We start from the raw sequence: 144,179 nt of genomic DNA on the forward strand, positions 1-144,179 counted from the left end.
TGAATTATTCAAACACTCACTACAGTGCTTAGAACTAGCAAGTGCAAATACATAGTTGATGTTGAGCAAGTCACTATTGTAAAGTCAGCCAAGAGAAAGGACTAGTAGACCCAAAGTCAGTCAAGTGAGTTTACTGACCTGCTGGGCTGCTCCTTGACGGGCAGAGCAGCCCTGAGCTCACACGCTAGGGGGGTTTTATGGGGGTTGACTGTGGGGGCTGGCATGGCATACATTCTGAGTAGACCCACATCCTAGAGTTGTTTTGCTAAATTCTAACAGCACTGCATTATTTCTAGCTCAGGTTACATAACATCTAAAGGAAATGGGGAGGGGGAATCCTTGCAGGAACAGGGGGCTAAGTTTCAACTAACAACGATTATATAAAAGAGAGCAGCTACCATGATATCAGTGAAATCGAGCAGCTAGTAACTACAGGGGAAAATGTGAGATAAGTAAAGATTGTACCAAATCATAAAATATCATGGCCATATTTGAAAGTGTTTTCGAATGCTCAGCATCACTAATCATCAGAGAAATGCAAATCACAACCACAATCAGATGTCATCTTACCCAGTCAGAATGGCTACTATTAAAAAGACAAAAATAACAGGTGTTGGTGAGGATCCGAAAAAAAGGGAACTCTTATACAGTATTGGTGGGAATGTAGACTAGTATAGCCACTATGGAAAACTGTATAGAGATTTATCAAAAAACCTAAAATAGGAGAAGTGGAGCAAGGTGGCCAAATAGAAGCCTCCAGCCATCATCCCCTCTGCAGGAACACCAAATTGAACAACTATCCACAAAAGAAAGCACTTCACAAGAACCAAACATCAGTGGTTGGACTTATAACACATTCTCTATAAAAAAAGAGTAAATTGAGAAGTAAAACTTAGTGATGATTTTATTAAAAATATCAGTCCCTAATCATTCTTACAGTATTTTGCTATGTTGAGAATGTAAAAGAAAAAAAGTAAATTGCAAAAAATATATCTATAAGCAATTTAAAAATCTTTAGTATTAAAGAGTTCAAAAAAATGGTTTTTTAGGTTTTTTTTAAACTAAAACTAGAATTACCACTTGATCCAGTAATTCCTCTATTGAGTATCTACTCAAAGGAAAAAAATATCAAAATACCAGAGGGACACCTGCACCCACAGGTTTATGCAGCACTATCCACAATAGCTAAGGTATGGAATCAACCCAAGCATCTATCAATAGATGAATGGATAAAGTAAAGAAACTGTAGTATATATACACACAGTAGAATATCATTCAGCCATAAAAAGTGAATACAGTTATGTCATTGGCAGCAATATGGATGGAACTGGAGGTCATTATCTTAAGTGAAATAAGCCAGGCACAGAAAGACAGATACCGCATGTTCTCACTCAAATGTGGGAACTAAAACATTTGATCACTTGGAGGTAAAGAGTGGAAAACTAGACAACAGAGACTGGGAAGGGTGAGTGGGGGCAAGGAGAAGAAGGGAAGTGGGGTAAAGGGCAAAAACATAGAATAAGATGGAATAAATTCAATGTTTAATCGCAGAGTAAGGTGGTTATGCTTAACAGAAATGTATTGTTCTTGGGTGATGGGCACCCTGAATATCCTGGCTTGATCACTATGCATTACATACATGTATCAAAATGTCACATGTACCCCATAAGCTTGGACTAACTTTTTAAAATGCATTGGTAACAGTGTGTGGCAGACCAAGTGCTGCAGAAAAAGGAATTGTGAATTAAATTATTTCAAGAAACTTCTCCAATCAAGAAAAAGGTTGAAGATTAAAATAATGGGTAAGAAATAATAGTAGCTAACATTACTAATCATTTATTATGTGCTATATAGATAGAAAACATGTGGAGAGATCTAGTATCTGTAACAATAGAGATTCCAGTAGGCAGTCGACAGCACATGGAAGAGAAGTGAAAAATCCTCCAAGCTTACTAAAGGCTTGAGTATTTGTATCCAAAGCTCATGTGGACTTCTGGGGTTCTGCTCTGACATGTGAAGAGCTCAGCAACCACCCCTTCATATTCACAACAGAAAAGAACTGAACAAACTGAAAATCGACAACTCTTTTTTTAATCCACCAGAGAATTGAGATCGCAGGGCAAACAAACACCCCCAAGACTGGAGAAACAGACGAATACAGAACTAGGAGCCGAAGCCACTGGAGCCAAGATCTAGGAGGAAAAAAACTGTAATGGACAAACTGCTGGAAGCTGAGTGGGGCCTAGTGTGTTAAAAACTCCTGGGGCCCAGTCCTAGAGGGGCCCCCATGTTTTCATGAGTTTCACCTGCAAAAGCCCTACCAGGGTCTCGTGGTGAAAATTTGGGGGAAATCCAGACTGTGTGTTAAAAACTCCTGGGGCCCAGTCCTAGAGGGGCCCCCATGTTTTCATGAGTTTCACCTGCAAAAGCCCTACCAGGGTCTCGTGGTGAAAATTTGGGGGAAATCCCCTGATGCTTCCAGCAGAAGGGGAAAGTAACCATCTGAGCATTCTGTTCTCCACTTGCCCTGTAGGGAAACTATACTGGTTACAATGTAGGGGAAAGGAAATACAGTCCCCACTCTGTATCCATAGGTTTTGCCTCCCTAAATTCAACTAACGTTAGACCAAAAAAAATTTTTTTTAATTGTATCACTACTGAACACGTACAGACTTTGTCATTATTCCCTAAACAATATAGTAAAATAACTACATAGCATTTACATAGTATTTGGTATTATAAGTAATCTAGAGATAATTTAAAGTATATGGGAGGATGTGCACAGGTTATATGCAAATACTATGCCATTTTATATCAAGGGCTTGAGTATCCATGCATTTTGGTATTTGTGAGAAGTCCTGGAATCAAGCACTCACTGATACTGAGAGAGACAACTGTACCCAACTCCAGCCCCCTTTAACTAACTTCCTGTCTCACCTAAGGAGTAAAACAAAAGCAGAGAAGCACTTGTGAGGGTCACAGGCCATGGCCACAGGCTCCTTGAAAGATTGAGACCAAATCACAGGATTATAGAACACTTCTACCCTCACACCTCAACACCACATCAATAGGGCTCCTGTGTGACAACAGAGATTACAGCTGAAACAACTGCAAGCCTGAGGCTCTGTTTAAGAAAAAATGTCTAGGGAAAACCAAAAACAACAGGGAAAACAAAAATGAGGACACTGAAGAAAACTGAAATCTCAGACATCTACAGCTACGGTAAGTGATAAACACAGCCAAGTTCTTAGCCAGATAAACATAAACCCTTATGCTAAAGATCTGTTTACCTCAGGTCCTTTTAGCCAATATATCAAGTCTACCTTTCAACAGTAAATTACAAGGCACATTAAAAGGCAAGAAAAACACTCTGAAAAGATAAGCAAACAACAGAACAAGACTTACATATGGAAAAGATTTTGATATTATTTGACTGGGAATTTTAAATAACTATACTTAATATGCTAAGGGTTCTAATGTAAAAGTGGACAGCATGCAAGAACAGATGAGTAATGAAAGCAGACAGCTAGAAACTCTAAGAAAGAAACAAAAGAAAATACTAGAAATCAAAAGCCCTATAATATAAATGAAGAATGCCTTTGATGGGCTCACTGGTAAACTAGATACAGATGAGAAAATATTCAGTGAGCTTGAAGATATGTCAAGAGAAACTTCCCAAACTGAAATGCTAAGAATGAAAAATTGGAACAGAATATCTAACAACTGTAGGACAATAACATAACATGTAACATATTCACAAAGAGAACACCAGAAGCTGAAGGAAGAAAGGAGAATAAATATTTGAAGTAATAATGGATTAGAATTTTCCGGTATTAATGACAGATCCAGGAAGCTTGGAGAACACGAATCAGGACAAATATAGAAAAGTCTACGCTTTAACAAATCATATTCAAACTTGCAGAAAACCAAAGACAGAGAAAATCTTGAAAGAAAGCAGAGAAAAACCTGCCTTACCTATAGAAAAATAAGGATAAGAATTCCATTAGACTTCTCTTCATAAACAATGCAAGTAAGAAAAGAAGAAGGGAAATATTTACGGTGTTAAAAGAAAATAATCACCAACCTAGAATTCTGTATTTGGCAAAATTATCCTTCAAAAGTAAAGGAGATGATCACAGACATAAATATAAAACATAAAACTACAAAATTTCCAGAATATAACATAGGATAAAAGCTAGGTAATCTAGGGTTTGACAAAGATTTGATATAACACCACAAGCACGAGCCATGAAAGAAAGAATTGGTAAGTTTGACTTCATTAAATAAAAACTTTTGCTCTGTGAAAAAGCTTTTGCTCTACAAACTGGAAGAAAATATTTGCAAAACACATCTGATAAAGGAACTACATTAAAATATACCCAAAAAAGCATTAAAATTCAATGAGAAAATCCAATTCAAAAATGGATAGAGGTCCTGAACAGATGTCTCACCAAAGATACAAGATGGCATATAAGCATGTGAAAAGATGCTCAACATCATAAATCATTAAGAAATTGCACATTAAAAATAGTAATATACCACTACACACCTATTAGAATGGCTAAAATCCAAAAATCTGACAATACCAAATGCTAGCGAGGATGTGGAGAAACAGGAACTCTCATTCAGTGCTGGTGGGAATGCAAAATGGTACAGCAACTTTGGAAGACAGTTTGGCAGCTTCTTACAAAGCAAAACATAGTCTTATATGATCCAGCAATTGTGCTTCTAGGTTTTCACCCAAATAAGTTGAAAATTTATGTCCATACAAACCTGCACATTAATGTTTATTCATAAATGCCAAAAACTGGAAGCAACAAGTGTGTCTTTCAAAAGGTAGATGGATAACCAAACCGATATATCCAGTATTCTCATAGTATGGAATATTACTCAGCACTAAAAAGAAATGAGCTATGAAACCACAAAAAGCCATAGAGGAAACTTACATGCCAAGAAGGCAGTCTGAAAAGGCTACACATTGTATGATTCTAACTGTATGACATTCTGTAAAAGACAAAACTATACAGACAATAAAAAGGTCGTGGTTGCCCAGGGCTGGGGAGAAGGGTGAGTAGGTGGAGCACATTTTAGGACAGTGAAACTATTCTATATGAGACTGTGATGGTGAATACATGACATTATGCATTTGGCAAAATCCACAGACGTACAACACAGAAAATGAGCCTTAACATAAATTATATACTTTTGTTAATAATAATGTGTGAATACTGGTTCATCAATTGTAATCAGTGAGCTACACTAATACAAGATGTTAACAACAGGAAAAACTGTGAGGGGGTGGGGTAAGGGGGGTATAAGGGAACTCTATGCTTTCTCCTCTATTTTCTTTAAACCTAAAACTGCTCTTAAAAAAATCTATTTTTTAAAAAAAGTTCATATATTACCAGGTAATTTGACTAAAGATAGATCTTTGCTGGAGAAAAATTTCAATTCTAATGGTTAAAAGTTTTGTACCACATTACTTACAAGGAAAAAAAGTCAACAGATATCTCTTCCACAGCACTGTGGTCTGTTTCCAAGTGCCTTCCCTTGTGCAATCGCCTCACTTTCATCTACATTGTATTTCCTTTCTGAAAACCCCAATAGTGATAAAAGACACTTATGGAAAAGGAATAACATAAAGACCCTAAAATATGAAATAAGAAATAAGAAAGTGAATCTTCCTTTAGGAACCAAATACTCTTTCATTAAAGGGAATGGTGCAGCCAACACTGGGCCCACGTGGCCTTTGTGGAGTCACCACCGTGTTGTAAATTCCCATTTTCCTGCTGAAGAGAGAAGCTAGAAGATGCAGTATATTCGGTATAACCCAGGGAGCAAAAAAAAGAAATTGCTAATAAACCAAACTGAGTATAATTTATTTCCTGTTGCTACAATAATAAACTACCACAAACTTAGTGGCTTAAAACAACACAAATTTATCTTACAGTTCTGGAAGTCTGAAGTCCAAAATGAGTCTCACAGAACTGACGTCAAGGTGCTGGCAGGCCTGTGCAGGATCTAGGGGTGAATCTTCCTTCCCTTTCCCAGGTTCTAGAAACTGCCCACTTTCTGTGGCTCATGGCCCCATCTTCTTAGCCAGCAGCATTGGGTCAAGTCATTTTCATTCTGCCATCTGTCCTTTTCTCCTTTTTCCATCTCCTCCTTCCACTTTTAGGAAACGGAAATCACACTGGATTCAGCCTGATAATCCAAAATCATCTCCCTATTTTCAAATCAGATGATTAGCAATCTTAATTCCCCTTTGCCAAATAGCCTAACGTATTCACAGGTGCTGGGGAACAGGACACGGACATAGACAGGCCATTATTCTGCCTGACATTGTCGAAAGGAATTAAATGTGGTTATGCTCTGTTCCCTTTCTAGGTATAGCTATTCTCTGTGATTCAATGTTAAAAGTTTCTTGCTGAAAAACTACTTAAATATCAGTCTAAAATGCAAACCTTTATAAAAAAATTACGATATATACTTTGGATAATTTTGAAAAAACATAAAAATATAGTGGGATTATAAATTGGCAGTGATTCAATACATGTTACTGTTCTTAATAATGTCAAGTGTAGCTGAACTTAGAAATAATTCTCTAGCTAAAAACAGTCTTTGGTCTCTATGAAAGAAAAAAACTCCAGTTTTAGATGCAACTATCACAATTCACTGTGTGCCTTCCACAGAGGGTCACAACACACCTGCCTCTGGGTGTTGTTAAGTCTAAATACAATGTGAACCCTGTGCGCCCTGGTAGTGGAGACTGTCTTAAAGAAGAAAACTGGGTCAAGGGACAGGGGCAGGAAGGACACTTACTATCATATACCATTTTCTACCTTTTGAAATTTATACCTTGTGTGTATTGCCTATTCAAAAAATATACTACTTTTAAAAAGAACACATTATGCAGCCCAGTCCATTGTGATAGGCTGATGAAGGCTGAAGGGGCCATTCTTGTGCACCCCCCTTCTTCCAGGGTTCAGTGGAAAAAGAAGACACTTGCCCCTCAGGGAGTTCCTCATCCAGAATCACTGGCACCTGCTGGCAACGGAGAAGCCCATAGGCTGGAGGCAGAGTAAGATTGGTGTAAGAGAGAGGGCAAGACCAAACCTCCTGAATGTTCAAAAGCATCCCAAGAGGGGAACAAGAGAAGAGGACTAGCTATAACCAAGTTATAATAGACCGTGTTTACATATTTCATAAATTGAGTAATAAAAAAATGCAAACATTAACAATTATAATGGAGATGTACAATGTAAAAATAGTAGTGCTTTAGCAATTATGAGCCTAAACCCTGTTCATATGTTTTCCTTTCCCCATCTCCCTCTCTTTTTTTTTTTTTTTTCAGACGGAGTTTCACTCTTGTTGCCCAGGCTGGAGTGCAATGGCACGATCTCAGCTCACTGCAGTCTCCACTTCCCGGGTTCAAGCGATTCTCCTGCCTCAGCCTCCTGAGTAGCTGGGATTACAGGCGCCCACCACCACGCCTGGCTCATTTTTTGTATTTTTAGTAGAGATAGAGTTTCACCATGTTGGCTAGGCTGGTCTCGAACTCCTGGCCTCAGGTGATCCTCTCACCTCGGCCTCCCAAAGTGCTGGGATTACAGGCGTGAGCCACCGTGCCCAGCCCATCCCCTACTTTTTAAGAAACAACATATGGCTGAGAAGGAAAAAAAGAATATTAATGCTTTCAAAAATTATAGGTAATAAACAATATTTCAAACAACTAGGAAACATAAAAGAACACATAATCCAAGCAATGACAGATATAGAAAATAGAAAGGATAAAAATATTTGTATCAGACAAAAATATCAAAAGATCATTTAATTTTACCAAAATCGTTAAACTTCCCTTTTAAATTACAAAAAAAAAAAAAAAAAAAAAGGTTGAGTCAAGTAACTAAATCTAAACATCTAAAACTAAAGCAGGTGCACACATTAGGTTAGAAAACCTGCTAATGCATCCAAAAACAAAACAAGAGTACTCATATAAAACAGTAGCCGGGTGCAATGGCTCATGCCTATTAGTAATCCTAACACTTTGGGAGGTCGCGGCACGTGGGTCGCTTGAGCTGAGGAGTTCAAGGCCAGCCTGGGGAACATGGTGAAACCTCCATCTCTACAAAAAAAAAAAAATTAGCCGGGCATGGTGGCAGGTGCCTGTAGTCCCAGTTACTAAGGAGGCTGAGGAGGTTGAATCGACTGAGCCCAGGAGTTTAGGGCTGCAGTGAGCCAAAATAGCACCGCCGCACTCCAACCTGGGCAACAGCGAGATCTTGCCTCAAAAAATAGAATATACTGCAAGATGGAAAAGGGCCACTTCATGTTCACAATAAAGACATACTTGATGAGTGTGAATCAGGTGGGCTTCAAAGTGTGTAAAAGCTTAAAACAGCTAAAAATACAGGAAAACTTAAAAACAATGGTAATAGATTTGAACCTCTTCACCTGTATCACCTGTGTTCATAACTTACGCAACTTTTAAGCAGAAAGGATCGTGGGAGCCACAGAACTGAGAGAAGCCAGGATCCTTTGCAGAGCGCCAATGAGGAGAAAAGGCAGACAACTTGGATGTGCCCTAAATTGATCACTTACAAACGCAAGACCAGTCATTGGGCAGGGACACTGACTGGCAGTAGCCTGTGGCCTGAGGCTCGGCAGCATGAAGCCCTCTGGTTCACAGGCTCTAGTCGGTCTGCTCACAGCAAGTTCCTCAGCCAATCCTGCCCTGTGGTAGTAGTAAATACTAAAGCAGGCCAAGCACACAGCTTCTCGGTCATCTTCACTCGGGCTGCAGCAGAACCCACCCCCACTCCCCTCATCAGCTGATTATTATGGTAATCTTGCTGATCATTTCCAAAAATTAACCTAAAAAGTGGTATTTGAAAAGAATACTCCTAGAGTAAATCACATAAGCAATGAAAAACATGGCCCATCCATGACCACTAAATTATCAGGTTGCAGGTGTAAAAAAAATAAAAAAAAATAAAAAAATAAACATTATCTTCCTTTTGTAGTCTCATGCATTTAGTCAAAGTGGGTTTTTTACATTTTCCAATTCACCATTTGTCAAAGAAATAATGGAAACTATAAAGTTGAAGAATAAACACTTTAAATAAGAATTCATACTCCAAAGAAGTAAGAATCTTTCAACTTTTATTTCTAGGATACATTCATCTGGACCTTTTTGTTTCTTTACAATTTTCCCCCTAAGATAAATGAATACAATAAAAATATAATCCAACTACCAGCAATGTTTCTAACCAGAAAAGAATCTAAAGTCTCTGGTGTGATAATATAGGATTTTTTTAAAAAATATAAACTTCATACCAGAAATAAAGCCTGAATATTCTCTTTCTTTAAAAATATAATTTTTCCTTCTTTGCTCTTCCATGTAAATCTTAAAATGAACCTGTTAGTTCTAAAGTCTATTTTTAATCCAGCAATTATAACACTACCTAGCAGGGTTTTTTCCTTTATACCTTGTTCTGTACTGTGAATCAACTAATAATTGCAAACGTCTTTAAAAAGTGAGATGCCATTTGGCTATAGCAAGATTCTTCAAGAGATGCTGAAAATTAAAAAACAAAACACTAAAAATCCCTATTAGCAAACTGAAACCTACTTAACAAATTATATTATCCTGTTTCTGAAATTAGAAAATGTATAAAAGCACTTTTGCAAACTGTAATGTTCAAATGGAAAACATTTTTTATAATCTGTTTGGACTATAAAGACTGCTGACTGGGATAGAACTTTGGGGACACAAGGCTCTGTGAAATCCATTCTTTTTTTCTGCAACTCCTTAGTTTTGAAGGGGAGGTTTATAAATTGCCAACAAGCTGGGGTATGGATACAGGAATATCTCATAAAGATTGATTGGTTTGTGGTGACACGTGACTGTTTTTCTTAACTGAGAATAAAGACCAAGGGGCACAGGGAGACTTCTCTTAGATCAATACTTTATACCAGACTGATAAAAATTAGGCAGTGTTTTCCCCACTTCTGACTAGTTCCGCTATGCAGAGCTTCATTATTTAAGTATAATCCAGTTTAAAATAGTATTCCAAAGCTCAACATAAATGGTCTGGGGATGATTTCCTTTCCTTGGTTTAGGAAGATAATAAAGCCTAATTATAAACATGGATACAACACACCTGAACCACAGAGTAATACCCTTCCAACTCCAAATCAACAGTATTATCCTTAACAGCAGTAAAGGGCTGCAATTAGCGTGATTGTCTGTGCCCAGACACAGGTGATCAAAAAGAAACTAAAGGATGAGTGAACTGACAAGAGGGAAAGGGTTTGGGTTGCTACATTTAAAAGGTTACACTAACAGAGCCGAGTGAGTCAGGTGTGCTGTGGCAGGAGCAGCTGTGGGGGCCTCCTTTCCTAGTTTCTGAATGATCTTCCTATGGCTCTGTGAGCAGGCCCGGCATGGGGAATGGGCTAAAAGGCTTATACACCTCTTTTGGCCCTCAGATGCACTTACCCTTTTCTTTGGTGCCCTCTTTCCCCAAGAGAATATTCAGGCCAATTTTGTTTTTTTCCTTTTTTCGGCATTAGTAAGACATTATAAACTAGCAAATTGTAATACCTCTAACTCTCACTGTCTTACGTTAGTATAAAGTACCTCAAGTAATAAGAATGTGGAACTTAAATGCCACTCACAGAATAGTCAAACAAGCCCATGTCACACTTTGATGAATCCAAAGTATTAAATCTTAGCAACTGATAAAGTAAAAAACTATTTTTGCTAAGGTTTAACTATTGGACTTTAAACCAACTTTAATATTCCATGAAATCAAAGGTCATTTATATTGAATTAACATGCCTTCATGTTTCCTACACACAACAAAGTTTAAAATATACATATATTTTTAAATCAATTCACTCCCTTTTACAATCATACTTTCATTCGAACATTTAAAATATAAATCCAAACTGTCAATGAAAACAACAGTGGGACAAGTAACACTATCATTAAAATGAAACAATAATGCAAGAAAAGGTCAGCGTTGAAACCCAGAAAATATAACATAAACAGATTCACTGGAAATCTGCTCATACACCTAATGTGTTCAGAAATGAACCTCACACAAAACAGATTCCACTGTGATGTTAGACAACTCATTCCTTTCTCATTTTCTCATTCCATGATGCATGTCTTCACTATTTTTACTGAGGTTTACACAGTGAGTCGATATCCTAACTGCAGAGATTAATATTAAATACATAGCCTATTCCAGAATTGGCATATGTTCCTAACCATTGTTTTGTATGCTCCTTGAATTATAAAATAGTCCAATCTTTAAGGAAAAAAAATTAAATGGCTTATATCTATTCATACATATTGGGCATTAAATGTCACTAAGTTAACACAGTAAGGTGGAAAAAAGGATAAGAGGGTACAGTAAGTGTTCCTCAAACAATTCCATTACATTATGAAGTATTGCCAATGGCGTATTTATTTTAACCAGGTTATGGGAAAAAAATCCAAGAATTATTACCAGAATTTGCATCAATTTTCTGGAGAAGCTAACAATAAAACATTAAATATACACATTTATTTGTATATTTATTTGAAGAATCTTTGGTAGCAATTGTTTGTTTCTTCCACATTATAGGACTTTTTAAAATAAATGTCAAAAATCGTTTACTCATCAGCATACGAAAGATAAACTATGATACTATTCTTTTGGTTTCCCTGTAAAACGTCCTTGATAATAACTTGTACTATTCATGCACTTAAAAACAGTATCTGTTTAACTTATATACATACAAAATGAGACTAATACCAGAAAAAAAAATTAGTAATGAGAATCAATAACAAAACATAACAATGACAACTGTTCTTAAGTAATTTATTTTAAAATTATAAGATTTACAGTGCCTTGATTATGCAAAATAGCATAATGGAAATTAAACCAAATCAATAAACCAAAGAGAAAGAAAACTTAATTTTCTCGAGTATCCATACTTAAACCATCTTTGTAAGCATCTGATGTCCCAACCGTGTCTTATGTAGAAAGTATAATCGTTTCAAATGTTTCACTTGCAGGTTTAATTTCTCATTTTCAATTTTTATGAACTGTAATGCAATTTCAAATCCTATTATACCTAGTGTTTATACTGCAACAGCAGCAAATCTCACATGTGTAATCAAATGTGGAACTGGGGCACAGCTTCTAGCTGTAGACAGAAATTATACACTGCATTCAGTCCAGGAGAGTACATTACATTAACCAGAGCGTAGAGTTTAGTACACTTATTGCAGGGTTGGTATTTCTTTCCCTCTGATCTGAATCAGCTGAGCTGCTGAGCAGACATATTACTGCTGTGGATAGTAAGACTGCTGTGGGGGCTGAGGGAAGGGGTATGAAGGCTGCTGGGGTCCTGGGTATGGAGCCTGTCCAGGACTCTGGTGATACACTGGTGGATATGGCATATTATACTGGCCATACGCATAAGGATTATAGCCCATGGGCATGGGCATTTGGCAATACCTGATAGGGAGAAGAAAACAAAAAAATCTTGATTGGTAAATCAATACTAAAAAATAAAACAATAATTATTCTAGAACTACGTTTTTCATGAAAGTCATTTCTATTTTTTAGTCTAGAGAGAAAAAAACTGTTTCAAGGCACTTGTCAGAGAAAAAGCATTCCTATCCTGTTATTAATTAAAACAAAAGAGTACCAAGTGTTTAATACTATCCAAAAAAAAATACTGAAGAAAATAAGATTAAATATTCAAGTATTAAAGAAAGAAAAAAAATGGAGACCCTTCATTTTAACGTGGCAAAACTAGTCATCTAAATACATTCCTCTTCCACAATATTCAATATTCACTTTGATGTACATGAATTTACAACTTATAAAGTTTTAATATTTGGCAGACAACATGTACTTACTAGGTAAAATTTAGAGCACATCTTAAAAGGTAGTCAAATGTTTGGATTTTTAAGATTAAGAAATTACCACAGAGATTAACCTTTAAGAAAGTGCAACCCATAATTAGATAAATTTCTATTCAACTGCTTATTAAATGCTAAGTATTCTAAGTATAGGGACGTAAACAAGGCCTTATCAGTTTTCCTATGCTACGCTCAGAAAAGGTACCTGTTTATCACCTAAAGTCCAAGGAAACACCTATTGAACTCTGTAATACAGAAGAGATTATTTAATATAAACCCAATATGCAAAACATAAAAACATAAATTTTAAAAGCCTAGGAAATAGCTATCCTATTCATGTAAGTGACCATAACATTATTTTCTTTTCTGGATAAGCTGACAGTGTTGCTTATTCATTCATGACACCTCCATCTGGAGAAGGGGTGACCCTGTTTTTAACAGGTTAGCCAGAGCCTAGAAACAACATTAGCCAACTTGGGATACACAATGTTGCAGCCTTACCCAGGATATCCTGGATAGGTGGGATAGGGTGGTCCCTGAGCCTGTGGAGGAGGAGCTGAGCCAGGCGTTTGTGATGGAGCTGGTGCAGCAGTCCCAGCCCCCACTGGAGCTGGAGCAGTAGCAGAAGGAGCTCGATTTGCTGGAAGCACAGGTGGTGGAGGCCTGGCTGGGGGCTGGGGCTTAGTAGGCTATAAGAAAAAGTCAGCATTGACTATAAAATGTTTCATATTTCTCTCAAATTGCTATTAATTAAAATTAATAAGGACATATCAGAAACTCTAGAATCCAACCAAATATATTTTTAATTCCCATTCTTAAATACCGGCTTATTACTATAGAAATATATCATAGTTGAATAATTCTCCAATCTGTAGAAGCTCGATAGCCACTGCTCTTTTCCTGGTGCCTAATATTTAGTCATTTACTGCTTCCTCCAGTGGTTGGACATTTGAGGTGGAAGGAAACAGCACAGGTACTGTTTACTACCATCATCTCCTCCTAGTCCCCAAACTTTATATGAAAAATGTCAAACACCAGAAAATTTTAAAAGAATAGTATATAAAATAATCACACATCTACCAATGAAATTCAACAACTGTTAACATTTGCCATTTCTGCTTTATCTATAACTACATCCATATATATTTGCAGAATCGTTTGAAAGTAAGTTGCAAACTTCATGACACTAGCCCTAAAGACTGCAGCATTCAAGTTCTCATGAGGATATTCTCCTACATAATCACAATACTATTTTCATCCTTAAAAAACTAATGCTATTCCCCAATGTCATCAAATATCCACTCTAAATTCAATTTTCTCCTAATTAACACAAAAAAGCTCATATAGCTATTTTTATAAACCAAAAGCAAATAAAGTTCATATACTGCATTTGATTACAAGGAAACTTTCATCTCTTTTCATCTAGAATATGCCTCTTTTTAAAAAAATCTATGACATTCACTTTTAGAAATGATCAACTCAGTTATTTCATATAAACGTCCCATGTGATAGATTTGTCCAATTGTTTCCTAATAGCATCATTTAACTTCTTATCATTTGTTTTATTTGCTGTAAACAGAAAGTTTAAGGGCTTGATTAGATTCAGGTTAAGCATTTTTTTGTCAAGAATTCTTGAACGATGCTGTGTTCTACATATTGCAAAATATCAGAAGGTTGGTTACCTGATGCAGGTGGTAACCACTAGATCCTTCCTATGTAAATCATGTTTTATCCGTTAGAACAAGTAATCATCATTAATGTAAAACCTCTGTTTAAAATATGTATTTGCCTACTAACCGGCATGGTTCTTGGCGCTGGAGTTGGAGGAGTTGGTGCATGTCCTCCTGCTGGCGAGGACTGATATGCAGGTGTAGGAATTGAAGGAGCACTAGGTTCTCTGGCAATGCTTTGTTGCAAGTCCCTTATCAAAGACAGAGTGTTAAAAATTAACATGATAGAAAAAATTAACACACATAAAATACCAGCTTTTCTTTTCTTCATACATGAAACATAGAAAATGGATTCCAAACATTGATGGTATTTTAAAATAGACTACATTTCAAATTAGTACGGCGACTATGGAAAACAGTATGGAGGTCCCTCAAAAAACTAAAACTACATCTACCATATGATCCAGCAATCCCACTGCTGGGTGTATATCTTAAAGAAAGGATATCCATATATTGAAGAAATATCTGTATTTCCATGTTTATTACAGCACTTCCAACAGCCAAAATATGAATGCAACCTAAGTGTCCATCAGCAGATAAATGGATATAGTGTAGTATATATACGCAATGGAATATTATTCAGCCATAAAAATAAATAATGAAATTCTGTCATTTGCAGCAACATGGATGGAAATGGACGACATTACGATAAGTGAAATAAGCCAGGCACAGAAAGACAAATATTGCATGTTCTCATCCACATGTGTGAGCTAAAAACAAGGAGACAGAGTAGAACGATGATTACGAGAGTCAAGGAAGAGTAAGGGGTGGGGATGAAGAGAGGCTGGAAAATAGGTACAAAAATACAGTCAGAGAGAATAAATAAGTTCTAGTGTTTAACAGCACCATAGGGTGATGACAGTTAATGATAATTTATTGTATATTTCAAAATAGCTAGAAGAGAAGATTTGGAATGTTCCCAACACAAAGAAATGATAAACATTTGAGATGAATATCCTAATTACCTTGATTTGATTATTATGCATTGTATTCATGTATCAAAATATCACATGTGCCCCACAAATATGTGATGAATATCCTAATTACCCTGATTTGATTATTACACATTGTATTCATGATCAAAGTATCACATGTACCCCATAATATGTATAATTATTTATCGATATAACAAAAACTGAAAAAAAAAAAAACTACATTTTTATTCTTGACTAGAATCTAAATCCTCTTTCTTCCTATTGTGTAATAAAATGAAGTTGTATCTTTTTTCTATTTCTGAAGACTAGGGGGAAAAAGTAAACATTTTCAGAGATCACAGTTACAGCTAGAGTAAGAAACATATCAAACTGGGCAAGTAATCCTAAAAGACTGCCCACCCTCTAATAAAAGGTAGTCCCTGGATTTAAAAAACTCCTAACATCATCTATCTAAAAGTTATCAGAAAACTACAATGACTCATAGTTATGTAGCTAATGTTTTAATCACTGTATCAGTGTTTATACAAAATAAAACAGGTGAAAAGGCTAACCTTTTATGCAAACCATTATGCAAATTTCTAGATAAAAACGTTCTGAAGATATTCAAAGAAATGTGGCATTGAGTTCTTTTATATTAAAAGATAACACATTACCTGTCACTAAGGTAAACTCATGAAAGATATATTGCTGAAAATACTATTACAATTTAGTATTAAAAATTAGAAAATTTTGTCTCCTCTAACAGTAAATTGAAATTTATCCCAAAATCACAATAAACAATACCTAAGGTAAAATGCACTCCATGTAATATATGATGTCAATCATCTTTTCACTGCACTGATTAACGTACACAAAGAAGTAAATATGACATGTCCTAAAACATCTGAGACAGTACCTTTTGCCCTGATTTAACAATTAACAGCAAAGCCCCACATTGTCTACACCCAACCTTCCCTCTCAAGGGCCCCAGTCACTCCAGACATAAAGAAAACTAGTATACATTCATCAAAAAAAAAAAAAAAAAAAAAAACTGCTTCTTAATATAAGTAAATAACTGCTTATAAAATAAATAAGTTTTTAATCAATATCAAAATTCTAAAAGGCCAGATTTTGAAATATCTAAAATATATACGTATATTATAAAGCTTTAACACAATACCTTTCTTTTCCTTTGATAAACTCTAGGGATAGTTGCAGTAAATAACACATTTATAGAGCAAATGATAATTTCCTAGCCACTTATAAAAGATATAAATCAATGCTATTAAATAAAACCAATAATGTAAAAGAGCAAAAAGATATAAAATAAAATGCCACCAGTACTATGCCCAACAACACGACAGTAGTATTCAAACCATTAGTAAAAAGAAAGTAAAGCGCACAGTAAAACATTCATTCTTAAACGCTTTAAATTTCTGATGAAAGATTTCAATGAAAACAGAAATTAAAAAGCAAAGCCTCCAGCTAATAAGTATACAAAAAAGACATATTAATCATCAGGAAAATGAAAATTAAAATCATACAATGAGATAATACTACAAACCCAGCAGAATAGCTAAGGGCAAAAATGTGGAGCAACCAGAACTCTCATCTATTGCTAGGAGGAATATAAATTAGTACAATCACGTTGGAAAACTATTTGACAATATCAACTAAGCATACACATACCCTTTGACCTAGATATATACCCAACAGCACTGCATATAACATGCTCACCAAAAGCATGTACTGTCTAAACAGTAACCATTAGCCACACATGGCTATCAAACATCTGAAATGTGGCTAGTCTGAATTGAGATGTGTTGTAAGTATAAAATACATATTAAGCCGGGCTCGGTGGCTCAGGCCTGTAATCCCAGCATTTTGGGAGGCCGAGGTGGGTGGATCAGGAGGTCAGGAGTTCAAGACTAGTCTGGCCAAGATGGTGAAACCCCTGTCTCTACTAAAAATACAAAAATTAGCTGGGCTTGGTGGTGGGCGCTTGTAATCCCAGCTACTCAGGAGGCTGAGGCAGAGAATTGCTTGAACCCGGGAGGCAGAGGTTGCAGTGAGCCAAGATCGTGCCACTGCACTCCAGCCTAAGCGACAGAGCAAGACTCCGTCTCACAAAAAAAAGAAAAAAAATACAGATTAGATTTCTAAGACTTAGTGTGAAAAAAAGTAAAATATCTCTCATTTGTAATTTTACATTGATTATATGTTATAATAATACTTTGGACATACTGGGTTAAATGAAATATTGAATTTCACCTGTTTTTTTTTAACTATGGCTACTACAAATTTTACATTTTCAATTGCATATGTCACTGCATAGTACTTCACCATATAGATGTAGTTTTATTTAATTAACCAGAACCAGACATTTGACTTGTTTCCATATTTTTACTGCTACCAGCAATACTGGACAGCAGTGACTTACAACATTCATGCCAGGACTATTTATAAAAGCTCAAAACTGGCAACTACTCAAAATATTCAACAGTAGAATAAATAACTTGTATATTCACATAATAAAATATATGCAGAAATGATAATAAAAGATCTACAAATACACACAACTATACCGATGAATCTCACAAATATAATGTAGAATAAAAGCCAGTCATGGAAGAGTACATAATATGTGATTCTATTTATATACAATGCAAAAACAGGAGAAAGTAATCTATGTTCTTACAAGTTAGGATAGCAGTTTCCCTGGAAGAGAAAGATAAAGACTGACTGACTGGGTGGATGCATTAAAAATGCTTTTAGGGTGCTGAGAATTTTCTGTATATTGATCTAAGTGCTAGTTGCCTGGGTGTACTCAGTTTGTGAACATTCAACAAGATATATACACTTATGTATACTTTTCCGGTATACATTATATCCAGTAAGATTTCAAAGGATTTTGGCCTTGAGTATTAACAATGACTTTAACAAAATAAACTCTCAGATATTCAAAAGCTAATATTATATGGCCTACTTTTCCATCTTTCATTCACCTTTCAATCACTGAGCTGAAAATACTTGACAAGTGTAAATAAAATATACACTTGTTTACAACAAACCTGATTTTTAAATTAGATATATGAAATATAAAATATTTTAAATGACAATATTCCAGTCTTTATTCCTTAGAATATCCAGAGCTTCCTTGTGCGTAAACAAGCCAATTTCCATATTTATTATTTTCTTCCTTTTTACACAAAGCATACTCTACACACTGTTCTGTGTCTTTTTACCATAACTATCTTGGAGATCTTTCCATATCAGTAAATTGAAAACATCCTGTTTTTTAAAATAGCTGCACAGCATTTCACTATACAAGTATAGCTTTACTTCACCAGCCCTGGTCACTTTATTTGTTTCTACTTTTTTACTGCTATTTGCAATGTAGAAATGAATAAGCTCATAAATATGTCATTTCTAGCATATTCTAATATATCCTCAGAATAGACTCCCAAAAACAGAATGGCTGGATTAAAGGATGTTTGAATTTGTAGTCTTATTCTTCACAGCTAAACTACCCAACACAAGGATTGCACCATTGGGTATTCTCACGGCAATGTATGAAATCTATTTCTCCAACATGTGACAACAAAGCATGTTATCAAACTTTCAGATTCTTGCCAATCTGAAAAATATTACTTCAGACTAATTTTAATTTGTATTTTATAATGAATGAGGGTATTCATTTTTTTTTTTCATTTATTTAAGAGCCATTTGTATTTCCTTGTCTCCAAAATTCTGTTTGCATCTTTTCCTCAGTTTTCTATTGGGTTTTCTTCTAGTTCATTTCTAGGAGTTCTTTTCTAAATAAAGTAAATTAGCCTTTTGCCTGTGAATAAGTTTCAAATATTGGATTCCCAATTTGTCATATCCTGACTCTGTTTATCGTATTTCTACGAGAAACTTACTCTTTTCTTTTTTTTAAATGGCTTCTGGATTTTAAGTAGGAGTTATTAGATCCTGCCCATCCCAGCTTTATTAAGAAATTCTCCTCCATTCTATTTTACACCTTATATTTCATTTACAAATTTCAAGTTTGGTCCACTCAGAACTTACTCTGGTATAAAGATAACTTTTATTTTCTAAATGGCTGGGCAGTTGTCCACAACCTCTTCTGGTTGGTTGAAGATCTTTTACACTAAATTCACATATGTATTTGAATCTATTTCTATTTTCTATTCTGTCTTTGTCTAATCATGTACCAGTACCACTGTGTTTTAATTAAAGATGGTATTATATACCTTAATATCTGGTAGAATTAGTATCCCTTCACTACTCTTTTTATTGTTTTCCTGGCTGACCTTGTTTCTTTTTCTACTTGAACTTTAGGATCAATTTGTCTAATTCCAAATGAAAAGCTGCTGACTTTTTTTTAATCAAAAGCATGTTGAATGCATATGTTTATTTATTTATTTTTTTTTTTATTTTTTTGAGACAGAGTCTCACTCTGTCACCCAGGCTGGAGTACAGTGGCGCGATCTCGGCTCACTGCAAGATCCGCCTCCCGGGTTCACGCCATTCTCCTGTCTCAGGCTCCAGAGTAGCTGGGACTACAGGCGCCTGCCACCACGCCCGGCTAATTTTTTTTATCTTTAGTAGAGACAGGGTTTCACCGTGTTAGCCAGGATGGTCTCTATCTCCTGACCTCGTGATCCGCCCGCCTCAGCCTCCCAAAGTGCTGGGATTACAGGCGTGAGCCACCACACCTGGCCGCATATGTTTATTTCTTTATTTATGTTTGTTATTAGAGATAGGGTCTCACTGTTGCCCAGACTGGAGTACAGTGGCTATTTACAGGTACAGTCATAGCGCACTACAACCTAGAACTCTAGGGCTCAAATCATCCTCCCACTTCAATCTCCCAAGTAGCTGGGACTAGAAGTGCATGCCATCACACCCAGTTGATGCATAAGTTAACTTAGAATTGACATCTTTATGAAGTTGAGTCATCCTATCCAAGAACATGTTTTTTAACTTGCTCAAGCCTTCTTTTGTGTCCTTGAAATAGTGTTTTCTTCACATAGGTCTCATATATGACAAACTTATATTTTATATTTTATCCTTTTTCTTGCTACTGTAAGTGGGTCTCTTCATCTTATCCTCCATAGGTTTATTTACATGAAAGCCACTGATTTCTACAAATTATTTTTATGATCAACAACTTCAGTAATAATTATTTTATTATTTGCAGAGTTTTGGGGTTCTCTTGGGTTTTCAAGTAGTTGTACAATCATAATGTCTATAAATAGTGCTAGTTTTACTTCTTCCTTTCCAATTTTTTAATTTCTCTCTCATGTGATTGTCTTGGCTGGTACTGCAGTACAGTATTTAAAAATAGTGCTGACAGTGACATTTGTTGTCTGTTCTTGACTTCAGAGGGAACTGTTTATAGTGCTTTTCCATTAATCACTATACTGAGTTTTGGGCAGAAATATATACACACACATACATATATATATTTTCATGTTATGGAAGCATCTATCTTCTATCTATTCTTACTTTACTGAGTATCAGAACACTCATTTTCTCAAATGCTTCTGCCTCATCTATTAAGACAAACCTGTGATCTTTCCTTTGATGTGAAAACACTGAATACTGAATACTGGAATAAATGCCCCCCTCCCCTTGGTCAGTAATTATTTTTTAACATCCTGGTGACTATTACTGGCAAATTATTTAGGACTTTTGCATCCATATTCATAACTGAAACTGGTCTGTAGATTGTTTTGCATTAATCTTTGTTAGGTTTTTTTCATCATTAAGACTAATATGGAGAATACTCATCTTTTTTTAGGCTGGCGGGGGGTGGCTCACACCTGTAATTCCAATCACCTGAGGTCAGGAGTTCGAGACCAGCCTGGCCAACATGGTGAAACCCTGTCTCTACTAAAAATGCAAAAATTAGCCAGGCATGGTGGCGCACACCTGTAATGCCAGCTACCTGGGAAGCTGAGGCAGAATTCTTGAACCCGGGAGGCGGAGGTTGCAGTAAGCCAAGATTGAACCATTGCAGTCCAGCCTGGGCAACAGAGCAAAACTCCATCTAAAAAAAAAAAAAAAAATCACCTTTTTTTAAACATTTAGAACCATTTTTAAAACATTCTAATTATTTGCTTTTTATAGGTTTAGTAGAAATATTCTAAAAACAACTAACCTGCTCTTTCTTAGAGGTAGAAGAAAATAACTTCTCTCATGAACATGAGCAGAGAGGTGAATGAACATGAACATGTTCATTCTCTGTGAATGAATATGAACAGAGAGATGAATAAAGATCTAGTTGGCTGAAAGGGTCATCAGTATAAGACTCTTTCAGCTCTTTATTACTAATGAATACATGGCTTTTTATGTACCCGAAGGACAGTTTGGATATAAAATCTTTAGCATGTATTTACTATATGATATAAAATCTTTAGCTCATATTTACTATCCTTGAGATTACAGCAACCACTCCACTCTCTTCTGGCATACAGAGCTGCCAGCCTAATTTTTTTCACCTTTTTATAAACTGGCTTGATTGTTTTGCCTGACTGCCTAAAGGATTCTGCCATTATCTTTTAAGGCCAATAATTTATATGCCTTGATGCTGACAGTTCTTGACCATTTTCCCCTACCATATGATATCCTCTTTCAACAACCCTCACTTGTTTTAAGAAAATGTTCTTGAGTATCATTAAATAAGTGTTCTGTTTACAGAACGTTAAATAACTGTTCTGTCTGGTTTATCTTCTGAGAGAAATTCAGTTTTGCCTATATTAGATCTTCTGTGCCCATCTTCTCTCTAATCCTTTCTAATTCTTTCTTGACTTTGGTTTCATTTTAATTTCCTCATTTCTACTCTGTGTTCCTGTGTGTTCTTCAGTGTTTATTCGCCCTTTGTGCTCTTTTCCATGTCATGGTTTTATTCTTCCCTTCTACTTCTTTCCTGAATTCTGACACCTCACATCTTATCACTTTCTGTTTTCTTACCATATTCCTGCAGTTCTGGAATTTCTGCTCAAAGTGTTCCTTAGAGGAGCAGTCCCCAACCTTTTTGGCACCAGGGACCAGTCTCGTGGAAGACAGTTTTTCTACAGGGGAGCGGGGAGATGATTTCAGGATGAAACTGTTCCACCTCAGATCATCAGGCGTTAGTCAGAGTCTCATAAGGAACGCACAACCTAGATCCCTTACATGGGCAGTTCACAATAGGGTTTGCGCTCCTATAAGAATCTAATGGGGGGGAGCCAAGATGGCCGAATAGGAACAGCTCCGGTCTCCAGCTCCCAGCCCGAGCGACACAGAAGACTGGTGATTTCTGCATTTCTGCTTGAGGTACCGGTTTCATCTCACTAGGGAGTGCCAAACAGTGGGTGCAGGACACTCGGTGAAGCGCACTGTGCGCGAGCCGAAGCAGGGCGAGGCACTGCCTCACTCGGGAAGCGCAAGGGGTCAGGGAGTTCCCTTTCCTAGTCAAAGAAAGGGGTAACAGACGGCACCTGGAAAATCGGGTCAGTCCCACCCTCATACTGCGCTTTCCCAACGGGCCTGGAAAACGGCACACTAGGAGATTATATCCCGCACCTGGCTCGGAGGGTCCTATGCCCACGGAGTCTCGCTGATTGCTAGCACAGCAGGCTGAGATCAAGCTGCAAGGCGGCAGCGAGGCTGGGGGAGGGGCGCCCGCCATTACCCAGGCTTGCTTAGGTAAACAAAGCAGCCAGGAAGCTCGAACTGGGTGGAGCCCACCACAGCTCAAGGTGGCCTGTCTGCCTCTGTAGGCTCCACCTCTGGGGGCAGGGCACAGACAAACAAAAAGTCAGCAGGAATCTCCAGAGACTTAAACGTCCCTGTCTGACTGACAGCTTTGAAGAGAGTAGTGGTTCTCCCAGCACGCAGCTGGAGATCTGAGAACGGACAGACTGCCTCCTAAAGTGGGTCCCTCACCCCTGAGCAGCCTAACTGGGAGGCACCCCCCCAGAAAGGAAAGACTGACACCTCACTGGGCCAGGTACTCCTCTGAGACAAAACTTCCAGAGGAACTATCAGACAGCTGAATTGGTGGTCTCACAAAAATCCGCTGTTCTGCAGCCACCGCTGCTGACACCCAGCCAAACAGGGTCTGGAGTGGACCTCTAGTAAACTCCAACAGACCTGCAGCTGAGGGTCCTGTCTGGTAGAAGGAAAACTAACAAACAGAAAGGACATCCACACCAAAAACCCATCTGTACATCACCATCATCAAAGACAAAAAGTAGATAAAACCACAAAGATGGGGAAAAAACAGAACAAAAAAACTGGAAACTCTAAAAAACAGAGCACCTCTCCTCCTCCAAAGGAACGCAGTTCCTCACCAGCAACGGAACAAAGCTGGATGGAGGATGACTTTGATGAGTTGAGAGAAGAAGGCTTCAGACGATCAAACTACTCTGAGCTACGAGAGGAAATTCAAAACAATAGCAAAGAAGTTAAAAACTTTGAAAAAAAATTAGAAGGATGGATAACTAGAATAACCAATGGAGAGAAGGGCTTAAAGGAGCTTATGGAGCTGAAAGCCAAGTTTCGAGAACTACGCGAAGATTGCAGAAGCCTCAGTAGCAGATGCGATCAACTGGAAGAAAGGGTATCACTGATGGAAGATGAAATGAATGAAATGAAGAGAGAAGGGAAGTTTAGAGAAAAAAGAATAAAAAGAAATGAACAAAGCCTCCAAGAAATTTGGGACTATGTGAAAAGACCAAACCTACGTCTGATTGGTGTACCTGAAAATGATGGGGAGAATGGAACCAAGTTGGAAAACACTCTGCAAGATATTATCCAGGAGAACTTCCCCAATCTAGCAAGGCAGGCCAGCATTCAGATTCAGGAAATACAGAGAACGCCACAAAGATACTCCTCGAGAAGGGCAACTCCAAGACACATAATTGTCAGATTCACCAAAGTTGAAATGAAGGAAAAAATGTTAAGGGCAGCCAGAGAGAAAGGTCGGGTTACCCACAAAGGGAAGCCCATCAGACTAACAGCTGATCTCTCAGCAGAAACTCTACAAGCCAGAAGAGAGTGGGGGCCGATATTCAACATTCTTAAAGAAAAGAATTTTCAACCCAGAATTTGCTATCCCGCCAAACTAAGCTTCATAAGTGAAGGAGAAATAAAATACTTTACAGACAAGCAAACGCTGAGTGATTTTGTCACCACCAGGCCTGCCCTAAAAGAGCTCCTGAAGGAAGCACTAAACATGGAAAGGAACAACTGGTACCAGCCACTGCAAAAACATGCCAAATTGTAAAGACCATCGAGGCTAGGAAGAAACTATAGCAACTAACGAGCAAAATAACAAACTAACATCATAATGACAGGATCAGATTCACACATAACAATATTAACGTTAAATGTAAATGGGCTAAATGCTCCAATCAAAAGACACAGACTGGCAAACTGGATAAGGAGTCAGGACCCATCAGTGTGCTGTATTCAGGAAACCCATCTCACGTGCAGAGACACACATAGACTCAAAATAAAGGGATGCAGGAAGATCTATCAAGCAAATGGAAAACAAAAAAAGGCAGGGGTTGCAATCCTAGTCTCTGACAAAATAGACTTTAAACCAACAAAGATCAAAAGAGACAAAGAAGGCCATTACATAATGGTAAAGGGATCAATTCAACAAGAAGAGCTAACTATCCTAAATATATATGCACCCAACACAGGAGCACCCAGATTCATAAAGCAAGTCCTGAGTGACCTACAAAGGGACTTAAACTCCCACACAATAATAATGGGAGATTTTAACACCCCACTGTCAACATTACACAGATCATCTAGACAGAAAGTTAACAAGGATATCCAGGAATTGAACTCAGCTCTAAACAAAGTGGACCTAAAAGACATCTACAGAACTCTCCACCCCAAATCAACAGAATATACATTTTTTTCAGCACCACACCACACCTATTCCAAAATTGACCACATAGTTGGAAGTAAAGCTCTCCTCAGCAAATGTAAAAGAACAGAAATTATAACAAACTGTCTCTCAGACCACAGTGCAATCAAACTAGAACTCAGGATTAAGAAACTCACTCAAAACCGCTCAACTACATGGAAACTGAACAACCTGCTCCTGAATGACTATTGGGTACATAATGAAATGAAGGCAGAAATAAAGATGTTCTTTGAAACCAACGAGAACAAAGACACAACCTACCAGAATCTCTGGGACACATTCAAAGCAGTGTGTAGAGGGAAATTTATAGCACTAAATGCCCACAAGAGAAAACAGGAAAGATCCAAAATTGACACCCTAACATCACAATTAAAAGAACTAGAAAAGCAAGAGCAAACACATTCAAAAGCTAGCAGAAGGCTAGAAATAACTAAAATCAGAGCAGAACTGAAGGAAATAGAGACACAAAAAACCCTTCAAAAAATTAATGAATCCAGGAGCTGGTTTTTTGAGAAGATCAACAAAATTGATAGACCGCTAGCAAGACTAATAAAGAAGAAAAGAGAGAAGAATCAAATAGATGCAATAAAAAATGAAAAAGGGGATATCACCACCGATCCCACAGAAATACAATCTACCATCAGAGAATACTACAAACACCTCTATGCAAATAAACTAGAAAATCTAGAAGAAATGGATAAATTCCTCGACAAATACACCCTCCCAAGACTAAATCAGGAAGAAGTCGAATCTCTGAATAGACCAATAACAGGTTCTGAAATTGTGGCAATAATCAATACTTTACCAACCAAAAAGAGTCCAGGACCTGATGGATTCACAGCTGAATTCTACCAGAGGTACAAGGAGGAACTGGTACCATTCCTTCTGAAACTATTCCAATCGATAGAAAAAGAGGGAATCCTCCCTAACACATTTTATGAAGCCAGCATCATCCTGATACCAAAGCCAGGCAGAGACACAACCAAAAAAGAGAATTTTAGACCAATATCCTTGATGAACATTGATGCAAAAATCCTCAATAAAATACTGGCAAACCGAATCCAGCAGCACATCAAAAAGCTTATCCACCATGATCAAGTGGGCTTCATCCCTGGAATGCAAGGCTGGTTCAACATACGCAAATCAATAAATGTAATCCAGCATATAAACAGAACCAAAGACAAAAACCACAATGATTATCTCAATAGATGTAGAAAAGGCCTTTGACAAAATTCAACAACCCTTCATGCTAAAAACTCTCAATAAATTAGGTATTGATGGGATGTATCTCAAAATAATAAGAGCTATCTACGACAAACCCACAGCCAATATCATACTGAATGGGCAAAAACTGGAAGCATTCCCTCTGAAAACTGGCACAAGACAGGGATGCCCTCTCTCACCGCTCCTATTCAACATAGTGCTGCCAGAGCAATCAGGCAGGAGAAGGAAATAAAGGGTATTCAATTAGGAAAAGAGGAAGTCAAACTGTCCCTGTTTGCAGATGACATGATTGTATATCTAGAAAATCCCATTGTCTCAGCCCAAAATCTCCTTAAGCTGATTAGCAACTTCAGCGAAGTCTCAGGATACAAAATCAATGTACAAAAATCACAAGCATTCTTGTACACCAATAACAGACAAACAGAGAGCCAAATCATGAGTGAACTCCCATTCACAATTGCTTCAAAGAGAATAAAATACCTAGGAATCCAACTTACAAGGGATGTGAAGGACCTCTTCAAGGAGAACTACAAACCACTGCTCAATGAAATCAAAGAGGATACAAACAAATGGAAGAACATTCCATGCTCATGGGTTGGAAGAATCAATATCGTGAAAATGGCCATACTGCCCAAAGTAATTTATAGATTCAATGCCATCCCCATCAAGCTACCAATGACTTTCTTCACAGAATTGGAAAAAACTACTTTCAAGTTCATATGGAACCAAAAAAGAGCCCGCATCGCCAAGTCAATCCTAAGCCAACAGAACAAAGCTGGAGGCATCACGCTACCTGACTTCAAACTATACTACAAGGCTACAGTAACCAAAACAGCATGGTACTGGTACCACAACAGAGACATAGATCAATGGAACAGAACAGAGCCCTCAGAAATGATGCCGCATAGCTACAACTATCTGATCTTTGACAAACCTGACAAAAACAAGAAATGGGGAAAGGATTCCCTATTTAATAAATGGTGCTGGGAAAACTGGCTAGCCATATGTAGAAAGCTGAAACTGGATCCCTTCCTTACACCTTATACAAAAATTAATTCAAGATGGATTAAAGACTTAAATGTTAGACCTAAAACCATTAAAATCCTACAAGAAAACCTAGGCAATACCATTCAGGCCATAGGCGTGGGCAAGGACTTCATGTCTAAAACACCAAAAGCAATGGCAACAAAAGCCAAAATTGACAAATGGGATCTAATTAAACTAAAGAGCTTCTGCACAGCAAAAGAAACTACCATCAGAGTGAACAGGCAACCTACAGAATGGGAGAAAATTTTTGCAACCTACTCATCTGACAAAGGGCTAATATCCAGAATCTACAATGAACTCAAACAAATTTACAAGAAAAAAACAAACAACCCCATCAAAAAGTGGGCAAAGGACATGAACAGACACTTCTCAAAAGAAGACATTTATGCAGCCAGAAAACACATGAAGAAATGCTCATCATCACTGGCCATCAGAGAAATGCAAATCAAAACCACAGTGAGATACCATCTCACACCAGTTAGAATGGCCATCATTAAAAAGTCAGGAAACAACAGGTGCTGGAGAGGATGTGGAGAAATAGGAACACTTTTACACTGTTGGTGGGACTGTAAACTAGTTCAACCATTGTGGAAGTCAGTGTGGCGATTCCTCAGGGATCTCGAACTAGAAATACCATTTGACCCAGCCATCCCATTACTGGGTATATACCCAAAGGACTATAAATCATGCTGCTATAAAGACACATGCACACGTATGTTTATTGCGGCACTATTCACAATAGCAAAGAGTTGGAACCAACCCAAATGTCCAACAACGATAGACTGGATTAAGAAAATGTGGCACATATACACCATGGAATACTATGCAGCCATAAAAAATGATGAGTTCGTGTCCTTTGTAGGGACATGGATGAAACTGGAAAACATCATTCTCAGTAAACTATCGCAAGGACAAAAAACCAAACACCGCATGTTCTCACTCATAGGTGGGAATTGAACAATGAGAACTCATGGACACAGGAAGGGGAACATCACATTCCGGGTACTGTTGTGGGGTGGGGGGTGGGGGGGGCGGGGACAGCATTAGGAGATATACCTAATGCTAAATGACGAGCTAATGGGTGCAGGAAATCAACATGGCACATGGATACATATGTAACAAACCTGCACATTGTGCACATGTACCCTAAAACCTAAAGTATAATGAATCTAATGCTGTGGCTGATCTGACAGGAGGTGGGGCTCAGGCAGTATTACTCGCCCAGCCGCCTGCCTGTCTGCCACCCACCTCCTACTGTGCAGCCCAGTTCCTAACAGGCCATGAACCAGTGCCAGTCCATGGCACCAGGATTGGGGACCCCAGGCTTAGAATGACTGCCTTCTTACATTTGTTGTTGTTGTTGTTGTTGTTTAGTTCATGGTCAGATGTTTGCTCATAATTTTCACCTATTCTGTGACAATATTATTTCGGTAAATGTTCTTCATCTATGAAGTTTTATTAAATTTTGTTAACGTTTTTCACGTTTTATCAGCGCTGTGCTACTCTGTATTGATTACTCAGCAGGAAATGAGTCGTATGTTAACTGGCCCTGCTTTCTCAGCAGCCTCCTTCTGAAAGTGATTTTGCTGGTATTCTCTGAGCTATTCACACTGTCTCCTCCCAGTTCTATAGCTCTAGTTTTATGTAAGGAACTATTTGCCAGTTCAAAATAAATTGCTTATATTTACTGGCACTTCCTGAGATCTGCCACCTGAACTGTTTTATCATTTCTGTGACTTCACTGTACTTCCTGCATCTAGAGTTTCTGCTTCTTTTCATCCTTCCATTCCCAGATTGTGCAGCTGTTTACTTGTTGCTTTGTAAAATACTCTATCTAGTTCCTTCTTCCATGAGAAAAGAAGGGAAATTGCTATCTCATACTACCAAGTTCATATCAAAAGTCTCTACATGATTTTTTAAAATTAAATTCTTTAAGTACAATTTGATACTTTGACAAAACAGACTTACTTTAAGAGTTCATCTCTTTCTGTCTTCCGTGCAAAAACTATATCGCTGCATTTGTTCTGGAACCTGACCAGGATTTCAGTCAACTCATTGTAAAACTATAAGCAAAGAACAAATACAAGTAATGAACAAGAACAATTTTTTAATCCAGAGAGTAATGTGATCTAAAGCTAATTTGTCAATGATAGTTAAAGCCGAAGAACTGAGATCTGCATGAGATACATTCATACAATTTACTAGGCCCAACAACTTAATATTAAATATGATCTAAGACTCCTAAAGAAAATAAAAATAATAAAATCATTTTTACAGAACATTATCAAAAATGTAACAAGTTAAAAGTTTCATGATCATGAAAATCTTCCTAATTCCTAGAGAAAAGTCAATTGTTTAATAACATTAAACCTATTTAAGTGGAAGGATTAGGTTTTCAAATTCACTACAGAAATGCAAGCATACTTCAGAAACTCTTAAAAGAACTTCTAAAGGCTCTCTGGAGGGTTTTCTCAGCTTACCTATTTAAACAAAGCATTTTAAACCAAATTAAAATGGCATTTTACTATCCTCTCTATTCGGAAGGCTTTGCGGTATTTTCACCCTCTTCAGAGGGTTTTACCTTTTACTTACTGTATTTATATCAAGGTAACTTTATTCAGTGATTATTATGAAGTTAAGTACCAAAAGGAATTATGTATCTGAAAAAACTTAAAAATCACTGTTCCCTCAAAAACAAATTGGTAAAAAGAAATGTAAGTGAACTCCCTAAACTTTTTAAAGGACAAGGCAAGAAAGTACTTAGATATTCAGTAAGCCTTCTGACACTTGGGCAGGCCACAAGTCTGTCCTCAGCAAACCACCACACAGAATATAAAAGTCATGTCCCCCAGCTTTTCCATCACAAATCAGCTTTGACTACTCCTGTCCCCTCAAAATTCATCAAATTAGTCAACTTACTATCCCTTAAAAAGGTGTCATTGACATCTCTGCTAATTCCTGCTACCTGGAATATTTATACCCCTTTTCTGTCAGTTGAAATACGCAATTCATTCTTCAAAGTTCCCATGAAATGTTGCCACCTTCATTAAGCTTTCTCCCTCCTATAACAAACTTCGCAGAGGCAATGGCATTAAAGCTAAAATTCCAGGCAAAGAGTAATTTGGTTCAACTGGAAATACCATTTAACTTCCAAACTATACATTCACATCTGTACTTGCTAGCTATGGTTCCTTCTGCATGTACTTCATACCTTTGTGCCTTCCTTCAAATTAGCTACAAGTTCAACAAAGTTGTCATATGCAGTAGCTAAATTCTTCAAAACTTCTTCTCTTAAGTTAGCTTCATTATTAGATTGTTTCATTTTCGAAAATTCCTGATGTGAGACCTTGTTAAAAGAAAGATTTATGTATTTACATTTATTTATAAAATTAATATAGCTCATAACATTTTTATTGATCTTTTCCAATTATGAAAATCACATGTAATTAAATACATATGCAAAATTACTAGAAATACCTAGTATACTCTTTTGAAGCCTCATTATGCTTTAAATCTTTAAGTAAAAATTTCAAAAATCAAATAGGAGTCAAAACAACCAATAATGATCACAGATTTCTATTAGTATATAACACTTGCAAAAAATACAAAATGAAAATTATTTTACCTTTTGGAATATTTTATATCATATATAGATACAATGTTTAGGAGTAGAAATATATGTTTAATTTTGCACATTAACTATTAAAAGGGCAAACTTTCAAGTCTTTGTCAGTCCAAACTACCTATTTGTAAACACGAAAACTAACTTCAAACTTCTCAACATATTTAGTTTGCATTATTTTTTTAAAAAAATGACTGAAGTCTGTACGTATGTTAGCCATATAATTAAAGGCATCAGTAATTCCAACTAATTTCGATTTTCCTCCCATATGCAAAAAAAACCAAAGCTATTAAAAACTTGGAACCATGAAAAATATCTGAAGTATCAAGCACTCCTAAGTAATATGCAACATTTTAGCCATAGAAATGACTTTGTTTCTGCCGGGCGTGGTGGCTCACGTCTGTAATCCCAGCACTTTGGGAGGCCAAGGCGGGAGGATCACGAGGTCAGGAGATCGAGACCATCCTGGCTAACACGGTGAAATCCTGTCTCTACTAAAAATACAAAAAAATTAGCCAGGCATGGTGGCAGGTGCCTGTAGTCCCAGCTACTCGGGAGGCTGAGGCGGGAGAATGGCGTGAACCCAGGAGGCAGAGCTTGCAGTGAGTCAAGAACGCGCCACTGCACTCCAGCCTGGGCGACAGAGCGAGACTCCATCTCGAAAAAAAAAAAAAAAAAAAAAAAAAAGAAGTGACTTTGTTTCATAGATATAAATAAAACTGATGTGCCAAGTTTAATTTTACAAAATATACATGTATTAAGTTCTACTCTTAACTACAGATATTCTCCAATGTCATTTTTCTAATTGAATATAGGTTTAGTCCAGACATATATTTTCTGTAATTTTTAAAACATAGATCTTATTAAATATATAAATTTCACCTGAATATTTTTAAGAAGTCCCTCCTGTTTCTTTAGAGATTCTTGGACTTTAGTTGTAAGACCTCCATAGACTCGATCTAGTTCAGTAACAGAAAGAGCTTCTTCATTTATCACACCATCTTGAGCCAGAGCTGTCAAAAACTTGCTTGTCATGTCAAAATTCACAGATTTCAAGTCATTCTCCAGACCCTCTCTTTCCTTCTTTACTTCATCAAGATTTGACAACAAGGATTTTAAGACATTTACAACCTAAACAATAAAAAAGACACCTTAGTTTAACTGAAAAAAAAAAAAAAGCCAATTTCAAGAAGGAAATAATATATAAAGGTTCATTCGGGCTGAGAGAGAGATGATTTCTCAGAGAGCCAAATATAAATTGAACGTCAGGTTTATATAGACACTGTACCTTCAGTTGACTCATATTAAAACAAAAGCAGCATTAATAATAACCAACAGCTACAATTTACTGAACTCTTATGTGTTAGGCACCATGCTAAACACTTCAGAAATATAATTTTATATATTCCTTACAATACCCCATGGGGTATATATATTTATGACCTCTACTCCAAAGATAGGGATAACGAGTCTCAGAAAAATTAAGTGACATGGTTATACAGCTACTAAGGGGCAGAGGTGAAATTTGAGACCGAAGTCTGACTAGTTCCAAAACCAATCTCTTAGCCACTCTACACTCTACTCCCTCCCAATCATGGCTGTGAAGCAGGGGAAGGTATGACTTTGCTAGGTAAGTAGATATCCTATTTTGCCTAGAGAGACTGAGAGATAGAGATATAGAGAAACAGAGGTGAAGATAGAAATAGAGATAGTTATGAAACAAGCATGGTAGATGGAGACAGAAATAGAGAAAGATACAGATATAAAGGTATATACCACATTAATTTTATACACTGGGAGAGAAAAAGGAAAGAGGGTTCTTGTGCCTCTCTTCATATCATTAAGAGTTTTGGGCCAGATGTAGAGGTTCATGCCTGCAATCTCAGCACTTTAGGAGGATCACCTGAGCCTAGGAGTTCGAGACCAGCCTAGGCAACAAAGTGAGACCCCATTTCTACATTAAAAAAAAAAAATTAGTTGGGTGCAATGGTGTGCACCTGCAGTCACAGCTACTCCAGAGGCTGAGGCAAGAGGATTGCTTCAGCCCAGGGGGTCAAGGCTGCAGTGAGCCATGATCATGCCACTGCACTCCACCCTGGGTGACAGAGAGAAACCCTGTCTCAAAACAAAATACAAAAACACAACAGAAATTTATCTCTTGTATTCAGTCAAGACACTCTCTGACCTATACCCACCTGATTCATAAATACCCCTTTATATTCATAGTGTTCAAGTGCCTTCTAATGAGCACTTTCGAGCTGCCCCTTTCACTCATCTCTTCATACTTTGCTAGGACCACCAAGAACATCAACCCAATCTCCCTATTCTGCTTGCCCCAGTAATGCTCATAGAAAGAAAACTGGCGGAAAGACAAAGGAAGAAAAGGACATCATGAGCCTCATCTCCACCCCTGTCTTTCTCATTACCAGCAGCAATTCCAATTCCCATGCATCCCCCTACCAACTGCCTGTTTCTAAAAATTCCTATCCTACTCTCTTCCACAGTCTTAGTTAGCTCCTTGATAGGAATGTCCAAAGTAACATCCCTTTGTGAAGACCAGACTCGAGGCTTCTGCTAAATGTAGGTGAATTTCCTTTTTGGCCTTGTTTACATCCCTATCTCCTAAACATCCTAATTTTAAAATGGAAGGAAAGGAAAGGAAGAGAAGGAGGAGGAGGAGAAGAGAGGAAGGAAGGGGGAAGGGAAGGAGAAAGGGAAGGAGAAAAAGAAGAGGGTTCAGGGGAGAAAGCTGTGGAAAGAGAAAGAAATTATGATTCCTAGAGTCTAGAAAGCATCAAACCACAGAAACTAAAAGGAAGGAGGAGGAGAAGGAATCATACATGGGTAGATATGACAAAGTCTGTTTAAAGACCTAGTAGAACTTGCTATCAGACGATGTGAATAAAAGTTTCCTTCCAAGTGACTTCCAGGACATATTATTAAATGAGAAAAAATGGGTATAAAAGCATATATAGTATGCTGCAATTTGAGTAAGACAGAAGGAAAATCAGAAAATAAATATACACATACATAATATGTATATATGTATACATATGTATGCATAATTTTGGGGGGGGTTGGGTTTTTTGTTTGTTGTTGTTCTTGCAAAAAGAAAATCAGTAAGGACAAACCAGAAACTAACGAATATGGTTACCTACAGGAAGTATACAGGAAAGAAGTAGAAGGAAAAGGAATGAGGCTTCTCTGCATGTACCTTTAGAATCATGAACATTTTTGACACACTCAAAAAACAAGATTAAGTCAAAACTTGAATATGGAAACAAATGAACTAATGGTCTATCAAAGTGAAACGTAATTACATAGAAAATAAAAAACACTTCAACTCTGACTATACTCCCTTAGAGACCATAATGGACTTAGTTACTGTGCAATCAAGGACAGGTTACTGCTTAGAAAATTCAATTTTCGCAACTGCAAAATGGGCATAATAGTACCTATTTCAGGACTGTTGTGAAGACTGAGATAATCTATATAAAGTGCTCAACATAACTTCTAACAAAGGGTAAGTATTCAATCATATTACCTAGATTAGGAAGAAAAGCTAACTGCAACTTCCATGGTATCCAACTAGACTGATACAGAAGCTTTCTAACCAGACTGATACAGAGGGCCAAATAGTTAACAAATCCTGTGATATTCAAAAATGCAATAATTCTAACTTTCTGGGGAAAAAAAAAGCCATTTCAAACAATGAATTTATGAACGAATTTGTGGACTACCACACAAAGATAGAGATCCCTTATATTATGAACATCTTTTTGAAAAAAATCATATGTAGTACACTAGTTTAACATATTTCAGATTATATGACACTGGCCTCATTTTAACAGAGTAAATGAAGTAGAAAATGAATTAAACTGCTTCCACAAATGAATGACCAAGATATAAGAAAACCACTGCCTAAATTTTCTTATAAATTCAAATTTGAGGTTTAACATGTAATCAAAGTATATAAATAATTAGAATCCTAGCATATTTATTTCTTATACACAGCTCCAGCTATCTTTCAACTGCAATTAAATGTATCCCTTTATTAAGTTAGGCTGCCAATGATGATCATTCAAACAAATACTTTTTGTTTTGGGTACCATTTTAGATGCTATGGACACAATTACTAACAAAAACAGTCTTTTCCTTCATTTGGGGACCAGAGAGGATTAAATAAATATGCAAAGGGGAGGATTAAACAAATACACTAGAATAATGTGGGTAGACAATGACAAAGATGGAGAAGAGGTGACATCTGAGACTAATGAAAAAGAGGTAATAGCCACAGAAATGAGAAGAAAGCCCTGCACAGAAGGAAACGCAAATGTGAAAGTCCTGTGGCAGGCACAAGCTTGGTAGGATCAAAGGAAAGAAAAAAAGGCCACTCTGGCTGAAGCATAGTAAACAAAAGGCAGAACAGGAGATGAGGTCAAACAGAATGGCAGGAATGGCATCACCCAGGTTGTCAATACTTTGTCTTTCAGACCAGGAACTTACAAACTTTTTTGGTAAGGGACCAAAAGTAGGCCACAGTCTCTGTTGCAACTCTTTAACTCTGCTTTGTAGTGTGAAAGACAATGTGTAAATGAATGAGCGCAGCTATGTTTCAACAAAAATGTATTAACATTGAAATCTGAATTTTATATAATGCCCACATATTAAAACATTCTTTTGACTTTTTTTCAGCCATTTAAAAAATGAAGTAGAAAGTAGAGTTTTACATTTTTTAAATGTAAAACTCATTCTTAGCTCACAGGCCACACAAAGAGAAGAGGCAGGCTGGATTTGGCCCACAAGCCACAGGTTCCTGACCCCAGTTTTAGATTTAAAACCCTCTGTGGCATTTAACAGCACCAAGTACAATATGAGACATAAGAAATGCCCTCAACGGGCCGGGCGCGGTGGCTCACGCCTGTAATCCCAGCACTTTGGGAGGCCAAGGCGGGCGGATCACGAGGTCAAGAGATCGAGACCATCCTGGCCAACATGGTGAAACCCCGTCTCTACTAAAAATACAAAAATTAGCTGGGCATAGTAGCGCATGCCTGTAGTCCCAGCTACTCGGGAGGCCGAGGCAGGAGAATTGCTTGAATCCAGGAGGCAGAGGTTGCGGTGAGCCAAGATTACGCCACTGCACTCCAGCCTGGGTGACAGAGCAAGACTCCATCTCAAAAAAAAAAAAAAAAGGAAAGAAAGAAAGAAAGAAATGCCCTCAATGAAATCTTCTATTTTACTTTTATAACCTTGTCATTTTATTTTCAGAAAAGGCAAATAAGCAACTATGTCTACAGCAACAAACGCAGAAACTTGATACATTTACCCTACACTAAAGGTAACCTAGAGGAGTTTTTTGTCTCTTTGTTAGGGACCAAGGTACTCAGCACAGTTCTGGAATAGTAGGCCTTCAAAAAACACTTGGTAAGTAAATAAATAAACAAACAGATTCCAGCCATTCTCAATATGTCTATAAACTTTCTGTCATGAGAAATCAGGAGTAAAAGCTGTGTTTGCAGATCCTCCACTAGTCTGTGAATCCAAAAAAGGCACTCCTCTGGGAGGGCACACAGTTTTAAACAATTCTCTTTATGCTCTACCTCTAAGGAGGTAAAGGGTTTTTTTTTTTTTAAAGGTACTCCCTCCATTACTCCCAGCAGATGTAACACTTTGAGTATAATTGAACATCATCCTTGTGCAAAAAAATAGATGTTCCTTCCTCTGGCTAGACTCAGCACTATATACATTAGGGCCAAGGCTTGGCCAGCCAACCATAGACTAGACTTCAGGCCACAGTAGATCACAGGCAACCAATCACAAGCAGTGATCCTAAGTATTTAATACAAAAATCTTTAAATACAAATTACCACTAGTCTGCAAAATTTTTCAGAGTATCTCAATATCTAAAACCAGATGCCCAAAGAAACTGAAAATAAGTAACTAGACAGTAGGCTTCTTCACAATAAAAGAAAAAACAGCCCTACCATCAAACTTGGACTTTTTAATAAAACATGTACATTGCATCACTCTAATCAGCAATCAAAAAACTGAGTTTTTATCATAAAAATTCTGGCTAAAATGCATCATCAACTATTATGACAACCATCTGAAATAGCTTTGATAAACCTGATGCTTGCCTTATTTGATTAAGGCACATGACAAACGAATATATAGAGAGTACTGAAATTTTTGTGGTTACCCCGTCAAGAAAATCTAGCTTCCATAAAATTACTTCATATTGACTATAAAAGTTCCTTTCTCCTGTGTAACACAAGTAAGGATTAATAAAACTGATACAACTGAATAAAATATCAACAAATCAGTGCATACTAATGCAGATTTTGCTTAGCACAAACCATTTTTGCTTTTCTATTGAAAGCAGAAGAATCAAAGGACGAAAACCACATAATTCTGAGTCATGTACAAGACACCAAAAAGAATACAAAGAGAGTACTAAACAGAGATCTTTTTCTAAAATTAAAAAGGTACCAGAATTTATTGCTGTTCCAAGGGTCTGCAGTTTCTTCTTAGGGTTCTTTGTTCTTCACAAGTTAATCTTCTGACCACCTCCCTTTTCTCCCCTATGTCCTCAAAGCAACAACTCACATTCCTTGTCCCACTGGGTTCCCCCGTTAGATTCAGATTCAATGCACATTCAACTACGTACCCTTCTCTTCCCTTTGAGAGGTGCCCAGTACCTGTGCATTTACCCTATACTAAAGGTAACCCAGAGCAGTTGTCTCTTTATGTTAGGGACCAAGGTACTCAGCACTGTTCTGGAATAGTAGGCCTTCAAACACTTGGTGAATAAATAAAAAAAAAAAACAGATTCCAGCCATTCTAAACATGTCTATAAACCTTCTGTCACGAGAAATCAGGAGTAAAAGCTGTGTTTGCAGATCCTCTGTACCTCGGGTAACTCTCTAGACACAGCCACTACTCAGCCCTTCTCCGATCCTACACTTTACTTTTTCTGCCTATCCACTCTGTTCTCATAATGTGCCAATCTCTTAAGAAGCCTCTGAAGAGAACTACTCCAAATTACTGAAATTTAAGTACTTCATCTAAATCCTCATAACATACTTCCTATACTTTCCCTGTGACATTTTTAAACTTCTTCCCTATATTACAGTCATCCTTGTACATGACTAATATTCCACAATGGATCATAAATTGAGGGTAAAACTGTGTATAATTTGTATGTTAATTTTCCAATGTACCTACCATAGTGCCTTACACAGAGCAGACATCCAGTAGGTCTTGGAATATATGAAATATATAAAATGCTTCTATGGAAAGACAAATAAAGAACAAAACTCATACTTTTCAGAACTTACTATCCCAGGAAATTCACTTTTTTCAAGAAGTTTTCAGCAGTTATTTCTTGCCCTTTGGCTTGTTTTCCTGTGCAGAGATTTGGGACCTCTATCTCTTCCTACTAACTTACCCTACCTCCCCGTGACAGGCCATTAAATTATACTTGCACTTTCTCTTCTTTTAGGACTTTCCAAATCAGATGCCCTACTATTCAATTTTCTCTTTCCTGTCATCAGTGGAAATACCATGATGGTGCTATCCATTTATTAACATGCACACCTTGTCAATCTTCCTTTCAAAGGTAGTCCCGGTGAAACAAGGTGGAAGGGAGTATAGAATAATGTAAGAAATAAAGAATTTGTGTATCTGGCCATACCCAGTCCTTTCATTTCAGGAAATTTCTATACTTCCAAGCTTCTCTCTTTTATAAAACCCAAATTAAATACTGTTGACCTATGAAGTATCTAAAATTTAGTTCAAAAAAGGGCATTCAATAAATGGAAGTTACTATTACAGGACAGTTAATATTAGTATAATTACCTATTACACAGTCTATATACTACTTGAAATATAACAACCCCAATTTATTTCTGCATTTTTTAAAGATGACAATAAGAAATTGGCAGTTCACTATATAAAATGGCTTGAATGTGGTTTTCTTAAGCAGATGACAACCCACATCAAAGTGCCCTTCTTACCTCACTGCCCTGCATGGTCTTTGCTGGATTAGCAGAAGGTATGGCAGCATTCAGCTCAGGCTCTGGCTTACACAAAAGCACGATGGTGTCACGATGAGACTGGTAACATTCTTTCACTTGTCCATCTGCTTGCACAGCTTTATCTAAAACTGTTCTGAAGTTGGTTCCCTCTGGGAGAAAATAAAAGTTTGCAGAGCACAGAAGTGATTCTAACAGCAACATTTATGGGCTGGTTATATGTTGAGTTCTGGTCTCCAACTTTACTTATCTTCCCCTTCTATAGATCCCAATTCACTTAATAATAAAAACAGCTCCTAACAGTCTTTGCATTCTCGTTTTTGGAAAGATGACAAAATCACTTATAAAATCAAAAGCATAGCTATACCTTAAAATACAATTGGTGGTTACTACCTGCCAAATAAAAGCTAATAAATATTAATCTTCTCCTACAACTCATGAATGTAGGAAGAAATTACTCTCTCTAAAAATTGGTCCATTTATTTTAAAAGTATTCGTCTCTCAAAAGAGCAATGTGACTTAAAAAAAAGATATTTAGAAAAATCTCAATAATATACAAACTTTTTACAAAGATAAATAAAACTAATCTCCAGCCACCATGAAGACAGCATTTATCTCAGCAAGCACAAAACCTTATAATCAATGTCTTAAGAAGCATAAATTTGGCCTCAAAATAACTTAAAGCTCATTTTTTTTTTTACCACCCAGAATTCACTACTAAATGAAAAAAAATTACAAAGCCATAAATGTAATATGCTCTCATTTGTTTTTAAAATATGCACAGGGGCCAGGCATGGTGATTCAAGCCTGTAATCTCATCACTTTGGGAAGTGGAGGCAGGTGGATCACTTGAGCCCAGGAGTTCAAGACAAGTCAGGGCAACATGGTAAAACCTCGTCTCTGCAAAAAATATAAATTAGCCGGGCGTGGTAGCACATGTCTACAGTGTCAGCTACTCAGGAGTCTGAGGTAGAAGGATTGCCTGAGCCCTGGAGGTTGGGGCTGCAGCAAGCTGTGATCCTGCCACTGCACTCCAGCCTGAGTGACAGAGCGAGACCTTGTCTCAAAAAAAATAAATAAAATAAAATATGCACAGAGCTTGGAATAGAAAACGAAAGTTGGAGGATCATTTTAACTTTTCACTTTATACCTTTCTTAAGAATCTGTACTTCTGACAATTGGCAGATTACTTTTGTGAACTTTTTTAATCTTTATACTAAAACTGAGGAAAAACAGTTTCGGTAAAAACGAATTTACAACTGAGCCTAATTTAATCAAGCAAAAATGTGGGTCCAAATTGGAATTTATTCAAATGAAGGTCATTTATACACATTTTTACCTGCTCTTAAAGGCTTATACAGTTCATTGGATGGTGTCCTTTGCCAGCGTTCCTTAAATTTTGCTCTTAAATCATTATCAGTTGCTTCTTCTTCATCCAACAATCTTAATGACTTTAAAAGGAAGCAAAAAGAACCCTGAAATGTCATTTCTGGTATAAAAAATTTAATGCATTTAATAAATGTTCATACACAATATAAGTGAGAATTTGGTGAGATGGGAATACTAGGTTAGAATATAAATTGACTTTTTTCTTGCAGACATCTAAGTTATAATGCATTTAACAAAAAGTCTTCTAAATTTAAGAGTGAATTAGCTATCACCTTTCTCAGTAAAAAAAAAAAAGGGAAGAATAAATAAGAGACTATTTACATCCATATAGCAATTTAAAGAAAGTTTTAAGATTAAAATAAATAAATGGAAGCCATAAACAAAACAGAGGGGAAAACTGATCAATTACATTAAAAAATAAAAGATTTAGACTTTCATTCCAATACAACAAACAGAAAATTATGTTTAATATATTTTTAAATGCCTTTTTAATGCGTAGATGACAGGATAGTAGGGGGCCAGAAACACAAGGAAATACTAATCTACCAGTAGACACAGTGCTAGCACCAACAATATATGACAATCCCTGATAGCTTAGGACAAAGAATAGCAAACTTCTGTCACACACCACAGAGTAAATATTTTAGGCTTTGTGGGCCACAGTCTATGATAGAATTCTTCTTTTTTGACAATGCTCTAAAAAGATAAAAATTATCCTTAACTAGTGAACCATACAAAAGTAGGTCACAAGCCAGCACTGGCCCACCATCCATAGTTCAGCAGCTGTGTAGTTCACCATTGACTTGGATTGTGAATTTAGAACATGAAAAGTCAACAAGAAACATAGGTAGGGACAATAAAAGGTGAGAGGTCAGATCAAAAGCACTCTCCACCCTCAAACTGGTATACTTCCAAATAGGTGATTCTCAGTGGATGAATTTTTAAAACAGAAAACTGCCCTACAGAAGAAAACATGCCTGTCTGGACCTCGGCTTTAAAGAAAAAAGAAAAAAAAAAAAGGAAGTATTATCTGAGATTCCTGATCAAAAGCCTGAACTTGGGACTAGAAACCACACTATCTGTGTGACACAAAGTCCTAAGATAAATTACTACTATAATTAAAAGATTATAAAAGAAAGGAAAAAACCTCTTAAGTTTGAGGAGGTGCCAGGTATATAATGCCTTTTTATGGCAGAAGCAAACACAAATTCTTTCTAGAATTCACCTTAAACCCAGATCTCAATGAATTCCCACAAATAAATTACTGGAAATATGAATGCACAATCAAAACTCACTGAACACTAAATGGAATTCAGTATTCTGTACTGGATCTTGGAACAGAAGGAGGAACACTGGTGGAATAACTGGTAAAATCTGAGTAATAATACTGTACCAACGTCAATTTCCTAGTTTTAACAAATGTGCCATGACCACATAAGATTTTAACTTTCAGGTAAGCTAGGTGAAAAATATACAGGAACTTTCTACACTAAATTTGCAAAGTCTCTGTCAATCTGAAACTATTTTTTAAAGTTTTAAAAAACAGTAACGAAAAAACTGAACACAAGAGAAAACAAGCTACCATAAGCAAAAATCAGCAAAAATTACAAATCATAGAATCAAACCCACAAAAACTACAGATATTGGAATTATAAGATAAATAATATAAAATAAATATATTTAATATATTTTAAGAAATTAGGGATAAATTAAAGGGTTTAACCTTCCAGGTTAAGACAAATTAAATTAAAAAGAAAAATCTTGCTACATGCTATGTATAAAATAAATCAATAATTACAAAGACTGAACAGTTTGTATGATAGTTGATTTCTCATAGTATACTAGTTTTACACAGTGGTCATTTGAGTTTCATTAATGTGTACTTACTTACCCTTAAGATTAGAATGAAACCCATTCTCACTCAAACAGAATTTCTCTTATGCTAAAGAGAATGCTCTGGGCCACAGTAAATTCACCAAAGTGATGAATACTAACTACACTGTGAGCACTAGCATGAGGAAGTCTCCAGTCCCAGTCCCTGCTGGACATCAAGGGATCACAGTGTTTATACTTGAAAAGCAAATCTTATAAAACATACCTCATCTAGGATTTCTCTATTTCGCTGCAGTAATTCAGGCAGTTCTTTAATCAACTGATCAACAGTCTGGATGCCTCCCTGTTCAATCACAGATCTGGATTTAGTCAATATAGACTGAGGTACAGTGTCTCCAGACACATCTTCAATTGCTGCTGGAAGATTAAGGGAAGCTAGCACCCTGAAAAAATGAGATACTATGTTATATTGAAGTCTAAAACAATTTAACTCCTCATCAATATTTACTTTATTTAATTTAATCTTCTATAACCAAATCAACAGCAATGGAGTTAGCACCCAGAAAAACTGGATAAGCCCTATCAATGAAAAACAAAGCAAAGATTAACAGAAAAACAAAAAAATCAGTGAATGATAAAATTAAACCAAAATCATTAAAAAACGAAGTTCACAATTCAGAATTAAAAGCCAAAAAATAGGCTGGTGCAGTGGCTCACACCTGTAATCCCAGCCCTTTGGGAGGCCAAGGCGGGCGGATCACCTGAGGTCAGGAATTTGATACCAGCCTGGCTGACATGGTGAAACCCCATCTCTACTAAAAATATAAAAATCAGTCAGGCGTAGTGGTGAGCATCTATAATCCCAGCTACTTGGGAGACTGAGGCACAAGAATCACCTGAAGCCAGGAGGCAAAGGTTGCAGTGAGCCAAGATCTCACCACTGCACTCCAGCCTGGGCGACAGAGTGAGACTCCGTCTTGGAAAAAAAAAAAAAAGCCAAAAAATAAGAAAAACTATGACCACATTAAAATATATTAGGTATTGTTGGCTTACAGTTCAAGCTTCTTTCAGTCTAAGTAATTAAAAGTCAAAAATTCTATCCTAAAAAAGCAGTCTTTTATACTTTTGATTGTTACAGCATCTCTAACAAGTCAGAAACAATACACTAAATAGTTATTTTTTTCATTTTTGCTCTCTTTCAACAGAATCAATAGTTATAATTTCACATCAACTAGGCAAAATGTCAACAGAAAATAGATGATCTAAGTATTCATTACAGAATCTTCATCTGTTCTCAGTTTTGTAGCACAATAACAATTCCTCAGTTATTTCATTTACATGATGGGGAAGGGAGGTACATATCCCTATCTACTATGTAAAGACAAAAAGGCAAATGAAATGATGTAATACAATGAACTCCTCAGAAAATAAGCTCTGTAAAATCTCACACTGCCTGTTTATTGTATGCTAAAGTAAACTTACATTCCTTTCTTGTTAGAGAAAAATGATGGTAAAATCCACACATTAATCAAAACTAAAAACATGAAAAGGCAAGCCAACTACAAGAGAAATACAGTTGGCCCTTGAACAACACAGATTTCAACTACGTGAGTCCATGTATATGTGGACTTGCACCTCCTTCACCTCTGCCACCTGTAAGACAGCAAGACCAACCCTCCTTCCTCCTCTTCCTCAGCCTACTCAAACATGAACTAGACAAGGACGAAGACCTTTATGATGATCCATTTCCATTTAATCATAGTAAATATATTTTCTCTTCCTTAAGATTTTCTTAATAGCATTTTTTCTCTAGCTTATTTATTATAAGAATATACTATATAATACATATATAAAATATGCATTAATTGACTGTTTATGTTATCAGTAAGGCTTCTGGTCAACAGCAGGCTATTAGTAGTTAAGTTTTGGGGACTCAGAAGTTATATGCAGATTTGACTGTGCAGGGGGGTCAGCATCCATAACCCCTATGTTGTTCAGGGTCAACTATATTCTCAATTATATGTATCTGACAAAGGACTTGCCTCCAAAATATGTAAAGAACTCTTTAAATATTAAGAAAAACTCAGTTTTAAAAACTGAGAAAAAGATTTCAACAGACACTTTACAGAAAATATATGAATGGCTAGTAAGCACATGAAAAGCTGTTCAGTATCATTAGTAATTAGGAGAATGCAAATTAAATCACAGTGACATTCTGCTACACACACACTAAAGTAGCTAAAACTAAAAAGACTGACAGTACCAAGTACTGGTGAGGATGCAGAACAACTGTACTTCTCAAACAGTGCAGATAGCGATATAAAATGGAACAACCACTTTGGAAAACAACCTGGCAATTTCGTATAAAGTTAAATATGCTAACTACACAACCTAACAATTCCACTCCTAAGTATTTAACCCAAGAAAACTAAAATATGTCCACGCAAAGATTTATACATGAATGTTCACAGAAACTGAAATGTCCATTAACAGGTGAAAGAGTTAACAAACTGCTCTATAACCATAAAATGGAATACTGCTCTATAACCATAAAATGGAATACTGCTCAGCCATAGAAAAGACTCAAACTGATACACATAATATAGATGAATCTCAAAAACAGTAGCTAAGTGAAAAAAAGCAAAACACATTCTAAGTATACACTGTACATACTGTAAGCACTGTATATGTATATGCTAGAATGATTACACGTATTTTAAATTGTATAAAAAGTAAAACTAAACTTAAGACAGGGAGCAGATCAATAGTAGCCAGGGGTCAGGAGAAGGAGGACTGGGAAAGGGGCATGAGAGAATTTTTTTAGGGTAACAGTAATGTACTCTATCTTAATCATAGTGCCAGTTACATGGGTACATACATTTATCAAAACTAACTAAATGGCCAGGCATGGTGGCTCATGCCTGTAATCCCAGCACTTTGGGAGGTCAAGGCAGGAGGATCACTTCAGCCCAGGAGTTCAAGAACAGCCTGGGCAACAAAGTGAGATCACGTCTCTATAAAAAAATCAAAAAATTAGCCAGGTGTGGTGGCTTGCACCTGTGGCCTCAGCTACACAGGAGGCTGAGGCAGGAGGATCACCTGAGCCCAGAAGGTTTAGACTGCAGTGAGCCATGTTTAATGTTTACACCACTGCACTCCAGCCTGGTGACAATAAAACCCTGTCCCAAAAAACAAAAATATATATACACACACGCACACATACACACACACACACATCTAATAATTGAACTGTGTACTTAGAATAGGTGTATTTTGTGTGTGCAAAATATACCTAAAAATTTTTTAAACCAATGAATTATTTTCTTAGTATTCAATCCATCAGAAACAAAAATTGGTTCAGAACACTAAACGTACCATGTATCTGAGTTCATTTCTACTTCTCATTTCCCCCAAATAAGTATCTCTTAAAATACAAATTTTTAGTCAAATATCCTCATCTTGTTTCTATAATTTCTTCCAACTATATTTGCTAGAGCTTCATAAATACGGTGTCCACCAAAAATAGTTGTGTGTGTCTACATTTTCTATTTTATATACTCTTGACATTTAGCTCTAAGCTCAGAAACTAAAATGTTCATAAACTAAAGAACAATCAAATGGAAAACTTTAGGCTCTAAAATTAAGCTCTACCTACCCATTTGCCAAAGTGGTGGCTTCTCTCATCTGAGCAATTGATCTGTTAACCAAATCGGCTTTCCTCTGATTATAGGCAGCCAAAGACTGCTGCACTGACACAGGAACCATCTTCTCAAACAGATCTAAAATTAGGAAGAGAAATTACAAAAAAATTTTAACACAAAAACCCAAACTGTAAAAGTGACTGTTCATATTTTCTTTCCAATATTCACAGTCTATAAATATTTGATATTTAAAGATCAAAATATCAATAGTCTATTGACATTTAAAGATCAAAACTAAATCACTATTTAAAGCACAATGATAAAGAGAATTATCAGATCACTACATTCATGGACAATGGCGACAGTGAAAAGTTTCTTCTTTGAACTTAATTTTCTTTAACTTTTTCAGATGTGTTCATCATTGAGTTTGAAGGATCTTCAGTGACACTGTTCATTTGTTGATTAAACTGAATGAGGGGCCGGGAGCAGTGGCTAAGGCCTGTAATCCCAGCACTTTGGGAGGCCGAGGCAGGTGGCTCACCTGAGGTCAGGAGTTCAAGACCAGTCTGGCCAACTTGGCGAAACCCCATCTCTACTAAAAATACAAAAATTAGCCGGTGTAATGGTAGGAGCCTGTAGTCCCAGCTACTGGGGAGGCTGAGGCAGAAGAATCGTCTGAACCTAGGAGGCGGAGGTTGCAGTGAGCCGAGATTGCGCCACTGCACCGCAGCCTGGGCAACGGAGCAAGACTCAGTCTCAAAAAAAAAAAAAAAATTGACTGAGTGGGTCACGGCAGCAGGATTCCATTCCTGGCTCCAACACTTCCTAGTTATGTGACCTTGAGGAAATTACTTAACCACTCTGTGCATCAGTATCCTCATCAAATAGGGATAATAACAGTACCCATCTCAGGACACTTGTGAAAACTAATGAGCTAATATTTGTAAAGTGCTTAAAGAGTGCCTAGCACATGGTAAACACTTTGTGTTTGCTAAATAAACATATAATCACCCTTTCCCAGTAACAGAATATTCTCCTTGGGATCTCAGCTAGAGGCTACCATCTGTTGTATACATCTACAATATAATAACATTTATTTATCTCATACAAATACCACTCCAGAAGTTTACATGTTTAAAGAAACAGGTCGGGCATGGTGGCTCATGCCTGTAATCCCAGCACTTTGGGAGGCCGAGGCAGGTGGATCACCTGAGGTCGGGAGTTCCCGGCCAGCCTGACCAACACAGAGAAACCCCATCTCTACTAAAAAAACAAAATTAGCTGGGCGTGGTGGCAGGCACCTGTAGTCCCAGCTACTCGGGAGGCTGAGGCAGGAGAATCACTTGAACCCGGGAGGCAGAGGTTGCAGTGAGGGAGACAGTGCCATTGCACTCCAGCCTGGGCAACAAGAGCGAGACTCCGTCTCAAAAAAAAAAAAAAAAGAAAAAGAAAAAAAAAGAAATATTTTTGTGGTTTATTTTTATGTTTCTATTTATTTTATTTTATTTTATTTTATTTATTTATTTATTTATTTATTTAGGAGAGAAGATCTCACTCTGGCACCCAGGCTGGAGTATGGTGGCACGGTCTCAGCTCACTGCAACCTCCACCTGTGCCTAAAGCCACAGGCACGCACCACCAAGCCCAGTTAATTTTTTTTTTTTTTTTTGGTAGAGACAGGGTTTCGCCAGTTACGCAGGCTGGTCTCTAACTCCTGAGCTCAAGGAATCTACCCATCTCAGCCTCCCAAAGTGCTAGGATTACAGGTGTGAGCCACCACATCCGGCCATATTTGTTTATTTTTAATGGCAGCATCTTAAATAACAAATGTTAAGTTAACAAAATGACAAGTGCTACAGTCTTAATCAAACACAGTTTCAAGTCTTCTAACTATTGTATACTTTACATATGCTTTATTATTGTTTACTTCGCATCTTAACATTGCACTGACACAATACAATATTTATTCTCATATTCATTTTAAACAACATGAATACAAATTATATTCAAAGCATACAACAGCAATTATGTGATTTTTAGCTAGGAAAAACAAAGTAAACTAGAGAAAAATGAGATAAAAGTGTGTCTGAATAACTGACATACCAGTAAATTTCTGACTGATGGGTACATTGACTGGGGTAGATTTCACAAGTGTGGCTTTGCCAATAGGATCTAGATCTTTAAGGTCTGGAACTCGATCATGATAAATGAAGTCATTATCCTTCTTTGCTGCAGTAAGGGCACGATTGATTTTGTCAGAAAAATCCTTCACATTAACATATTCATCATAGCGAGATGCCACTGTTTTAATCAGTTCTGCTGCATGCTAAAAAGAAAAATGTCAACAACAACAAAAAAGAGGGAGATGATTTTCTTTCTCTTTCCCCACCAAGTATTTAAGCACTGGTTTCAAAAAAAAAAATCTTTAATTTGAAGACCTGCATTTCCAGCAATGTGGCTGACAGGATTACCTGGAAATTCTCCGATCACAAGATACCCAAAAACTGAAGGATAATACATCACAGCTATCCCTATAAACACACAGGCAAATTATCAAGATAATAAAAGAAATCCATGAGCCAATCAGTATAAACTGACATTGAAGAAAGCTGGCTGTTGGGTTCTTTCTTTTTTTCTTTCCTTTTTTTAGACAGAGTCTCACTCTGTGACGCCCAGGCTGGAGCACAGTGGCGCGATCTCGGCTCACTGTGACCTCCACCTCCCAGGTTCAAGCAATTCTCCCACTTCAGCCTTCCAAGAAGCTGGAATTACAGGCGTGCACCCCCACGCCAAGCTAATTTTTGTACATTTTGGTAGACATCGGGTTTCATCATATTGGCCAGGCCAGTCTCCAACTCCTGATCTTAAGTGATCTGCCCAACTCAGCTTCCCAAAGTGCTGGGATTACAGGCATGAGCCACTGTGCCCTGTCTGGCTGTTGGGTTATTTCTACATCCAAAGAATTAGCAATTAAAACTTATTAAAGGCCCTCATGGAGACCTGAAACAAGGGTCTTGAAACCACACAACACAGAGAATTGAGATGCACCTCTTTCACTCCTTCACATAAAGGCAGGAACCTCAAAGGGCCTAACTCTCAGTGAAAGGGTGAATCTGAAAAAAATTATCCAACAACACAGGAAGTGAACATGTCAACATCAGTAAGAAATTTTTTTTTAAGTTTGGCCTTATAAAAAAATGAACAAAAGCCACATACAAATTTAGGTGGTATTAGGTATAGTGACACCATATAAAATAGACAATAAGGAAAAAAGCATTATTAGGGATAAATATAATACATAATCTTTTAATATTTGCCAATTTGTCAGAAAGATGTAAAATTTCTTATATTTTGCATGTAATAGTATCTTTATAAACAATTATAATGAGAAATTGATACATTTACCCATAATCAAAGTGGAAGATTTTAACATATCTGTCTCAGCAATGGCTGGACCAGATTAAAAAAAAGTGTAAGATTATAGAAGATTTGAGCAACACAATTAACAAGTTTGGTTTACCAGACATAGAGAACACTAGACTCCACAAATAGAGAATATATTATATTCTCAGGCATATAGAAAGCATCTACATCTATAAAATGACCAGATGAAGAGATAAAGCAAGTCTAAAACACCAAAATTACAAGAATACAAAAATGGTTTAATACTAGAACATCTACTTATATAATTCTCCAAAATAATAAGTTAAAAAATCAAATTTCTCCACAGATGTTGAAAAAGTATTTGATAAAATTCAATATTCTTGATCTTTTAAAATCTTAGTAAAATAGAAATTATAGTTCCTTAACATGATAAAAATCTTAACCTCCAAAGCTGGTATCATGCTTACAGAAAGATAAGCAAAACAAAACAAAAGCTACCCTTCAGTGTAAACTAGGAAATGGGCAATTGCACAAATTTAAATCACTTTTTAAATTTGTAAATCAAATTTGATTTGTAAATGTGGTTGAACCCTCCCCGAAATAGCAAACACTAGTACCAGAACCGTAGGTACGCCATACACAGAGGGGGAAGAAAGGGAAGTGCTAAGGGTGCCACCCTAGGTTAAAACTACTTTAAGCAAATCTGAAAACAACAAAACAGGATGAGAAAACCTTGTCAGGTGATGGTAAAGGCAAAGCCAACTGGCCCCTATCATGCCGCCAGGGGACCACAGAAAAAAATGTGACGCTGAGGGGCCTCATCCCAAGAGAGCTGCTGCGAAAAAGAAGTAGACAGATTAACTAAAAAGACAGGGTTGCTAGGGGAAGCAGAAAGAGAGAACAGAAAAGTAGGGAGGGAGAAGAAAGGGCATAAGCACTCAGAAAATGCCAGCAAAATATAAACCCTAAAAGTAGATGCATCAACTTGAAACGCAAAGGCTGTGAGGAATTCAGGGAAGCACAGGTACAAAGGTAGTGGGATTCTTCCTAATCCAGGGTAGGCTTTAAAAGCCAGAGAAGTGGACCTTAGGAGGGAGCCCTTAACACAATGATGCTTGTAAAGCTAACCCTGCCCATTTCCCCACACAGGAACCTCCAGCAAAATCAATCTCATTCAAACATAAGTAACTGAAAAGGCAACTCATCTCTCAATACAAAAAAAACAAAAGGTAAAAAACTGAAAACAAGCAGTATATCTTTCCAGTAGATAATGAAAGCTCACCAAAGAAATATTGCCGCAAAGTAGATGAAAACAGCATGCTAAAAACTAAACTAAACTAAAACATTTAAGAACACAATGATAGTACCAAAAGAACAGAGGACTGGATGGCCTAAACCAGAGTGAATGATAGCCAAATAGCAAAAGACTATGAAACAGGAAGTGACAGAACTCACAAAAGTAAAGAAAAATACAAATTTATTTAAGAAAGCAAGACTGAGACATCTATACAAGGAGCAAAAGGGAAAACAGACATCACAGAAATCATAGTAAAAAACATACAGAACAAGAAAAAGTGAAGAAAACTCAACACAGAAGTTGGGAAAGAGGAGGCTGTTACAAATTAAAGATTAAGAGGGCATATCAATCAAATGCAAAGTGAGGACTTTGTGTGGATCCTGATATGAACAAACCAAGACCCCTGAGAAAAAAATCAGGGAAAACTAAACTAGATGTGGATAATACTGGATTATGACTATTAACTACTAATTCATATTAATTTTGCTAGATTGGGATAATGACCCATCTAGCAAAATTTCTTAATTTTTTAAATTTTTGTTTTTTAATTTTTTAAAATCTTTATCTCTTAGAGACACAGGCTAAAAAACTTAAGAATGAAATGATACATGAGATAGTTGTAAAATACTCCAAAAAAATAAGGAGGAAAGGAGAAATAGCTAAAACACAAAATAGCGAAATACTGATAATCACTTAAGCTGGGTAACAGAAATTCAATGATTCATACTTTTATATATGTTTGACCATCATAGTTATACACCTACACTTTTATATATGTTTTCCATCATAGTTAAACAAAAGAAAATTCATATGAAGAAACATATGCAAGAATAGTCAGGAAAATTCAGAAAATGAAAAAATTCAGGAAACAAGCAAGGACAGGCAGAAAAATTCAAAAAATGAAAGATAATACCTATCAGACATTAAAACAGTCTAAAGTATAAATAACTAAAATGATATGGAACTGGAGTATGAACAGATAAACAAGTCAATGAAACAATAAAAGCAGAAATAGATCCCAATATATACCGTGAATCTAATGTGTGATAAAGTCAGAATCTCAGATCAGTGAGGTAAACAAGGCTATTATAATAAATGCTTTGGGGACAATTGGCTAGCCATTTGGAAGACTTTAAAAACTGGATCCATATCTAGCACCACACATCAGGATAAATTCCAAGTGGATCAACAATCCAAATATGTAACAAATTACAGACGTATTTATATTTTGCTATTGGCAATCCCATTTCTATTAATTTATTTAAGATATACCTGCTGCTATGTACAGGACTGTGCTCCCCAAATTTCGTATTTTGAATCCCTAACTCCTAATGTGATGGTATTTGAACACGGGACCTTTGGAAAATAATGGGGTTTAGATGAGGTCATGAAGGTGGGGCCTCATAGGGGATTAGTTCCCTTACAAGAAGAGACACCAGAGGGCTTGCTCTTGCTGTTCACCATATGAGGACATAGAGAGAAGGCCATCTGTAAATCTCACCAGAATATGACCATACTGGCACCCTGACCTTGGATTTCCAGGCTCCAGAACGATCAGAAAATAAATTTCTGTTGTTTAAACCACCCAGTCTATGGTGTTCTTATGGCAGCCTAAGCTAAGATACCTGCTGAAGTATAAGATAACTTGTGTACCTGATTTTTTACTGTAGCATTGTTTAGAATAGTGAGCCTTGGAAACATTCAAGTATCCAGCAATAGGAGACAGCAATAAACTGTGACTTACACAGTGAAGTACAATGCAGCTCTAAGGATGGTCTCCCTATTGCTGAATTAAGATGAAGAGATCTTCAGGATACATTGTTATATGAGAAAAGAAGGTACACAACACTGTATATATTAATAGCATACTACCACTTCAGTAAGAATGAGAAGTGAGAATGTGCAATGTGTGTGTGTGTGCTGTGTATGTACATATTTGCTTCTATTTCAAAGAAAGAAAAAAAAACAAGAAATTAATGGAAATTAACTATGCGGCAGTGGGAATAATGGATGGAGGGAACAGGATAGAGGGAAAAAGAGGAACAGGAATTGAACTATATAACCTTATATATATCTATTTTCCCAATTTTGAAAAATTTCAAGCCCACAACATAATTAGCTAGGTTCAACAATGACCATTTTGCCACATTTGCTTTATCTATTCCTTTCCCATACAAACACATAATCACGTACCTTTTTTTCTTTTATTGCAGAACTATCTGAAACTGAAGTTAGATGTTAAGAGCCCTCATCCCTAAACACATCAGCAAGTATTCTATAAGGACAATCTCCTCAGTACCTACAACCTAGTATCATAACTAAGAGAACAATACTTGCACAAAATCAGATTTACAATCTTGCTAGGTCCCTCAATGAGTCAAATAAATCTTTGACATGTAGTCATTCTATATGAGTCATGTTTTTATATGTGTACGTATATGTGTGTTTATATACCTTTCTGAAAATTGTATTTCATCATCTTTGAAGAGCCACCAAGATGACCAAGAAGATCCATCTTCTGGGGCCACATAAACTGCACTGTTCAAGAAGTGCAACTCATGAGCTGTATTAAGTTCAGGTACAATTTTTCTTGGCCCCAGAAGTGATTCCAAGCAGTAATTTTACCTTTGCTGCCATTTTATCTATTGTTTTGATTTTCCTGATTGTGATTTTATTTTCATTTCTGGTTTGCACAGGACCAGTAAGTTATTTCTCTTTGCTAGTAGCCATAACTAGAAAGTTGGTTTAATAGTGTGACCTCCTAAGATATCCATCAGAATCATGGGGTATTATTCTCTACTGAGTGAGAAACTACAGCGAATATGGTTTATTGGTCAACTTCTTGTCTGTTCTGTTTGCCTTCTTGGGAGTGCAAATCAATTAAAAAATATTTCATGCCTACTGGAAAGAATAACTGCCCTTTGAAATATGGATCAGTGAGTATGTTCTGTGTTAACTTTTTTTTGAGAAGGGGTGTCACTATATTGTCCAGGATGGCCTCAAACTACTAGCTTCAAACGATCCTCCCACCTCAACCTCCCAAGTAGCCAGACTACAGGCAGGTGCCATCACACCCAACTTCTGTCTTAACTTTAACCTATAACTAAAGCTGTAAAACTAAAGCTGCAAAATCTATGTGTCTATAACTGAGGAAAAGTCTTTACCTCCCTCCCATTATGTGAATTTGAAATAGTTTCCTTTTTCAGGGGTACTTAAAAATGAGATTAAATTTCAAGAGGAGGTCTTTCTCTGACTGATTTATAGAGACTAAATATGGGCTTACTTAAATCTAATCGTCCCAGAAGCCAGAAAATAAAGAAACTAAACTTATAATTTAAATATGCTAGCCTTAAAAAATGAATCTTTCCCACAAATTTCTTGTTCAGAATCATTTTTATATATGAATCTAAGTTACTGTAATCAAAGTGAAGCCCCAGACAAATCTGGGTTTGACTTTTTTAAAAAGTCTTTCTCTGATTTGGTCACTGTGAGATGTTTTCCCATGAAAAGGCTAATTAATTAATCTGAACCTCCTAAACAACATTTCCATTGTTACGGTCTGAATGTGTCCCCCAAAGTTCATGTGCTCCCAATCCCAAAGTGTTGGGACGTGGGGGCATAATAAGAGGTGATTAGGTCAAGAGGGCTCTGCCCTCATGAATAGATTAATATCATTATCATGGGAGAGGGTTAGTTATCAAGAGAGGGGCTTCACTGAGCAGTTCGGCTCCCTCTTGCTCTCTCTCACTCACTAGCACTCTCTTGCCCTTCTACCATTCACCACGGGTAACACAGCATAAAGGCCCTCACCAGGTGCCAGCACCTTGATATTGGACTTCTCAGCCTTCAGAATTGTGACAAATTTCTGTTCTTTATCAATTACCCAGTCTGTGGTATTACGCTATAACAGCACAAAATGAACCAAGACATCCATAGTATCTTCTAAAAATCAGTAAATATTTAAACTTCCCTAACTCAAATGCCTAAGTATCTTTCTATCCTCTGTCTACCAATACTCAAAACACAAACAACTCATACAAACAGCTCCTGCTCCTGCTGGCAAGTTGCCTCAGGTGCCACAATGTCACAGCAAGTTTCTGACAACCCCAATGCCAACCGTATGAGCAAAACTGCATAGAAGGTACTCTGCTGTTCACAAGATATATATATATATATATATATATATATATGCACACACATCTCTCCACTGTCCTCCTCAAGTTGTGGAAGTATATGCCCCAGTTTAGACAAAGACCAGGCCACAAGTTAAACACTACACATACTCCTGGAGCATGGCAATTAATTTAGAATTATTTTTACACTAAAATAAACATGAATAAAAAAGAGAACTGAATGCAAATTTTGCATGAATTTTTCAGATAAAATATGAGACCTCAAAAAAAACATGCAGTAAAGTCTAAAGATAAAAATAATCTGGAGATGGCAATTAATTTAGAATTATTTTTACATTAAAATAAACATGGATAAAAAAGAGAACTGAATGCAAATTTTGCATCAATTTTTTAGATAAAATATGAGACCTCAAAAAAACATGCAGTAAAGTCTAAAGATAAAAACAATCACTTGTCGCTGCTGACAGGGGTGATGAATGGGAAAGGTTTTTATGGGCAAACTTGGAAATCTCACTAGGAAAAAAAAAAGAGGTCCAAGTTAGTTACTTAAATATTTATTACCAAGAGACTCACCTGTAACCTTGCAATTTCTTCTCCAAATTTCTTCTGCTGTTTTGCCAGGATAGACTGATGGTACTCAGCATTGGCCTGCATGATACAGTGCTTTGCAGCCAAGACAGGGAACACCTCCTGGAAATAAAAATACTGACCAGGGGAGAGTCCAACCACACAAACCACCACAGACAACATGGGATGCAGGAAGAAAAAGGAAAAGAAGACAGAAATTAGAATCACCCCATTAATGGTTTAGAGATTAAGGTTAGTCATTAGGTGTAAACAGAGAAGACGACATGATTTTGTGTGGATTGAAATCTATGAATTAAATTTTTTTCTTCCAATTGAAGGGGTTTTTTTAAACTGTTAACTGAAGCCAATTTAGGTTTTTACAATTCTCTTTAATTGATCCATGAAGTCAACATTTTGTTTACAAAAAGAAAGAAAAGCATGCATTATTAGAAAGAGAAGTAGAACGGACATTCACAGAGGCTTTAGAGGCTTTCTTATGAGCCCTTACCCAGCCTGTAGAGTTAACTAAACCATCATTACTCACATATACTAATGAAATTGCTCTACAGATGACTGTTTCATCATGTTTTTAAAAAAAGACAGTAAATTCTCACTTAAATTCATATCCTAAGAAGGTTCTTACTAAAGATGATTTTAGCCATATAAAAATGATTTAGTATCATAGATACACTAATATTTCAGTATCATATACTCAAAAACATATCATAGACAAAGGCACTAAGTATATGACCAATGATAATGACAAAGTGTTATTTTGCCTCTTTGTTTTGAAAATAATTCCAGTCAAAATTAATTTTAAAAGATCCAAAGACATAAAGCAGGAAAGCAATTATACTAGTAGTGGCTCTTCCAAAATGTCAAAATCTAACCTGTAACCTCACTGCTTTTAGGAAGTATATGATATTTAAAAAATCCAAGGAATTAGGCTAGACAATCACTATTTAAACAAAAAATGTAAGAGAATCAAAAACTGAATTACTACCTTGTGTGCTTTCCTGTCTCCCAGGGAATAATTTCCTACCTTCCTGGATCACTACTTGCAGACATTTCAGTTTTATAACTAGAATATGAAAATACCTTATGAGCTTTATTAGTAAAAAGGAAAAAATAAAAGACATCTAAATTTCAAACTACACTCATGCCAGTTCTCAGGGTAAGGCTGGAGCAACTTGGTTCTGAAACAGGAGATTTTCAAGGAATACCAGGAATGCTGCAGAGGTAGCTTCCAAGTCTTTGTAGGTGACTTTCTTCTCTCCATGACAGGACTGAACTAATGGCCCAACAGGATGTAACGGAACACTGTGCAGCTGAACATGAGGTCTTTCAGATGAAAAAAACATGAGAGGAGATCCCAAGTCTCTTTTTAAGAGGAAGGCTGTTAATGCCCAAGAGTCCTGGGCAAATTTCTACTAGGCTCTTGGTGTATCTTAAATCCCCAGGAATCATCACATTAATTCCTTATTGATCATTTTCTGAGTAACAAGTACTGTTAATGCACTTATGTGCATTTTTATTTCACCCCCAAGTTGTCTACAATTTTTTAATGTACAAAGATTCCTGAATATGACTTATAAATCAATAAGTTCCCCTACCAAAAAAAATCATGTAACAGATACCATATGATGAAACTAATTCCTTGAACATTTCTGAAGGAAGTAGTTGAAACATATATTTCACTCAATCTTTAAGTTTTCTTTATTAATCATTCCAAATTTACTAGTGATTTGCTTTGTCATTAACAAATGATCATCACTGAATAGTCTTTTCAATTTTCACTTCAGAAAGGTTTACATTGAAACATTATACTTCCTGTGATATGTGGTTTAAGATGGTTGCTTTTCCTTAGCTGTCCATTAGCAGCCCAATTTTTTATCCCTGTTGGCAAAACTGAATTCTAATCAAAGTATCAGATGAATTTGTTAAGTTTTCTTTTCCTTTTTTCTTTATGTCTGTTTTTGCGCTTTAAGACTCATCTTTAAGAAAACAGGACAATAATTAAAAGTGTGAATAATCAACATGCTCAAGTATACATGCTTGTACCAAATCGCCAATGATTCAGAACTACACAATGCCTTGATTTGATAAAAGTATTGAAAACAGATGGTCAACATTTTCCAGAAAGAGTTCTAGCTTGGAAAAACAAGTTTAGTAAAAGGTAAAGGCAAAGGCATCCCCTAAATATAAAAGAATTGTTCATGCATCTTAAATTAAAAAAAAAAAAACTATTTTTACTATATACTTCAGATAACTCTATTAAAACTTCAAATTTCTTTATGAGTTTCAACTTGCTTCTTATACACAAAAAAGTCTAAATATTTCCACATGCAAAGTAAGCAAGTGTTTATAAAAACAATAACTGACCTTGGGGAGAGTATCTTTGTATTGACACTGTTTGAAAGCATCACCAAAATAATCTGCAGCCTGATTAGCCAATTTAGCTATGATGGCATCTTTCATTTTATCTGGAATACAATATGAAATTGACCATTATAATTAAAATAAATATGAGCTAATCTGACATGTCTCAGTATAAACACTGAGATCACAAGTTTGTACACGCATCTTAAAACATCTTTCTTGATGAAATCACATTTTCTGCACAAAATTTAAAACAGACAAAATAGATTAGTGGTTGCCAGCAGTGGGGAAAAGGGGAGTGAGGAGTGAATACTAATGGGTACACAGCTTCTTTTTGGGATGATGGTAATGTTCTAAAATAAGATAGTGGTAATCAAAACTCTATGAATATACTAAAAATTTTATGTTGTATATTTAGAAAGGGTGAACTTTAGTGTATATAAATTCTATCTCAATATAAGCTGTTATTTTAAAAGAAAAAAGTATTCCAATTCCTATTTCTTCCACATGATGACTTATCTCTTATTTTCAATTTCAGCCCATATTACATATTCAGCCCATATTTCAATCTCTCATGCTAACTTATATGCCTTACAAGAATTATTCTTATTCCCTTATTCCCAGGGCCAGGGACTGTGCCTGGATGACTCCTTCTTGTCATTTAGGTCTACTTTAAAGAGGACCTCCTGAAAGAAAGGCTTCTTGACTAATGAATCTAAAATTAGCCCAGCTTCCCCTACATCCCTATCCCATAACCATACCACCAGCCACTATCATATAATTCTTATTTTTTATAGCAATTATTTCTGAAATCTTATAGCAATTATTTATGAAATTATCCTGTCTACTTAATTCTTGCTTATCATCTCTCCCATCGCCAAAACGTAAGGTTGTTTTCTAACTCCGTTTATCTAGAAACTAGAACAGTGACTGGCACAGAGTAAGTACCCAATAAATATTTGCAAATAAATGTCTGACATGTTAAAAACATACATAAATACTATTCCAGAATGGAGTGTTTAAAGACAATTACTAAAGATCCATTTCATGATTTCAAACACAGCCTACATTCTTAAATGTGCATTTGTGCCACAAATTCAGAAAAGGATAGCTGAAAATTTTCCATAATCCATGTATCAAGTTCAAGAAGGAAAGCTCAACATTGAACATATTATATTCTAATCACTTTCTTAATTTAAAAGCCTTATCACTTCTTTTCACATGCAACAAAAAGACAAATTGGAGTTACCTCTTGTGGCTTTTAAAAAAAATACTTCTTGAGCCTGTGCCAGCATAATCAGGCTGAGGGTCCCAACAGTATCTGGAGAGATGTCCACGGTAGGCTCTCGATTTAAGGCAGATAAAACCGTCTCTTTAATGTGTAAAAAGGCACCACTAGCAAACTAAAGGGGGGAAAACGAATTTCTTTAAAATCTATAGGAACTCAGCAAGACTTAATTTCCTACTGTTACATATAAAAGTCATTTCAAATGTTAACTCAGTGAACAGTTAATATATTTAAATTTTTATATTATGTAAAACCAATCTAAAACATCTGACCTACAGACAATAAGGTTATCTTTCTAAAACTCTATAGCATAACAAGAGATTTAACAAAGATTAAAAGTAAATTACAAGGAAAAACAAAGTAAACTAATGGAACAATCTGATTTAAGCTATTTTTAGATATACTTCCTCAAAATTAACATGAGAATACAGGCAGGGATAAACATTAAAATATTTTTAGTACTGCAATGCTCTTGCTTTGGTCCCAAACAAATTCATCTTTCAAATAATTAAACATGCCATAGTTAGGGGACACCCCAAATAGTACATACACCTAGTCCTCTGAGTAACAGCATTACTACCCATTGCTAGTGATTTCTGCCTGGCCTTCAGAGCTCGCTAGTGAAATGTTCCCCATCAGATTTTTCATCTAAATTATATTTTGTTAATACTAACTTTGCTTTTATGAAACAAATTATACTAAGAAAAAGAAATAAACCAGTCTGGGATTAAAAGGTGTCATGAGTTGGCCGGGTGCGGTGGCTCACGCCTGTAATCCCAGCACTTTGGGAGGCTGAGGCAGGCGGATCACCTGAGGTCAGGAGTTCAAGACCAGCCTGGCCAACATGATGAAACCCCGTCTCTACTAAAAATACAAAAATTAGCTGGGTGTGATGGCACACACTTGTAATACCAGCTGCTCGGGAGGCTGAGGCAGGAGAATCGCTTGAACCCAGGAGGCGCAGGTTGCAGTGAGCCAAGATCACACCATTGTACTCCTGCCTGGGCAACAGAGCGAGACTCCATCTCAAAAAAGAAAAAAAAAAAGGTGTCATGAGTTAGATAAATAGACAACACAGAGAAAACTCAAAGTCAAATGTATTAAAATGAACAGCACGTTTCTGCAGTCATTAAGTATTGTAAGACTAGAGTATCTGCTAGGAATGAACAACTGAACTTGTTTACTAAACTAGTGAATCAAAGTCTAGAACAGCAAGGTGTCTGAGTCTCTCATTTACAGATAAGGAACTGGAGGTACTACAGAGGTTAAAGAACTTGCCCAATGGCACAAAGCTTCTGGGTGGCAAGCAGCCTAGACAAGGACCTAGGTCTAATACCACCAGTTATCTTTCCATGATACCAGGTGCCCTGCTGTGAACCCTCACAGTATGGAATGTTTCTTTCATAATTCAGAATGACCTTTCTAAAATCTCATATACCAATTAACTGAGTTACAGTTAACCAAAAGCTAAATAAAATTTTACTTCGTTTCCACTACTTTATTTTATTTATTTTGAGACAGTCTTGCTCTTGTCGCCCAGACTAGAGTGCAATGGCACAATCTGAGCTCACTACAACCTCCGCCTCCTGGGTTCAAGCGATTCTCCTACCTCAGCCTCCCGAGTAGCTCAGACTACAGGTGCCCACCACCACACCCAGCTAATTTTTCTATTTTTAGTACAGACAGGTTTCACCACGTTGGCCAGGCTAGTCTGGAACTCCTGATCTCGTGATCCGCACACCACGGCCTCCCAAAGTGCTGGGATTACAGGCGTGAGCCACCACGCCCGGCTCGTTTTCACATTTTAAAATATTTGCCATGTATAGCCTCAAAAAGAAATAGCGTATGCATTATGTTTGTCATCTATGCCCATTCAAAACTGTAAGGCAAGCCACAATTTGGAGCATGTTGTTTGCTTAAGGTGTATTTTCCTTTTACTTTCTCAGAATAGCATCACTCACCTCTCCCCTAAATATAAACAACGGGAAAAAGCAGACTACCTCTGAGACAAGCAAATTTCATGGGAGGTTTGGGGGTGAAACAGTGGAAGGACATTTGGAATTACATGAAATTTGGAATCAGAACTACTGAAACCCAAATGGACTGCTCTATTAAGACTTCTGACCTTTAGTCTCCTCGTATGTAAAATGGGAATGACATTATATGACATATGTCACAAGGTTTATCTGAGAGTCAAATAATGTACATGAAAACACTTTGTAAATTAGAAAGTAATATAAAATTACAACATGATTATATATATTACTTACCACTGATCATTTACTGTTGTTTTAATCAAAACAAAAAAAAGCTGAATAAATAATAAACAATTGCTGGCCGGGCGTGGTGGCTCACACCTGTAATCCCAGCACTCTGGGAGGCCGAGGTGGGTGGATCACGAGGTCAGGAGATCAAGACCATCCTGGCTAACACAGTGAAATCCCATCTCTACCAAAAATACAAAAAAAATTAGCCCGGCGAGGTGGCGGATGCCTGTAGTCCCAGCTACTCAGGAGGCTGAGGCAAGAGAATGGCGTGAACCCAGGAGGCAGAGCTTGCAGTGAGCCGAGATTGCGCCACTGCACTCCAGCCTGGGCAACAGAGCGAGACTCCATCTCAAAATAAATTAATTAATTAATTAATAAAATAAAATAAACTGCCACAAAATAACATGCCATATTAGTAAATGATTAGTACGTAAAATAGATTAGGCAACTTAGGGACATTACGTCTGACCACATTTAAATATGACCTCTCCACAAGTCTCAAAGTTAAAATTTTATTTTCTTGCCAATTTGTTGTCTTTATTTTTGTAACAACGGTGAAATTTCAAGTGTGTCTCACTCTAAGAAAACATATGAAAAGAATGTACAAATTTTTTTAATTAGGTAATTTATTTAAAATGGATTTACCCTAAATGCCTGAGACGAAACCTCAGACATTTCATAATTTCTTCAACCAACGATTATTGAGCCTCTATTATGTGCCAGGCACTGTGCTAGGTGCTGGGTATAAAACAATGAGGAATAACAGACCTGGTCTATAGACAGTTTATCTAAGGGCTTCAACAGTAAGAATCAATTCATTTTAAAAGTGCATTCGTTTAAGAAAACATCTGTTGCGTAAGAAGTATGTATAAACCTAAATGCAAATTATTTTCCACTTAATCCAATTTAGTGTTGATCATTATTGTAGTAACTACTTTTCCGCATACCTGGTAATGCTTAGCAGCGATTTTCAATCCTTCATCATTATCCAGGTTCTGTTCTGCTGCAATTTGGCTAGCTAAGGCTGCACAATTGAACAACACACAGCTCTTTTCATATCCTAAGCTTGCAAGAGCTGTAAAAAATTGAGAAAGAAAAATTCATCAGATTATTTTTTCTAAAGAAAACAAATGTTTCAAAGAGAAATACTATGACCTCTATCATCCCAGACCTGTTTTCTTGCTGTCATATGCTCCCATATTACAAGCTGCCCTTACAGGCATATTTATTTCCACAACAATATTCCCATCACCTAAAACGCTAAAGAACAGTAAGTTATTCTTTCTCTCCTTCCCTTTACTTCCACATTTCTATTACAATCAAATTCAAATGTAAAAGTCATTTTCATGTCATTTCTCTCAGTTTCTTAAATTTGAATAAATTATTTCCATTTTTCCATCACCTCTCAAAATCGCATTGTCCCACCACAATCAAACCAGTTCCTCATTACCACAAATCTAAGTCAATGCAATTACCTCCTAGCTGGCCTTATGCTTTACTCCCTCATGCAAATACATTTCTCAAAGGGCTAGCAGATTAGCTGGGCTAAAACCCAACTCTGATAAAAAAAAAAAAAAATCTACACACCTCACATCCACTTAGGATAGCTCCTATTAAAAAACAAACAGAAAATAAGCATTGATGAAGATATAGACAAACTGGAACCTTCCTGTACTGTTGGCAGGAATGCAAACTCGTGGTTGGGCATGGTGGCTCACTCCTGTACTCTCAGCGCTTTGGTAGGCTGAGGCAGGAGGATCTCTTGAAGCCAAGAGTTTGAGGTCAGCCTGAGCAACACAGCAAGACCCCATCTCTACAAAAAAAAAAAAAAAAAAATTGTTTTTAAACAGCCAGGTATGGTGGTGCATGTCTATAGTCCTAGCTACTCGGAGGCAGGAGGACCACTAGAGCCCAGGAGTTCAAGGCTGCAGTGAACTATGATCATGCCACTATACTCCAGCCTGAGCGACAGAGCGAGACCCTGTCTCAAAATAAAAAATTAAAATTAAAAAAAGTGCAACTACTGTGGAAAACAATATGGCGGGTCCTCAAAATATTAAAAATAGAATTGCTATTTTATCCAGCAATTCCACTTTTGGGTATATACCCCCAAAAAAATGAAAGCAGAGTCTCAAAGAGATATATGTATGCCCATGTTCATAGCAGCATTATTCACAAAGCCAAACATGAAAGCAACCCAAGTGTCTGTGATCTGATGAATATATAAACAAAATGTGGTATATACATACAATGGAATATTAGTGAGCCTTAAACAAGAAGGAAATCATATGCTATAACACGGATGAATCTTGAGGACATTAAGCTAAACGAAATAAGTCAGTCACAAAAAGACAAATATTGTATGATTCCACTTATATGAGTTACCTAGAGTAATGAAATTCATAGAGACAGAAATCAGAATGATGGTTATCAGGGATGGTGGTAGGGGGAGGGGGATTGTTGTTCAATTAGTACATTATTTCAGATTTGCTAGATGAAAAAGTTCTGGAGATGTATTTTACAACAACGTGAAATACACCCAACATTAGTGAACTGTACACTTAAAAATGATTAAGATAATAAATTTCATGTTGTGAAATTTTTTTTTAATGCAGTCTATGACTCTACTTGTATGAGGTACCTACAGTTAAATTCAGAGACTGAAAGAATGCTAGTTGCCAAGGGTTGAGGGGGGAGGGAAGAATGGGACATTATAATTGTTTTTTCTTCTTTTGAGACAGGGTCTCACTCTGTCACCCAGGCTGGAGTGCACTAGTGCAATCACACTCACTGCAGCCTCTACCTCTTGGGTACAATCAATCCTCCTGCCTCAGCCTCCTGAGTAGCTGGGACTACAGGCACAGGCCACCACATCCGGCTAATTTTTGTATCTTTTGTAGAGACAGGGACTCACTATGTTGCCTAGGCTGGTCTTGAACTCGTTGGTTCAAGCAATCCTCCCACCTCAGCCTCCCAAAATGCTGGGATTACAGGCATGAGCCACTGCCCCCCAGTCTGTGAAGTTATCATTTACTGGGCAGAGTTTCAGTTTTGTAAGGTGAAAAAGAGTTCTCGAGACGATGTTTGCTCAATAATGTAAATGTACTTAATACCACTGAAGTGTACACTTAAAATGGTTAAGAAGGCATATTGTGTATATTGTATCACAATTGAAAAATAACTTTTAAAAATCTACAATAGCTCCCTATTACTTACAGAATTCAATCAAGATCTTGCATAATGTGCAAGGCACTGACCACCAGGCAAAATAAGGCTCCTTACAAAAAACACTGAACAAACCAATCTAGGAGAATCAGAACAATACTACATTTGCATGTTTGTGCCACAGGAGTAGTACCATAAAGTAAAGCCCTCCTTGTTACAGTACTTTGGTGGCCTCCTATGTAATAAACCCCAGTTTTCAACTTGCTTCCAAACCAATTCTAGTCTCCTCATTCTAAACTAAAGCAGACATAAACACCAGCTACTCTAACCTACTTTATTAAATATATGGAAAATCTAAAATAAACAGGTTGTGAAAAAAGCCTGCAGCAAAATAAAGGAAGAGCAATGTGAACTGAAAAACTAAGCCCAAAATAAATAAAGACAATTCCAGTCATAAACGATAATATTCCAAAGATCACAATTAGCATTCCTTAAAGAGATTCAAAGATGGTACATCCACAAAAGAAAAGGATTTTTTTAATTAATAAGAAAAAGCTTCTAAAAATTAAAAACTTGATTGTTAAATTTTTTTCAAAAGTTTTAAAGGGCGGAGGAAGGAAAAAAACTTTTTTTCAAGTTTTAAAATTAATATCTAGGCAATCTCTCAGAAAGAACAAAGTCAAGAAAAAATATAAAAATTATGAGTGAACTCAGAACAACCAACATCTAATAAAGTATTCCAAAGAAAGAGAGACAAAAGAGACAAGCAAATTATCAAAGAAATATAAGAAAACTTCCCAGAGCTTAAGGGAGATACGTGTTCAAACTAAAAGGGCCAAAAAGAAATGCCCTACACACAAATAAAATGAAATCCCATTAAGTCTTTTGAGATTTCTAAACATGAAAGATAAAGAGAAGAATGTAAAAATATTCCCAAGAGCAAAGAAACAGATCACTTATAAAATAACAAAAACCAGACTTTTCATCAGTAACACTAGATACTAAAAGGCATGGGATTGGCCAGGTGCAGTGGCTCATGCCTGTAATCTCAGCACTTTGGGAGGCTGAGGCAGGCAGATCACGAGATCAAGAGAACAAGACCATTCTGGCCAACATGGTGAAACGCTGTCTCTATTAAAAGTACAAAAATTAGCTGGACGTGGTGGCGCGCGCCTGTAGTCCCAGCTACTCGGGAGGCTGATGCAGGAGAATCACTTGAACCTTGGAGGCAGAGGTTGCAGTGAGCTGAAATCACGCCACTGCACTCCAGCCTAGTGACAGAGTGAGACTCCCTACCAAAAAAAAAAGAAAAAAAAAAGCAAGGGATCAATGCCTTCAAGTTCTGAATATAATTTTAATTAATTCAATAACTATATACATTAGGCCAGTGTGGCAGGAGAGAGCAAGGAACAAAATTAAGTATCAGCCAGGCATGGTGGTTCACACCTGTAATCCCAGCACTTTGGGAGGCCAAGGTGGGCGGAGCTCTTGAGGCCAGGAGTTCGAGACCAGCCTGGCCAACATGGTGAAACCCTGCCTCTACTAAAAATACAAAAATTCGCCAGGCGTGGTGGTGCATGCCTGTAATCCCAGCTACTCAGGAGGCTGGAGCACGAGAATCACTTGAACCTCAGAGGCAGAGGTTGCAGCAAGCCGAGATCATGCCGCTGCACTCCATCCACCCTGGGCAACAGACCAAGACTGTTCTCAAAAAAAAAAAAAAAAAAAAAAAGAATGAAATATATTCCAAACAAGAAATAAAAGTAAACTGTTTATATATCAGATACATATCTCAGTCTATTATGTTGCCCATAGATATTATCATACCAGACTGTAGTCTCTCATTTTATTTTGACAATTTCTCATGTATAAGAACTTTTATGAGATTTTACATATAAGAGCTATTTTATCTTTTTTCCTTTATTTTCTTCTATCCATCTAAACTTAAACCAGGTTTTCAAAACAATATATAATTTTCCTTTTCTCAAAGATGACTTTCTAAGTATTTAACTGTATTCTTGTTTCTTACTTGCTCTTTTTCATTTTTTTTTTTTCTTTTGAGACAAGGTGTCACTCTGTCACCCAGGTTGAAGTACAGTGGCGTGATCATGGCTTACTGCAGCCTCAACCTCCAGGCTCAAGCAATCCTCTCACCTCAACCCCCTAAACAGCTAGAACTACAGGCACATGCCACCATGTCTGGCTAATTTTTTTACTTTTTGTAGAGACAGAGTTTCCTCTGTTCCCCAAGCTGGTCTTGTACTCCTGGGCTCAAGTGATCCGCCTGTCTCGGCCTCCCCAAGTACTGGGATTACAGGCACGAGCCGCCACTTCCAGCCTCTAAGTTTTTCAGAATGAAAATAACAGCTTTCTAAAATTCAAACAATTTTTCTAAACTACAAAAAAATAATTAAAAATCACCCAAGATCTCATCTTCCAGAGTTAACCAGAATTTATTTTTTGGTATCTCACAAATAACTACATACACATTCACACACATAACTTTTCACAAAGTGGATACTATACCACACTCGAGTTGCCTGCAATGCACAACTCGAGGAAGAATTACTCTGGGTTCCTTATGAGGAGTGTCCCAAGGAGCCCAACTCAGGGGACCCTAGAGTTGTACAATGCAACAACTCTGAACTAAGGCAGGCCTTTTACTCAATATTTTGTTGATATAGCTTTACATATCAACAAATATATATATGCATTTTTATTCTTAGTATTCCAAAAGTACACAATATTCAAATGAATGAGTAGCCTTTTATTTAACCAAGACATTACTGAAGGACATTTAATTAACAATTTTTGCTACTAGAAATGCCTTGATGAACCACCTCCTGCTTTATGATCTGATTTTTTGCTTCCCAGTTTTTCTGGATACTTGAATTCATCACTCAAGTGTCTCCTAGTTCTCCTGCCACCTGCTCCTTATTCTCAGCCTACAAAATTTCTTAAGTCATAACAACACTAAAAATCCTTTTCTTCACCTTGGCTCCCTCTCAGAATGACGCTCCCTTTGTCCCCAAATCTTTACTGTAGATTTCCTGAAATGAGCAACCCACATTTACTGTTTCCATTCCCTCAACTCCCATTCACCCCTCAATCTGATGCTTCTTCAGGATACTCCAAGAGAAACTTCTCTCTGCTAAATCCAGTGACTTCTCCAACCTTACATGACTTGAGTTCTGCCACAATGACTCTGTCAAGGATGTTCCAGCCTGGACCTGGGATGATCATCAGAATCACCTGGATATATTTTCTTTTTTTTTTTTTTTTTTAGACGGAATCTCGCTCTGTCGCCCAGGCTGGAGTGCAATGGCACGATCTCGGCTCACTGCAACCTCTGCCTCTCAGGTTCAAGTGAGTCTCCTGCCTCAGCCTCCTGAGTAGCTGGGATTACAAGGCGTGCGCCACTACACCTGGCTAATTTTGTATTTTTAGTAGAGACAGTATTTCACCATGTTGGTCAGGATAATCTCAAACTCCTGACCTCGTGATCCACCTGCCTCGGCCTCCCAAAGTGCTGGGATTACAGGCGTGAGCCACTGCGCCCGGCCACCTGGAGATATTTCCAAAGATACTACTTCCAGTGCCCTACTCCAAAACTTTCTCCTGTCACATCTGGCACTCTGTATCTTCATCTTTAAAGATAAACCTTTAACATTTTTCCCAGGTAATACTAATACGCAGCCAGGTTTGGGAACCACTGGACCACATCACCTTTGAAACTCTTCTGGCATTCCTTCACATCTCTATTTTACCCTGGTTCCTGTAAGATATGAAAGCTTTTTCTCAACCTCATTCCCAGAACCTCTTCCTCTATTTCCCCTGAATGTTATATTACTTAGCTCTGACTTTGATACCTTTCTCAGTCAATTATCTGCCAGAAGGAATAAATTTATTATCACCTAATAATTGTTCCCGAATGTATATATCTTTCTCTTCTGAGCTTTAAATCCTTTATTTCAAAATGCCAGAGAAACGTCTACCCAGACGTAACACAGAAAAATCAGACTCAACCTTTCTACTAAGAGGAATAAATATCCAACAGGTCAAACCAACTTATTAAATCTCAGAGTCAAGCCTCAACTCCTACTCTTCCTTCTGACTGGTAGTCAGCAAATTCAGTCAACTTCACCTCTGAAAAGTCTGAAATCCCTCTCTTCTGTGACTCGCACACACTAGCTTATCTAACCTCATCATCTCTCATCAGTCTCCTAACTGGTCTGTTTCTCTCTCTAGTCCCGGGAGTTAGGCCTTCTAGATTCATATTCCAGCTTTATTAAATCCTAACCATATGACTTCAGAAAATCATGTAATCTTTCTAAACCAGTTTGTTCAACTGGCATAATAGTGCCTTTTCCTCATTAAGCTATTGGAGAATTCAGTAAGATTATTTATAAAGTCCCTTACAGAGTGCCTGGGTAAAATAAATGCCCAATAAACATGCACTATTATTATATAAGAGGGAAAAGTACAAAGTCAGCAGCATAATATTTGCAACTCTTCACAATCTGCTAATACCATCACCCTCCATAATCCCCAATTCAACCTATAGTTAAAAGCCATAACAATAATTATTATTAAATTAACATTATAATATCTACTATAAAATATATATTTCCATTTCCTCACTTATATATAAGTATAAACCTTATATAAGATATATAGATATATGTATGTATATGGTATGCACATACTATATAATACATATTATATATCTATATCTTATAAGGTATATAGTATACATTATAGCATACCTTATATAATGAATATGTATACTATAAAAAGGATATACCATAAGACATATTATACATACTTATATATAATACATGTATATATACATATTATATTTCTTATATATTATATAATATATACATATATGTATAATATATGAATATATACATATAGTATACATATTATATATATTATACATACACATAAATGTATGCATGTATATATGCATACAAATATATATACCTATGTATATGTAAGTATATATACATGTGTGTATATAATATGTATATAATACGTATTATATACACATATGTGTATATTATATGTATAATACGTATTATATACACATATATACATATATACATACATATATGTATTATATACATAATACACATTATATATACATATATACATACATATACAATACACATTATACATACATATACAATACACATTATATATGCATATAATACACATTATATATAATACACATTATATATGTATATATAATACACATTATATATGTATATATAATACACATTATATAATACACGTTATATATAATACACATTATATATGCATATATATGCATATATAATGCACATTTTATATGCATAAATACACATTTTATATGCATATATAATACACATTATATATGCATATATAATACATTATATATGCATAAATACATATATACATAATACATAGATGCATATAATACATATATACACATTATATATAATACACATTATATATGCATATGTAATACACATTATATATGCACATGTAATACACATTATATATGCACATGTAATACACATTATATATGCACATGTAATACACATTATATATGCACATGTAATACACATATATGCATATGTAATACACATTATATATGCATATATAATACATATATACATATAATACATATATGCATATAATACATATATACATATGTATATCATATACATTGTATATACATATAATATACATCTATCATATATACATTACAGTGTTATATAATAATATAATTATTCATTGCAGCTAATAAAGCACTGTTCTTAGGACTTTACATGTATTCACTCATTCAATCCACATAAGAATCCAATGGAATAGGCCAGGGGCTCACAGCTGTAATCCCAGCACTTTGGGAGGCCGAGGTGGGTGGATCACCTGAGGTCGGGAGTTCGAGACCAGCCTGGCCAACATGGTGAAACCCCGTCTCTACTAAAAAAGTTACCCGGGTGTGGTGGCGGGTGCTTGTAATCCCAGCTGAGGCAGGAGAATAGGAGAATCACTTGAACCCAGTAAGCCGAGGTTGCAGTGAGCCAAGATCGTGCCACTGCACTCCATCCTGGGCAACAAGAGCAAAACTGTCTCAAAAAAAAAAAGAATCCAATGAGATAAACAGTATTATCTCCATTTCACAGAAAAGAAAATTAAGGCACAGAGAGGTTATCTTGCTGGAGCTGGTAGATCAAAAGTCCTCACCCTTCTGAACTATGGTTATGATTTTGTATCTGTAATATTATTTTCTACAAATCCATCCTTCAAGGCCTAACTCAAACACTGTCTACTTTCAAAAGGTAGAATTACTTTCTTCCTCATATATGCTTCCGTGAGTTTGTTCATAGGCTTATATTACATATTACACTTTTAAATGATCAACTATCTTCCCAACAACTAAGTACATCGGTTTTATTCATTTTTATAACTAGGACAGTGCCTGGCAAGGCATGGGCTCTCTACAAATATTTCAAAATTGCATTAAAAGTTGAAGTTAAAAAGAGAATGAGATGTAAAAAACTTTAGTATTTACAAAGAGTCATTAGGATAACAATTTTAAAAACTAAAAATAATGCAAAATAGTTAGACCAATTTTCCTATCACTTTTATTAAAAATTACATACCCAGTTTTACAGAGCCTCCAAAAAGTGAACCTTTATCAAAAGCATCCTTCCAGGTAAATGTCAAGCAGATCTGGATAGAATGAAAGAAAACAGAAAATTACGTTACCTTCCTGAATCTCATTAAATATTAAGTCTTCTTTGAAGAAAAATCCACCATGAAAAAAAGGACAAAAGCTCAAAATATTATCTCCTATAACCACCCAACTTCCTTTCCTTCTCCTTTTAAATTGAAATTTAAAAAAAGTAAAATACTGGCACTGGGATATTTCAAATAGTCGTTCTGCCTTGGTAGTCATAAACACTATCTTATTCATCTTTATAAACACACAATGACTTTAACGTAACAAAATAAGTAGTAGATGCTTGTCAAATAAGCCAAGTGAAGCAAGGGAAATAAAAGTAAGTACTACAGGTTTCCTAGAAGATGAAATTAAAAACTATTCCATGATGACAAAAGTAGGAGAATGGTTATTTTGGGGGATGAGTTAATATTTTATTTATTTATCTAGGTGGTGGTTATACAGGCATATTCACTTTGTAAGATTCAAGCTATACCCATGATTTGTTCACTTTTCTGTATGCTACATGAAAATTAAATGTTTACTTTATTAAAAAACTCTCTCTGCTCCTGAAATATGTGTTATCACATACAAAGATTAGAAAGAAATAAACCTCATTTAAATTATTTATTGCAATCTAATACAAAAATTTCTAAATTCTTGATTAGGGAAATTTTCAAACATACAGAAAAACTGAAGAGAATAAAGAGAATGAACTCCAGTATATCCATCAGCAGCTTTAGTCTTTTGCCCTTCTTGGTTCATCTACCTCCCAACTTGCCCTGCCTCCAGCCACTTACGCTTTTTTTCCAGGAATATTTTAAAGGAAACCTCAACATATAATTATTTCACCTGTAAAAACTTTAGGACAAGAATGTTTAAAGTACTTTTCTTATAACTATTTTAAAATTTAAAAGTATCACTAATTTTAAAATCTTTATCCAATCTCCAAAGTAAAACAATAAGAAATTATCAGCATTTTCAACATCTAGCCTTTAAGGAGAAAATAAAGTTGACATTCATGTAATTAGCATTTAATCAAAACAGCATTTGCAACTTTCACATGCAAATGTAACTTGTGCAAATAATTTTTAAAGCACATAAACTGAGACTAATAATTCCTGAATTGTGCAGTTTCCTTCCTAATTCTGAAAAAGTCAAAGGGATGGACACAATAGATTAATCAGTCAATAGATCCTACTGACATAAAACGAAGTCCAAAAAAAAAAAACAAACAAACCATTGCTCTACATGAGCCCCCGAAGTGACTGAAGAATGACATGAACAGAATTCCAGGAGATTCTTTCTTCAGAAGCACATATATTCGCATCAGACAGACCTAAAAGCTCCTATTTTTATAACAATATCTCATAAAACTCTAAAGACAGTGAAGATATTGGCAGAAGGAAATGGGTGCTATTACCATATAATTTTAAGACAGAATTAATGACTTACCTGATTTTCAGAAAATGGGAATTTGGGTTCAATAGAACAAATCTGATCATAATATCTAAAAAATAGAGCAGAATTAATAATTACCAGAGCTAAACATTACATGCATTTATGTAATTACAACTGGTTTAAAATGATGCAAAAATTATTCATGCTTCCTTTGAGCAGCTATTTTATATGAAAAAAGTCTTTTCATACGTAAACCAGAAGCTTAAAAAATATATGCAGTGAAAAACCATGAACAAAAACTCATACCCACCACCACAGAAAAATATTTATCAACTGTTATTGGCTAAAAGCAAACTAACATCTGCTCCGAAAACCAAAATATTTCTTAAAAATACTATTTCTTACTAAAATAAGTAAGTTTGTATCCATTAGACAAATTAGTATCTCTGGTAAACTGCCAATTAAAAACAGGTTTACCAACGTTCAAATGTTTTGGGTAAGCCCATCTCTATCTATCTCCAGCACTGCCACACAGCACATCAAAGCTACGACTGTCTTTCAGCTAGAAATTCAAGTTTCCTAGACAATCTCTCCATCTCCTTTCTCATTCTTTCCAAACTGTTTTCTGCATAGCAGCCAGAATGATCACAAAATATAAAGCAGTCTTCCCCCCCATCAGGGTGAGCTGTCAGTCAGCAAGTCTGGCAGGGAAAGGAGGAGAAAGGGGTCAGGCCAAGCTTTCTAACTGGCCTCTAAGTTTTCCGCCTTTCCTTTTTCCCTTATACTTCCCCCACCCCTTCATCAGGGGTATTTTTGTAATGATTATTTCTGGGGGCAAATTTTCAGCAGGAGTGGGCAACATATCTAAGACCAAGCTTTTGGCTGGCATGGCTATGAGTTTGGTTATAAACAGGAAAAACTACGCAATTAAGTAAATACATTGAAGATAATGGAAGCCAAGTTTCTCAAGGTCAGAGATACAAATACCTGAAAGGGCCAGGCACAGTGGATCACGCCTGTAATCCTAGCACCCTGGGAGGCTGAGGCGGGTGGATCACTTGAGCCCAGAGTTCGAGACCAGCCTAGGCAACACAGCGAAACCCTGTCTCTACTAAAAATACAAACATTAGCCAGGCATGGTGGCGCACACCTGTGGTCACAGCTACTCATGAGGCTGAGGTGGGAGGATCACTTGATCTGGAGGTCATGGCTGCAGTGGGCCAAGATAGTACCACTGTACTCCAGCCTGGGCAAGACCTGTCTCAAAAAAACAAACAAAAAAATCCACAAATATGAGAAGACAGAAGGTTAGAATAACTCCACAGTTTTAAACTGGAACTGGAGATATCAATGTGAACTTTTTTTGCTTGTTTACAGACAGGGTATCATTCTGTTGCCCAGGCTGCAGTACAGTAGCGCAATCATAGTACATGGTAACCTTGAACTCCCAGGCTCAAGCAATCTGCCCACTTCAGCCCCTGAGTTGCCAGGACTACAGGTGCATGTCACTGCACTCAGCTAGTTTTTTAACTCATTTTTTAAAGGTAGCAGAGAGAAATAAAAACAAGTATAAATGTGTAAGTATGTATTTCCTAAATGTATATGCTAAGAGGGCCTATAAGCAGTAACACTTCACAGTAGCAATAAGCACACCTACTGCCCAGATGATCTTTTGCATTAAAAGGAGCCAAGTGCTCCTTAGAGAAATGGCTGACTCAAGGGCGGAGACTGAAAAAATTCAATATTCAAGCCTAAAACATCTTGCTATGCCAGAAAGTTAAGGAAGTACTCAAAAAATGATGAGGACATGTCAAAAGGGCGCAGGAGGTAGCTTTCAGGGGCTTCCAATGGCTAAGCATTGAACCAATCTAAATAAAATAAGTGACAGTAAGAAATAACAACCCATTGAAGAAAAGAACACCATTCTGAAGTAAATACACAGGTGAATAGGGAAAACTCTATCCTACAGTACCATAGTCTAGATGAAATTAGAAAAATTACCATTTGGTATCTTTCAGAGTATAATATCTAATTCTGATAAGATTCATCAATAAATGCTAAAATAATGAAAAGTGTGTAATGAAACAGGATATTACATAGTCCCAAAGTATCTCCCCACAAAATATTTACTAATGAGTACAACATGCTTATTAACTGTAAGGTCAAGAAACCTGGCAAACACCATCTTAACCAAGCGACAAAAATAAACATTACCACTACTGAACAAATCCACATCTTATTTTTCCTGATATGCACCAGAAAGAACACAGCATCACTTCGCTCGTACTCCTATGCAAAAATGCAGAAATCACAAGAAAATGAGACAAGGCTTTATTGAGGAAAATTCTAAAAAGTAACTAGCCTGTACTCTTCAAAAATGTCAAGGTCACGAAAGACAAGAGAAAAACTGAAGAACTGGTCCAGATTGAAGGAGATTAAAGAGACACAACAATTAAATGCACTGCATGATTCTAGATTAGATCCTGAACCTGTAAATAATATTGGGAAAATCAGCAATATTCGAATGAATTCTATGGATTAAATGGTAATAATGAATCAATGCCAACTTCCTGACTTTGAAAGTTGTACTATGGTTACATAGGAGAATATCTTTGTACTCAGGAAATAAACTCTGAGGTATTAAGTAGTGAAATCCTTTGGTGGATTCCCATTATACTTAAAGTTACATCCAAAAATGTTGAAGGTCTTACAGGATCTGGCTATCATCCAACTCTAGCCTCATCTCAGGATATTCACTATACATTCTAGTCACTAAATTATATGCTGTCCTTGCTCAGGGCCTTCACTCTTTTAATCACCATTTCTCACTTTTGTCTAGGCTGACGCTGTTATCAAAGAAAGTTTTCCTCATTCATTCATTCAACAAATATATACTAAGAGCTTACTATGCACCAAACAAAGTTTTAGGACATTAAGAATTTAGCAGTAAACATCTAAAAATCTGTGCTCTTGTGAAGCTTTTAGAGGGGAAGACAAAAAAGCAAAAATATTATATAGAAGACACTGGTAAGTGCCATGGAGAATAAAGAGACAAGAGGAATAAAGTGAATATATGAGGAGAGGTAAGAAGGCTGTGGTTTTAAATAACATGGTCATTTGACTACATGAAATAAAAGTTTTAATTTTAAAACAGCATGACCATAAAAGGCATGAAAAAGGTGATGAGGTGAGCCAAACAGATATCCGAGAATTTCCAATCTAGGGAAAATCAAGTGCCAATACCCTGGGACAAGAGGGTACTTAAGAATGTATCTGGCATGGCAAGGAGACCAATATGGCCATAGAGTGAGCAAGGAAGAAAATAGTAAGTGATGAAGTCGAAGAAGTAATGATGCCTTGAGTGCAACTGTTAAGACTTCTGAGTTTTACTATATAGTGTAAGAGGGTGAATCATCAAAAGGTTTGGACAAAACAGCAACATGACTTATTTTCATACAGTCACCATGACTGTTGTGTAGAAAACTGACTGCAGGTGTGCACGGGCAGAAGTAGAGAGATCAGTTAGGAAGCTACTGTAGTAATCTAGTCAAGAGATGATGCTAGCACGGATCAATGTAGTCCACGGTGGCAGGAGAAGTGATAAAGTTAATCTAGGCCAGGCACTATGGCTCATGCCTGTAATCCCAACACTTTGGGAGGCTGAGGTAGGACGATCACCTGAGCCTAGGAGTTTGAGACCACCCTGGGCAACATAGTGAGACCTCATCTCTACACATACATACACACGTCAGCCAAGTGTTGTGGTGGGCCTACAGTCCCAAGGGGACTATGCAGGGGGATAAGGTGGGAGGATCACTTGAGCCCAGGAGGTCAAGGCTGGAGTGAGCTGTGATCCCACCACTGTACTACAGGATGGGCCATGGCATGAAATCTTGTCTCAAAAAAATACAGTCAATATAAACCTTTTTAAAATTAGTTGCCCCTCCATTTATAATCTCTCAGGTCCCTGAACATTTCCTTCATAGGATTTAACACAATTTATGATACATTATTTGTGGGATTATGTTTAATGTCTTTTCTCTCAAAGGATTCTAAATTCCATGAAAGCAAAGACTAGATCTATTTGCTCTCTGTTTTGTTGCTAGCCCCAAGCAAATGAATTGGTAAAATGCAAAGCTTTCTTCTATCTCTGAAAAATAAAACCTAAAATTCTGGTTTGTGAATAAACAGGAGCTATCAAAGAACAAGCCCATAAGAAGGGAACAGCAAGTGCTAAAGGTCTGAGGCAACCACGCCTAAAGGTGTGCTTGGCACAGCAAGGAGGCCAATATGGCTATAAAGCCAGGACTTGCAAACTTTTTCTCAACAGTGATATTCCAGACTCTGCTGGGAAGAAGGCTAACTCAAGCATATATTAAGTATGTAACTACTTATATAACAAGAGAAAAAACCCTGCCCTGCCCTGTACCTTTTTTGCCTAGGTTGGGCCATCCCAAAATTGTGGCACACAGCTGCCCAGGTGCCATCCTGGAGACATTCTCCAAAGAAAAAGTACCTGTCTGATGGAGAGGAGCCATGGGGAGATGGGAGGAGTGACCAACATGGTCAGTTTTACTCTGCCCCAGTGAGACCAAAATTCTCAGGGAGGGCCTACTGTGGGCATCTGCCCCAGCTGGCTGGAGGTGAGATAATTTGCTGAGTCACCAATTTCCAGACTGAGATTCTACCATTTAGTGCCAAGCCAATGCCAAGCAGAATATTTACTCTGGTGTAGGCAGCACCAGAGTAAGTCTGGGCAGCAATAAAGCATGGCCACTGGCCAGGGGAACAGGAGCTAGAAGCAAAGGGGAGAATGGAACAGAGGCAAACAGCTAAGCTAGTTCTCCGACACTCACAATGCTAACCCACTGGAGTGGTGCCCATAGGCCAGACAAAAACAGGCAGCTGAGCAGGCCTTATTTCACTGACCCTTGCTATAAAGTAAACAAGGAAGGTAGTAGTAGGAAATGAGGTTACTTCCTCTGCAAATGGGTGAGGAAAAGAAGAATGGCTAAACTGAATGCACTAACATTTTTATACCCATTCTCTTCACCCCAAAGTTTTTGAGGCCAACTAACAAAACCTGAGCTGTATGGGGGGAACAGGGCATTTATATCCTGTATTTGAATGATTAGAAGCTATGTGATGAAATCCTCAAAGTAAAATGGCTATCTTAGGACAGATTATAGAAGTTGAAATAAAAGTACGACAGGAGGGCAATCACTGGAAATCAACAATGTTTGATCGGTATGGAGAAAACCCCAACAAAATGAGAGAGATCAACAAATGCTTTACAAAAGAAAGCAGCCATTGCTAACTGCAGTTACCACGAGCAAAATCTGTTCCAGGAGATCCAACTACCATAAGCTACTCCTTCAATATAATTCCACAAGGCATTATCCCTCATAGTTCAGCCCAGATCTCAAGCATCAAAGTTCTCTATATAGGGAATCCACAGAAACAAGAGAATCTACCACACCCTTCTCTTTAACATTTAAGTACACTTTACTATAGCAGCAGACTCTAGCCTAGGATGTATCTCTAACAAAGTAGACCTAGGCTGCAAATTTTGTACAAGTAGGCACAGGGAAAGCCAGTATGCTAAGCCAGGGAGTTGGCAAAAACTAGCACATTGTGAAAAATAATGCTGCAAAAAAATTGGTGTCTTTGTAGATTCTATTTTAGAAATAGGGTGAATTTTTTTAACCAAAACTATAAAATCCCAAATATATTTAAAAGGTATAATGTCACAGTCTTTCAAGTCAGATAGCCCTGAGTTTGAATCCCAACTCTTAGCTATGTGATCATGAAAAAAATTATTCAATCTCTCTGAACCTCTCCTAAAGAGTAATAATACCTCCTTTAAGCGTGAGGAATAAATGGTACGGTATACTGTATATCAAGTGCTTAAAATAGTGCCTGGACACACAGGAGTACATGTATGACAAATGGTAGTTATAGATTATTGTTTTGCAACTATGGAGAAGTACTTATATATGTTCTCCAGTATTTTATAAAACTCAACCACTTTGGCACAAATATATAATAACTCAACTTAAAAATCTCATGGGGAAAAAGAAACTAGGAAATAAATACATTTCTTTGAAATATCACAAATAGGTACAGGACAAATTCCCATTAGAAATTCTAGTTTAGGCTGGGCACGGTGGCACACGCCTGTAATCCCAGCACTTTGGGAGGCCGAGACGGGCGGATCACAAGGTCAGGAGATCAACACCATCCTGGCTAACACGGTGAAACCCCGTCTCTACTAAAAATACAAAAAAATTAGCCGGGCATGGTGGCGGGCGCCTGTAGTCCCACCTACATGGTCGGCTGAGGCAGGAGAATGGCGTGAACCCGGGAGGCGGAGCTTGCAGTGAGCTGAGATCACGCCACTGCACTCCAGCCTGGGCGACTGAGTAAGACTCCGTCTCAAAAAACAAAAAAAGAAATTCTAGTTTAAAAAAAAAAAAAAAATTGGCCAGGTATGGTGGCTCACACCTGTAATCCCAGCACTTGGGAGGCCAAGACAGGAGGATTGCTTGAGTTCAGGAGTTCAAGACCAGCCTGGGCAACACAGCAAGACCTCCTATCTACTACAAATTTAATAATTAGCCAAGTGTGGTGGTATGCACCCACTTGGGAGGTTGAAGTAGGATTGCTTGAGCCCAGGAGATCGAGGCTGCAGTAGGCTATTGTGGCGCCACTGTACTCCAGCCTGGGCAGCTGAGCAACTGAGCCAAGGCCCTGTCTTAAAAAAACAAAAATGTTAAAAATTTTTAAATAAAGATTAAGTTCTATATTTAATTTTTAAAAAGGAAAAAAAAATTTTTTTTTTTTTTTTTGAGACAGTGTCTCACTCTGTCACCCAGGCTACAGTGCAGTGGCGTGATCTCAGCTCACTGCAACCTCCACTTCCCAGGTTCAAGCAATTCTCTGCCTCAGCCTCCCGAGCAGCTGCGATTATAGGCACCCGCCACCACGACCGGCTAATTTTTTGTATTTTTAGTAGAGACAGGGTTTCACCATTTTGGCCAGGCTGATCTCGAACTCCTGACCTCGTGATCCACCCGCCTCAGCCTCCCAAAGTGCTGGGATTACAGGCATGAGCCACAGCACCCAGCCAGAAAAGAATTTTTTACTTTAAGGGGAAGAAGGTGTGGGGATCAAGAACAACCAATCCACATGGCCAAAATAATACTGCAGTGCTAATTCACACAACCCTATTCAGCGGCAATCTGTATTTAGGGATGTGCAATTCCAGACCACCAACTAGAGGATGAAACAAGAGAATCAGAAGAGCTGGGCCAGAGATATTGGCTGGAATTCATAGATTCTTTCTGAACTTTATTTTCACACTTCTTTCTTCACCCAATTTAACACATGAAAAATCATTAATCAAGCACTACTGCAGCAGAGAGTATGGCAAAAAGTAACTAGCTGGGGAATCAAGAGGTCAGGATCCTAGTCCAGTTCTGCCATAAAGATAGCTGTGTGTGTGGGCTTAAACCTCCTGTGTAAAGCACCTCAGAAGATTCTTCTTACAGATACACAGAATGATGATAGTCCTGATAAGCTATTTACTAAACACCAGAAAAGTCAAAACACAGAAAAACAAATCAGATTTTAAATCTTCCCGTATGTTTATTCATCTATGCGGAATAAAATTACGGAGCCAAAAAGGTCTGCCAATTATAGATATTCCTTGAGACCAGGGACCAAGTATATCTTTATATCCTCCACATTGTCTCCTACAGTATGGTTCACACAGACTCTCCATTAGTATTTGGTTAACAAATTGTAGCAACGTCATTGTGCTAATATTATCTCAATATTGAGACAGCCAGGTGGGAGGGGGTCCCTGGAGAAACTCCAACCAGCCTGTTCACTACGGTTCAGCCTTGGGAAGTTTCATAGGGAGGAGCCTGGCCCCTCCTCTTCCTGTGTGGAACCTGAGATTCAAGCTGCAGGCGGGACGTGCTCTAACCTGGGACTCTAGCCTTGCGAGGCTGTTTCCCCCTTTTCTTCCTTTTCACCCAATAAAACCCTGCTTTACTCACCCTTCAAACTGTCTGCAAGTCTAAATTTTCATGGCCGTGGGACAAGGAAAAGTTCTGCAAAGAGTATGTTCACCACCAAACCAACAATGAGAATCCAAACAACAGTGGTGAAGTAAAACAGAACATTTTCTTTACTGATCTATAAAACACTACCCTGTAGAAAATATTTCAGAAATTAAAAGAGTATTCCATCAACTTCATTTTACAAATGAAAAAGACAGTAGGATGCAACCAATACAGACTGAAAAAAAAATACACAGTCCTAAAATATATTAGAAAAACCAAAAAGATGGAAAACTAACCAATCAATACAAAAAGATAGAAAAAGGGAACAAAGAACATTTTTTAAAAAAATGAATGACAACGGCAGAAAACCAACCAAAAAGCCTTGGTTTTAAACAAAGAAAAGGTGGCTCCAAACCTTTGGCAAATCTGAGGGAGGAAAATCACACATAACACATGCACAACATTAGGAATAAGAAAAAAAATCTTAACTACAGATTATGAGATGACAACATTTTGGGAGAACTTCCATGTGACAGAAGATAGAATAAACACAGTTGAGAGACAAGAAACAGATTGGAAGATTTTTGCAACATTAACTAATGAAAAAAGTATAAGTATCCAGAAAATGCTACAACTCCTACAAATTAGTAAGGAAAAAACAACTCAATAGAAAATAGGCAAAAGAAAAGAACAAGCAATCACAGAAAAAGAAACAAAGTGGCCAGTAAACAAAAACAAAAACTGTTCAACCTCAGTAAAGTAAGAGGAATGCAAACTAAAGGTACTATCTCTCACCCATCAGTTTAGCAAAAAGCAATAAATTAAATTATTAATCAGCAAGTATTAGCAAGGATATGGAGGAATAAAATACTCCCATATACCTGCTGATGAGAATGTAAATTGTTACAAGCACTGTAGAGAGCTGAAAATGCAAGCAACTTCCTCTTACAGTTAAACAAATAAATCTGAATAAACACCCTTCTTTGCTCCCCACCAAAACCCACTAAAACAAGAATTTAAAAATGTAAAAGATGTACATGAACATGGACAAAAAGAATGGGAGAGGACACACAGGATATAAGAGGTTTCAACAAAATTTACTAAAAGGTAAAAAGTGAATGAAAAAGAGAAAGTCAAAATCTAACTGGCTAAGAGAGGAAGGGAGCCAAAGCAGAAGCCAAATCATGCCAGAGAAGCCAGAAAAGGATCTGAATTAAGAAACATGAGGTACCTCTGAAGATAGTTCCATGTGAGGCTGGAACGAGAAGGTATGGTTGAAAATCCTTCAAAGAAAACTGCAGGCTCCCAGATCCTCTACTCCGAGGGTAGGTTTACTCTCAGAAAAATGTCAGAGATTGGCCGGGCGCAGTGGCTCACGCCTGTAATCCCAGCACTTTGGGAGGCCGAGGCGGGTGGATCACCTGAGGTCAGGAGTTCGAGACCAGCCTGACCAACATGAAGAAATCCTGTCTCTACTAAAAATACAAAATTAGCCAGGCAGAGTGGCTCATGCCTGTAAATCCCAGCTACTCAGGAGGCTGAGGCAGGAGAATCGCTTGAACCCGGGGAGGCGGAGGTTGTGGTGAGCCGAGATCATGCCATTGCTCTCCAGCCTGGGCAACAAGAGCAAAACTCCACCTCAAAAAAAAAAAACAGAAAAAGAAAAAATGTCAGAGATATCAAATACAACTAAGGTGGAGATCAAGCACTGCTAAGTGGGGTAGGGAGTGCTAATTGACTACATCATTATCAGTCTATCCTATTCCTTATTAACGAAACTGTGTACCTTTAGCTGAGTATACAGCTGCTCATAATGAAAATTCCTTTTCCTAGCATCCTATGAGAAGGACACACAAAATGGCTGGTAACATATAGGCAGTGTGTTGTGGAACAGTTGCCAGGAAACACCCTAAAGGGCGAGCCCCGTGCCTTTCTCCATCCTACTACCTGGAACTTGGATATAATTGCAACCTGGACCTGAGAACAGTATTCTAGGTTTCAAACAGCAGAAAGCTGAAAGGAATCTGAGCCCCAATTAACTCCACAGAACCACTATACCAGCCCTGGGCTACCAGAACTACCTACCTGCCAACTTTTTACAAAATAAAATCTTAACTCACAATTTGGGATCCACCACATAGAAATGAACCTAACCCTAATGCAGGTATCATACTAAAAATAGATGTACCTGATAGACTGCATACATGATTGTTAAGATCCCCAACCTCCATTCCCCAGGATAAAATTTAGAAAGCTGGTAAGCAGACTTTTTCATGGAAGACTAGAAGCTTTCTCTCTAAAGAAATTGATCACCACAAAAGAAATTACACAATGCTGGTAACTGGTATATCTGGAGCTTCAAATAAAATACAAAATAAAAAATAAAAAACCAGCAGGGTTCCCATTTGATCACCCTAGGTCACCATTTACCAAGGTCTAATCAATTTTTAGTAAAAGCCACTTTATAAAGGAAGAAGTATCACAAAAGAGTTTTTTGTTGTTGTTGTTTTGTTTTGTTTTGAGAAAGGGTCTCAGTATGTAGTTCAGGCTGGTTTCAACTCCTAGGCTCTAGTGATCCTTCTGCCTCAGCTGGAATTATGAGTGCATGCTACCACACACAGAACAAATGAGTTTTTAAGTACTCATCCTCATTATTATAATATGCATAAATGTATATTTTAGGAAATTTTAATAGAACACCTACAAGTTAGTAATAAGAAAACAAGTCTATCACTGGAGCAATGTATGGAGCTGCATATCAGGACTTATCAAGCTGGCTTCAATTATTTAGGAATTAGTTTAAACTCTCTTTTTCAAAGTTCATTAGTTTAAAAGTTCATTAAGTTAAAAAATTAGTGTTAAGTTTACACAACTATCCAAACATAATTATTAAAAATAAGAATTCTGCCGGATTTGAACGAACATCACACAACTGATTCACATCTAATTTTACAGCATATATATCTACGCAACTTTTGTACCTACCTCCATTATAAACTTTAGCAATATCTCCAAGCTTACCCTAACCCCTCTAGAAGACCAAAAAGTGAAAATACTTAATATTTGTTGAATTAATGTGGCAGGAGGGGATTATACAGAGGTGACTAAAGAAACATGGTTAGTTTCAAAGGACTATATCTACAACAGGTCCACTACCTAGGAACAGTTCACACATTTAAGTCTGGTAAAAAGAATAAAGGAATGAACAAATGAATTAAGTTTTAAAGTTGACAGGAGAACCGTATCCAAACCATTATCCACCAACCTCCCATGTCTATTAGCTTAAAACCCATGCACCAAGTGCTTCTGAAGACTCCAAATCTGAGGACTGGAACCAAATTTGATATATTCAACAAGATTTTTATCACAGGGTTCATTATACCACAACTATGTTTTCTTAATATTACTAATGGAAAATCCTCACTGAATGCTATTCATGCCTACATAAAAATTACCTTGAAATTGTTTAATTATGTTAATTCTAAAGAATGGCTAAGTATTTCTAGGTTAACTTTTAAAAAAATGCTTATGCTATTAGACTAATGATCCTCGCAACCCAACAGTTGTAGCTGTAAAATTTGACACCAAAGGGTCTTAATTCCTCTGAGCAATCTATTCAATACCCCTTCCTTCGGAGAACCAACCCTTCCCCAGTCCGGACTCATCTTGCTTTGATCCATGGGGTAAGGAGAAATTAAACCGGCTGGATGACGCAGATAAGGGCAATTAACTTAGCCCGTTTCCCACCATCATAAATGGGTGCAAACCAACCCAGGAGCCTCCCATGGACTTCCACCAGAGCTAAGGAGAAAAGCACTCTCTTCTGTAAGATACTGAGTGTTGTGGACGATTGTAATTACACTACAGCCACCCGTCTCAATACATGAACAAAGCTTTCGAGGGAAGCATCATGGAGGCAAGACGATCTCCAGTGATACCTAAAGCTAAGGAAGGAATATCCCTAGACTTTTCAGTTAGCAGAATAAGTCTTTTTTTTTTTTTGAGACGGAGTGTTGCTCTGTCGCCCAGGCTGGAGTGCAGTGGCGCGATCTCGGCTCACTGCAAGATCCGTCTCCCGGGTTCACACCATTCTCCTGCCTCAGCCTCCTGAGTGGCTGGGACTACAGGCGCCCGCCATCACGCCCGGCTCATTTTTTGTATTTTTAGTAGAGACGGGGTTTCATCGTGCTAGCGAGGATGGTGTCGATCTCCTGACCTCGTGATCCGCCCGCCTCGGCCTCCCAAAGTGCTGGGATTACAGGCCTGAGCCACCGCGCCCGGCAGAATAAGTCTTTTCTTAGCTCAAGCTAGTTTAGCCTGGGTTTCTGCTACTTGGATTGGAATACAATTGTGATTCTCCTGTGAAACAAGTATAATATACTATACGGAGAAAACGAGATTAACAAGGTAGGCAAAAGAAATTTTTAACTATAAAATGCTACAAAAATGTTCTTATAAGTATCATGAAAGGAACCCTCATTAAATTAGCATGAGCTAAATAAGCATTTGCTAAAATAACACATTTACTCTACTGTGTATATACCTGTTTGTGAACAAACTGCTTTTAAACAACCTACCTTGAACGGTTCTATTATGTAACTAGAGTTTTATTTCAAATAGTTGTAGCTCCTAACTTTCAGAATTCTCCATCTATCATTTGATTATTTTGAACTGAGGAAGACGGTCCAGTTCATGTGGACAATGTGATGAGCTGATCAGACATTTGGTCCAGTGTCCCAATTCCCCCACTTCCTTCAAGCAACTACTATTATGAAATCTAAACGTGGCCCAAGAAAGACAATGATGGAAAAATGGGGGGAAAGGGGAAGCTTCAGCTAGAGACCCAAAAAAGTGAAAACTAGTTCTAAGTAAATGTGGCAAAAGAGATCAGTACACGGCAGACTGCTGCTCCCAGGTATCTGATCCACGGAGCCCTCGCCGACCAAGGGCTGGAGCAGGCGTGCAGGCAGGACAAGCGGGCAGTCGCAGCGGGCCTGCAGGGCGGGTCCTGCTCACCAGCAAAGAATGCAGACCACACCTACGCGCCTGGTCAGGCCGGGGCGGGGCGAGGCGGCTCGGCCCAGGTTACAGGATTGAGGGAAGGGGGGAGACAGGAAGAGGGGCGGCGAGGGACGGCTGGCAGACAACCTACCCACTCCCAGCCCCGCGCCCACCTCAGGAGCGTCTCAAGCGCGCCCTCGTGCTTGTCCAGCGGGCGACCGACTGCGGCGCGGCGCAGCTTGCTGAGCTCCTCCGCCGCGCGGCAGTACTGGGCCTGCTCTTCCCCGCCGCTCGGGTAAGTCTGCTGGATGAACTTCACCAGCGGCTTGGCCAGGTCCACCTCTGAGGTCTTTTTCAGCTGCACCGAGATGAATGTCGCCATGATCAGCGCCTCCGCCGCCGTTCGGGCCAAACAGACCGCGGACAGCTTACGAGGGCCGAGGAGAGAGAAGTACCGGGCTGGCGGACTGGCGGACTGACTGGCTGACGGACTTGGGCTCCGCTGGCGTTCCGGGTCCGGCAACTTCCGGGAGCTCCAGCGCAGGCGCACTGGATGCGGGGTCCTTAAGCTGTTCGCGGTCACGTGAAGGTGTCGCGGCGGCGACGCCCACCTGGACCCAGTTTACCCTGTACTGTGCTGCAAAATATTACTTTCTCCCCATCTGAAATTCTTCCCTTCCTCCCTGCCGCAGTGGTGTACTGAGCACTTTGACGTAAGAGTATTCCTCCACTGGAACAACCCCCTGGAGAAGTACACCTGTCACTGCCACCTGCGAGAGTTTGCGGCTACCTCCCCAAGAGGCAGTCCCAGGGTTACTGTGACCTGTGATGTTTATTCAACTACTGTTGACGGGCTGCTGTGCACAGGTACGGAGTGCACAGGGAACCTAGTAGGCAAGACCCCTGCCATCGTGCAGCTTACTGTCAGGTTGACACAGACCTTAAGGTAAACGGAAAAAGTATCAGGAAAAAAACAGGGTGCTTGGGATTTAGGAGATGTTAAGATCGCTTGGAGGACCCTAATTTAAATAAGATAAAGAAAGTAGGCTTTCTCCGAGTAGGTGAACTGGAAATGAACCTGTGTCTGTGGTTGCTGTTTTGTAGAAAGAACAAAATTTTAAATAAATTAAAAACGACACCTGTAATTTGAGAAGATGCTTGATATCAGAAGAGGAGAAGAGTGGAGAGGGGTGGAGTGGCAAAGGAGAGCCTCCAAACCAAAAGCCTGCGTGCAGAGGCCCTAAGAGGCAAGCACTTACCATGTTTCGGGACTGGAAACGAAACATGTGACAAGACCTTTAAAAACAAATAGAATGGGATGGAATAAAGTTGGATGAGTAAGCAGGCATCAAATCGTTCAGAAACTCGTAGTCCAAGTTGAAGAATTTGTTTAGTATTGTATAATAAATGCAGAGGAAGCTATATACACTTATAATTTACATTTTTTAAAGGCCACGTTGTAGCTCAATAGGATAGTTTGTCTTTTGATGGGAGGTAGTATACAGTATCATCATGGTATATTCCAGGCAAAAATATTTAACTTGAATCTGTCAAGCCTTTGCACCTAACACAGTTTATAAAAAATATAACTGATAGATGAACAAACTAAATGATGCCAGAGGAAGTAACTAGACAGATCCAGAAGGTGAAACATTCTGCAGGATAACTGGCCCATCTCTTCAACAATTTGTCATGATAAAAGCAACTGCTTTATGAAAAGAAATTTAAGGGACATAACAGTTTGAATTGGATCCTGGTTTGAACAGACTGTCTATAAAATGCATTTTCAGGACCATTAAAGAAATACGAATGTAGATGGACTGAGTATTGGATAAAATAGAACTGTATTGCCATGGAAAAGATCATTAACTGAAAAGAGCAAGTCATGAAATAGTATGTTACAGCGTCTCATTTTGGTTAAAAAATGCACATATATTTATTTATGTACAATGAAAAAAATGGTGGGCTTACACCCTAAGGTGTTAGTAGTGGTAATCTTTGGAAGTGGAAATGTGTACTTTTTTTCTTTGTGTTCGCCTATCTTTTTCATTGTAACTTTTGCAGCACATAGACTACTTTCATTATAGTAAAAGTTTATTTTACCACAATTTTTTTTTTATTTTTTTTTATTTTTTAGAGTCTCACTCTGTCACCCAGGCAGGAGTGCAGTGGCACAATCTCAGCTCACTGCAACCTCCGCCTCCCAGGTTCAAGCTATTCTCCTGCCTCAGCCTCCTGAGTAGCTGGGGCTACAGGTGCACACCACCATGCCTGGCTAATTTTTGTATTTTTAATAGAGACTGGATTTGACGATGTTGGCCTGGCTGGTCTCGAACTCCTGGCCTCAAGTGATCCACCTGCTTCAACCTCCCAAAGTGCTGGGATTACAGGCAGGAGCCACTGCACCCGGCCTATTTTACCACAGTTTATAAAAATTTTTGTTTATTTTAATTAAGCTATTCTATGTTAACATAAGTAGCCACCCTTGGCTGATGCATAAAGAAAACATTAGAGGAAGGAAAGAATGGAAGCAAGGAGGCAAATCATGAGACCATTTCAGAAATCAAGACGAGATCAGGAAAGCCAACATTAGCAAGAGTGAACCAAACTGATAATATCTTTGAGTTTAAAACTGAAAAATTTACCAATGAACTGCATAGGAAAGTAAAGAAAAGGGAGTGGTCAAGGATAGATCCTGGTTTTTGGGCCTGAACATCTGAGTGGTTAGTAGAATCATTACCAGTTGATAACCCATGGAAGAGGGTGGGGAATGGGTGGTGTCTTATAGGTTGGTTGACAGGACTGACCCATTGGGAGGATAATGAAGAAGCAAAGTATATGAAAAGAGGAGGAGAAAGGGTAACCAGAGGAGAGAGGATACAAAGGGAGTGATGAGCCATCAGAAAGATGAGGGACATGACATTTGTTGAGGCAGATGGCGGGGAAAAGAAAGTTAACATAGGTGTGGTTAGTTTTGTGGCATTGACCAAAGGAAGATTAAGGTGATACTATCTGATGGCTTGGAATGAAAACCAAACTCTGCCACAACATGATGGTCTTTCTCTGCAACTTCATATTTTGCCTCTTGTTCCTTATTTGTTACCACTGAGTCACAGTGGTCTTTTAGTTTCTCAAACTCACCAAGATCTTTCTTGCCTCATGTGACCTAGAATGTTTTCTCCCTTTCTTCATATCTCAGTTGAAAGGTCTCCTCTCCTCATCATCACACTATCTAAAGTAGATTCCCTCCCTTGTTAACCTCTAGCGCAGCCATTAGTTCCTTCATAACACTTATCCTAACTTGCAAGTATTTTGTTTGTTGATTTAATTTTTATCTGACTTCCCCACTAGAATGTAAGCTCCATGAGGGCAAAAATTGTGTGTTTTGTATACTGATACATCTCTAGCACTTGGTGTAGCAGGCACTCAATAAATTGTTAAATAAGTTTCACCCTTGTAAAAATATATATATATAATATATATTCTCTACTTTCAAAATAACACACTTTCACCAACAACAAGCACTCCAGCTAATTAGGCAATAGGCCAATAAGCAAAGAATAATGGTATATTAGTCAAGATTGGCTAGCTTATGCTCTGACAATAAACAATTTCAAAATCTCAGTTTCAATTTTAAACTCAAAGATACTAATAAACATTTGTTCTTTGCTCACACAAAGTCTAATATGGAACAGGCTTAGAGTTGTCCTCCAACCAGTGTCTGAGCAATCCAGACCACTTTGATCTTGTAACTCTGCCATCCCAAAATGAGATTCCACTTTCACTGCAGAAGAGGAAATTTATAGCATCATGCAGCAGCTTGTCACTACCTCAGCCCTCCCAGTTCCACTTGCATTTCACTAGCTAGAACCTTTCACATGGCTTCACCAAACTGCAATGGGACTGGGAAGGGAGAATCAGATATTAGGGAGCATTCATAATGCCTTCCAAGGGTGTGTTTTCACTGCTTCCAAACTTGCTTATGATGATGTTTTTCATTTATGTAATGAAATGCCATATGTTCTTAGTATGTATTCTCAGCATAACGAGTACATTTTGGGAATATTAAGTCAGTGGATTTTCCTTCCTGAAAATTCCTAGTTCTGGGCCTATCATTAACCCCACTTATTGAACCAGTGGAAATAGTTGCCTCTTCGAATGGACAGAACCCTGCTGAAGGCACCTTTGAGTTTCAAAATAGTGTGTTTCAAGTCCACATTGAGACGATAGCCTGAAAGTAAGCACTTATGATTTTTGGAGGAGCCTTTGTTGTTAAGGAGAAAAGAGGCTTACAGAAGTCAGATTCAGAAAACTGTAATATTTTTACAATAAATGAGAGTAAACAGTATAAGGATTTGATGTAAGGGAAGTTCCTGCAGTGCAAGAAAGAAAGTCCTTTTGGTGCTGAGCGGAACAGTCTAAGAGAGAGAAGGTGAAGAACAAGAGGAAAATGTAAATGTGGTATTCACACTTCCCTACTCCACACTCAGGATAAACCTAGAGTATGAGGTAGAGGCGGGAATCTAGAGGGGAGGAAGCATAGAATAGGAACACCCAAATAGACCTGATGAAACAAAAAACATCAAAGATGGCTCCCGTGTCACCTGGGAAGACACATTTCATGTATGGAATGGAAAAAAGGCAATGGTAAGGGACAGGAGCCCTGGATTTTTTGCAACATGCGATAGAGAACTATTTGTCTCCTTAATTTATTAGCATATTTAACTTTAAAAAATAATAATGAATGAAAGAAAAATTACCCATTTTTCAAATATGGGTGTGTAAATTTTGTCCACTTTGTACAAAAAATTTTAAAGAAACAGAAACTACTGAACACCTTATATTCAGAATTACTCCCTGTATAAGCCCATTCCAATCCCATATACTGCTGATTAAATTTCCATCAGTTGGCAGTTCTCTAGTATCAGTTTCACTGCTATTTAAGTAACTACTGCCCTTTGGTACCAGCGTCTCTCTTGGATGAGAGTCACTTTACTTGAATAAGATAACTTCTGAGAATAAATTTATGCACTATTTTGGAAGAATTGCTCTATAGAGTAAAAAATAATTCTGGATAATTGAAAGTTATCTTGTGAGTATCTGGACATTAAGGATACATTTCAAGACTCCTGTTTTCACTAAAATCCAGTATTTGTTTAAGCACATCAAGTTAAAGAGGAGCACCCTCCCCTTTCACCCTGACTATTGTTGTTAATTCGTTTTTGGAGCTATATGAGAACATTTCTTTAATCGGTTTTCCCATAGGCATACATTAGCTCTCTATTCAAGACTTAGTAGCAGAGAGTAGTAAGTAAATGTTTATTAGTGGTTCTTCATATAAAACACATTTGAGTTTCTTAGAAGAAAACTATGCATAAAGATTACTTTCAGATATCATGTCTATAGTTCGTTAACAGAGAAGTTTCTCTGAACGTGTAGAACACTGTAATAAGATAAATAAATTTTTAAAAAGAAAAAGTAAGCATATATACAAAATGTATGTAATTTCATTTGTCTTCACTTATTTAATATTTATAACCATACATTAAATGAAAACCAAATCCTACAAGCTTCATGGTACAAAGTTTTGGTAATACTTGGATGACCAGACTAAGTTACTCAGCAAATATTTTTTGAGCTTCCACTGTGTGCCAAACAAAATGTAGTTCAAGAGAATTCTATGACCAATCTATTAATCTATTGTATATATTTACAGAGGTCTTTATTCCACCCTTATACAAGGTAGTTCAGCAAATAGTTCATAGGAGGAGGTCTAGGAAAGCAGTTAAAGAAAGTCCTAAAATGGCAGCTCTGCAGCAAGCAGAAAGTACAACTAGCCCAGAATAAGGAGAGGGTGGAGGACCGCAGGAGGAAGATCCAATAGAGGGAAAAAAAAGGTTGGAGGGATTAGATAGAATAAAAACCACCGGGCTTCTCGGAAAAATTATTCTTTTTCCTTTGTAATTAACAACTAATTTGTGGGAATATAATTTGAGGCTATATAAACATACTGTTCCACATTAAACTTTCTTCCATTAGTTTTAGCATACTTTGATGATTCTTCCATGAATCTAGTAGTTCTGTGATGATTGCAAAATGGTAATTTTCTTATCCATTATTCTGCCTGTATCTATTAGCTGACATTATTCTAGAAAGAATTTTCCTTTCTCCCTTATTTATTCATTTATATGTTTATACCAGCATGGACCCATAGATTTTTATTTAATTTAGTAGATTATAATCTGTTATTATTATTTATTTTGATGCTCAGATTCTCCAATATTTGACTGATATGAACACCCTCAAGCTGGCTCCTGTGTTCTTTTTCTTCCAATATTTTCTTTTCTTTTCTTTTCTTTTCTTTTTTTTGTTTTTGTTTTGTTTTGTTTTGTTTTTTTTGAGACAGGGTCTGGCTCTTTTGCCCAGGCTGGAGTGCAGTGGTGCAATCACAGCTCACTACAGCCTCAACCTTCCAGGCCCAGGCTCAAGCAATTATCCCAGCTCGCCTCCCAAGTAGCTGGGACTATAGGTGCACACTACCATGCCCGGCTAATTTATTTATTTATTTTTTGTAAAGACGGAATCTCCCTATGTTGCCAAGGCTGGTCTCAAACACCTGGACTCCAGGGATTCTCCTGCCTCAACTTCACAATTCATTTTTAAAATTTCAGACACAGCAAAGAGTTTTGCAATAAATGCCCACCTACACACCACCTAGATTCTAACATTAACATTTTACTATGCATGCTTTATCTCACATCCATCCATCTAATCTTCCCTCTATCCACCCATAAATCTACCTTGCTTTTTGGATCCATTTCATAGTACGTTGCAGTCATCAGTACATCAAAGGAAAAGTAAAATAAGTAAATTAATTGGTAAATAGGCAATTGATGGGAGTCAAAAGATATTTAAATGATATCAATGAATGTCGCTTAAAGCTAAAAAATTGAATAGCAGAAGGAGGTAAAGAAAAAAGGAAGTAAAGAAAAAGACTTAAAATGACGCACAAAAGAAAACCCAATGTGATAGATTATAAAATTGGCCACAAACCTTCGTCTCCCTTTATCATGATTTTGCAGTGTGACATTGCAGTTATTCCCACCAGGAAGTGGAGTCTTTTTCTCCACGCTTTAAGTCTAGGTCGTTGATGTGAGCTTCTTTGGCCAATGGGGCATTAGCAGTTGTGATGCAAGCAGACACTTCAGTCATCAGGGTTTGTCCTCTCTTACTGCACTTGCAAACCCTGTGACCTCCATGTGTGCCGTCTTGCCTGCTGGATTATGAGAGACGTGGTTGAGTCACTCTCCTAGCCCTAACCAACAGTCTGTTCATTGTCAGACATATGAACAAGGCTATCTTAGATCATCCAACCACCAGGCAACACCCTAGGTGACCTCAGACACAGAAGCAAGCACCTGAGAGATCAGCTGAGCCAATCTAGACCAGAACTGTTAAGCCAAGCTACAGAATTATGAGCTAAATAAATGGCTGGTTTTTAAGCCACTAAGTTTTGGTATGGTTTGTTATGCAACAGAAGCTAACTGATACACTATCATTATGGTACATACAAGCAACATACCTAAAACAAAATGATTCAGAAAGGCTAAATAGAAAGGAATAGACAGACATACTAGGTGCTGTGGACTGAATGTGTACCCCCAACAGTCACTTCTTGAAATTCCATTCCAAATGCGATGGTATTTGGAGGTGGGACCTTTGGAAGGTAATTAGATTGTGAGCACAGAGCCCTCATGAATAGAATTAGTGCCCTTATAAGAAAAGACACAACAGCACTTGCTTCCTCTCTCACTCTGCTATGTGAGGATACGGTAAAATGGTGTCTATATGCAAAGCAGTAAGAGGGCACTCACCAAAACCCAATCATGCTCTTAGACTTCACATCCTCCATAACTGTAAGAAATAAATATTGTTGAAGCCACCCAATCTGTAACAGCCTGGACTAACTAAAACACCAGACAAATGGAAACAATAGGAGTGCAGGGTCGTTCTTTTGATATCAGACAATTCACACCAAAAAGGCTTGAATGTAATTAAGGACATTTCATAATGCTAAAGGCTATAATTATCCAGAAAAAAAAAATGTAGCTAAAAGCCACAATAAAGATAAGAGTTTGAAATATCAAACTTTTGTATCAGATAACCCAAAAGATCTGTGTACCAAGTAACACAGCAACCACCATCATAAAAAAGAAACTATAGGATTACATGTCTAAGTAATAATTTCTCATCTTTGCCCAACTCTGTGAGTAGCTAAGGGAATTTTAAAAAATATTACTCAGGGATGATCCAAAGAAAATACATTTGGAAGCAAGATAGGTGGATTAAGTCTGTGCTGAATAATAATTTGTCATACCTTATTATAAGAGATGTGGCCATGGCCGGGCGCGGTGGCTCACACCTGTAATCCCAACACTTTGGGAGGCCGAGGAGGACGGATCTCTTGAGGTTAGGAGTTTGAAACTAGCCTGGCCAAGATGGTGAAAACCCGATTCTAATAAAAATACAAAAAAATTAGCCGGGCGTGGTGGCAGGCGCCTGTAATCCCAGCTACCGAGGAGGCTGGGACAGGAGAATCACTTGAACCAGGGAGGCGGAGGTTGCAGTGAGCTGAGATTATGCACTACTGCCTGGGCGATAAAGCGAGATTCCGTCTCATAAAAGAGAGAGAGACAGATGGCCTTGTAAAATTATAGGACAGATGGACAGATGAGAAAGTATGTATCTTCTACCTTGTGGTTAGGCTGTACTCTATGAAAATTAATATTTGTCCTTGGGAGATGGTGATTCAGCAGTCCCCTGCAGCACAGTCAGGAGAGCAAAGAAGTTCATTGATAACTCACAAGAGAAGTGAGTTCCTTCACCTGTCCTTTACTTTTTGGTGAAACCTGGATAAAGTTCCCCACGTTCTCCACCCTAGCTTGGAATATGAGAGAACTCCTCTACTCTTACCCAGCACAGTCTCCCCCAGAGTATTATTCTAGCTTACTTGTTATTAAATGGGTAATTTTGCTCTCCAGTGGACATTTTTTGTTGTCGCAAATTGGTGGGAGAGGATGCTACTAGCCTCTAGTGGATAGAAGCTAGAGATGCTTCTAAACATTCTACAATGCACAGGACAGTTTCTCATAACAAAAATATTATCCAGCCCCAAATGTCACTAGTACTAAGGGTAAAATTCACTTGAAAAGCATATTACTCAGAATAGGCTCCAACTTTTGAGAAATATACCGCTAGGGGTATAGTCTGATCTATTTGCAAGCGGTAGGTTGTTCCAGAGAATTAATAAAGTCTTGCTTTGAAAGGTGAGAAGAAGGAAGCATTGTTGCAGAGATACTGGCTCCTAAGAATAGGGGAGAAAAATAAGGAAGTGGAGTACATCAATGAGGGGTGAACTTCCAGAGGAATTTTCCATTAAACTAAAGAGAAAGTTACTGCTGTTTTCTTTGTTGACCCCACCCTCGTTAAAGGCAGAATGAAGGAACAAGACAGCAAAGAATGTGACTGGCCCCCTGGAAAGGAAGTTGTATCCTATCCTGGGGACTCTGTCCAGATGTTCCAGGTGGTGACAAACAGCAACATAATATAGTGGTTTATGCAGACCTCTCCACATATGTGAGGAGCAAGCTTGGAAGTTCAAAGGGTTTGATGTAAGTTGCTCTGTCTGGTAGGCATTGTGGTTCTTCTACCTCCGATACACTTTCACCCATTCACCCCTCTCTGAAGTTAGTATCCTGATCTCACCTGGGTGTCCTCGCCTCTCCCTCTTTGTTCTTTGCCTTAAGCCTTAAGGGATAAGAATGTGGCTCAGGCCTTAGATCATTATCATAATCCCGTCCTCAAGCCCCAGTAGTACAGAAAAAAAAAAAAATGACCCAATTCTGACTATAAGATGTAAAAAGAGGTTTGCCAGAGATATCAGAGAAGGAAGCTTCTTAGCTCTTTTGAGGGAATTTCTGAAAGTGACCCCACTCTCTAGATGTGGCTGAAAAAAAGTATCTCCGTGTATTAGGGTTCTTGCACACAATAGAAATGAACTGTGGATAATTTAAGCAGAAAGCAAATTTATTAAAGGATATCAAGGAGTTCATAGACTCTCTGGAAGACCAGAGAATCTGGCTTTAGGGCCACACAACAATTTATCCTATTGTAGAACTGCTCCAAAGAAAACACCACCATTGCTCCCAATGAGCACAAATACCCCACTGGCAAGGGTGCTGGGCCCTAGGGACTTTCACCTGAACCTCTGCAACTGCTGCTTCTGGAGATAGTACTGCCACTCTTGCGAGGAGGGTTTCTGCATGGTGCTTGCATCTTCATGTCACCAGAGTTCACAGAGCTGCAAGGGAGACTGGGAAACAATTTCTGATTTTCACATTGAGGAAATAAGGACTTATAAGATGGAGAACTCTCCATAGGAAAGGTTTTCAAGGGTGCCTTGTGGCTGTCCACTATACCTTGGGAGTTGTTGTCAGCCATCTTATAATTTTAATAGGGAATTAGTTTGATGTCCCAGAAGCCAGAAAACAGAGTTAGAAAGAAACTGGGTGGAGGATGATATCTCTGAGATGCTGAGTCAAACCCCAGGTGAAGTCCACTCTATTTCTGGGATCTCAGTCCATTGCCTAGTAAATCCCCTCCATTGTTTAAACATGTTTGAATTGGGTTTTTTGGTTGTTGTTCTTTACAAATGACTGCATCCTAATTGATACAGTAAACAAACAAAAAATCATTAGAAAACATTCCTAAATTCTTTTTTTTTTTTTTTTTTTTTTTTTGAGACGGAGTCTTGCTCTGTTGCCCAGGCTGGAGTGCAATCAATGGCGCGATCTCAGCTCACTGCAACCTCCGCCTCCCAGGTTCAAGCAATTATCCTGCCTCAGCCTCCTGGGTAGCTGGGATTACAGGCAGCCACCACCATGCCCGGCTAATTATTGTATTCTTAGTAGGGATGGGGTTTCACCATGTTGGTCAGGCTGGTCTTGAACTGCTGACCTCATGATCCACCCACTTCAGCCTCCCAAAATGCTGGGATTACAGGCATGAGCCATCACGCCCAGCAACACTCCTAAATTCTTAATGATGGCATTACTGGATTATAGAGTATGTGCATTTTAAATTTGGGTATATGTTATCATAGATTATCTTCCAATTTTTTGCATGATTTTTTATTTCCAGTAACAGTTTTTGATAGTTTCCTTATACCCTCACTAACACTAAATTCTATCCTACTTTTTAATATTTATTAACCTGTTAGATGAAAAGTAGTGTATCATTGTACTTTTAATCTTTATGTTTAATGAATGAATTATGAGTGAAATCAAAACTCAGCATTCAAATTGATTAGGTGTACACAGTAATCATGTTTTCTATGTGTTTTTGTCCTTCCATGTTAAGTTCAGGAACAGAGTCCAAAAGATCAATCCTGCTTATAACCGACTTTAAGAAAGATAGAAAACTACTTCAGTCCAAACAGACCCCAGCCTCTGCTACCTCTGCCCCACAAGGTGTCACTGTTGAGACACAGATCTACTATAGCAAGACCTTTCATAGGATAGAGCTATTAAAATTTAAATGCTCTGGGCTGGGCGCGGTGGCTCGTGCCTGTAATCCCAGCACTTTGGGAGGCCGAGGCAGGTGGATCACGTGCTACTCGGGAGGTTGAGGCAGGAGAATCGCTTGACCCCGGGTGGCGGAGGTTGCAGTGATCCGAGATCACATCACTGCACTCCAGCCTGGCTGACAGAGCGAGACTCTGTCACCAAGAAAAAAAAAAAATGTAAATGCTCTGACAATCTATGGTTCCAAAGTTACAAACACAAAGGGCTTTTTTCCTAGGACACACCTGTGATGCTAGAGTAAAATTTGTAGGAACTAAGCTAGAAACTTGTTGTTGCTGCCAGGATTGTTAAGTCCAGGTAAGCAGTCCAGGCTCCCCTCTCCATGGTGAATTTCTCCTGTCTTTCGCTGCCACGTCAGGTCAGGGCCACTTCAGTCCAGAGGTGATATAGTAATATTAACCCTCCTAAAGGAAGTGATCGGGGTCTCAGTAACTGCTTTCCCAGAAGCTTAGTCTTTGGGAAAATTTGCTGACTTTCTCCCAGCAGCCTTTGAACTTCATGTACCAATGAAAATGAAGAAAAGAGCTTCGTTGTCAATTCCCACATGTCCAGCTACAACCTTCCTCTGTGTTTCCTTACATCTACCTAATTAAAATGATCCCCCAGTGTGTCTCCCAGAACAAAGGGCTATTAGGGGATCTCCACTAACGGAGATGCTTTACTTATTCGAGGCAGTTCAGTCCAGTGGATAAGAATGTCTGGAATCCTGACTTCCAGAGTTTGAATTCTAACTACAATATTTATCAGCTGTGTCACTCTAGGCCGTTCACTCAATGTCTCCAAGCCTCAGTCTTCACACCTAAAGATGATAAAGAATACTACCTGAGAGGCCGAGGCGGGCGGATCACGAGGTCAGGAGATCGAGACCACGGAAAACAAAAATACCCGGCTGGTGGCTGTATCCCACTACGAAGGGTGAGGCAGGAGAAGGTATGAACCGGAGGCGGACTTATGGAGTCTTGCTTTTTGCTCAGGCTGGTCTTGAGCTCCTGGACTCAAGTGATTCTCCTGCCTTAGCCTGCCAAAGTGCTGGGATTACAGGTATGAGCCACCATGTCTAGCCAAAAGCCCTTCTTTGTATCTCCTCAATGTTTAGAAGTAGAAATAGTTCATCTCTGGAAAGAAAACATTCTATTAATAAATGATGGACAGAGTGCAGAGAATTTTTTTTCTCACCAAATCTCGTTTCACTTCCCCATGAGTCAACCTCTTACCAATAACGACCACTTTTTATATGATAAATTTAATAAGATATCTTGCTGTTTAAAAAAAAAAAACTTTAAATAAAATTAACACATTTATTTGAGCAAAGGAATGATTCATGAATTGGGAAGCACGAAGACCAAAAGAGGTTATGAGCGCTGCTCTGGAAGCACCTACCTTTTATAGGCTGAACACCGAAGCAAAGTAAAGAAATTACCTGAATTGCTACAGCTAAGTGTTTGCCTTATTTGGGTATAGTCTGATGGGAGACCCCTAGTTATATAGCCAATTCACTCGATGGCTGTTTGTGATTGGTTAGGGCTGTATTTTTGTTTGTCTATTTAAGTCAGTTATAAGAAATACCTCTAAATTAAGCTTTGGGCTGGGCACGGTGGCTCACACCTGTAATCCCAGCACTTTGGGAGGCCGAGGTGGGCAGATCACTTGAGGTCAGGAGTTTGAGACCAGCCAGGCCAACATGGTGAAACCCCGTCTCTACTAAGATACAAAAACTTAGCTGGACGTGGTGGCATGTGCCTGTAATCCCAGCTCCTCGGGAGGCTGAGGCAGGAGAATCGCTTAAACCTGGGAGCCAGAGGTTGCAATGAGCTGAGATCATGCCACTGCACTCCAGCCTGGGTGACAGAGTGAGACTCCATCTCATAAAAATACATAAATACATAAATAAATAAGGCTTCAGCTTGCTTATCTAAGGGCTCAGGGTGCAGAGACAACCTCAGGCTAGTGACCTTCTTATTTGCTTTAAAACTGCTGAAACATCCCATTGCCATGGGAGTGACTTAAGCCAATTTTCTATTTTTGAGTATTTAGGTTGTTTCTACCCTTTTTTTCTTTTCTTTTTTAAGAGAGACAGGGTCTCACTCCATCACCCAGGGTGGAATGCAGTGGTGCAATCATAGCTCACTGTAGCGTCAAACTCCTGCACTCAGATGATCCTCCTGCCTCAGCCTCCTGAGTAGTTAGTACTACAGGCAGACACCACCATCCCCAGCTAATTTTTAAATTCTTTGTAGAGATGGGGTCTCACTATGTTGCCCAGGCTGGTCTTTAACTCCTGGCCTCAAACAATCCTTCTGCTTCAGTCTCCTAAAGCAATGGGGTTACAGATGTGTCACCCCACCTGACCTGTTTCCACTTTCTTAATGTTGTAAACAACATGGCCAAGATGGTAGTTAACTCTTTATGCACATTTGTCATTCATTATTATTTTGTTGGATTATTCCAACGAAGTACTGATTATTCCAAGTCCTGATTTTTTTTTTTTTTTGAGACAAGAGTCTCACTCTGTCACCCAGGGTAGAGTGCAATGGTGCAATCATAGCTCACTGTAGCCTCAAACTCCTGGGCTCAAATGATCCTCCTGCCTCAGCCTCCCAAGCAGCTAGGACTTATAGGCACATCCACCATGCCTAGCTAATTGTTTTATTTTTTGTAGAGACAGGGTCTCACTATGTTGCACAGGCTGGTCTCCAACTCCTGGGCTCAAGCGATCCTCCCACCTCAGTCCCAACGTGCTCGGATTACAGGCCTGAGCCACTGCACCTGGCCTAACGTGGACATTTTTAAAAGCTTTTGATCTGGCTTATGGAATTTTGCCTCATCTAGAAGAGATGGTTGACTGCATTTCTAACAACAGTGTATGAAAGTACTGAAATCTAACCAACATTAGCTATTTTGAGTTTTTTTTTTTAGTCTTCACCAATTAAAAAGGTGAAAAATTGTTTCTCACAGTTTTAATTTGCATTAATTTTATTTCTAGTAAGGCTATGGATTTTTCTATATGTTTCTTAGCTGATTTTTGGTACACTTTTATACTTTTTTCCTTTTTTTCCCTTTCAGTTCTAGACCTACAGATGTACTCTTTTAAATTGCTATTTTGAATATTTCTTTTGGAGAATTTTTCTTCTAAGAGTGCTTTCTAATATAAGAGTAATAACCCTTTATTTTTCAAGTTGCAAATATTTTCCCCAATTTTTTGCTTGTTTTTTGGTTATATTTATGGAATTTTAAAGCATCAGGTTTCTGACCTGTGGAATTTTCTACTCTTATAGGCCCATACATTGTGAAATATCAGAACATTAGAGACAAAGAGATAAGTTCTAAGTGTCTGAAGAGGGGGAAAAAACAGGCCATGTACAAGGAATGACAATAAAAATGACTCTGGGCTTCTCAGCAACATTTGAAGGAAGAAGACAATGGAAGAGTGTCTTTAATGTGATGGAAAATGCCTTCCAACCTAGAAATCCTATAACCAACCAAACTGGCAATGTGAAGATTGACTACAGACACTTGTAACATCTGAACAAAATTAGGCCGGGCACAGTGGCTCACACCTGTAATCCCCGCACTTTGGGAGGCCAAGGCGGGCAGATCACTTGAGGTCAGGAGTTCGAGACCAGCGTGGCCAACATGGTGAAACCCTGTCTCTACTAAAAATACAAAAATTAGCCAAGTGTGGTAGTGGGCGCCTGTAATCCCAGCTACTTGGGAGGCTGAGGCAGGAGAATTGCTTGAACCTAGGAGGCAGAGGTTGCAGTGAGCCAAGATCACACTCCTGCACTCCAGCCTGAGCGACAGAGAGAGACTCCATCTCAAAAAAAAAAAACAAAAAAACCCTGAAAAAATTATCATTTATGTTGATTTTCTTTGCTGCTATAACAAATTGCTACAAACTTAGTGGCCTAAGACAACACAAATTTATTCTCTTACAATTCTGGAGATCAGAATTCTTAAATCAAGATGTTAGCAGGACTGTTTCCCTTCCAGAGGCTCTAGAGGCAAATCCATTTCCTTACCTTCCTTGCTGCCAGAGGCTGCTTGCGTTCCTTCTCTTGTGGTCCCTTCCTTCATACATCCATATTTAAAACCAGCACATCTCTCTCTTCTCTCTATCTCTTGCTGTCTCTGTCTGTCTCTTTCTCTCATACATACATACACATGCACACATGTACCTCCTACTATCCTATTATATAGACCTTCATTACTACCTGCGGCCACCCAAATAATCCAGGATAATCTCCCAATTTAAACATTCTTAATGTGGTCACATCTTCAAAGTCTCTTTTGCCATTTAAGGAAATATATTCACAAGTTTTAGAGATTAGAATGTGGACATTTTAGGGAACCAGTATTCTGTCTACTACATCACACAATGTACTAAGATGAGAGAGTCATCTGAGAAAGAAGAAAATACAGAATATAGAAAATAAGCAATTCAACACAGAGAAAAGGAAAAGACTCTCCATGCTGGTGGTGAAGTTGTGATGTTCAAATGACAACTGCACGGCAGTCCTGATTGGGGCAGTGTGATATGAGAGAGAGCCATGTCAAGCGCTGTCCTTACCATGTTTCTGCCATTGTAACATACTTTTAACTTGATGGATATGCTTCACCAAATAGGGAATAAATCTAAATATAGAAAGACAGATTAAGGACCCAGAGAATCTAACTAGAACCCATAAGGCTAGATAACAAAAACAAAAACCAACAGAAATAAATGATGTCAAACAGCCCTGAAAGAATCCAGATATTGGAATTATTAAACACAAATAATAAAACAACTATGTTTACAATGTTAAAGGACACAAAAATTATGCTTGAAAATTTCAACAGGAAACGAAACTGTAACAAGCAACAGAGCATGTTTTAAAAAGAATCAGATTGGATTCGACAATGGAAGGAAACCATAAATCAAGTTTAATATCAGTGAATGGGTTTCAGCAGGTAGCAAACTGGAAGATATATTGAAAACACAATCATAAAACACTGCGACACTGCTGGGAATTATATTCACATATATGTAATAATGTAAACACTTATTATTGATTTGACCAACTATTGTAATATAACTATATTGAGAATATTAAGGATAGCAGAAGACAGAATGACATTGTAAGACAGATAAATTCTCATCTACTACAATATGAAGCTGATAGACAATAGCTAAAGATAGTATATGCCTATTATTTACAAATTAGGTAGAAGTGTAAATGCCAGAGAGAGCTAAAAGCATAAAAAAATACTTGTCCCTAGGAAGGAGGGAAGAAAGTAGAGACGGATGGGGAAGGGAAATGCTGCATTTTATCATAACCTTTTTGGTACTACTTAACCTTTTTAAATATGTATGTATTATTTTAACAAAATAAATTAAAATTGAAAAATGAAGATTAAAAAAGCTGTAGGACTGGATGAGATAATAAGGTAGACAGTTAAAAAAAAAAAGCACCAATATATAAGCCTAGGTGCCTCCAATATTTAGAGGTTAGGTAAACGAAGAGGAACCAGCAAAGGAGACAGAGCAGCCGGAACCATAGGAGGAGAACCATAGAGAATGGTGTCCTGGAGTCCAAAGTATAGAAAATATTTCAAAAAAGAGAGAATGATCAATCACACAAAATGCTGTTAGGAAGAATGAAATTTGATTATTAAATTTGCTATCATTAAGGTCTACCTTCAAGAGCAGTTTGGGTGGAATGAAAGCCTAATCTAAGTGGGCCCAAGAGAGTATGAGGGTAGAAGGTAAAGATGGCAGGAATAGCAACTCTACGGTGAGGAAAGGAGAATAGAAACCAGTGGGTCAAAAGAGGGTTTTGTCTATATAAGTGTGAGCCTGTGTGTATGGTTTCAATTTTTTTTTTTTTTTTTGAGATGGAGTCTTGCTCTGTCACCAGGCTGGAGTGCAGTGGCGTGATCTCAGCTTACTGCAACCTCCACCTCCCGGGTTCAAGCGATTCCCCTGCCTCAGCCTCCCAAGTAGCTGGGATTACAGGCACATGCCACCATGCCCAGCTAAGTTTTTGTATCTTAGTAGAGATGGGTTTCACCATGTTGGCCAAGAAGGTCTCGATCTCCTGACCTCATGATCCACCTGCCTCGGCCTCCCAAAGTGCTGGGATTACAGGTGTGAGCCACCGCACCTGGCTGGTTTCAAATTTTTTAAAAAAATTTTTGGCCAGGCATGGTGGCTCACACCTGTAATCCCAACACTTTGGGAGGCCAAGGAGGGCGGATCACTTGAGTCCAGGAGTTCTAGACCAGCCTAGACAACATAGCGAGACCTTGTCTTTCCAAAATAATACAAAAATCAGCCAGGTTTAGTGGAATATGCCTGTAGTTCCAGCTACTCAAGAGGCTGAGGTGGGAGGACTGCCTGACCCTGGAGAGGCAGAGACTGCAGTGAGCTGAGATTGTGCCACTGCGCTCTAGCCTTTTTTTTTTTTGAGACGGGATTTCTCTCTGTTGCCCAGGCTGAAGTGTAGTGGTGCGATCTTGGCACACTGCAGCCTCCACCTCCCTAGGTTCAGGCGATCCTCCCACCTCAGCCTCCCCAGTAGCTGGGTCTACAGACGTGTGTCACCATGCCTAGCTAATTTTGGTAGAGACAGGCTTTCACTATGTTGCCCAGGCTGGTCGAATAAAAGTATTTGAATGTTGATGAGCATGAACTATTATGTTATAGGTCAGAAACATGATTAATATGCATATATTCCTAAAATAAATTCTACTGTGTCAGATAGCATCTGTCAGCTTCAGTAGCGATAAAGAATAATTGCCAAACAGGTATTATTAAAACCTTAAAGAGACAGCTATCTTACTTATGGCACACAGCAGGCACTCAGTAAACATTTCTTGAATGAATAAATGTTATGCTGGCATTGTATCTGCTTTGCCAATCTAAAGTGTATAACTAGTTAACCAAAATTTAAACTGGACTATAAAGCTTCTAAATATCTTAAAAGGGATATATTGCTGCTTATGTTAAAAAGAGCCCCCAAAACATGAACTAAACCAGGAAGGGATATTTGACATAAAACTGGTTTAAGCCATCATTCATGTTGTTTCTAAGAAGTACACTGCCAGATTCATTGAAGAAGAATTGAATTAGGTGAGGGCAAGCCAGTTGCAATAATGAATGAAATTTACAGAAAACCTGAGGCAGAGATGTGGTTCAAAGTAACCATTTCAACCTGGCCCCAGGTAAACTCATGAAACTGGCTTGGTCTGTTCATGTGGCCCCTAGATGCCCCCTCACTCCTTCAACCTTTTTTCTAGGCTAACAATCCCTTCCTGTTTTCTCCACTCTCCCCGTAACTTTTCCAAATTATAAAGAACGTATGTAGTATGTTGAAACTATCACCAAAGATACTCCTAATTCATGTATCAAAATAGCCTCAGGGCAAATTCCCCAGAAACAGCATACCACCCCCTGAGTTTAAATATGTTCTGGTATTTTCTCTGGAGGAAACAGCCACGATTTCTGGCCTTTATTTTCTACTTTTATCCCAAGTGTGTGCTTGCTGAAAGCCCACTTTCCTCCTCAAGTTTTGTATAGGTAGTTAGACAGGACTTGACATGGATCTTGTAGGGAGGCAGTGCAAGGAAGTAAGCTCTTTAAGATGTTCAGTAATCACACAACAGCCTTGAGTTCAGGGATTATTTGGTATGTAAACACAGCTCCTAAACAACATTTGCCTAGAAAAGAAGATAATCTAATGCAAAATGAATTTCTTTGGCAACTTATTTAGAATCTCCTGTTCCTGCATGATTAGACCTACCCATGATTCTCATTCTGACCAATATTTTACTGATTCACTGCTAGAGGGTAACAGAGTGTTGCATTTTTAATTCAGTACATTATATCCAGTATATATCCAGCCTTAACTGCTGAGAGGGATTAATGAAGACTTAATAAATCACTGTGTTACAGCATAATACAAGATAGCCCTTTAATATTGTGTATCTGGATCTGACATCTAGAACTGCTGCAGACATCTTACATCCATGAAGAGAAGAATAAAATAAATTTTTGCTGAACTTTGAGTATATGCGTTCAGTTTTGCACACTGTATAACCCAGAGCTCCAGAAGATGGAACCAAAGTAACCACTTTTCAGAAAGCTCATCAGAGTCAGTAGGAAAGCTGCCTGATGATAAATTTGTGCCTCTACTATCTGGATTCAACAAACTGACTTGGGGCATAACAGTCAGCTGTGCCAAACTCTACTGTAACCAACCAACTTTGAGCTGACAATCCAAGGGGTTGTTTAAACCAAGCAATCATTTTTGCTTGTGAAAATGTGTGATTTCTGCATTTAGAGGTCCCATCCTTGCCTTTGGTTGGAGACATAGGCTTCAGAAATCTGTGCTTCCTTTTATATACCTATAAACATGTGTAAATACTCAAGACCTTACACTAAAATTGTATTCAAATTATATCTTTTCAGCTAAAAACTTACTCTGCCCCAGAATTTCTATTTTTCTTTTGTTTGGAAGTCAAAACTGATATACTAAGGATGGCAAAGCAGAAAGAACCTGGTTCCTTGATGATATCCTTGTTACTAACTATAAGCCCTCCTACCTCTGGACTTGTTGTTATGTGATATAATAAATTTCCTTTTTGGTTTAGGCCACATTCACTTGGGTTTTGTCTTATTTGTACCAAAAGTAAAAGAACTGATATACCTTATTTTATTGCTCCATCAAAAAGAGTGTCTCCCACCGCATCACACACTGCTCCTTTATCCTCCTTTATTTCTCTTTATATGACTTAATCGCTACCTGAAACTACATTATATATATATTTGTTTGTTAGCTTATTTGTTTACTTGTTCATTGTCTATATTGCCCACTAAAATATAAGCTACATAAGGGATGGAGAATCTGCTCCCAAGCTCTCTCATGTTGTTGTTGTTAGCCCTCAGTTCCTAACTGGCTGTTGGCTAGAGGCCCTGTTTCTCACCACGCAGGCCTCTGCATGGGACTGCTGGACACGTAAGCTGGCTTCCTCAAGTACTAGTAATCCAGGAAAGAGAGAGAGAGGGCACCCCAGACAGAAGCCACAGCCTAATCTCAGAAATGACATACTTATAAAGCTTTGCATTCAGACTCCAGGGTTTGAGTTCTGAGCCCCGGGGGTCACTTAATACTGTTTGCCTCAGTTTATACTAAACTAAAGTTTATAGATAAAATGGGAATAATAATAATATCTACTTTCTGTCAAGGACTAAAATAGCTAATATATATTAAAAGTTTTGAATGTTATGATATTTATAGGTGAATTATAGGACATCTGATATTTGCTTTAAATACTCCAGAAAAAGAATGAGTGCGGGGAATGATAGTGATAGATAAATAGGTATAGCAAAATGTCCAAATGTTGATAAATAGTTGAAAGTGGATAATTCACGTATGGAAACTCTTTTTGCTTTTTTCTTTACTTCTTAAGTGTGAAATTCTCCGTAATAAAAAGTTACATAAGGCTGGATGTGGTGGCTCATGCCTGTAATCCCAGCATTTTGGGAAGCTGAGGCGGGAAGGTGACTTGAGGTCAGGAGTTCGAGACCAGCCAGGCCAACATGGCAAAACCCCGTCTCTACTAAAAATACAAAAAAAAAAAATTCACCGGGCATGGTGGCACATGCCTGTAATCCCAGCTACTCGGGAGGCTAAGGCAGGAGAATCGCTGGAACCTGGGAGGCGGAGGTTGCAGTGAGCTAAGCTCAAGCCATTGCACTCCACCTGAGTGACAGAGCAAGACTCCATCTCAAAAAAAAAAAAAAAGTGACATAATTGTTTACATAAAGTGTTTATAATAGTACCTGGAACATTAAATAACTCAATAAATATTAGTTATTACTTGTTTTTTCTCTTGAGACAGAGTTGCACTTTGGCTGGAGTGCAGTGGCATGATCTTGGCTCACCGCAACCTCTGCCTCCTGGGTTTCAGCAATTCTCCTGCCTCAGCCTCCCGAATAGCTGGGATTACAGGCATGCGCCACCATGCCTAACTAATTTTTTGTATTTTTAGTAGAGATGGGTTTCGCCACGCTGGCCAGGCTGGTCTCAAACTCATGGCCTCAAGTGATCCACTCACCTCAGCCTCCCAAAATGCTAGGATTAGACACATGAGCCACCGCACCTGGCCAGTTATTACTTTTAAAATGCTGGTTAAACAGATTTTTCTTTATTCAAATGCTATAATTTCTTGCCTACTGGGTCTTCATACAAGCATAATTCTTAAATAAGTTAACTTGGGTCTTTACAATGTTCATTTAAAAATTATCAATGCAGGCTGGGCACAGTGACTCACACCTGTAATCTCAGCACTTTGGGAGGCCAAGGCAGGTGGATCGCGAGGTCAGGAGATCGAGACCATCCTGGCTAACACGGTGAGATCCCGTCTCTACTAAAAAAATACAAAAAATTAGCTGGTCGTGGTGGCACGCACCTGTAGTCCCAGCTACTGGGGAGGCTGAGGCAGGAGAATCGCTTGAACCCGGGAGGCGGAGGTTGCAGTGAGCCGAGATTGCACCACTGCATTCCAGCTTGGGCAACAGAGAGAGATTCCGTCTCAAAAAAAAAAAAAAAAAATTATCAATGCCTTCAGCTATAATCATCTTTCTACCAGTGCCCAAGTAATCTTTGCAACTGCAAAAATGCAGATAAAATTTCCTATCTCTTATATATCATATATCCTGTGAACCACAAGAGGGAGCCTATGTCCAGAAACACAAAAAGTAAACTTTTCATGAAAATTTGTATGAATTTCAGTTAACCCTTCAACAACACAGAGTTAGAGGCACTTATTCCTGCGCAGTGGAAAATCTGCCTGTAACTTTTGACTCCCTAAACTTTTAATGACTAATAGCTTACTATTGACTTACTGATAACATAAATGGTTGATTAAAACATACTTCATTAACATGTATTATATACAGTATATAACATATATACTTACTTTATTGTATTCTTACAATAAAGTAAGTTAGAGAAAAGAAAATGTTAAGAAAATTATAAGGAAGAGAAAATATATTTACTATTGATTAACTGGAAGTGGATCATCATAAAGGTCTTTATTCTCCTCATCTTCCACTTTGAGTAGCTGAGAAAGAGGAGAAAGTAGAAGGGCTGGTCTTGCTCTTCCACGGGTGGCAGAAATCCACATATAAGTGGAGCTGTGCAGTTCACATTCATGTTTTCCAAGGGTCAACTATACTATTACCAAGAATGGTAGTCCACTGAGCTATTCCTCTGAACAAATGGAACTATCAGTCCCCAGATAAGAGCATTCTCTACTCCTTCCCCCAGCAGAGAGGCCAAAATTGTTTCTAAAGATTCAAGAAAACTTAAACAGAATCTTCCCAGTGTGAGATGGTGGGGTAGGCTATCTTTGTAGGGAGTGATGTTGGGGTAGGGAAGATTGAGGACATACTTTGGTAGGCCTGGCAGAGTGACCTGTGTTTAGCTTTCTCGCAGTGCTTAGGAAAAGAGCCAGATACTATAGAGCCTGTCTCATGGGAACAAGACTCACAACAATATAAAGGAGCACCTAAAGGCACTTCCTTTTTTTTTTTTTTTTGACACAGGGTCTCAAAAAAATGTTTTTGACGCTATGTTGTCCAGGCTGGTCTCAAACACCTGGGCTTAAGCAATCCTCCTGCCTCAGGCTCCCCAGTAGCTGGGGTTATGGGTACATACCACCTCACTCAGTATCCCTAAAAGCATTTCTGAGCAAAATATAACTACTTGTTCTGGTGCCTCAGATTTTCCTGGTTAGCATGATTCATTCCTTTAGAAGTTGACCATGCTTAAAATGCACTTAATCTCTGGATGAGAAAGAAGACTACTTTTCACTATCCTGGGGCTATTTTTCAGGTTACCCAGGAAGAGCATTGGGAAAGGAATGAATATCAGGGTCACATGAAAAAGGCAGTTCTGGGAAGGTACCAGGCACCTGGATTGGCAAGCTAGAGGAGCTTAACAGACACTACCAACTCCAGACTGTCCCAGAGTCAGTGTGAAAAAGCACATAACAGATAATTCCAAAGACTGAGATTTGCCTAATTTATATAATCTAGGATTCAGTCACATTAATTTTCAGCCTCGTAAACCATTTTTTGTGGAAGCTTTATGAAATATGCCCAGGGTTGGCAATTTTGAGGCAAACAAATTTTCCACTTTTTTCATTTCTCCCGATTACTATAATTTTTTTAGTCTTATATAAATACTTCTCTCACAGAATTATGAACTTAGGTGCTCTGTGTAGAGTGCAATTTTTCTTCATTTTTTTTTTTTTTTAAGAAAGAGCCTCACTCTGTCACCCAGTCTGGAGTGCAGTGGCAAGGTCTCGGCTCACTGCAACCTCCACCACCTGGGTTCCAGCAATTATTGTGCCACAGCCTCCCGAACAGCTGGGACTACAGGCGCACACTACCACGACCGGCTAATATTTTTTTCTTTGTATTTTTAGTACAGACGGGGTTTTGCCATGTTGCCCAGGTTGGTCTCGAACTCCTGGCGTCAAACAATCCACCCGCATTAGCCTCCTAAAGTTACAGGCATGAGCCACTGCCCCCACCCTTTTCTCTTAATACATAGAAATTTTACCTATATGGCCGGGTGTGGTGGCCCACACCTGTAATCCTAGCACCTTGGAAGGCCAAGGTGGGTGGATCACTTGAGGTCAGGAGTTGGAGCCCAGCGTGGCCAACATGGTGAAACCCCATCTCTAGTAAAAATACAAAAATTAGTCATGCATGGTGGCACATGCCTGTAATCTCAGCTACACAGGAGGCTGAGACAGGAGAATCCCTTGAACCCAGAATGCAGAGGATGCAGTGAGCTGAGACCACGCTACTGTACTCTAGCCTGGGCAACAGAGTGAGACTCTGTCTCAAAAAAATAAAAAAGAAATGTTATCTATCTGTTTATGGATTTGGATCTAACTTTGGTTGTAGTACAGCCTTTTTAAAAAATATCCCGCATATTAAGGTCCAACCATGGTGTACAAATGACACATTTAAGTTTCCCTGCAATGTTAACTTTATATAACGATATCTAATAGACATGTATTAAAAGTAAACTGTGGGAGTACCAACATGCATAAGATCAGTGGGGTTTCTGAGTCTGATTTTTTATTTGGCTGGGAGGAGGGAAGGTTATATTAATGCAGCTTATGTTATACTTGGAGATGTTCTATACTCCTACTTTTTAGTTATATCACCCTTAAGGTTGCAGAACAAAATCATAGAGATGCCCTAGAGCAGCTAAGTAAAAGGAACTTTATTCAGGCAAACACATGGTTTTAGCATACCTGATACTTACTGTGATGGAAACAGAGTTGGTAAGAAATACTGATATCAGCAAGCGCCTCCTTCTCCTCTACTAAAGTGAGGCCAAAAATGGTTTTAGAGACCACTTGAAGAAAGCTTATGTAGGATTCTCCCAGAGCAGGGGGGATGGGATGGACTGGCTTAGTAGAGTGATGTCAGTGGATTGGGAAAAGTCTGCAAGGCTGAGGGAGGCATAGCATTTGGTGGGTTCAGCGGAGTGATTTGTGCTTAGCTCATTAAAGCTCCTAGAGGAGTATTAGGCAAGCTTAACCTTGAAGCAGCAAAGCAGCCCTCTACCTAGAAACCCGGAATGGGACAACTGGTGAAAGGCCCCAGAACTGACCATCAGTGTCCTTCTCTGTTGTGACCTTTGCCCTGACCTTGCATCTCTTAAGCTGTCACGGAGGAGGGAGATACCCGCATTGCGTTCCTTGTAATGTAGTGTAGTAGGGAAGTTCAGAGGAATTCCAAGGCGTGAATGTTGTCTAGTAGTTAAAGAAGACAAGGCAGGGAGGCATAACCACTCATTATTGCAAAGTGAGGGATCTTTTTCTTTAAGATGGAAATAGCTTTATTGATTTTTATGATTGTAAATATAACACATGTGCACCGCACTTGATCTTATCCAAAAGGCAGAGAAGTGATAACACATGTGCACTGCAAAAATGCAAAAAATAAGGAAAGAATGAACTCTATGATTTCAGTGGGATTAGTCCATAAATGCTGTTTGATACCTGATTTTTTCACCAATAGTATATTTTAGACATCTTTCCATGATAATGAATATCATTATGGCCACAGGGTATGTCTTTGTGTGAATGTCAAACTTAATGCTTATTGGCAAAAATTCACACTGCTTACAGTATAGTTTCTAAATGAAGAAATAGTGATACAATAAACAAAGAAGTTTGCACATTGATTCAATTATTTTCTTAGGCTATATTTCTAGAATTAAAACTGTTAAGCCAATTATTACATATATTTTAAAAATCTTGATGCATACTACCAAGTCGCCTTCCAGAAATTTAGTACCAATTTGTATCCTTAGCAGCAGACTATTGATAGTATGTATTTTCTACATCCTTATCAATTCCACACATTGTCATTTTTAACTCAACAAATTTTATTCCTTTCTCAAAATTTTAAGAAACTTCCAAGCCCTAAATACCAATAATATGATACTTTTTTAAAGTTTATGAAAAAATAATAGAATAGTAGTCTATCAAACATTCAGCAGTATAGTTTTTTTTTTTTTTTTTTTGAGGAGACATGGTCTTGCTCTGTCACCCAGGCTGAAGTGCAGTGGTACAATCATAGCCCGCTGCACCCAGCCAAGAAAACTCTGTATTTTTAAATTGTCACTCCTGCTTCCCTCTTCTCCCAATCTCTGGCAACTGCAAATCTACTGTCTTTCTGTATGCAAATCTACTTTCTATCTACTTTTATTAAATTTTAATTTAACCTTATTTGTTTTTGAGACGGGGTCTTGCTCAGTCTCCCAGGCTGAATGGAGTCCAGTAGCATAATCATGGCTTGCTGCAACCTCAACCTCTCAGGCTCCGGCAATCCTCTCACCTCAGCCTCTTGAGTAGCTGGGACTACAGGCTCACTCTGCCCTGCCCAGTTAATTTTTTATTTTTTGTAGAGACGAGTTCTCACTACGTTGCCCGGGCAGGTCTTGAACTCCTGGGCTCAAGCAATCCTCCCACCTCAGCCTCCCAAGCAGGGAGGCTGTGTGTCACCAAGATTAGTGAGATTCTTCTTAGCAAGATCAAAGTTTTGCAAAATGTCATTAGAAAATCTGGACCCAAGATAGGGCTATGGTATGAGAGAAGATCTTTGCGCTCTTGAGGAAAGTTACTTAGATGCTCTGGGTAGCAATGAACAATCTATGCCATAAACAGAACCAGCTCTGCTAGTTCTTTGCTCAATTTATTTGGTTGGTATTTGAAAATCTCCACATTGGAATTGTGGTGATTACACTGCTATAGAAACTTCTCAGTGTGGACAGGTGAGTCCTGCTTGATTAGATTCTGTCATTGCACCAGGATGCTGGGCAGACTGTGGTTTCTGTTGGATGTGTTGGCTGCAGACTGGCTCCATGGTGAGCAGTTCTATGAAAACTGAGATGGCCAACAGCCACCAATCAGTTCTAGCTGCAACTTCTTTTTTTTTTTTTTTTTTTTGAGACAGAGTCTCGCTCTGTCGCCCAGGCTGGAGTGCAGTGGCACGATCTCGGCTCACTGCAAGCTCCACCTCCCGGGCTTACGCCATTCTCCTGCCTCAGCCTCTCCGAGTAGCTGGGACTACAGGCGCCCGCCACCACGCCCGGCTAATTTTTTGTATTTTTAGTAGAGACGGGGTTTCACCGTGGTTTCGATCTCCTGACCTCGTGATCCGCCCGCCTCGGCCTCCCAAAGTGCTGGGATTACAAGCGTGAGCCACCGCGCCCGGCCTCTAGCTGCAACTTCTATCAGACATTTTTATTATAGCCATCCAAGTACTATGTGAAGTTTTATCTTTGTTTTTGATTCATGTTTTCCTGATAACTAATTATGTTGAGCATCTTTTCATGTGCTGATTGACCATTTGTATTTATTTATTTATTTATTGAGACAGTGTCTCACTCTGCTGCCCAGGCTGGAGTGCAGTGGCACGACCATGTCTCACTGCAGCCTTGACCTCCCTGGCTCAAGCGATCCTCCCACCTCAGCCTCCCCAGTAGCTGGGACTACAGGCATGCACCACCATACCCAGCTAATTTTTTAATTTTTTGTAGAGATGAAGTCTCACTATGTTGCCAGGGCGGGTCTCAAACTCCTGGCTCAAGAGATCCTCCCACCTTGGTTTCCCAAAATGCTGGTGTGAGCCATCACCCAGCTCTTGATTCAAGACTTCAACTTTCACTCTGGTCCTCAGTTCACTCCTTGGAATTGAGAACAGGATTCCACGACCTGGCCTTTGTTACTGTCCAGCACTGGACTCAAATTCTGCCAATGACCCCTTGTGTTTCTGGCACTTCTGGCAACTACCTTGCTTACCCCACCTGCTCCCTACAACCGCATCCGGACTTTGAGATGCCCCATGCAGGGTTTTCAAATAAAATACTTGCGATGTTTGGAACATACTTACACTAAAAATTAATTATTCATTTGAAATTCAAATGTGATTTGATATCCTGTATTTTTATTTGCTAAATCTGACAACCCTAGGCCCAGAGCTCTGCTAAGAGGATTCGGGGGAGGGGGGAAATGCATTGAAAAAAATTCATGAATACCTTTTAATTTTTTCTTCTCTTTCCCGGTATAGCCATTTTTCAAAGCACTACCTGGGTCTGTATGTCAAATACTTCAGCAGCCAAGCCAATAGTCACAAACTCAGATTTAAACACCTATAATCCTGCTTTCAAGAGAGAAGATATTGTACGCTGAATTTGGTAGTGTTTTATTCTACTGGGATTCACCGTCATCTAATGTATTATGTTATAGCAAGCTACATTGTATGGCCATTTAACCACATATATTTACAATGTGCTAATTTATACTGAAAAGCATATTTTCACAAATTGTTAAAAGTATGAATCTTATATAGTGAGTGTATGTCAAAGTTTTATTTAACTAATGAAGAAACCAGAAGAAAAAGACAATAGTTTGATGAGAATATGAGAAACTGGAATATATGTGTCAGTGGGAAAAGAAATACTGAAATCAGATTGTTTTACAAGATATGAGCTGGGCACATGGCTGATTCCTGTAATCCCAGCACTTTGGGAGGCCAAGGCAGGAGGATAACTTGAGCTCAGGTGTTCAAAACCAGCCTGGGCAACATGACAAAACCCCATCTCTACAAAAAATACAAAAATTATCCAGACATGGTGGTGCACGCCTGTAGTCCCAGCTACTCAAGAGGCTGAGGTGGGAAGATCACTTGAGCTTCAGAGATCAAGGCTGCAGTGAGCTGAGACTGCACTACTGCACTCCATTCTGGGTGACAGAGTGAGACCCTTCTTAAAAAAAAAAAAAAAAATTTAGATATAAAACTGGTTATAAGCTACAAGGCAATAAGGCCGGGCATGGTGGCTCACACCTGTAATCCCAGCACTTTGAGAGGCCACAGTGGACAGTTCACTTGAGGTTAGGAGGTCAAGATCAGTTTGGCTAACATGGGGAAACCCCCTCTCTACTAAAAATACAAAAATTAGCCAGATGTGGCCAGGCACGGTGGCTCATGCCTGTAATCCCAACACTTTGGGAGGCCAAGGCGGGCAGATCACAAGGTCAGGAGTTCAAGAACAGCCTGACCAAGATGGTGAAACCCCTGTCTCTACTAAAAATACAAAAAAATTAGCTGGGCGTGGTGGCGGGCATCTGTAATCCCAGCTACTCAGGAGGCTGAGGCAGAGAACTGCTTGAACCCCAGAAGCGGAGGTTGCAGTGAGCCAAGATGGCGTCACTGCACTCCAGCCTGGGTGACAAAGCAAGACTCCATCTCAAAAAAAAAAAAAAAAAATAGCCAGGTGTGATGGCGGGTGCCTGTAACCCCAGCAACTTGGGAGACTGAGGCAGGAGAATTACTTGAACCCAGGAGGTGGAGGCTGCAGTAAGCCAAGATTGCCCCACTGCACTCCAGCCTGGGCAACAGAGCAAGACTCTGTCTCAAAAACAAAAAACAAAAAAAGCGACCAGTCAATAAAACCATAACCTTTGGGTTAACTTCTCTACCAGAGAGAAGGAAAAACTCATACCTTACCAGGTTTTACAAGTTAACGTCTATTAATAACTTTCATGAAGTCACATTTCCCGAGCAATATCACCCTCAGGTGGGTCTATTAGAAAATGTCTAATGTGGTTTTAGAAGGCCACTTAGTAGAATTTCTTTTGCCTTTTGTTCAATTTTTGGAAAATTTTTCCTGTATAACATGTACTACATTTATAACCACATAATTAGACATGGAAAAATAAGGGATAAAGACAAATAATATGCTTGATCTCCCTACCAGTCCATTCTGGGGTGAGCCTGAGATAAGGGATTAAAATATCTACTCGTCTTCAGTTCCTCTAAGCATCCTGGGGACTCAGATCGATGAATATGATGAGCTCAATGTTTAATGTTGTAGATTTTCCAAACAGAAGGTTACCTAAATGAAAGCCAACTATTAAATGTAGTGCTGGTCCAAAGAAACATAATCTGTTCCAATACTGGTGGAAAAAATGACCATTTTGGTTCCCAAAAATTGCTTAGGATTTCCAAGGCTAACTTTTACTGTTTTAAATTTTGGCATACATGCTGAATTTAGAATCCATGCAAACCACAAAAAGAGATCCTTCTGTAATATTGATTTTTTAACTGATTTTTTTTTCTTTTTGAGGAGGTAAACACATATTTCATAGATTTCAGAAAATACAGTGAGGTTGTAGCAGACACCTATCAGGCCCAGATCTCTTTTTCTAATCTGATCCCTTAGCGGCTCTGAAAGTGAATTGCTAATTGCTCAGAGCCGCCTCCTTTTCTAGAGAATTGTCCTGGCCAATAGGAGCCACCTCTCCTGAAAGGGTACTACTCCTCCTGAGGGCAGCTCACAGCCAATGACTGACTGAGAAAGGTACAAAAGCCTGGCCCCTTTGTCTGCAGGTAGGACCAACTCGACGGAACTATTCACACTCCAGAGCTCTTCAGGGTTTCAAGTAGAAGCTAGGCTCCAGCTAAAACCACATCCTTGCTTGAATTTTTTTTTTTTTTTTTTTTTTTAGACGGAGTCTCGCTCTGTCTCCCAGGCTGGAGTGCAGTGGCGCGATCTCGGCGGCTCCCTGCAAGCTCCGCCTCCCGGGTTCACGCCATTCTCCTGCCTCAGCCTCCCGAGTAGCTGGGACTACGGACGCCCGCCACCACGCCCAGCTAATATTTTGTATTTTTAGTAGAGATGGGGTTTCACTGTGTTAGCCACGATGGTCTCGATCTCCTGACCTCGTGATCCACCCGCCTCGGCCTCCCAAAGTGCTGGGATTACAGGCCTGAGTCACCGCGCTTGATTTTTGATCCAGGCCCTGTCCTCCTTGCCTCACTCCTCTTAGAAGAGCACAGACTCAACAATCTCTGTCTCAGACTCTAATTATAGGGAAACTGACGTAAGATGAGGACACAGAGTGAAAAGTAATGCTCCTTCTTGTGTCTTTCTTTCAGCCACCCGGTTCACTAAGAGGGGATAATCAAGGTTGCCAGTGTCTTGGGTAAACTTCCAGAAATATAAAAATATACACATATAATACATAAACGTATAATAACTATATTAAATATGTGGTTTGTGGGTTTATTTTTGTTTTATACACAAATGGTATCATACATTATCACTATTCTTTCCTTTGCCTTTTTATTTGATACTGTATCTTGGAGACAGCTCCTAACAAGTACACATAGTGCTGTTCCTTTTGTAAAGACTGTTGAATATTCTGTTGTATGTATCCACTGTAATTAAGGTAATTGGTCCCTTAATTATGGACATATAGGTTATGTTATGCTATCAAATAATAGATCTTATTCATTCTTTCTAACTACTTTTGTACCCATTACCATCCCCACCTCCCCCCAGCTCCCCACTACCCTTCCCAGCATCTGGTAACCATCCTTCTACACTCTATGTTCGTGAGTTCAACTGTTTTGATTTTTAGATCCCACAAATAAGTGAGAACAAGTCATGTTTGTCTTTCTGTGCCTGGCTTATTTCACTTAACATAATGATCTCCAGTTCCATCCATGTTGTTGTAAATGACAGGATCTCATTCTTTTTATGGCTGAATAGTACTCCACTGTGTCGAAGTACCACGTTTTCTTTATCCATTCATCTGCTGATGGACTCTTAGGTTGCTTCCAAATCTTAGCCATTGTAAACAGTGCTGCAACAAACATGGGAGTGCAGGTATCTCTCTTCAATATACTGATTTCCTTTATTTGGGGTGTATACCCAGCAGTGGGATTGCAGGATCATATGGTAGCTCATTTTTTAGTTTTCGAGGTACCTAAACTGTTTTCCAGTAGTGGTTGTACTAATTTATATTCCCACCAGTGATGTCAAGGGTTCTCTTTTCTCTATATCCTTGCCAGCATTTGGTATTGCCTGTCTTTTAGATATAAGTCATTTTAACTAGAGTGAGATGATATTTCATTGTATTTTTTATTTGCATTTCTGTGATGATCAGTGATATTGAGCACTTTTTGTATACCTGTTTGCCATTTGTATGTCTTCTTTTGAGAAATGTCTATTCAAATCTTTTGCCCATTTTGATCAGAATATTAGATTTTTTTCCTATAGAGTTGTTTGAGCTCCTTATACATTCAGGTTATTAATTCTTTGTCAGATGGGCAGTTTGCGTATATAGATGATACTATATATGTGCAAACATTTGATATGTTTTATCATATAATATATGATATGTCCATTTTTGCTTTGGTTGCCTATACTCATGAGGTGCCACTCAAGAAATTTTTGCCCAGATCAATGTCCTGGAGATTTTCCCCAATGTTAGCTTGTAGTAGTTTCATAGTCTGAGGTCTTAGATTTAACCATTTAATCCATTTTTATTTTGTTTTGCATATGGCAAGAGATAGGAGTTTAATTTCCTCCCTCTGCATATGGATATCCAGTTTTCCCAACACCATTTATTGAAGAGACTGCCTTCCTCAATGTATTTTCTTGGCACCTTTGTCAAAAATGAGTTCACTGTACTTGTTTTGATTTGTTTCTGAGTTCTCTACTCTGTTCCATTGGTCTATGTGTCTGTTTTTATGCCAGTACCATGCTGTTTTGGTTACTATAGCTCTGTTTTATTCCTCCAGTTTTGTTCTTTTTGCTTAGGATAGCTTTGCTATTCTGGGCCTTTTGTGGTTCCATATAAATTTTGGGATTTTTTTTTTTCTATTTCTGTGAAGAATGTCACTGGGTATTTTGTTTTTTGTTTTGTTTTTGATGTTACAAATTACATATTTTTATATTGTGTATCCATTAACATATTTTACAAATTATTTTTTGTCTTTTTATAAATGATACTTTAAGTTCTGGGATACATGTGCAGAACCTGCAGGTTTGTTACATAGGTATACACGTGCCATGGTAGTTTGCTGCACCCATCAACCCATCATCTACATTAGGTATTTATCCTAATGCTATCCCTCCCCTAGTTCCCCAGCCCCCAACAGGCCCCAGTGTGTGATGTTCCCTTCCCTGTGTCCATGTGTTCTCATTGTTCAACTCCCACTCATGAGTGAGAACATGCGGTGTTTTGTTTTCTGTTCTTGTGTTAGTTTGCTGAGAATGATGGTTTCCAGCTTCATCCATGTCCCTGCAAAGGACAAGAACTCGTCCTTTTTATACCTGCATATTATTACATGGTGTATATGTGCCACATTTTCTTTTTTTTTTTTTTTTGAGATGGAGTCTCGCTCTGTCGCCCAGGCTGGAGTGCAGTGGCGCGATCTCGGCTCACTGCAAGCTCCGCCTCCCGGGTTCACACCATTCTCCTGCCTCAGCCTCTCCGAGTAGCTGGGACTACAGGCGCCTGCCACCACGCCCGGCTAATTTTTTTGTATTTTTAGTAGAGACGGGGTTTCACCATGGTCTCGATCTCCTGACCTCGTGATCCGCCCACCTCGGCCTCCCAAAGTGCTAGGAGTACAAGCGTGAGCCACTGCGCCCGGCCCACATTTTCTTTATCTAGTCTATCATTGATGGGCATTTGGGTTGGTTCCAAGTCTTTGCTATTGTGAACAGTGCTGCAGGAAACATATGTGGAATGTCACTTGTATTTTGATAGAGATTGCATTGAATTTATAGATTGCTTTGAGTAGTATGTATATTTTAACAATATTTATTCTTCCAATCTATGAACATTGGAATATTTTTCCATTTTTTGGTGTCCTCTTCAATTTCTTTCAGGTGTGAGCCAAAATGCCCAGCCTGATTATTTTATATGGACTATTATATTCATCATGCTTTGTAAATATTTCTTGGCCACATAAAAAGAAAATGTATCTCTGTTTGGAGGAGATGAAGTTATATAAATTAGAGTTACATAATTATTTATTAGTTATGTCTTAAGATGTTTACATCTGTTTATTAATTAAGCCTTTAGGAAGTTATTAATTAGATGTTACCTTAAGATGCTTAAATCCATGGTGGAATGACACAGAAAAAAACATACTTTAAAAGATGTTTTTCAACAGACTGAGGTCTGCTTGAGGTGGGAGGGTGGGAGGGGTAAGAGGAGCAGAAATGGTAACTATTGGGTACTGAACTTAATACCTGGGTGATATAATAATATCTACAACAAACCCCTGTGACATGTGTTTATCTATGTAACAAACCTTCACATGTACTCCCAAACCTAAAATAAAAATTTGTTTAAATATATTTTTAATACTCCCTTGCTGTAGGCTGTTTCTAGTATTATAGGGACAAGAAAAAATATTGCTGTTTGAAAAATTATAGCCATAATTTTTGTCTTTTGCTTTATAGGTTATTAGGGAAAACAGTACAGTTCTAACAACCTATAAAGCAAAAGACAAAAATAAAGCAAAGAGTGTTAGTTGATACAAAATAACCAACATTTTATAGAATGGATAGTTTAGGAGTAATGATGACTGATGATATACAGTTTTTATTTTATTTTATTTTATTTTATTATTTTATTTTATTTTATTTTATTTTTTTGAGACAGGGTCTCGCTCTGTCACCCAGCCCGGAGTGCAGTGGCGCGATCTAGGCTCACTGCAAGCTCTGCCTCCCGGGTTCACACCATTCTCCTGCCTCAGCCTCCCGAGTAGCTGGGACTATAGGTGCCCACCACCACACACCAGCTAATTTTTTCCATTTTTTAGTAGAGATGGGGTTTCACCGTGTTAGCTAGGATGGTCTCGATCTCCTGACCTTGTGATCTGCCCTCCTCGGCCTCCCAAGGTGCTGGGATTACAGGCGTGAGCCACCACGCCTGGCCTTTATTTTATTTTTTGAAACAGGGTCTTGCTCTGTCACCCAGGTTGGAGAGCAGTGGTACGATCATGGCTCACTGCAGCCTCAAACTCCTGGGCTCAAGCCTTTCTCCCACTCAGCTTCCCAATTAGAAGGGACTACACGTGCACATCAACATGCCCAGCTAATTTTTTTATTTTTTTGTAGAGACAGGGTCTCACTATGTTGCCCAAGCTGGTCCCAAACTCCTGGCCTCAAGCAATCCTCCCACCTCAGCCTCCCAAAGTGCTAGGGTTACAGGTGTAAGCCACTGCACTTGGCCTTGGTAAACAGTTTTAATGTTTTATTTTTTTCTATAATAATACTCTAATAATATGCTAAAACTTTTGGTAAGCCTAATATATGAGGTGCTGTGGGGGAAACTGAAGCAAGACATCTTTGAACACTTGATGCAGCAGAGGGCTGCAACTACCTGGGGCAGTTATGATATGGGAAATGGTGACCAGCAGGAAAGGGCCGGTTTTGGTGCTGAGGATTGAGACCATGAGGTGGCAAACAGGAAAGGTTGGGTTCACGGGAGGCGGAGCTTTCAGTGAGCCGAGATCACGCCACTGCACTCCAGCCTGGGGGACAGAGCAAGACTCCGTCTCAAAAAAAAAAAAAAAAAAAAAAAGGTGGTGTTCAAGTGTGGATTATTCAGGAGTGGACTTGAGATACTCTCTTCTGGAATATATTAGTGCAAAACGTTGAAACAAGAAGGGACAGCCTGCTGATCCATGGATTGGTACAATCTGGTATATAACTAGGTTATGCTGTGTTGTAAATAATAATAGCTCAATGCTGTATTGAGCACTTACTATGCGCCAGCCATTAGGCTGAACTATATATATATATATCTGGCAGCCAGAAATGCCAACAGACATAAATAAAAGGGGAAAAATGTCCAAGAAAAGCCTGTTATTTCTCACCAAGGGAAAGAACAGGAGAAACAACCTAGCAAGAGAGAAAACTTAGACAATAATTGTCCTTCTGTAGTGAAATGCCACAGGAAAAATTGAGGTCCCCGTCCCCACCCTTGTAGACTTCCACCCTCACCCAGCTGGCATGAGGTATTCCTCCTTTCCTCCTCCCCCAACACTGTGATGGTGTCAGAGAAGACCAGCTGGGGCACCTAGGATTGTCACCCTAATCATGCAGTAACAAGCCCCTCCATTCTCCACATTTTCGGGGGAGACCACATGAAAAGCTTGGACCTTCACTTCCACTTGGCAGTAACAAGGCACATCTACCTTCCCCTGACTGGTGCAGTATCAGAGGAAACCTGATAAAACCAAAGATTTAAATAAGATCCAGAGTCTCACAACATAATAACCAAAGTATCCAGGATTGCATTTTAAAAATCATTCATTATTCCAAGAACCAAGAAGATCTTAACTAGAATAAGAAAAGACAATCCACAGATGGCAACACTGAGTCTGGGCGCAGTGGCTCACGCCTGTAATTCCAGCACTTTGGGAGGTCCAGGTGGGTGGATCACAAGGTCAGGAGTTTGAGACCAGCCTGGCCAATACGGTGAAACCCCGTCTCTACTAAAAAAAAATACAAAAAAAAAAAAGAAATTAGCCGGGCGTGGTGGCGTGTGCCTGTAATCCTAGCTACTCGGGAGGCTGAGGCGGGAGAATTGCTTGAACCCGGGAGGCAGAGGTTGCAGTGAGCCGAGATCGCACCACTGCACTCCAGCCTGGGTGACAGAGCGAGACTCCGTCTCAAAAAAAAAGATGGCAACACTGAGATGGCACAGACGTTTGAACTGTCTGACAAGGATTTTAAAGCAGCCATCATACAATGACTCGATGAGAAACTTTGAACATACTTGAAACAAATGAAAAGTAGAAAGCTTTGGTGAAGAAATAGAATATGTAAAGAAGAGCCAAATAAAACCTTTAACTGAAAAAAATACAATAAAGTATTAAAACTCACAGGATAGGCTCAATAATAGACTAAGGAAGACAAAAGAATAAATCAATTAATCTGCAGTTAGGTCAATAAAATGTAACCAACTTCAACAACATGAAGAAAATACACTGAAGAAAAAAATCAACAGAACTTCAGAGACCTGTGGAACCTTAACAAAAACCAATAAATTGTACTATCAGAGAGGAATAAGAGTGTGAGATTGAAAAAGTGTTCAACAAACTCATGCCTAAAATTTTCCTAAATTTGGCATATGACATAAACCTATAGATTTCACAGGCTAACTGAGACTTAAACAGAAAAAAAAAAAAACAAAGAAATATAACCAAGACACATTGTAATCGAACTTCGGAAAACCAAAGACAGTGAAAAAGTTGAAAGCAATAAGACAGAAATGATTTACCTGTAGGAAAAAAACAATTCAAACAACAGATTTCTCATCCAAAACCATGCAGGCCAAAAGGAAGTGGGACAAGATTTTTGAAGTGTTTGAAGAACTGTGGGCCAGACGCCGTGGCTCACGCCTGTAATCCCAGGACCCTGGGAGGCCGAGGCAGGTGGATCACTTGAGGTCAGGAGTTCAAGACCAGCCTGTTCAACATGGTGAAACCCAATCTCTACTAAAAATACAAAAATTAGCTGGCCATGGTGGTGAGTGCTTGTAATCCCAGCTACTCAGGAGGCTGAGGTAGGAGAATAGCTTGAACCTAGGAGGCAGAGATTGCAGTGAGCCGAGATGGTGCCACTGCACTCCAGCCTGGGCAACAGAGTGAGACCCTGTCAAAAGAAAGAGAAAGAGAGAAAGGAGAGAGAGAGAAGGAAGGAAGGAAGGAAGGGAAAAAGACAGAAAAAAAGAAAGACAAAGAAAAAGAAAGAAAGAAGGAAAGAAAGAAAGAAAGAGAAAAAGAAAGAAAGAAAAAGAAAGAAAGAGAAAGGAAGGAAAGAAGGAAGGAAGGAAGGAAGGAAGGGAAAGAAAGAAAGGAAAGAAAGGAAAGAAAGGAAAGAAAGAAAGAAAGAAAGAAAGAAAGAAAGAAAGAAAGAAAGAAAGATAAGAACTGTGAACCCATACTTTTACATATGGGCAAAAATAGTCTTCAGGAATGAAGGTAAAAATCAAGACATTCTGATATTAAGAAAAACTAAAAGAATCTGCCACCAGCAGACCAACCCTAAAAGAATGGCTAAAGGAACTCTTTTTTTTTTTTTTTTGAGACGGAGTCTCACTCTGTCGCCCAGGCTGGAGTGCAGTGGCGTGATCTCGGCTCACTGCAAGCTCCGCCTCCCAGGTTCACGCCATTCTCTTGCCTCAGCCTTCCGAGTAGCTGGGACTACAGGTGTGCGCCACCAGGCCCGCCTAATTTTTGGTATTTTTAGTAGAGACGGGGTTTCACCGTGTTAGCCAGGATGGTCTTGATCTCCTGACCTCGTGATCTGCCCGCCTCGGCCTCCCAAAGTTCTGGGATTACAGGTGTGACCACCGCATCCGGCCTAAAGGAACTCTTTAAACAGAAAAAAACTAGAGGGAATCATGAAACATCAGGAAGGAAAAAGGAACAATGGAAAGTGTAAAAATGTAGATAAATACAACAGACTTCTTGAGTTTTCTAAATTATGTTTGATTATTGAAGCAAAAATTATAACATTGGCTAATGTGATTCCCAAAATATTTTTGTAGAGGAAACATTTTAGACAATTATATTGTCAATGGGAGTGGGTAAAGGGAATTAAAGGGAGGTAACTGTTCTATACTTCACTTAAATTGGTAAAATGTTGACACAAAAAAATAAAACAAAAGGCTGGGCACGGTGGCTCACCTGTAATCCCAGCTCTTTGGGAGGCCGAGGCAGGTGGATCACCTGAGGTCGGCAGTTTGAGACCAGTCTGGCCAACATGGTAAAACCTCGTCTCTACCAAAAATACAAAAATTAGCCGGGCGCAGTGGCAGGCGCCTGTAATCCCAGCTTCTCAGGAGGCTGAGGCAGGGAGAATCACTTGAACCTGGGAGGCGGAGGTTGCAGAGAGCCGAGATCGTGCCATTGCACTCCAGCCTGGGTGACAGAGCGAAACACAGTGTCAAAAAATAAAATAAAATAGTTGGCCAGGCACACTGACTCACGCCTGTAATCCCAGCACTTTGCAAGGCCGAGGCGGGTGGATCACAAGGTCAGGAGATCGAGACCATCCTGGCTAACACGGTGAAACCCCATCTCTACTAAAGAGATAAAAAATTAGGCAGGCGTGGTGGCCGGCGCCTGTAGTCCCAGCTACTCGGGAGGCTGAGGCAGAAGAATGGCGTGAACGCAGGAGGCAGCGCTTGCAGTGAGCCGAGATCGTGCCACTGCACTCTAGCCTGGGCCACAGAGAAAGACTCCATCTCAAAAGTTAAGCAAATAAATAAATAAAATAAAAATCCAAAGAATATAAAAAGAAGAAAGTGATAAATTATGCCAATCCCATTTTTTAAGTAAACCAAAAAGCTTCTTTTGAAATGGAGATGTGAAAGACTTCACATTATTAAATTGCTCAGTATGACAATGATAAAATCTCTTCATACTATTGGCAGACTATCTTAGAAAAATGATTGCATTCTATGCCCTAAAGAGCAGTGTATAAATATATGTGTGTCTCTGTCTGTGTATGTGTGACCACGTTCAAGTTTATGGCTCAGCCTGTTTTCATGATCAGCTTTATGAGACTTTAATACACTCAGCTGACAATATGCAATAGGCACTTATGGGGCGGGCATTCTCCCCACCTTGACTTGAGAGCCCACACAGCTCTGGCAGCCCTGGGAGGTAACAGGGAACTCGGGAGAAAGGACTCTTCTTGGAGAACCCAGACAGTCAAGGAAGCTAATGAGAAGCAGGAGCAGAAGAGTGAGAATAATTTTGTCCCCAGCATGTGAGACAACGCCTGGGGAACTATGAGAACAGACAGGGCATGTATGAACAGAGATTAGGTTCTTTAGTGGGTAGGCAGAAGCTCAAAGTCATTGTAATTAGAATACTAAAGAAAATGTAGGTTTTTTTTTTTTTTTGACAGTCTCTCTCTATTGCCCAGGCTAGAGTGCAGTGGTGCAATCTCAGCTCACTGCAAACTCCGCCTCCTGGGTTCAAGATATTCACCTGCCTCAGCCTCCCGAGTAGCTGTAATTACAGGCACCCACCACCACGCCTGGCTAATTTTTGTATTTTCAGTAGAGATGGGGTTTCGCCATGTTGGGTCGGCTGGTCTCAAACTCCTGACCTCAAGTGATCCTCCTGCCTCGGCCTCCCAGAGTGCTGGGATTACAGGCATGAGTCACTTTGCCTGGCCAAGCTTCATTTTATTTTTAAGTTTAGTGCAACTTAGGCATATAGGCTATTGTTGCATTCTCAGAGGTCTTATGATATGACTTGTTCTTCAGTTCTAGGTAGCTAAATCACTTCTGATGAATGATCATTTCTAAACATTATAAAAAAGAATTGTGTATATTCCCTCACTACCTCTATTCATTGTCTAAGAGATGTTACTGTTTTAAACTTGTCCCTACTTTTAAACTGTACTCTCCCAAGATGTATTTAAATTTTGTTTTCTCATATTTTGTTTTCATTTGAGTTGGAAAACAGCTGACCTTTATATTTATTTTTAAAATTGCATTTTAAAAGGGTATTATTAAATCATTATGATTGCATTAGTTGGGATTTTTTTGTTGTTGTAAGTCACAAAAACTCAAACTAGCTCAAATAGAAAAGGATTGTGGTTACCTTCAACTACAGCTGGATTTGGGGGCTCAAACACAGTTCTCAGGGACTCATGTTTTTCTCTTATAATCAGCAGCTATGTCAGTCTCTCAAAAAACTCTCATTTCAACAAAAAAGCAAGAAAAGCCCTGGAGAGTACTCTAATTGGTCCAGCTTGGTTCACATGCCTATGTCTGAACCAATCACTGTTTCCATGGAGAAGAATGGCCAGGCCTGGTCATGAGTGAGTGAACATGGAGAGCCTCACCAGAACCACATGAAATGGCTCCCCTGCAGAAAAGGGGTGTCTTAGTACCAGAGTAAGGGGAAAGGAATGCAAATCACACCCATATGTCCAACAGATGTCTACCCACTGTTCTTGGCAATGTGAATACAGAGGTCATAAAACATGGACACTACCCTTAATGGGCTCATTCTCTCCAATCTTCTTCCTTTTTCCTCCTTGATACATTTGATGCTTTAGTAAAGTGCTTTACCTCATTTGTAAGGTGCTACTCCAGATTGGAGCCTTCTGATTTCTGTTTAAATATCTTTGCGATCTGGGGGTTTCCATTTTGGAATTATACTCAAGAAACATTCCTGAACATTTTGGGACTCTCCCATTCACTGTGAGAACAAAAACAGTTTAAATTAAAAACATTATTTGTCTAATGTTGTAAGGGGTTGTAAGTAAAGTAAAATATAACTGGTAAGACCAGAGGCTCCTTTTATTAAAAGAAGTAATGCATGATTGAAGCAATTCTGAGGAAAATAATTTCAATCTAGATCTACCAATCATGGTATAGGTGTGCCTCTAGCATGTGCACACATGTCCTAGGCATACCTTACATATGCACATCATTCATGCTCACCCCACCCCTCCCAGGAACCTGTACAGTCAAGGACTGTTTCAGTTATTACTAAGACTTGAATAAAGGGTGGGGGTGGGGGTAGGGGTAGAAGTGTATATGAAGCTGCAAATGCCAAGACCCACTATCTAATTTACCTGCCTCCTTCATTTTTAATATTACCATTTATAATATGACTATTTAATGACTTTGATATGTATATCAAAATATCAAATATATATAAAATATATATAGTATAATTTACCTGCCTCCTTCATTTTTAAGATTAACCATTTATAATAATGACAATTTAATGAGTTTGATATATATATCAAAATATCAAATATATATTTTATGTATTTTAAAAAGTCATTAAATATGACTAATGACTTTGATATTATATGTGTGTTTGTGTGTGTGTGTGTATGTATATAAAATATAAAAAAGAAAAGAAACTGAATGATTGCTTAGTCTATTTTCTTGCTTCAGGGACAGATCTATACCTGATTCAACTTAGGAATTAATCCTTGGGCGATAACATTCCAACCACTCTTGGTAATTTACTGCACCGGGGCCAATCCCTAGTACCCAACCCAGAACTTAGTTGGATTGGAGAACAAGATGTGGCATAAATGAACAAGATGGGACACACATGAATGGAAGTATTAATGAGCGATAGAGAGAAAGAGAGCAAGCAAAAAAGCAAAAGCAAAAAAAGGGTGGTATTTGAAATGAGAACAGAATTATTCAAAAAGTTATGTGATTTGATTTTTAGTTAAACATGGCAAATGAACTGTATCTATTTATTTTGCTATGTTCTAAAACTTCACCAAAACAACTATACTTGAATTTTTAATGGATTTATTGAGGTACACTTGACATACAAACTACACATATTTAAAGTGCACAGTTTTATAAGTGTATGCGTTTGTGTGTGTGTATATATATGTATATCCATCTCCACCATTAAAATCAAGATAATGAACTTACCTATAATCCCTAGAAGTTTCCTTGTGCCCCTTTGTAACCTCTTCTTCAGATTCTTCCCCATCCAATACCCTTTCCCAGGCACCCACTGATCTGCTTTCTGGTCACTATACATTGGTTTCCATCCTAGAATTTCATAAAAATGAAATCATACAGTTTGTAGTCTTTTATGTCTGGCTTCTATCATTCAGCATAATTATTTTAGAGTTATGTTGTAGAAGGTGTCAATAGTCCATTCCTCTTTATTGTGGAATAATATTTTGTTGTATGGACATATCACACTCTGTTTATCCATTCCTTGATGAACATTTGCATTATTTCCTGTTTTGGGCTATTACATAAACTTCCTATGCATATTTGTGAACAAATCTTTGTATGGATATATGCTTTCACTTCCGTTGGGTAACTACTTAGGATTGGAATGGCAGGATTGTATGATAGGTATATGTTTAACTTTTAAGAAATTGCCAAGTGGATTTCCAAAGTGATCATTGTCCAGCAGTGTAGAAACATCCTTGACAACAGTTGGTATAGTCAGTCTTTTAAATTTTATTTATTTTAATAAGTCTGCAATGATATCTCATTCTGATTTTAATTTACATTTTCCTAATGACTAAAGATGTTGAGCATCGGTTCATCCATATGTCTTCTTTCGTGACATGTATGTTCAGATATTTTGCCTGTATTTTAACTGTGTTGTTTGTTTTTCTACTATTGGCACTACAGAGTTCTTAACATAATTTAGATATAACTCTTTATCATAATTTTACTTTGAAAATATTTTATCTGAGTCTATGGCTTGGCTTTCCATGCTCTTAACAGTGTCTCTTGAAGAGTAGAACATTTTAAATGTTGTTGAAGTCCAATTTATCAATTTCTTCTTCTTTTTTTCTTTTTTGAGATGAAGTCTCACTCTCTTGCCCAAGCTGTAGTGCAGTGGTACGATATCAACTCACTGCAACCTTGGCCTCTAGGTTTCAAGCAATCTTCCTGCCTCAGCTTCCTAAGTAGCTGGGATTACAGGCATGTGTCACAAAGCCCAGCTAATTTTTGTATTTTTAGTACAGATGGGGTTTCAACATGTTGGGTAGGCTAGTCTCAAACTCCTGACCTCAGGTGATCTGCCTGCTGTGGCCTCCCAAAGTGCTAGGATTACAGGCATGAGCCACTGCACCCAGCCTCTATCAATTTATTCTTTTATGGATTGTGCTTTTGACATTATATTTAAGCAGTCTTTGCCTAATCCAAAGTCACAAAAATTTTCTCTTAATGTTTTCTCCTGGGAGTGTTATAGTTTTATATTTATGTCCATGATCCATTTTGAGTTAATTTTTGTATAGGGTAAAAGTCATTAATTGAAATTTTTTTAATTTTTAATTTTTTAAATTTTTTTTAGAGACAGAATCTGGCTTTGTCACCCAGGTTGGCGTGCAGTGATGCAATCCTAGCCCACTGCAGCCTCCAACTCCTAGGCCCAAGTTATCCTCCTACCTCAGCCTCCTGAGTATTTAGGACTACCAGTGCGCACCACCACACCCAGGTTTTTTTCTTTTTTTAAGAGATGGGATCTCACTATGTTGCCCAGGCTAGTCTTGAGTTCCCAGCCTCAAGCAATCCTCCAACCTCAGCTTCCTAAAGTGCTGGGATTACAGATGTAAGCCACTGTGCTTGGCCAAAGGCTTTGTTTTTTAAATTTTTTGTTTTGTTTTTGTTTCTTGCATATGGATGTCCAATTGTTCCTGTGGAGGCATTTGTTGAAAAGACTATAATTTCTCCACCGAATTGCCTTTGCATACTTTGGGGAAATCAGTTGTCCATATATGTATGGGTCTATTTGTCTTCTTTCTATCCTGTTCCATTGCTCTATTTGTCTCTCTTCATGCCAATGCCACCCTGTCTTCATGTCCATAGCTTTATTCCTTTTGAAAGTAAGTGGTGTTAGTCTTCCAGCTTTGTTCTTCTTTCTCAAAGTGATTTTAGCTGTTGTAGAACCTTTGCATTTTCATTTGACTTTTAGAATCAGCTTGTCAAATTCTGTATAAAATCCTGCTGGGATTTTTATTGGAATTGCACTGAATTCAGAGTTCAATTTGGGGAGTGATATGGTTTGGCTGTGTCCTCACCGAAATCTCATCTTGAATTGTAGCTCCCATAATCCCCACATGTCATGGGAGGGACGAGTGGGAGGTAATTGAATCATGGGGATGGGTTTTTTCTACACTATTCTCATGATAGTGAAAAATTCTCATGAGATCTGATGGTTTTATAAAGGGCAGTTTCCCTGCACATGCTCTCTTGCCTGCTGCCATGTAAGATGTGCCTTTGCCCTGCCTTTGCCTTCCACCGTGATTTTGTGGCCTCCCCAGCCATGTCAAACTCTAAGTCCATTAAACCTCTTTTCCTTTATAAATTACCCAGTCTCAGGTATTTCTTCATAGCAGTATGAAAATGTACTAATACAGTAAATTGGTACCAGGAGTGGGGTGCTACTATAAGGATACCTGAAATGTGAAAGTGACTTTGGAACTGGGTAACAGGCAGAGGTTGGAATAGTTTGGAGGGCTCAGAAGAAGGCAGGAAAATACAGGAAAGTTTGGAACTTCCTAGAGACTTGGAGGGCTCAGAAGACAGGAAGATGTGGGAAAGTTTGGAACTTCCTAGAGACTTGGAGGGCTCAGAAGACAGGAAGATGTGGGAAAGTTTGGAACTTCCTAGATACTTATTGAATGGCTTTGACCAAAATGCTGATAGTGACATGGACAATAAAGTCCAGGCTGAGGTGGTTTCAGGTGGAAATGAGGAAATTCTTGGGAACTGGAGTAAAGTTCACTCTTGCTATGCAAAGAGATTGGCAGCATTTTGCCTCTGCCCTAGAGATCTGTGGAACTTTGAACTTGAGAGAGATGATTTAGGGTATCTGGCAGAAGGAATTTCTAAGTAACAAAGTGTTCAAGAGGAAGCAGAGCATAAAAGTTTGGAAAATTTGCAGCCTTATGATGCAATAGAAAAGAAAACCCCATTTTCTGGGGAGAAATACAAGCCTGCTGCATACATTTGCATAAGTAAAGAGGAGCCAAATGATAATCACCAAGACAATGGGGAAAGTGTTTCCAGGCCATGTCAGAGACCTTCATGGCAGCCCCTCCCATCACAGGCCTGGAGGTTTAGGAGGCAAAAATAATTTTGTGGGCTGGGCCCAGGGCCCCCCCACTTCTCTATGCAGCTCCCCTGCTCTATACAATATGATGTGCTGCATCCCAGCTGCTTCAGCTCCAGCGGTGGCTAAAAGGGGCCAATGTACAGCTCAGGCTGTTGCTTGAAAGGATGCAAGTTCCAGGCTTTGGTGGCTTACATGTGGTGTTGGGCCTGCAGGTACACAGAAGTCAAGAATTAAAGTTTGGGAACCTCCTGCCAGATTTCAGAGGATGTACGGAAATACCTGGATGTCCAGGCAGAGATGTGCTGTAGCGGTGGAGCCCTCATGGAGAACCTCTGCTAGGGGAATGCAGAAGGGAAATGTGGCGTGGGAACCCCCACATACAGTCTCCACTGGGGCACTGCCTAGTGGAGCTGTGAGAAGAGGCCCACCGTCCTACAGACCCCAGAATGGTAGATCCACCAAGAGTTTGCAGCTTGCACCTGGAAAAGCTGCAGACACTCAACGCCAACCCATGAAAGCACCTGGGAGGGGTGCTGTACCCTGCAAAGCCACAGAAGTGGAGCTTCCTAAGGCCATGGGAGCCAAGCTCTTGCATCAGCATGACATGGATGTGAGACATGGAGTCAAAGGAAATCATTTTGGAACTTTAATGTTCAATGACTGCCCTATTGGATTTCGAACTTGCGTGGGACCTGTAGCCCCTTTGCAATAGAAAGGTTGAAAATTACAACAGAGGAATTCACCTAGAAAGCAGAACAAAAACCAAAGATATGGAAAAATAGAAGAAAAAAATATGAAAATTAGTGGGTGCATCTAGTCCAGGAAGTCCAACATCCAACAAATAAGAGTTCTGGAAAGAGGAAACAGAGCAAACAGAGGGGAGAAATTTTCAAAGAGTTAAGACAAAATTTCTCCAAATTAAAGGACATGGATTTCCAGATTGCAAGGGTTAATGAGTGCCTGGAAAAATACATTACAATGAACTATGTCAAGATACATCATCCTGAAAGTTTACTACATTTGAAATAAAGCATTATAAAATTACTATGAATATTAAGCTAACCACAAATTGTGATTTAAATATATTGGAAAAATGGGATGAGAGGAAGTGAAAGTGAGGAAAGGAAAATGGGCATGTAAGAAAAATAAATTCTCAATTTCCATTTGGAAAAGAATAGCTAATATTTACTTTTGAAAAGTTTTTTAAAATGGCCTCATAAACTGGTATTTAGAAATATGGTAGTAAGTATCAAAAAAATGCTTAAACGTGTTACTTATGGGAAGTGGAAAGGAAAAATGGGGAAATGTGCTATTTTTTACTGTCAGGTTTATTGAACTATTTGACCTTTAAAAATTATTCATGGTGGGCAGATCACCACTTTAAAAAATTATTTCACCTGACTTGCTAGCTTCATGAAAGAGATTCGAATTGTAACCAGCTGTAACTATCAATGTTAGTACAATTTATGTTAGCCATGATGTCATATTCTTGTTGGAACTGAAACATATCTACAGGGCCCTTCCATGACAGCCTTGATCAAAAGTTGCCACCATTTATAGCAATTGTCACCACCTAATTGTTGTTTATGGGAAACTTTCAGAAATTGGCCAATAGCTTGGTTTTATTTTACCATGTTATGCAAGTAGAGTAATAAAATAAATAGTTGGGAAAACTTTAAACATAAATCGCAGCACATTACATATATGTCTTTCTATGTATATACTTTTAAAAGGGCAGCAACAAGATCTATATGAAAGAAACCACAAAGCTCTGATAGGGAAATCCAAGAAGAACTAAAACAATAAAGAGATAGTTCATGTTCATGGGTAGGAAGACTCACTATTATCAAGATAGCTTTTTTCTTAATTTATTCTCTAGATTCAACACAATCCCAGTCAAAATCCTAACAAGTTATTTTGTTGTTTTCAACAAACTGATTCTAAAGTTTATACAAAGACCCAAAAGACCCCAAATAACTAACACAATATTAGATAAAAGCAAAGTTGGAGGACTGAAGCTATTTGACTTTTAAGACTTGCTATAAAGTACAGCACCAAGCAGTGTTATTGGCAAAAGAATAGACAATAGATCAACAGAACAGAATAATAGACATCCTAGAAATAGACCCACATATAAATATAGGCAACTGATTTTTAACAAAGGAGCCAAGGTAATACAACGTAGAAAACGTAGTCTTTTCAACAAATGATATTGGAACAACTGGACACATAGAAAAAAATGAATCTAGACACAGACTTTACACCCTTCACAAAAATTGATTCAAAACAGACCATAGAACGAAATGTAAAATGCAAAACCATAACACTCCTAGAAGACAACACAGGAGAGAATCTAGATGACTTTGGGCATAGTGATGACTTTTTAGATACAACACCAAAGTGATGGTCCATAAAACAAATAATTGATAAGCTGGACTTAATTAAAATGAAAACTTCTGCTCTGTGGAACACTGTCAAGAGAATGAGAAAACAAGCCATAGACTGGGAGAAAATATTTGTAAAATGCATATTTAGTAAAGGACTATTAACAAAAATATACAAAGAACTCTTAAAAGTTAATAATAAGAAAATGAACAAGAACTCAATAGCAAGAAAACAGATAAACACAATTAAAAAATGGGAAAAAGACCTGAATAGACATTTCTTAGATGAAGACATACTATGCCATAAATTTAAACAAATAAAAAAAAGTTTAAAAAGAAGATATATAAATGGCCAAACAGTACATGAAAGAAAATGCTCAACATCACTAATCATGAGGGAAATGAAAATCAAAACTAAGCCAGGCACAGTGGCTCATGCCTATAATCCCAGGGCTTTGGGAGGCTGAAGTGGGCAGATCACCTGAGGTCAGGAATTTGAGACTAGCCTGGCCAATATGGTGGAACCCTGTCTCTACTAAAAATACAAAAATTAGCCGGGGGTGGCCGGGCGCGGTGGCTCACGCCTGTAATCCCAGCACTTTGGGAGGCCGAGGCGGGCAGATCACAAGGTCAGGAGATTGAGACCATCCTGGCTAACACAGTGAAACCCCGTCTCTACCAAAAATACAAAAAATTAGCCGGGCGAGGTGGCGGGCGCCTGCAGTCCCAGCTACTCCGGAGGCTGAGGCAGGAGAATGGCGTGAACCCCGGGGGCCGGAGCCTGCAGTGAGCCGAGATCGCGCCACTGCACTCCAGACTGGGCAACAGCGAGACTCTGTCTCAAAAAAAAAAAAAAAAAAAAAATTAGCCGGGGTGGTGGTGCATGCTTGTAATCCCAGTTACTCGGGAGCCTGAGGCAGAAGAATTGCTTGAACCCCGGAGATGGAGGTTGCAGTGAACCGAGATCATGCCACTGCACTCCAGCCTGGGTGACAGAGTGAGACTCCATCTCAAAAAAATAAAGAAAATAAAGCAAAACTGAAATGAGATATTACCTCATACCTTAGAATGGCTATTATCAAAACATCAAAAGATAGCAAATGTTGGCAAGCATATACAGAAATTGAAATTCTTGTATACTGTTTGTGGGAATGTAAATTGGCATAGCCACTATGGAAAACCATATAGAGCTTCCTCTAATAATTAAAACTAGAACTACTCTATGATCCAGCAATTCCATTTCTGGAAACACATCCAAAAGACATAAAATCAGTATCCTGAAAAGATATCTACATTCCCAGACACATTGCAGCACACACACACACGTACACACACACACACACACACATATATATATTTACACATATACACAATGGAATATTATTCTACCTTTAAAAAGTAGGAAATCAGCCGGGAGCGGTGGCTCACGCCTATAATCCCAGCATTTTGGGAGGCCGAGGCAGGTGGATCACGAGGTCAGGAGATCGAGACCATCCTGGCTAACACTGAAACCCCGTCTCTACTAAAAAAATACAAAAAAAATTAGCCGGGCGTGGTAGTAGGCACCTGTAGTTCCAGCTACTCTGGAGGCTGAGGCAGGAGAATGGTGTCAACCCAGGAGGTGAGCTTGCAGTGAGCCGAGATCGCGCCACTGCACTCCAGCCTGGGCGACAGAGACTCCGTCTCAAAAAAAAAAAAAAAAGTAGGAAATCCTGTCATTTGCAACAACATAGGTGAATTTGGAGGACATGATGCTAAGTTAAATAAGCCGGGCACAGAAAGATGAATACTGCATGATAACTCTTTGATGTGGAATCTAAACAAGTCGAACTCATAGAAGCAGAAGGTAGAATGAATGGCGTTTGCCAGGGGATATAGGACAGAGGAAATGGGGAAATGTTGGTCAAAGGATACAAAGGTTCAGTTATGCAGAAGAAATAAGTTCTGGAGATCTAATGTATAGCGTGGTGACTATAGTTAACAATATCATATACTTGGAATTCACTAAGAAAGTAGAACTTAAATATTCTCACCAAAAAAAAGGTAACCATATGAGGTAATGGATATGTTAATTAGCTTGATAGTGGTAATCATTTTACAGTGTATACATATACCAAAATAGTACATTGTACACCTTTAAAATATATAATTTTTAATTTGTCATTAAGTTTAATTTGTCATTAATTTGTCTCAATTAAGTTGGAAGGGAGATTGGCAAAGACTCTGAACAGATACCTTTTCAAGGAAGGTACACGAATGGGAAATAAGCATGTTAAGAGATGTTCCACATCACATATCATTAGGGAAATGCAAATTAAAACAACAACAAGATACCACTACACATCTATTAGAACAGCCAAAACTCAGAACACTGACAATACCAAATGCTGGCAAGGATGTGAACTCTCATTTACTGCAAAATGAGATAGCCACTTTGGAAGACAGTGGCAGTTTCTTAGAAAATTAAACATACTCCTTGGTATTTACCCAAAGGAGTTGAAAACTTATGTCCACACAAAACCCATACAGTCATGTTTAAAGCAACTTAATTCATAATTGCCAAAAACTTGGCAGCTACCAAGATGTCCTTCAGTAGATGAATGGATAAACTGTAGTATATCCAACGATGGAATCATATTCAGCACTAAAAAGAATGAGCTACTGAGTCATAAAAAGACAGGGGGGAAACTTAAATACATATTACTAAGTGGAAGAAGCTAATCTGAAAAGGCTACATACTGCCTGATTCCAACTATGTGACATTCTGGAAAAGGCAAAACTATGGAGACAATAAAAGGATCAGTGGTTGCCAGAGGTTAGTGTGGAGGAGTGACAAATAAGTGAAGCACAGAGGATCTATTCTCACTATTATAATACCATTCAGAATAGTTACATAGCCATTTCATATAATAGTGGATACATGCCAGTATAGATATGTCAAAAACCTACTGAATGTACAACACTATGAGTGAACCTCAAGGTAAACTATGGACTACGGGTGACAGAGTTGTCAATGTCGGTTCATTGTAACAAGTCTACCATTCTCTGGAAGATGTTGATAGTTGGAGAGGTTGTGCATATGTGTGGTAGAAAGTATCTGGGAATTTTCTGCAGTTTTTGTTTAATTTTGTTGTAAACCTAAAACTTCTGCAAAGCATAAAGTGTATTCTTTTTTACCACATATCCCATATTTTACCCATATTTTTAAAACCCACATCCCTCCAACCCAGCCCCTGTTGGTCACAGAGTATAAAGTTTCAGCTAGACAAGATGCATAAGTTCTGGATATCTATTGTACAGCATAGTGACAGCAGTTAATACTATATTGTATACTTGAAATTTGCTAAGGGCAGGTCACCTGAGGTCAGGAGTTCGAGACCAGCCCGGCCAACATGGTGAAACCCTGTCTCTACTAAAAATACAAAAATTAGCCAGGTGTGGTGGCGGGCACCTATGATCCCAGCTACTTGGGAGGCTGAGGCAGGAGAATCGCTTGAATCCGGGAGGCAAAGGTTGCAGTGAGCCGAGATCGCCACTGCACTCCAGCCTGGGCGACAGAGCAAGACTCCATCTCAAAAACAAAAACAAACAAAAAGAATCCATTTTTTCTCTATTCCAAGTTGAAATATTTACCTTTCTAGTTTGGGGTATATGTTCATGTAGTGTTGAAAATGGCATCAGTGAGAAATTGCTCAGTGATTTCAGGGTTTACACTTGATCATATATTGAGGAGTAGCTAACAGTGATAACCAAAACATGCTGCCAGCCCAAATGATCTGGAGTGGAGCTTAAGGTCAACTACTTTAGCAGGTATAACATTAGAAAAAAAACAAAAAATGAAAATAAAAACTCCACTGGATATAGAGCTCAACCTACAGCTCAAGCTGTATAGAAATTCTTTTAGAAAGTCTTCAAGTAACATCATCTGTTTCACACACACTAACCTTTATTCATTATAAAAATGTAAATGAATCTTTTTTTAAAGTTTCCTAAATTTGGTGATCCAAACAGCCACCAAGTAGCCCATATAGGCAAAGTTGGAGAAACTATGTTGACCTCCAAGACTTACAAATATTTTGGGCCAGTCTCCAACATAGTTTGGACCACAGGCGTTTAACTACTTTAATATGTATTTTTTAAATTTTGAATAAAGGTTTTGATTTTTCATGACTTAAACAAATGTTTAATTTGAAATAATCTCAAGCTCACAGAAAAACTGTAAGAATAGTACAAAGAACCCCCATACATACCTCACTTAGCTTTCCTGTCAATATTTTACAGTAATTTTATTTTATGTAGTTTTATTTTTAATTATAGAATTATTACATGTTTATTGGAGAAAATTATTTAAAATATTTAATAGAATAAGGAACATAGATATCATCAATAACCCACTATGAAGAGAGAGCCACTGTTGACATTTCTTTTATCTATGTCAGGCTAAAATTTTTATTCTTAAATGCTTTTTTGGTGATGATTGGTATTTCTTTCCAAGTCTGGGATTAGGGGGAGGCAAGTGAGGTGTTTAGGGCACAAAATTTACGAGGCTCTCATTTTCAGAGTTCTGTAGAGGGAGCATTTATATGATCCTGAGAGTGAGTATGTCCTTACATTTTGTGCTGTAGGTACCGCAGATGCCTCACTCTATTCCCTGCCCTGTTACTTTTTATGTTTTCTTCCACCCTCCATTTCGAGCTATGAGAGCAGAAAGAGAACAGGATGTCTCTTTCTCACTTCAGAGTTTCAAAACCCTTAAGGATGGAAAGTGCTCAATGAATAAACAATGTTGGGGAGGGAAGAAAAATTGAATAATATTTGCACCAACTCCTGCCTTGTCACTAAAAATTATTTTATGAGTAGAGGGAAAAGAAGAGGGGAAAGGGAAATGACGGGAGTTTAAAGAAAAATGAGACTTTGCCTCTTACCCACTCTGGGAGAACATGAACGCCAACTCCCAGCGTGTATCATGTTGTAGTGTAGCATGCGAATAGCAGTGGTACCTGAAGGCAGCTGGAGTATAGGAATTAGGGTCAACTCAGCAGCGATTTGCCTATGCCTGATAACCTAGGTATCAGATGCTGAGTTGAAGGTTATCAGCGCCCTACTAAATTCCCCCAAAGGCTCCTGAAACTTAGATGATGCAACTTGAGAGAGAAGGGGTAGCTAGAGGGACACACAATTTAAGGAAGATTATATTTCTACCACCCCAGTGGAATGGAGGTTTACAAGAACAATTATACAGGAAAAAATATGTAATGTTTTCTGTAGAATTGAATATGTCCCCTAAGATGTGTGTCCATTATACAAGAGCAGAATGACCCACTGACCTGAATCATATTATATGACCGTGAGATATGGGTGGGTGAGTAAAGGTTGAAGTTATATAGCAGAGATTCAGTCTTTCAGAAGACAGGGGAACCTCTCAAGAACCCATTTGCCACTATGGCTTTCTTTGTGTTCCTAACCTTACATGTTCAACTACCCATACTATTTGCCTCAGTTAACATACCCTCCACTTCCAACTTTTTGTTTGGAAATGTTATCTGCCTTCTAAAACCCAGAATGTGAGACCCACTCCAAGACTTTCCTGATCATGAAGCTATGGGCACTTCTTCCCCATCTCTTTGGGAACCCATCATGTGTATTTAGGTGATATTTAATATTTTCTGAATGAATAAGTTGTATGTGGCCTCAAATCATACCGTGAGTCTCCATGTCTTATTAATAAATTTGTACTTTTCATGCAAGTATGAACTGTATCATATACATAAACATGAAGGTGTTTTAATAGTACCCAGTATGTATAAGAGGTATTCAATGTATATGTATGAAAGGATGAATTCCCATGTTGTCTATCCACCAAAATGGAATACCTAATGTCTTAGACTGACTTCTCCCAGAAGCAGACTCTGAACCAAAGTTTCAAGTGGAAGTGATTTATTAAGAAAGTGCACCTAGGTCAAACTAGCAAGGGAGTGAAGGAAGCAGGACAGGAAAGGGGATGCAGATAAGCAGGGTACAAGTTTAGATGACTTCCTGGACTCACTCTGATCCTGTGGAGAGTTGTGTAGCACAAGATAACATCTGTGAGTTCATCCTGTCTTGAGGCTAGGGAGCTGGGCTTTCGTACACTAGTCAGTGGCTGGCTACCAGCTACTTTGGGGGATGTGAACTCCCAGGCATCTCCAACCTTCTAACTCAGGTGGCTCCAATAGCCCAGGGGCCATCCTTCAAAGAAGGCTGCAGTGTAGCCTGAGGAGATTCTGAGGGGATCTGAACGGGGTACCAATATATTCACTGCACCTGGTAACGCAGTTTTCTGGGCTTCATTCTGAGGAAGATGCTCCTGTTGATCTTTGTTTTTTAGTCAGTTAATTCATTTCTGTTTTTGGTCTGTTTGCTAGTTTATATCCTATCTCTTTGTGTTGGTTTCTACAAAACAATAAAACATTAAAAAGTTATCCTTAAAGAAAACTAAATATCAGATAATCCAAAGATTTGTGTCTGGAAAAAAAGGAAATCATAAAAGTTCTGGATGAAGGCTCAGAGGGGCTTTGGGAAGCAGGAGCTTAAGAAGGTTAAGCTGCTCTATAGAAGGACATAGAAAGAATTTGTTTTTATATCTCTTTTTAACTCTGAAAGGCAAGCACGGGGAAGAGAGAAGAGAGTATAGAAGCAAAGCATGTAGCCAAAAGATTACTGAGAAGAAAAATATCTGATGTTTGATCTTAAGATGACTTTGTGGCTCCACCTCCCTAAACATTGATTGTAGACTGCCACCAACTCAAAACCTCAGGTAAATAGGAAATTTTTTTTGGTATTAAAACTAAGGAATGGATTGCAGACAGGGTAGAGATGAAGTTGCCGTTTGGAAAGGAAGAAGTCAGTGGAGGCAGCCAGAACCAGAAGAACCATGAGACCATGACTCCACAGAGAAGAGCCACACATCTTGGCAGGGACGCTGGGTTTCCCTTTCCCTAAGGTCTGGAATATGAACATTGTAGCGTACAAAAGCCCAATCTTATCTAGATCCTTCCGATAACTGGATTATTCTAAGGAAGCTAACAGCACCTTAAAATTTCTTCATAAGGGGCTTTTGTAAAACAGTATACAATCATAATATGGGAGTAGTTATGTGAGTCATGTGAAAATGCAAAACAAGGAAGAGACAAAGGCAGAACCAGAGCCCAGACACTGTGAGTCTTAGTCTGGTCTTCTGCTATATATTATTGTTCCCGATAGCAATTTGCAACGGCAGGAATAGAGTTACTGACTGTGTCTGAGGCTTCTTGGAAAATCTTGGTATTAAAATACAGAGTCTGAAAAATGGGTTCATTAAATTCCCTCTGTGTCATAGCTGAGAAGCTGTTCACTCACTCACTTTGGTTCAAATCCAAGGTATTCTATGGACTTGGAAAAATTGGCTGGGTGAACTTTTCTTTTTAATGGCACATTAAATCTCTTCTACTCCATCCTTCTTTTTAAAGACTTAACAAGTAGGCTTTGGTATTAAGGAAAGGTAGGCTATTCATGATCTGAAAACTTTTAGAATGGTGCAGGCAATTCCTGAGACCAGGGAGTCACTGTATGTATTCCAGGGACATAAGAAAGACTTTGGAGTTTTCAAGAAACAGCGACTAGTTTCTTGTGATTGGGGATGTAAGGTATACAAAGCCTGGAGAAATCATAGGAGCTAGGCCAGAAATTTGTAATCTGTCTTTCAGCAATAGGAGGTTACTGAAGGTTTTTTAGTAAAGGAACAGTATTAAATCTATCTGGGAAAGATCATTGGTTGCAAAGTGCAGAATAAGTCAAAGGGAAGCTGGGGGTCTTTGTCAGCTTGGGCTGCTATAACAAAATGCTATAGGCTGGGTGGCTTAAACAATAGACATTTATTTCTATTGTCCAGCATTAGAGTGCCAGCATGGTTGGGTTCTGTGTGTGTCCTCTTCTGGCAGATGGCAGCCTTCTTGCTGTGTTCTCACATGGGGTGGGGATGGGAGAACACTCTCTGGTCTTCTCTTTTAACCCCACACTAATTCTGTCAGGAGGACCCCATCTTCATGATCTCATCTAAACCTAATTACCTCCTAAAGGCCCTATATCCTAATACTATCACATTGGTGGTTGGGACTTTGGCATATGAATTTTGGGAGGACGCAAACATGACTTCAGAACACCAGGGGAATCATTTTTTGAGGAGGCTTTTGCAATACTTTAAAAGAGAAAGGTTGTACTTCTACTCTTGGAGTGAGAGTCTCACTGACTATCAGAGATCTGGGTAAGATATTAGGAAAGTAAAGTCCAAAGAGGATAGAATGATTTCACTATCAATTACTTCAGATACGCACACACACAAAAACAACTAAAAGAAAAGTCAGCCTTTGTGCGCTTAGCCTGAATGCTAAATGCTTTGGTAAGGAAATACAGGATACTAAAGCTTCTCTGACTTGTGAATACCATGATATTGTTCCCCAAACCGGGGTGTCAAGTAAATGTAGCAGCTCATGTTTGGACTCAGGTTGGAAATATCAATGAGAGGGTAGGCTCCAGAAAACTGAAAGGCATTGGAAGGTCAAGGCCGCTTCTGGAGGGTGAAACCACTGCTCAACTCAAGCTAAGTGTTGCCTTTCGGGAAAGTGGGCTTAATATTGCAAGACTTTCCCATTTTCCAAAAGAAAGTAGGATTCTAAATTTCTATGTGGGCTCCACTGGATTTTAAAAATTGAAAACTAACTCTAATTTTTTTTTTTTGAGACAGAGTTTCGCTCAGTCGCCCAGGCTGGAGTGCAGTGGCTCAATCTCCGCTCACTGCAAGCTCCACCTCCTGGGTTCACCCCATTCTCCTGCCTCAGCCTCCTGAGCAGCTGGGACTACAGGTGCCCGCAACCACGCCCAGCTAATTTTTTTGTATTTTTTGTATTTTTGGTAAAGACGGGGTTTCACCGTGTTAGCCAGGGTGGTCGCGATCTCCTGACTTTGTGATCCACCCGCCTCAGCCTCCCAAAGTGCTGGGATTATAGGCGTGAGCCACCGCGCCCGACCAACTAACTTTAATTTTAAAAAACAATGACATGGGCCAGGCGCGGTGGCTCACGCCTGTAATCCCAGCACTCTGGGAGGCCGAAGTGGGCGAATCATGAGGTCAGGAGTTTGAGACCAGCCTGGCCAACATGGTAAAACCCCGACTCTACTAAAAACACACACACACACACACAAAAGAAACAAAAAAGAAAAAACACAACAAAATAAACAAAAAGAAACAATGACACTGTATGAGCCCAATAATATATGTTTGTGTGCTACATTTGGTCTGCAAGCATCATATGACCTCTGGCCTCTTTCCTAAACTAACTTATGGAAAATCCACTTTACACCCAGCCTTGTGCTCTTCTCTAAAGATAAAAAGATGAATTAGGTACACCCTGCCCTAGAATCACTGGCAGTGGAGTAGGGGGTCAGATAATTATAATAAAATATGCTGATGCTCTGAGAGGTTGCCCATAAGAGTTGGTCCTACTAAGATGGTACCTAAATTGACATCTGTGTATCTACATTTTAATTGAATATTGCAGTGCTATATGCCAACTGGCCTAAAATAACATCTTTCTATAAGGGCTTATGTGATTTGGATCTGTGTCTCCACCCAAATCTCATGTAGAATTGTAATCGCCCATGTTGGAAGTGGGACCTGGTGGGAGGTGACTGGATCATGGGGGCAAGTTTCTCATAAATGGTTTAGCACCATCCCTTTGATGCCGTCCTTGAGATTGTGAGTTCTCATGAGATCTGATTTTTATAAAAGTGTGTAGCACCTCCCCTCTCTCTCTCTTGCTCCCCCTCTGGCCATGTGAAGTACTGCTCCCCCTTCTCCTTCCATGGTGACTGTAAGTTTCCTGAGGCCTCCCCAGAAGCCAAGTGGATGACAGCATCATGCTTCCTGTACAGCCTGTGGAATCATGGGACAAATAAACCTCTTTTCTGTATAAATTATCCAGTCTCAGGTAATTCTTTATAGCAATGAAAGAATGGACTAATACGGCTTACATGTAGTATGATTGAAAACAAGGACATCTGTGACTATCTGTAGGTTATCTTATATACTGTTATTTTGGAGGGGAAAAGTTTTGCTGTATTTTTTGGCTCATGGGTAGATACAGTAAAAGGAATCAGAAATCAGGGACTTGAGATGTGGTCAAAGGAGGAAGCACCACGC

At 38.4% G+C, this 144,179-nt stretch overlaps 1 protein-coding gene and 1 long non-coding RNA gene across 3 annotated transcripts; one reads left to right on the forward strand and one right to left on the reverse strand.

Annotated features, from left to right (window-relative positions):
* Window positions 1–9,145: 9,145 nt before the first annotated feature.
* PDCD6IP (programmed cell death 6 interacting protein) lies at window positions 9,146–86,469 on the reverse strand. Of its 2 annotated transcripts, none has more exons than XM_032162139.2 (18): window positions 86,129–86,469; window positions 72,940–72,994; window positions 71,426–71,495; window positions 62,555–62,682; window positions 59,302–59,455; window positions 58,056–58,156; window positions 55,680–55,811; window positions 48,396–48,618; window positions 46,307–46,430; window positions 42,917–43,094; window positions 40,769–40,880; window positions 39,412–39,581; window positions 32,276–32,524; window positions 30,983–31,117; window positions 29,740–29,834; window positions 14,723–14,846; window positions 13,427–13,614; window positions 9,146–12,515 (listed from the first exon to the last, which is right to left on the reverse strand). In XM_032162139.2, exons 1-18 carry the CDS (start codon window positions 86,335–86,337, stop codon window positions 12,341–12,343), a joined length of 2,622 nt encoding a protein of 873 aa, XP_032018030.1. In that variant the 5' UTR covers window positions 86,338–86,469; the 3' UTR covers window positions 9,146–12,340. The 2 variants fall into 2 exon arrangements, with proteins under 2 accessions (XP_032018030.1, XP_032018031.1); XM_032162140.2 differs by having other exon boundaries at window positions 55,680–55,796; window positions 86,129–86,468.
* LOC131384003 (uncharacterized) lies at window positions 86,454–87,837 on the forward strand. Its single transcript, XR_009214447.1, has 2 exons — window positions 86,454–86,901; window positions 87,060–87,837. It is a non-coding gene; the product is annotated as an uncharacterized LOC131384003 (long non-coding RNA).
* The last annotated feature ends 56,342 nt before the right edge of the window (window positions 87,838–144,179 follow it).

The sequence above is a fragment of the Hylobates moloch genome, unplaced genomic scaffold (assembly GCF_009828535.3).
Source record: "Hylobates moloch isolate HMO894 unplaced genomic scaffold, HMol_V3 SCAFFOLD_8, whole genome shotgun sequence".
NCBI lineage: Eukaryota > Metazoa > Chordata > Mammalia > Primates > Hylobatidae > Hylobates > Hylobates moloch.

Excerpts from the sequence above, each read along its gene's own strand:
- PDCD6IP (XM_032162139.2), bottom strand. The coding sequence starts at position 86,337 with ATGGCGACATTCATCTCGGTGCAGCTGAAAAAGACCTCAGAGGTGGAC. Across the intron at positions 32,525-39,411 it reads AGACCATGCAGGGCAGTGAG|GTTGTAAATGTCTTAAAATC; the intron begins GTAAGAAGGGCA and ends TTTATTGTTTAG. Across the intron at positions 29,835-30,982 it reads ATTTGAAGGAAGGCACAAAG|TTTTACAATGAGTTGACTGA; the intron begins GTATGAAGTACA and ends CTTTGCTTATAG.